The following is a 121,896-nucleotide window of genomic DNA, read 5'->3' on the forward strand; positions in this document are numbered from 1 at the left end:
CAAGCAGAGCAAGAGCATAGGTAGCAACAGCATCTTATTGGCTTATTCTCCTTGTCAATCTCTAAGACCATCCCAGCCAAGGTAGAGGCTTTACATAACACAATAGTTCCTGGTACTGACTGGTTCTACTAATTAGGTGAGGTCATAGATGTTGAGGTAACCGGTTACTAAGATATGGCAGTTTGCTGCACATGTCTGTACATAACCTTTGCGTAACCTCTACAAAAATACATAAATTCCTTCAGAGACACTATATTAGAAATGCTCTGCTCTCAACATGAGTAAAAATCAAGGAAAAACACTATTTGAAAATACAAGTATGGCTCTCCATGATGGAAGCACCAATATACCCAAATGTGATGGATGTAGGGGAAAATTGTAAGATACAAAGATATTTTAAATGAGAAGGGGAAATTGAAAAACAAATAGGAATTGAATAGCCAAGGATAAAGTTAGCATGATGGCCGCATGTACAGATACAATCTAAATATTATAAAGATGTTAAAACATATGTTTTTATAAAAAACCAACAGAATTAGATCAAATCTTAATAGGACCGGAGGACCTACATGCAAGAGTACAGATGGAGTTTCCCAACCCAGGGGGCACGAGTATGAGTTGTCACCCTAGCCCTAGAAGGGGCAGTTGCCAGGTTGATGGTTAGCTCCCAGGGCCAATTTGGGGTTTGCCAGGGCGTCTGCTTCCCCCTCCACCTGCTCGGCTCTTCCAACTTTCCTCTTGGTGTGACTTTCTCACATTCTTCGATTACCCCAAGCCTCTTGTAGAAGTTGTAAAGCATGGGACATCATAAGATCCTCTTTTTCAGCTTCCTGCCAGGCAGCCTCTGGTTGCCAGCTGGTTGTAACTCCTGCCAGCATCTCCTCAGGATCATTCATTTGTCCCTCTCCCAGCGACCATCTGGGTCGGACCAACTTTTCCTTAAGATTCAGTTCAGCCATCCACTCCATTTGCAAGGGAGGAGAGGATCCAGCAGCCCCCATGTCCTCCTGGTTGCTGCAAAGGTTAGACATGTTGCTGCAACCTCCATGGAAGCTTTTAACTCTGGGATGGTTGCAAAGTGAGATCTTGCTTAATGTCAGCGTGCCTCATTCAAAATCCAAGAAAGAATAACCCCAACTCCATTTGATTAGAGAAAGGTATTTTTACTGGGCATGAAATGAAAACAGCGAAAGTGAAGCAAGATCTGAAGCAAAAAAGGCAAACTTGTACATATCAAATGTTTGCCCAAAACCCTACCCCGTTATCCCAACCCAATGTCCAATCTCCAGCTCCCAAAGGTGTCTGTCATGTGTGGTGCATCTTTGGAGGGCCTCATTCAGTTGGTAAGCACACTGGTGGTCTTTCAATAAAAAGGTTGTCTTGCAATTTTCAAGTTCAAAACTCAGCTCTTACTATCCAGAAACGATAACTACTTTGAATCATGCAATAAACCAAGTGGGTATCTGTTTTCAGCTCTGCAGGGGGAATTCAAATTGGGAAAGTGTTTAGCTGCTCTGAGATATGAAGCTGATTTTTGGACCACATGTCCAACTTTTCCCCCATTAAGCAGCCACCACATTTCTTGTTACTGTTCTAGGGGCAATTACCACCAATTTTCTTAGCTGTTGAAGCAAATCTAAAAGTAGCTATACCTTATTCTGATGAAAACCTTGATCTAGAAAGGCTTAACTAGTCACTGACATACAGAGCATTGTCCTTCCATGTTTATTTAGTCTTCTCACCAAATATAAAGTTCATTTTAGGTCTGTTCTGTGCTTCTGGGAATGCACATACCCTTTATATAACAATATAACTAATATAACTAGAAGCCTAATTTAAACATCAGGAAGGGAGACATGAAGGTAATGAAATTGTAACAAAAAGCAAAGTTTGTGGAGCAATTACTCCGTATCTTTGAGTTCAATCAGTATTGGAACTTCATCCAGATGGATGGAAAGATGTTTATGAATTAGGTGGCCTAGGAGAAGAAGCATATTATGCACTCTATTGCTAACCGTGATACTGTAATAAGTTGTAGACAGACATCTTTAGTGTGTGAATCAAGGAATGAATGGAATGACTGAATCAAAGTCAAAAACATTTTTGCAGATGATGCTGAACAGCAGCTCTGGCTAATAAAATAAAGGTCAAGGTTTATGCAGAGGATAAAAAAATGTTTCATTTCATGTTTTCAAAGCAAAGATTTCTCTTACTTTAACTTTAAGCTCTAGTATTCATAGACCAGCAAAGGAAAATGATCAGCAGCAGTGGTGAGTTCCCGATCCCGTTGCAACCGGTACTCTGTGACCGGGCTGGGTGTCCACCATGTGCACGTGCATTGCACATGCGTGCGCACCCACCACTCTGCGACATTCCAGCTGCTCGGCATAGTACACTGCATGCGCATGCACAAATGGCTCAGCTGGCTCAAATACAGGTAAGGAATGCGGGTGGGCAAGTGGGCCCTCCACAGCACCATTCTGGTACAGTGCCTGCTGCTCCCAGCAGGTACCAGTATGCCCATAATGGGGCGTACATGCCAGAACCCATCACTGATCAGCAGTCCAGGACCCAGGACAATAGCAGCAACAGCCTCCATATTTGTGACCTAGCCAGCCCAAGAGAGAAAAAGATTCTATCTACACTCATCAAACACCAAGCATAGCAACTTCTTTTCTCAAACCTGTCATCTTTATTTAGATTAACTATCCAACCTGTTGCTGATGTAGGGTACACAATTGAATAATGACTAAATGACTAAACAATTGAATGAGTAAAGCCTGTTTGCCATGTAAGACTAGACTTCATTCATACTCCTTATTTTGTACTGAATTAGTAACAATAATATAAATATAGTATCAAGGGTGTGTTCTGATATGTTATTGATAATAATGTTATCCATTCAATCATGTCTCATTCTCAGCAATTCTATAGACCAGCTCTCTTTACATTTTCTAGTCTTGTACTGTTTCCTTCAGTTGTTTTCTGATTTGCCTGTCTTTTGTCTTGATTTTTCCCCACTTAAAAGCTTTTGATGTTTGCTAATCCTTAATAAACATAATCAAGCTATATTTTTGTTAGCTGGTGTGTGTTCTTGCTCTGATATGGATACAGGAATTGACTGGGGAAAAATAAACTGAATATGACCCACAGTGATTTTCCAACTAAAGCAAGATCAGCCACAGTTGGCTGATGCATCTGTAAATAGGCTTTGGATGTCAGCTTGGAATATGTCTAGTTTATTCATGTTTTTGGCAGCATTGTTTCTTTTTACCGCTAAACATTCTAAGCATAACTGCTTTTTCCAGTGATTTAGATCACATGATGGCTGAAATATATAAAGCAAAATTTTGTGATTTTTCCCTTCAGTGACCTGTCTAGTTTTATACATTCCAATACTTGCATATTTGCCACCTCTGCTATCCAAGGAACACACATGAGCGTTTTTCAGCATCACAGCTTGAACAAGCTAGGCATGAAAGCCAAAGAGATGGGAACCTAAGGGATGTTTTCATCTGTACTCCCAGTGAAAGGTAAGCATCTGGTGAGAGAAGGGAGAACTTTTGAATGGTTAACTCACTTAAAGGAGGTGGTGGGTAGCAAGGAAAAAGTGGAACTGCTTCATTCATTCTTTGCATGTGTCTTTACATAAAAGGAAAAAATAGTTGTATCTACCAAAAGCAGCATGCAGAACAGAGAATAGGAATAGAAGTCAAAATAGGCAAGAAAATGGTAAGACAACATCTATACACTCTAGACAAGTTCAAAACATCAGAATCAGATGGATTACATCCCAGAGTTCTGGAGGAACTGGCAGACATGATCTCAGACCAACTGTAGCACATCTTTCAAAGGTCCTGGAGCACTGGGGAACTACCAGAACACTAGAAAAAAGCTGATGTCATTCCAATCTTCAAAAAGGAAAAAAATGGATCCAGGAAACTACAGATCAATCAGCTTGATGTGGAAGATCCTAGAAAAGATGAGCAAACAACATTAGAAAGAAGCAAAACTGTTATTAGAAACCCACAGGGGCTTTTCAAAAATAGGTAATTCCAAAGAAATCTTATTGCCTTCTTTAACAAAATGACTAAAATAGTGGATAGAGAAATACTATGAGCATAGCTTACTTAGACTTCAAAAAAAACCCACAACATATTTTGTAAGATTGAAATGTGCGATAGACAGCAATTCCACCAGATAGATTACGACATCTAAGGTCCCTTCCAACCGAGGTGACGCAGTGGTTAGGGTACAGTACTGCAGGCCACTTCAGCTGACTGTTATCTGCAGTTCAGCGGTTCTAATCTCACCGGCTCAAGGTTGACTCAGCCTTCCATCCTTCCGAGGTGGGTGAAATGAGGATCCCAGACTGTGGGGGCGATATGCTGACTCTGTAAACTGCTTAGAGAGGGCTGAAAGCCCTATGAAGCGGTATATAAGTCTAACGGCTATTGCTATTGCTATTGCTCTGTTATTCTGTCATCATGCAGGAAATACACTTCAAAAATCTAACTGAGCAGACTTATTTGAAGAAAATAAAATCAGTCAAATACAAAAATAGAATACTTTTGGATCTGAATCTAAATTATTGTGTTTTGACATTAGTATTTTTTCTTATCTTTAACTGGTCTACATGGTTAATAGAGGGGAGTAGGGCTTAGATGGAGGGTGCTGCCTGCATTTCTAAGAGTATTCGTTAAGAGTATTCCTGCAACCTAATTTTGACCCAGATCTTTCCCAAAGGGAAGCATGGGCAATTCTCTGGAAGCGTGATAGAAACATCACAAAAATACCCCAACCATATCTCTTCAACACAATAGCAGTTAGACTTATATACCGCTTCATAGGGCTTTCAGCCCTCTCTAAGCAGTTTACAGAGTCAGCATATCGCCCCCAACAGTCTGGGTCCTCATTTCACTCACCTCGGAAGGATGGAAGGCTGAGTCAACCTTGAGCCGGTGAGATTTGAACCGCCGAACTGCAGATAGCAGTCAGCTGAAGTGGCCTGCAGTACTGCACTCTAACCACTGCGCCATCTCGGCTCTAAAGCCATCTCGGCTCTTCCCAGATTTTCTGCAGTTATTCAATAGCACTCTGATCACTATAAACAAAGTGTACCAATGGGTACATGTGCCTTTTTCCCCCTTCATGTGCTTTTGTCACAGAAAAGCCTTCAGCCTATTGAGACAGTGTCTCTTTAGCTATATTGCAGATGGATTCTTGCTCAGTTTCTTCCAAAGATCCATAGTGTGGGTTTTATTTTCCTGAATACTGTTTTTCAGGAGAAGGACATCAGGGACACCTGATGTTGACTCAGAGATGAAGGAAAGTAAATATGAATGTCATTGATCCAAGCATGACTAAGTCCATGTTTATCATAGCTGAACTGTTCTGAGGTCGATAGAGAACATTTAAAGCTGTGAGCAGTCTTGGATTTTGGAGTGTGGATCTAACCTCTGCCATTTATCATTCAAGCTATGGGAGCAGCCACCTTTCTCAGGGCTCTGACTCTACTAATACTCACAGCTTCGGCCTTTTCGGATCAGTAAGACTTTATTTATTTCTTTGTTTGGAAGTTTCAAATGGGATATCAATGCAATCTGGTAAAATATTCAAATATTTCCTCACTAGAGCTTTACTGTATTTTGCCTCCTCATTGTTTATGCAATAACAATATGGGAGTTTTATTAATTGGTATTCTAAGTTTTCCCATACTTTTTGGAACTCAAGAACTGTCAGATTTGGGAAAGGACAATTTCTATAGCTGTATACTGCTTTAGTAACATTTTAATGAGGTGGGGTTTTGACAGATGTAGTGACATTTGAAGCAACTGAATATCAAAAAATCCTTGACATACTTATACAGTTCAGTGTTTGTTGTTTACCATAATAAGAAAAGAAAACTACAATTACTTTCCATATTTATCTTACTTATAAGAAGTTTTAGCAAATGTTTTTTGCTGAAAGATTAACTTCAAATGAGGTAATAAGAGTCAGATCTGGCTTCAGTGGTGTAGGCACCCAGACTATAGCATGCAGATTAGATTTCAAGAATGATGTTTGGTGAGAGAGAGTGATCAATTTGAGAGAGAGTTTTTTTGAGAGTGAAGAGAGGGAAGGGGGTAGGAGTCAGAGAGGCAGGGAGGGCAGCCCGCCAGCTTTCTTTCTCTGTGTCCATGGCAGCCCGCCAGCAGAAGTGGGTCTTTTGCCTGCCTCTGCTGGCGGGCTGCCACTTTCTTTTGCCCAGAGGTGGGCAGTTCAGGCGAGCTGGCGGGCTGGCACTTTCTTTCTTTAGCCCAGAGGCAGCAGCCTGCTTGAGCTGCCCACCTCTGGGCAAAAGAAAGAAAGCGGCAGCCCACCAGCTCACTCTCTTTTGCCTGCCTCTATGTCCCCTGTGGACATAGAAGTGGGCAAAATAAAGTGAGCTGGCAGGTTGGCACTTTCTTTCTTTTGCCCAGAGGTGGCAGCCTGCCTGAGCTGCCTGCCTCTGGGCAAAAGAAAGAAGGCGGCAGCCCACCAGCTCACTTTCTTATGCCCACCTCTATGTCCACTGTGGAGATAGAGGCAGGCAAAAGAAAGCGAGCTGGCAGGCTGGCGCTTTGTTTTGCCCGCCTGTCAGAGCTCAGGTGGGCGAAAGAAAGAAAGCACTTTAGACAGTGGGGTGTCAGGGGAGAGGAGAGAATGCCTGCATTCTCTTCTCTCCCCCGACACCCCACTGTCTAAAGCACTTTCTTTCACCTGCCTGTCAGAGCTCAGGCGGGCGAAAGAAAGAAAGCGCTTTAGACAGTGGGATGTCGGGGGAGAAGACTGCCTCACCAGCCATAAACCTCACCACATGTCACTGGTACATAGGTAGATATAGTGGGGGGAGAGAGAAATACAGTAGATAGGTAGGGGGAGAGAGAGAGAGAGTAGGTAGGTAGGTAGGTAGGTAGATGTTTCCAGGTGTATTTATCCATGTGCTGGAGAGGGAAGTCGCTGACAATTCCAACACCTAAGACTTTGTTTCTGCTGGCACAGCATTTTATCAATGTAATTCTCATCAATCAGTTAAAGTGCTTTCCAAAAGGGAAAAAAAAAGTTTTTGCACTCTGTAAACCTCCCCAAAATGGCCCATTTTTCATGAAAACTGGCCCATTTTTTCCCCCAAAAAGGCATAAATAGCCTTGGTGGGGCTTGCAGAGTGCTCCTGGGGATTGGGGGTGGGATGGTGAAAAACGAGCAAAAAATGGTCAATTTTTGACAAAAATGGGCCCATTTTTTTCAAAAAAATTATATGCATAGCCTTATGGAGGCTTATAGAGTACTGCTGGGGGCTGCGGGGGGCAAAAATGGCCCATTTTCTGCTCATTTCTGCCCTCCCTAGCCCCCAGGAGCACTTCAAAAACCTCCATAAGGGTATTTAGGGCCATTTTGATGAAGGGGGCGGGGCTTTGGGAGGCGAAAAATGCTGTATTCGGTGTATAAGACACACTCAGATTTTCAGCCTTTGTTTTGAGGAAAAAAGGTGCATCTTGTACTCTGAAAAATACGGTAATCATTGGAATGGCTTACTTCTTGTAGTTGTGGGTCTCCATCACCAGCGGTTTTCAAGAAGAGATTGGATAACCATTTTTCCAGAATGGTATAGGTCTCCTGCTCAAGCAGGGCGCTAGACTAGTAGACCTCCAAGGTCCCTTCCAATCCTATAATTCTATGATTCTATGAGATTAGTCCCTATTTTAAAAGTTGGTGTTGGTTTTTATATAGCAATTCCACCTTGCAGAATCCTATGAGAGATTTCATTTCTGATTAGGAAGCAGATAACAAACATCTTGTGTAACAGACAGTTGCTGCTCTGGATGTCAGTGATGGAAACCAAGCCACCAAGTTGGGGAATACCCTTCTATATCAAATATTGGATGTAAACCTTGTAAGGTCATAGAAATCAGGGTTTTTTTTTGTCTTTGTAGCTTATCCACTATGGAACAGGATTGACTACTTTACACTTCTCTTTCTATTCCAGACACTTCTTGGTCATCTTCCCAGCATTCATTCACCATCCCAGTACAGAAAAGTTCTGTATATTTCTAGATTCCTTCTCAAAGTCTGTCCATGTCTCAGTAACATTAGAGATGAAGCTACAGAACCATACTCTATTGGAAAAAGATGTGAATGCACCAGGGACCTTTGAGTGCACCAGTTTCCAGGTAGGTTTTTGAGTTGTATACAACCCAGTAAGAAGAGCTAACTTTATTTATTTTTTAAAAAATATTGGAGAACTAATAAAGTCAATTCCAGTATAAAAAAGAGGAAAGGACATAGGAAACTAGAAACTAGTTAGCTTAATAACCATGAAAGATTATCAAATAGTATCTCTGAAAATATTATTGCACAAGCATAAGGTTGTCAAGGCCAACTTATGTTATAATGATATATGTTTTTAAGACAGAGATTAAAGACAAGGGAATGTTGTAGATATAGTACATTCTGATATCAGAAAACCATCCTATAGAGTTTGTCATGAATAAGTTAGAGAGTTCTTTTCAAGTTTCTATTAATGACCCTGTGCTATTCAATTAATTTATACATGGTTTATAACAGTGACGTGCGGTGAAGCTTCTGGCTGGTGAGGCAAAAAGAAAGAAAGCGGCTCCCCCCCCCCGCAGCAGGCTGGAGCGAGAGCCGCGGAGGCGAAAGGCGAAGAAGGGGGGGGGTTGCAGCCCTGGTTCCATCTCCCAGCAGCCCCAGGAGGAAACGACAAAGAGGGGTGGGGGGTGTTCCAAGAGGCCCCCTCCCCTTTTGGCACTCCGCAAGGTCTGCCGGAGCTCTGGGAAAAAGCGACGGGAGCGGAATGCTGTCTTCTATTGCCGGAAAGTCCAGGGAGGGAAGCGGGGCTCGTGGAGACTCGCTCGCAGCCAGCTTCTCTGGAGCAGGGGGGGGGGGCGATAGAAGCGGAACGGATCCTCTTGCCACTGCGGGCCTGGCTTGCAGAGTGCCAAAAGCGGCAAGAGGATCCGCTCCGCTTCTATTGCCCCCCCCTCCGCTCCAGAGAAGCCGGCTGCGAGCAAGTCTCCATGAGCCCCGCTTCCCTCCCTGGACTTTCCGGCAATAGAGGACAGCATTCCACTCCCGCCGCTTTCTCCCAGAGCTCCGTCCATTTGCAAACCACTTAACTGCAAAAGAACTTGCTGGAGAACTTCTTAAAATGATTATAAGAAGCAGAAGAGAAAATGTAATCTCCCATTATATTCCAAAAACTATTGTCAGTGTAATTCTCAGAATCACTATTGCCCCTCTCTTCTCAAAACAAACAAGGCTCCCCTCCATGCGTCTGCTCCTTCCCGCTCTTCTCCCTCTCTCTCAAATTGAGAGAATTTGTTTGAGTGAAGTTAAGAAACACACACACACGCGCACATACACACACAGACAATAAAAACAAATGACAATTACTTAAATTACAAATAAATTGAATTCCTCCCCCCTGCCCCCTCCCTCTGACCAACATACCTTCCAGCTATGCCAAAATTCCAGATTCGGTCTAGCCAGGCTCCAGGGCCAGGCAGGCTAGGATAGTGGCTCCTAGAGCCACCACATGTCCTCTGCAGGAGGAGGCCTGAGAACTATGGGCCTCATTTGCATAGTAATTTTTTGCTTTTTAACCCTTGGTTAACCCTTAAAAGGCAAAAAAATCCTTATGCAAAGGAGGCCCCAAGTTCTCTGGCCTCGTCCTATACTTAAACACTATGTACACTCCAAATCACTGTGAGTTGAAGTCTGGTAGCAACTAGCTTGACCTTAATTATTTTAGAAAAAATCTTTAAAATTCCTTCCTTTTCCTGAGGAGACTGGTGAGGCCCCGCCTCCCCTGCCTCTAGTGAGTGCACGTCCCTGGTTTATAATAATACAAGGTAAAATAAAAATGATGCTTATTTGCAGATAATATTAAGCTAATTAAAGGATAAAACTACAACCTCAAAAGCTTGAACACAAGTCAAATCCAACAAAAGTGACAAGTGTAATGGTTTTTGAGGGAAAAAGATTGAACACACAGGGACAATTTGGGGGAGATTTGTGGGAAGGATCCTGCCTTTCTATTCATTTGAAGATAAAACTTTAAAGAAATGATGGCTAAGGGATGCACATTATAGTACATATGTCAATTCCAAATGCTAAGCAATAGTTCAATCCCCCAATTTATAAAGTTCCGTACAATGGAAGTAATCGTTTTAAGAGACTTTGTACCAATTTAGCATTTCTCCCCATCTCACCTCTGTTTATTCCTTTGTACATATCATTCTTTCTCTAGGTCCCAAAGTTTGTTCCCAGGAACAAGGATTTTGGCTTTCAATATGTAAGTCTGTCTTCTAATAACCATTCTGTGACTGAGGGACCTGAACACTGGGAAAACTAACTTATACCTCATAAGGAGTGGAAAAGGGTGGATTTTTAAAAAGTCTTTGGAATAAGAAAGAAGGCAATATCAAGAAAGAAAGTATATTAAACAAAAAGGATAAATGGAGGTACCAGTAAAGATTTTAGAAGTTGATGGTATGTAGATATGTATGTAAAAAGAGATAATTAGTAGAGAGTGTTGTCAGAATGACCCAATTCCTGGAGAAGAGACAATAGTTTCGCAGAATAATGCCCATCTACAAATACTGCTTTGTTCTCAGATCTTTACTAAAACTTGTTCAATTTTTATTCTATAAAGGAAGAAGAAGTAGCCCATGTTCATGTCCTTATCCAGCATGACAAAAGCACATTTGAAAACCGAAAGAAAGTTCTAGTCAAGAATGCTTATAAAAGGACCCTCATAGAACTAGACAAACCCTTTTACAAACCTGGAGAAGAAGGTAAGCATATACGGGGAGGGTGGACTTCACTTACTATTTCATATTTGGAATTTGTTACTATGTATACAATATTTAGAAGTGGTATGTGAAGAGGCTTTGACTTTGAAGTCCAAAGTCCTTTTTGGCTTAAAAAAAAGAGGCTCATTTAATGTAGCAGGACTGACCTGGTTTACAAATGGATTAACACACACTTAACTAGCTAAAGAGAACATATCTGCTCCTATCAATTACATACATACACAATTAAGTAGGTGAATGATTCACAGAATTACTGGAAAAACAAACCAAGTATTTCAAGAGGTAAACTGTTGAAGAAAAGCAAAATTAGATCAGGTTTCTTGGCTTTCTATCCTAGTTTAGAGTCATAGTGGGAATGGCTAGTGATGATGTAACATCACCGGAGTGAGTGGCATGAAAATGTCTGCAACCAGTTTTTGTGAAATAAAATTGGATGTGGGACAAAATGTTAAAGGCCAAAAACTGATGCCCATTGTACCACTTACTATTTAGCCCTCCCCTCAAGAAACAAAAACAGTTCAATTTTTTCAGTAAGAACTTTGAAAATTTTGTAATACTAGAACTTGGGAATGTAAGAAGGGGAAACATGAGTATCCAAAAGATACAAGGATTTCATACAAAAGTGTCAGTAACCAGAAATAATATCTTTTTTGCTTTACAAAATATAGTAAGTAATATATCTACAATATAAACTTCCGCACTTTTTTTAACACTCTTAAACAATTTCCCAAACTCAGTGCCCTAAAACATCTCCTTCATTAACATATTAAAACAAATGTTGCTTTAAATGCTAATATTTCCACTACACCTCAATCTCACATATTCATTCTGCATGTAAAGTGACTTGATTTCTTAATATTTTAATATATTGTATATAATTTTAACCTAAGCATCTAGCATCCAACAATTCAATGATACATTTTTATTTATTAAATGAACACACTTACATAATTATATAATTTCTACAAATTTGCACTCTCTTGTTTTCAGTTTCACACTTTTACTTTGCATAATGTATTCTTTTTCAGTGTCTTTAACTAACTTATTTACTTCAAAGTCTTACTCCGAATGCATAGTGGATGCTTTTGTATTTTTAATTCAGATCTCTATTTGTATTTATTTACATATCCAAATATTTTTTGGATATTTATTTATTTTGAAATATTTTCTGTTCCTCTTCACTGAACTTTGAGGGAAACTAGTTCTTAAGCAATCTTCCTAAGCAACAATAAGGTCCAACATTTATGTTTTTCAGTAAAGTTTCGCATTGTGACGCTTGATGAAAAATTTCAAACCATTGAAGAAGCTGTGAGTATTACTCTCTTTTTAAAGAAAAATATAAATTCCTCCCCACCAAATATCAAAAGTCAGATTTTGACTTACTATTGTTGGAAGAAAAATCCAGTCTGGTTACAAGCTGGGAGAGAGATGCTGGAAATAAAATGGAGGCTGATTGGAAAGAAGGATTTCATTTATTAATAAGCAGAACCACAGCACGCAATTCTGGGCCAGCTGACAAATTGGTTTGATGAGTGCAAGGACTTTTATACAGTTTCTGAAATGCTGCAGAGGGTTGTGCAATTTAGTGAGCCTGATGTCTTTTAGTATTCTAATGGTGGTGGGTTAAGCCTATTATGTCCTAAAGGTTATTTCCTGTTCTGAGAATTTGTGTGAAGATGTAAATTCTTAATCCCATCATCTGGACCTGAAGGTGTTTGTTTGGGAATAGACTGGCCTGGATTTCTTAATGGGTACAAAATATCCATCTCTAAAGACTTCAGGCATCTGCTGGAAACTGTTAAGAAAGACTAGGGTTGCTTTCTGTCTCTAAGAACATGTTTCTCAATTTCTTCTTTGGGGAAATACTGTATAATATTCTGCTTCTTTTAATATTCCCCAACATATTTCATTCTCTAGAAGGAGGGGCTTCCCACACTATGCACATTGTTTCTTTTTAAAAAAAATAGATTTAAAAAAATTGGTCACATAGAAATACTTTGAACAAAAACATAGTTTTTTCATGCTTTCATTTTAAATTGAGTATACAATTTCTAAAACATTATTTTATTTTGTTTATTTATTTTGTCAAGCATATATGTAAGATAACAGATAAAAGTATAAACATGATTTCGAATACATGAAAATGATATGAAAGGGACATTAGGACAGGAACAGTAGGCACGTTGGTGCACTAATGCATGCCCCTTACAGACCTCTTAGGAATGGGGTGAGGTGAATAGTAGCCAGTCTAAGGTTAAAGTTTTGGGGGTTAGGGGAAGAAACCACAGAGTCAGGTAGTGCATTTCAGGCATTGACCACTCTGTTGCTGAAGTCATATTTTCTCCAATCGAGTTTGGAGTGGTTTACCTTAAGTTTGTATCTGTTGTTTGCTTGTGTATTGTGGCTGAAGCTGAAGTAGTCATTGATAGGTAGGACATTGTAGCAGATAATTTTATGTACTAGTTTAGGTCAGACAAAAGGCAGCCTAGTTCTAAATTGTCTAAGCCCAAAATTTCAAGTCTGGTAGCATAAGGTATTTTATTGTGGGTAGAGGACTCTTCTCATGAAATATCTCTGGATTCTCAATTGTATTAATGTCTGATATGCAGTGCAGGTTCCAGACAGATGAGCTTTATTTGAGAATTGGTCTGTTGGAAGAAATGTCCTTCTGGATTCGGTTCTAAGTGGGAAAAAGGCACTGGAAATATGGAGGTTGCTTGGAAAGATGATTTTCATGGTGGACAGGACCGCATGATTTGAGATCCTGGGGAAAAAGGTGATCACTTGCTTCAAGTTATTGAGTGAAGAAGAAAAAGAAGGGTCTTGCTGAGAGTTCCTGAGTTTTTTATACTCTCTGTTCTACCTCTAAGTTTCCTGTTCCTGTGTAAGAAATGTAGTGTGATGTCTCCAAAAGATGACCTAGTTAATTTACGAGCCTTGAGACAAAGTTCAAAAGAAATCCAGTCATTTATTAGGATCAACATTTTGGCATGTTCCTGTCGGAGCCGAAATGATTTCAGGTTAATAATTTTTTAACTTTACTCCTGTCTCCCCCCTCCTCTCAGTCTGTGTCATAAATCATATCCACCAACGAGGTGCTGTGGCAGGCTGTGAACTTTGCACCCCACATGCCAGCTGCAGAAATATGAGATCTGACTCTGGCCAAAGGTATTGCATGGAATTTTCCTCCCTTTTCTATGTCAGCTTGATAATAGTCATGGAAACGCTTTACAAGTTGACATCCGGCTCCCGTCACTTCCCGAAAGCGACCTGTGTGAAACAAAAACAATTTGAGTACAGGCATATATTTTAGGGATGCGTCCCTTCCCCAGGCTTGCCTGGATTTTCTGCATGGAATTTTCCTATAAGGTGATCAGCCTGGATATTTCTATTTTTTACCCAAGATGCCTCTGATAAGGGGTAGCCCTTCCACTTGATCAAGTATTGGAGTTGTCTCCTGTGCCACCTCGAATCAAGGACTCATTATAGCAATAGCAATAGCAGTTAGACTTATATACCGCTTCATAGGGCTTTCAGCCCTCTCTAAGCAGTTTACAGAGTCAGCATATTGCCCCCAACAACAATCCGGGTCCACATTTTACCCACCTCGGAAGGATGGAAGGCTGAGTCAACCCTGAGCCGATGAGATTTGAACAGCCGAACTGCAGAACTGCAGTCAGCTGAAGTAGCCTGCAGTGCTGCATTTAACCACTGCGCCACCTCGGCTCATTGAACCTCATAATGGATTTGACCCCCTATGACCACAGGGCCCGGGGTAGTGGTCTCAGGATGGATCCAATCACGGGTTTTAAGAAGCTATTATGGAACGCTGGGTGTATCTTCCCCAGCAATCGAGGCAGTTTCAATTGCACTGTGACTGAGTTGATGATCTTTACTATGGGGAATGGTCCCATAAACTTTGGCCCCAGTTTCTTGCTAGGGAGTTTTAATCTCAAATATTTTAGCCAGTGCTTTTCTGACATTTTTTCAGGTTGCTTTCAGCATCGACATCCAATGAGTCAAGCTGACTGAGGAGGGGGGATCCCTTGGATACTCAGGCATTGGGACAAAGTCCATGCCTCTCACTACTTTGAATGGTGTGAATCCTGTGCTATTGTGGACAGCATTATTGTATGCGACTTCAGCAAAAAATAAGAGGTCTGCCCAGTTGGACTGCTGATAGTTCACGTAGTACCTCAGGTACTGCTCTATCATGGCATTCAGTCTCTCTGCCGCCCCATTGGTACTCGGATGAAAAGCTGAGCTAAGACCATGGGATGACCCAATGAATAGAATGTAGCCGTGAACTGGACCCCTTTGTCTCAGATAATTCTTCAAGGTGCTCCATGCAGGCAGTAGATGTGCTTCATGAAAAGTTTGGCCAGCTTGTGAGCCGAGGGTAGTCCGCTGCAGGATATGAAGTGTGCCTGTTTGGAGAATAGGTCTATTACAGTTCAAATCATCATGTTTCCCACACTTTTTGGCAACACTACTATAAAGTCCATTGCAATCTCCTCCCATGGCCTCATTGGCTCTGCTACTGTTTGCAGCAGTCCGGGAGGTTTCCCGGTCTTCATTGTGGTGCAGATGGTGCAACCTTTCACATAACTATCCACATCTTTCTTTATGCCAGGCCATCAGAACTGCCTGCAGACTAAGTGTAAAGTCTTTAGGAACCCAAAGTGGCCAGCTGAGTTGGCATCATGGCTCTTCGGGAGAATTAGGGTATGTAAGGATTTTAGGATGTAGAGTTTCATCCCCTTATATGCAAGTCATCTCTTTTTGTCATCTCTTTTTGTCAAGATGTGTTGGTTGTTTTGGAATCAGGGGTCTGATAGCAGTTTGGTTTTGAACCTCATGGTTAGGTCGCTTGCGGATTGATTTTGCTGATCACAGCATTGCCAACTGGTGATCACTTGGCAGCTGTTTGAGTAGAGGGAACCATGGTGTCCACTACCTGCTCCCATTTGCATTTGTACTGGGGCATGCAGGAGAGGGCTTCAGCTAGAAAGTTCCTCCCTCCTCCCCCTGGGATGTGCTTCAAAACAAAATCAAAATGGTTGAAGTATTGAGGCCATTGGACTTGTTTGGGCAATAGTTTCCATGGGGTCCTGAGCACCTCCAGATTTTTGTGGTCAGTCCAGACTTCAAATGGTTTCTGCCCCCCTTCTAACAGGTGTTTCCAGGTTAGCAGTGCCCATCTCACTGTGAAAGCCTCCTTTTCCCATGTGGCCCATCGTCTCTCTGTGTCTGTGAGCTTGAGGGAGATGTAGGGTTGTAAGTTTCCTTGGTTGTTTCTTTGGAGTAGCACTGCTCCCACTGCCATGTCACTGGCATCTGCTTGGATCACGAAGGTTCCATTGGGCATGCGGTGGCTGAGGACCGCCCCAACACTGAAAGGAGAGGTGTTGCAAGTCAGGATAAATGGCAGAGTCTGATTATATTGGACCAGGAATGTGTCCGCTGACAGCAGCTGTTTAACCATGGCAAATGCGGTGGCCTCGGCTCTGCCCCAGGTCCATCTGGCATTTTTGCCAAGGAGCCAATGCAAGGGCTCAGCAACAGTTGCTTTCTGTTTGAGAAACACACTGTAAAAATTAAGGAGTCCGAGGAACACCTGCAGCTTGGTCTGATTGCAAGATATGGGGGCATCCTGAATTGCTTTAATTTTTTTATTTGTTGGGTGAATTCCAGAGCCATCGATCAAATACCCCAGGAATTCAACCCTTGGAATGTTAATTTGGCATTTTTCTTTTTTCAAGCGGAGACCCTTTTCTCTGATTCTGGCCTAAACTGTTCGTAATCTTTTTAAAAGTTGTTCCTTATTTGCAGCTGATACCAAGACATCATCAAAATAGGGGGACAACTCCTGGTATCCTCTGCAAAAGCCATTCCATGACACTTTGGAACAGTCCAGGGGCAATACTAACACTGAATTGTAGCCGGGTGCATTTAAATCAGAGCTGGGTTCCTACCAGTTTGCACCTATTCGGTAGAACCGGTTCGTCAAATCTACCAAACCAGTTAGAAGAGGTTCCACCAGTGGACCTGGAAAGCAGGCTACACCTACAGAAGAGGTTCCAAAATTTTTTGAAACCCACCACTGATTTAAATGCACCCCTATGCATCACAATGGTCTGGGCCTCCACTGTGGTGCCATCTACTGGCAATTGCTGGTATGCCTGCATGAGATCCACTTTTGCAAATACTTTTCCCGGGCCAAGGGAGTGAAGTAAATACTGGACAATGGGTACCAGATAAGTGCTCTGTTGTACAGCCTCATTGATGGTGCACTTGTAGTCCATGCAGATGCAGACAGACCTGTCAGGCTTGACCAGAGTCACTATAGGGATCTCCCAGCGTGCGTGATCAATCAGCTCCAAAATCCACTGGCCAATTAGTTTGTCTAATTCAAGGTCAGTTTTTGGACGAAGGGCAAAAGGGACTTTAATTTAATGGGAGCAACATTGGGGTCCAAATTGAAGGTGATTGGGGTCCCCACATACTACCCTAGATTGGTGCCAAAGACGTTGGCTCCGCCGACCACAGTAACAGGAAGCAAGCTGTCAAAGTTTTTAAATTGCACCTGGAAGGTGCCTTGTCCCAAAAACGGGGATTCGGTTCCCCTGGTAGTCTCTGAGGCGCAGGTTTGGAACCCTGTTTGTGCTTCCTGGCATTAGGGACGGCCTTCTTCAGCGTGGCCCAGGACATGATGATCAATGATGAGCTGGTGTCAATCTTCATGCTGCATGGAGATCCTTCAAGTAGGATGGAGAGCCGCAGCTTTTTGTACTAGGGGTGCTCGCTTGCCTGATGGTTGTCTGGAACATGTCGTTGGCATCTGTTTTTTCTGCTCTCTGCTGCGGCTTCCATTGCTCTCGCCAGGGTAGGTGCGGTCTTGCAGTCTGCAAAGCCTGAGGTTTCAATGATGTTGTGGCTGGAAACTCGGTCCTGCAGACTCTTGCGATGTGCCCCTTGCAATCGCAGCATTGGCAGATTGCATTTCGGAAATGGCAGGCAGATCACTGACGGTTGCCTCCACAGCCGGTACAAGGTGGGAAATGGGGTTCAAATTCTCATGCTGTTTTCCGCTTCTCCATGCACATGCGGCAAACCTCGTCCTCACTGTCAGAGAGATCTCGCTCCGCAGTCTCCCGATGCATCTGTTCTGTGTGGGGCTGTTCTGCCACTGCAATGTTTTTGTCAACTTGGTCGAGGACTCTGTCCTATTTGTAGTGTGAGATTGGTCTTTGCCAGCAACCTTCGCTGCAGGTTGATGTCGCGAATGCCACAAATAATTCTGTCGAACAACAGTTGATCTAAATTGTGAAACTCGCAATATGCTGCGGCCTTACACAGTACAGCAACATATTGGTTGATAGTTTCACCTTCCTTTTGGTTACAGAGGTTGAATTTGTGCCTCCACACATATTTTGACGGTTTGGGAGCGTAGTGTGTCCTCAAAGTCCGTTGAAGCACCGACCAAGCGACTGATTGTACTGGCGTTAGCTCGGATAGGTCCTTGGCGGTATCGAATACCTTTAGCCCACAGTAGCTCAGGAACATAGCTCTTTTGTGGCCTTCAGACAGGCCAAGAAGGTCATTAGCTTCCAGGAAATATTCAAACCTCATCATATACCCAGTGTTCAGTGGCTGGGTCAAACGGAGCTGGTGAGGCATGCATTGTCATCTTTGTTCAATCAAGGCAGATTTGAATTTGCCACTTAAAGATGGCCATTCGATGCCGCGCTTAGCTCCAGACTGGATTGTTTTGCTGGATTGTCAGTTAGTTCTTTTTGTGCCTAGTTGACTTTCAATCCCACCTTCGTCGCCAGTGTTAGATTGGGTGAATGGAAGAAGCAGACTCAGGATAACAATAATAACAGCTCTTTATTAGTGCAAACTATGTACAATCCAGCAATCTTCTGTTTGACAGCATTCCCTTTTATAGGGTGCTGTCAAATCTCTTAGCCAATCACCACTGAGTATTTTCCTGTCGGATTGGAGGACCTTGGTGGAACCTACCATACTGGTTGTCAGTATGTAACAAGAACCATTTTGTCCTATACCCGTGATGGTGAACCTATGGCTTGCGTACCAGAGGTGGCACACAGAACCCTCTCTGTTGGCATGCGCGCCAACGCCCTAGGTCAGATCTCTGTGGCGTTTCTTTCATGAGCTTCTGTTTTCCTGCAAACCATAAAACAGAAGCTCACAAAGAAAAAGATCTTATCTCTTGCTGCACTGCCGGTGTTGGAATGCCCCACTTGCCACCAGCCAGCTAGTCTTCAGGTCTCTGGTGCTTGCACACATGTCTGTGCATGTGCATATTTGTGCATGTTGGTGCATGGACACACACATGTCCATGAATGCGCATTTGTGTGCACATGCACACGTTTCAGTTTGGGCCTGTATGCATGCACAGTTTGGGCACTCGTTGTCTAAAAGGTTTGCCATCATTGTCCTATACCATTCTGGAAAAAATGGTTTTCTAATCTATTCTTGAAAATCTCCAGTGATGGAGCACCCACAACTTCTGGAGGCAAACTGTTCCAATGATTAATTGTTCTCACTGTCAGGAAATCTCCCCTTCACTCCAGTTTGGACCTCTCTTTAATAATCTTCTATACCTTGTCCTATACTCAGGTTCTTCAGAGAATAGGTCAATCCCCTCTTCTCTGTGACAACCCCTCAAGTATTGGAAGACTGCTATCATGTCGCTCCTAGTATTCCTCTTTGTAAGACTATTTTTTTCCTTTTGTGTAAAGACAGATGGAAAGAATGAATTAAGCAGTTCCGCTTTCTCCCTGCTATCCATCATCTCCTTGTCATCTCCTATTAGCTGATCAACCTTTCCTTGATTTTTTTCTTGTTTTTTATAGATTGAAAGAAACATTTTAAAGTTATTTTTGGCATTTGTTGCAAGTTTTATTCATTTTCTGACTTTGCAAACCTTGCAGATTGGGCTAATTGGTGATATTCTGTTTTAAATATATAAATGCCTTTTCATTTTTAAATGTTTTCCTTTTTAGTTCTTTAGACAACCATGCTGGTTTCATCTAGCTGTCTCTTATTTTTTCTTTCTCAGTGGTATTGTGCTAGACTGGGCTTTCATAATTTCATTTTTCAGAGTTTTCCAAGCTTCTTGAGTTAGTTTCCCCGTTAGGATTTCCATCTTAGATTCCTTCTTAAGCTCTAAGTTTGTTGAAGTTAGCTCTCTTAAGTCTAAGACAGTAGTTTGACTTTGTTCAATTACTTGTGCCTGCACTGGGTTGAATTCCAATATGACATGGTCAGTCTCTCCCAAAGTTCCTGCAACTTCAACCCCTTATATTATTTCAACTCTGTTAAGAATTAAGTCCAGTATAGCTGATCCTCTGGTTCCATCCTCTACCTTTTGGGTGACAATGTTATCTGCTAGATTTATCTAGAACTGATTTGATCTCTCATTTGGTGCAGAATTTGTCTTCGATTTGATCTCTCACTTGATGCCACTGTAGTTATAGTCTTCGATTACTACTGTAGTTTGCTTCCTGCACACCTTACCTAAATGATTAGCAAAAAGTTCATCTATTTCTTTTTCTTGGTTGTAATATACACCTATCACACTGTCATTTCTTTTTATATTAACCCAAATGCATTTAATAAAGTTTTCATCCTTTGTTTCCATATTTTGTAGACTTGTTGTTATTTTTTACATATAATGCAACTCAATCTCCTCTTTTGTTAGGTCTGTTTCTTTTGAATAATTTAAATTCTTCCAGCAATACAAACCAGTCATAGGTTTCATTCCACCAAATTTTGGTAATGGAAACAATATTATCCTTCCCCTTACATACTAGGACTTCAAGTTAAACCCTGTTTGTACTTGTTACGTTGAGTGTTAGTATATAGTTATCCAAATCCTTTTTGGCTGCTCCTGTATTTGTAGTCTCCTGTTGTATATCTGAGTTTCCCTTCTTTCACATTACTTGATTGGTTGTATTTAGGCTTATACTTGGGATTAGGTCCTAAAGATTGGTGTCTCTCCCCTATCAGATTTAGTGTAAAGTACTTTGAATAAGCCAAACCGGTTGTTTTCCAAACATATTTTTTCTATTTGCCCTTCACATAGGTAATTTAGACAATGGACTAGGAATCCAAAGTTCTTTCACTGACACCATTCTTTAAGCTTTTATTTCTAAAATTCTTCATTGCCACATTGGATGTTGACCTTCTATTGGAAAAACATCACCTATGTTCCCATCTCTTTCTGTTATAATTATTCTTTTTTTGTTATCACTTATTATTCTTTAGCCAAGAATCATAGGTTCTTTATTGAGTTGTCCCAGGTACGAACCAAAGTGTGAAAGAGAATCAGTGGGTAATAGTCAACTGGTATCAGGGAACTCTTCTTCATGTCCTTATCCCCCTAGCAGCAGTAATATAATTCTCCCACCCCACTATTATTCTTCGATTATCTGCCCCTGCATCTGCTCAATTAAAAGATAGTGGGTGGCAATAGCTTCAGGCTAGAGCAGTCTACTTGCACATTATTTGGGGTAGGGAGGAATGGAGGGAGCCCTGTTTGTTATGACTCTTGATTTGTGTTTTTTTTTTAATCATTTGCAGATCCCAATGATAAAGTTAGAGGTGAGTATCTGATCATGTTGATATTTACTTCCATTATTCAAGATCTTTAATTTATTGTTTGCTAGATTGCTTGTTTCAAACATTTGTGAGCCATTTACTAATGCATGTCTAGTTAACTGCTTCCTTTCCAATATGCAAGTGACATCCTTCACCAGTTCTTAAAGACAAAGGGGTAATGGCAATTTAGTCTGGGAAATAAGCTTTTCCAGACAGAAGAGTTGTCATTTGGAATAATCATCTTCTGGGTCCCGATTCAGTGTACTGTATTCTCAGAGTGGAGTTATCTAGAATATCATCTCTCTGTTGGGTTACATAGAAGTAGATTCTACTTGGAAAAGGCAGCCTTGAGCTGCCCAGGGCTTTAGAGATTTCCCACATCTTGAACTGAGTCTTGAGGCATACTGCAACCAGTATAATTCCCGTACAAAATACATTATTCTACAACACTATCTAACACCAGTATGCAGTTGCATTCTATGCCCTCTGTAGCTTCTAAGTTATGCTCAAGTATAGACTCACATAAAATTATAGTAGTCTAAGTTAATTCAGGGCTGATTTCCACAGCTTCTGGCAAAGCTGCCCAAATCTTGGCAAGTCCTCCACTGCTGTTTCAGCAACAGTTTTGAGTCCAGATCAACCTTCAGATTATGTAGCATTACCCACCTACAATAACAAATGCCTCTGAGATATCACTCTATATAAGAGCTGTGGTGGGGCAGTGGTTAGAATGCAGTATTGCAGGCTAATTCTGCTGACTGCCAGAGGTTCAATCCTCAGCGGCTGAAGGTTGACTCTGCTTTCCATTCTTCTGAGGTCAGTAAAATGAGGAGCCAAATTGTTGGGGGCAATATGCTGATTCTGATTCTTAGAGTGGGCTACAAAGCACATGTGAAGAAGTATATAAGCCTAAGTGCTATTGTTATTGTGATATATATATATATATATATATATATATATATATGTATGTATGTATGTATGTATGTATGTATGTATGTATGTATATATGTATATACGTATATACGTATATACGTATATACGTATATACGTATATACGTATATATGATAGATAGATAGATAGATAGACAGACAGACAGACAGACAGACAGACAGACAGACTAGTATAGTTCTATTTCAAGCTATTTAGCTTTCATCAGCTAGCCATATCCTTACTGGGAATTGAACCTGGGCTGTATTACACATTAGGCAGTTATATTAGCCACTAAGCCACAGGCTCTCCTCCTTTATCAGCTAAGCCAGGGAAATAATGGGAGAGAGATACTGCTTCCCTTTTCTATCTATTGGCTCACTCTGGGAGCCATCCAGGCAGAAAGCCATTTTTTTAATGTTGCCTTGTTACATTTGTGTTGCAATTGTGCTGATAAATAAATAAAGGGGGACTAATATAGATCTGTTTCAAGCTATTTAGCTCTCATCAGCTAGCCATACCCTTACTGGGAATTGAACCTGGGCTGTATTATATATTAGCCAGTTATATTAGCCACTAAGCCACAGGCTCTCCTCCTTTATCAGCTAAGCCAGGGAAATAGGTATGTCCAATTATGGGAGAGAACATACTGCTTCCCTTTTCTATCTATTGGCTCACTCTGGGAGCCATCCAGGCAGAAAGTCATTTTTTTAATGTTGCCTTGTTACATTTGTGTTGCAATTGTGCTGATAAATAAATAAAGGGAGACTAATATAGATCTATTTCAAGCTATTTAGCTCTCATCAGCTAGCCATACCCTTACTGGGAATATGTAATACAGCCCAGGTTCGATGTATGTGTGGATGGATTTTTTATTTCATGTTTATTCTTTAATCTGTAACCAAATGTAGGCCTGTATTGTGAAATCAAAGTTAGCATTATAAAATGGAAGAACCTATGGTTATTTCCTAACTTTCCTGATATTCTCATCCAAGCTGTGTTCATCACATTGTCTCATATATCACCCTACAAACTTCATATATGTGATGCTGTGCTGGTGGCTGCAATCAAGCAATGGCAAGTGACCATTCTCCCCTCTAACTTCTGTGTGCAGGATCCTGACAAGAACCGAATTGCCCAGTGGGTGAATGTGAAGCCATTTCATGGCATTCTGGATCTGCATTTCCCTCTGGCCTCTGAAGCACCCCTGGGCACATACATCATTAAAATCGGACAGGAGGAGCTTGGACTAGAAAAAGAATTCACGGTGGAGGAATATGGTAAGATAAAGAGAGAGGGGGAAATGTAAGAAAATTGCAATTAAGTGAACCTAGCCTATCCATAAAATAACTCTCAGTGTTGAATGTACAGTGGGAGTGTCTGTTATCCAGGTTAAATGTATTCTCTGGAATATCTGCCACATATACGCAGTATGTCAAGGAATGGAACCTCTCTGGAAAAGTAGTTTCCAAACCAGTTTCTTTGATTGTATTCCCAAAGTTTCATTGTATCAAAGAATCAGAGTGTTGAAAGGGACTTTTGAAGTTTTCTAATCCAATACCCTTCCCTGTACAGGAATCCTCATAAAACTTTTATACAACCTTTGTTTGAAAACAAAACAAAAAACAGTGCCCCCGGAGCTTGAGAGCCAGACTGGGCACTTGTCCTCTGCTGCCCAGGGCTCCAGGCAACTTGTGCTGCTGTCCAGAAGTTCTCCACGTGGCCTGAGATGGATGGCAAGGCTCCCCTGGTGGACAAGGCCTTGGCACTCACCCTGGTCTTGACTTCCTCCACTGGAGACCTCTGGATCCCCCTCCCAGCCTTGCCTCCCCTCCCCCCCCGGCAGGAGGTGGAGGTTAACATTGTTGCATGTGGAAGCACAGAGGAAAAAGTTTGCAGAAAGAAGTTTCCTCCAAGTCCAACTTCTGTCTTGACAGATTTCTGGAGAGGAGGAGCGGGTGGCGGGGCAGCTGCATGAGGGACGGCTGCCCCAACAAGCCAGCATCTTTTAGCACACACAATTGGAAACAGGCCAGCCTCCCTTGTGCAGGACTGAGGAGCATTGCTCCCCTGCCTCCTTCTCTTGCTCTCTAGAGATCTGTCAAGCAGAAGTTGGACTTTTTCCTGCAAACTTTCTCCTCCATGCTTCCATATGCAGCAGCAGCATCCTCTACCTCCTGCTTTGCTGGGAGTGGGCACTAGACAGGGAAACTCCAATGATGTTTGGGATTTGGAGAAGACCAACTCCTTTGGCATGCTGTGCACACATATGCGCGCGCACACGCACACGCACACACACCATTCCCAACTTAGAGACTTTTGTTCACATCTGAGATTGCAAACTGCCAATCATGCCTAGGCTTGAGGTGAAGACCCTCTCCTTCCTTTATGGATAAAAGTCCCCAAACATAGAATATGGTGTGTGTATGTATACATGCGCACTTGCCCTGGCTGCCAGAACTTTGGGGAAGTGAGGAGATTGTGGAAATCCCCACTGTGCCATGTCGAGTTAACCAGTGCGACTTCTTCCATCCCTACTCAGCTGTCCCAAGTCAGCCCCATCCAGTGAGTGACATGAAGCTGCCCATGCCCACCAAGCCACACCTAATAAGTCACACCCATCTAATTGTGACCCATATAATTGTGACCCAGATGTGACCATGCAGCCATGCCTACCCAGCCACACACCCCTGGCCTTGTGAGTTGTTAGTCTTACATGCAACTGGCCTTTGAGGGCAACCATAATGCTGATGCCGCCCTCAGTCAAATTGAGGTTGATACCAGGGGTGAAATGCTACCAGTTCAGATCGATTCACCTGAACCACCTACTACCCCTTTGCCCAAACCGGTAGTAAAAAAAATGCTACCGGTTTGGGTGAACCGGTTTTTCCAACAATCAGCTGTGATGCACAATTTATATTAGCTAGGAGGATTTCCTAGAAAGCAGGATTAGCTAAAAAGCAGATTTCCCCCCTCTCTGTTCATTTATCTTTGCAGATGTGCTCTATGCATGTATGAATGGTCCTGTGCATGCACAGACCTTCTGCACATATGTTCACGACTCTAGGGTCCAGTGCTCATCTCCGTTTCAAAGCCAAAGAGCCAGTGCTGTCTCTGTGGTCATGTGGCTGGCATGACTAAATGCCGAAGGCGCATGGAACTCTGTTAGCTTTCCACCAAAGTGGTCCCTATTTTTCTACTTGCATTTTTTACATGCTTTCAAACTGCTAGGTTGCAGAAGCTGGGACAAGTAACGGGAGCTTACTCCATTATGCAGCACTAGGGATTTGAACCACCAAACTGCTGACCTTTCTTATTGACATCTTAGCCACTAAGCCACCACGTCCCTTAGAGGGATAGCTACACTCGATTAAATTCTTACTGATAGGGATGAAATGTATTAGGGTTAGGGTTAGTAGCTAATTTAGGAACTTTGGTGGAGAACATGTCATAGTAGAATTAATCATAATGCAAGCATAGGTAACTGAACTAAGTCAGACTAATGTTTTAGACTTTAAGAGAGTTGACTTCAACAAACTAAGAGAGAGAGAATAGGAAGGATTTCATGTTAATCTTAAGAGTATATACCACCTGAATACCACCTCTGACACACACACACACACACACACACACACACACACACACACACACCATTCCAAACGTGGAGACTTTTATCCACATCTGAGCTTGCAAACAGCCAATCATGCCTGGACTTGGGGAGAAGGCCCTCTCCTTCCTCTGTGGATAAAAATCCCCAAACTTAGAATGTGATGTGTGTGTGTGTGTGTGTGTCTGTGTGTGTGTGTGTGTGTGTGCATGTCTGTGTGTGTGCATCAGTGATGGGTTTCAAATTTTTTTAGAACCTCTTCTGTAGGTGTGGCCTGCTTTGTGGGAGTGGCTTCCTGGCCATTGTGACCAGGTGGGAATGGCTTGCCAGCAATGTGACTGGGTGGGCATGGCCAACTTGCAAAATGTGGTGAAACTCACTTAACAATGCTCTTGCTTAGCAACCAAAATGTTGGCTCAGAAACTCTGGCATTTGAAGCACGCAAGTCTTAAAGCTGTCAAGTTACAAGACCCTTGCACCCCTAGCCCTTTAGAAAAAAAAACCCAGGTGTGTTCAAACTTGACAGCTTTAAGACTTGTGGACTTCAACTCCCAGAATTCCTCCTCTCGCTCTTCATCTTGTTGATGTGCGGACGGGCAGGGGGAGGGAGCTGGAACCGGTTCTAAACAGCACTATAGATTTGTGGAACCTCTTCTATAGAACTGGCAGGAACCCACCCCTGGTGTGCATGCACACCTGCTCTTGGCTGCCAGCAATTTGGGTAGGCAAGGAGCTTGTGGGGCACCAAATTTTCTCTATGTCAAGTTAACCGGTACAACTTGTTCCGTCCCAACCCAGCTGTACTGATTCAGCCACACCCATCCCTTAGTGAAATTGAATTTGACACCCCTGTATGCACGGCCATGCTTGGGGAGCACTATAGCACCCCATCCTCCATCTGCCACACTTGCATGGCACCACAGCATTCTCTCCTCTGATCATCTGGCAGGCAGATGTACTGTAGTATACAAAATCCCTGGAATCTTGCACTTCATAGTGGGCAATCTGGAAGAAAAAACAAAAGGACCAACAGGAACTTGTGTCTTTTCCTGCTAGTTTCCCCACTGCCACTGCTTACAGCAAGGCAGCAGGAAATCTGCAAATGGCAATCACATAACCGTGGGACACTACAACCATCATATAAATGTGAGCCAGTTTCAAAGTGTTCAAATTGTCATCATGTGATCATGAAGGTACTATGATAGCTGGAACTTCAAGATTTGGTCATATCAGTTGTTCCATAACATTACAATTTGAGAATAGTTGAAAATTAGTGAGAATACTTGTCTCAGGAAGCAAAGAGGCAGTACAGCTTGAAGGAGATGCAGTGCAATGAATTTTGGACTGGGAAACAGATGAATTTCCACCACCATTTATAAAGTCACTACCCAAAATGGGAATGGAGAAATAGCTGCATTTAGTGTAACAATAAGGCAAGTATTGTGGCCCAACAGCGGCCGGCTGAGCTGTTGATTGAATCTGACAGCGATGAACACTATGGGATTGCCCTGGTGGTTGAGGAAGACTCTGGGGGATGTTTGGAGTCAGAGCAGGGACTAGAGAGACCTGTTGGCCACCAGGTGGCATCTGAGTCAGGGAGCAGTGAGGAAGAACAGAGGGAGGCTGTCCCTGACGTACGTATGCGTAGGGCTGCGAGGAGGAGGGAGCAGCTTTGGAAAAAGGGTCACAGAAGGAAATAGGAACAGGTGGCTACTGATTGGCCCCTCCCAGAGAGCTTATAGGTGGAGTGATGGGAGGGGAATTTTGCAGGAAACAACAATTTACTGATCCAGGAGTAGAGAAAGATTGGGAGAATTTCATGAGTTCAAGCTTTGTTTCATAGTGATAGCTTTCTGGGCTCCCAGCCAAGGGGTTGCTTATCTCCCTCCTTAGTTGTGGCAGACAGCCAAGCCTGCGTCTGTATATATTGTAGAGGCTTGGGACAGAACAGCAAGTGATTTAATATGGTTTACTAATAATACTTCTATGTAGTCCACTGTTTTTAAGCCATTTCAATTTCTCAGATAGTGTGATTCAAATTTGCTCTATCTCACATTATTTTTATTGTTTTTTTAAATGATAGTGCTACCTAAATTTGAAGTGTTATTTGAACATACACAACTTGTCACTACTTCAGATGAAGAAATTCATATCAAGGTGTTTGGCAGGTTAGTAAATTTTTGTAGTATCTTCAAGACCTTTCTCCTAACTGATCACTTCTTTAGGAGATACACATGCCCTCTGCCCTCTGGACACTTTACAATAACATGCTTAAAGAAATTAAAAGCATAACACATCAAACAAACAGTATAGCATTAGAAGCTGACTCCATAAATATGGTCTGAGTCCTCTTATAAAATAAGGGGGAATTCAACTACAATAGCAGTTTGCTGTGTAATAAGTGTCCCACTCTAGAAATAGCGGCTTATGAATTATTCCTATTATTGCAAAATTCTTACCGTATTATTATAGGAATTCCCACCAAGAATGTCAGATCCGTGTATCTGCTATTCTTTGATGCACAAAGAAGGGGTGGATTTGATGCATTTTGTTCTTTCTCCTTTCTATGTTTTGCCTTGCATATTTATATAAACTTTCGCCCAATTGATAACCATTGCCTGGCACCTCAGAGATCCAGAAAATCCTCACCCTTGGAGGATTCAAAGGGTGGTGGGAGCCATAAGGTTTGAAACTCAGGAACATGATCCTTGATAATTCCTGCTTATCTGTGTCTCAGAGAGGCTGGTAAAAAAACATCTTCACATCTGCGGATTGGTAGGAATCCATACTGGGAGGGGTTCCTAAGTCCTTTATCATGGATTGTATAGCCTGAGGATCCCAGAGCCTGCTTTCGATGTTGATTTGCTTTCACTCCTTTTCAATAAAAGATTCCTTTTGAAATACCAGGTTTCCAAGAGTCCACACTTTTTTGAAAAGGGGGGGGGTGAGGCTGGTCCTTACAAAGAACCTATTTTTCTGTGCTCAGCAATGTGGTTGGAAGACATGAGTGACCATAAATAAGGTCTATCATACCAGGAATGGATACAACTAGTACATAAGCACTGTGAGAGGAGCGGCATATAAAATTGATAAATAAATAAAAATAAATAAATATACTGGATTTATACCACCACCAATTGCCTCCAATAGACCGATCAGATCCCACAGATTAGGCCTCCTCCGAATTCCATCCGCCGGCCAATGCCGATTGGCGACTACTCGGAGGAGAGCCTTCTCTGTGGCTGCTCCGACCCTCTGGAACGAGCTCCCCGTGGGGATTCGAACCCTCACCACCCTCCAGGCCTTCCGCAAAGCCCTTAAAACCTGGCTGTTCCGACAGGCCTGGGGCTAAAGAGCTTTGCCCCCCTCCTCAAATGGTATGGTTATTGTGTGATTTTAAATTGTGTATTGTTATGTTTCGTCTTTTTATCCCCTGTCTGTACCCCCTTCCCTGACCGAATTGTGAGCCGCCCTGAGTCCCCTTCGGGTAAAAGGGCGGCATATAAATGAAATAAATCCTAAATCCTAAATCCCTCCCTAGCAGATAACTGCCACCTGCTCTTTTGGCAGAATCGTGAACCCGGAAGGACCCCAAAATTATACACCAGTTCTGTTTGGGGGAGTGGCACATCATCAAGAATCAAACATGACAACTCTGCAGATCCAGGATGGAAAAAAGAATCAGTGTCACTCCATCTTGCTAGTAATGGTTAACAACCCCTGTACTCTGCCCTTAGCAACACATTGAACTGTTGTTGCTAAGCAGCATAGTCACATGATGCCACACTTTATGTCCGCATAACTTAGCAACATAAATTTCTTGCCTTTTTATTTATTTTTGTTAAAATTAATATCGATCTTCTCAATTATTTCACAGATACACATATGGGAAACCTGTACATGGGACTGTCTACCTTAATTTGATTCGAACTCCATCATATTTTTTTTACAGTGAGATTACGAAAAATGTGTCTGACATTAAACTTAGTTACACAGGCCAGGTAAGAATGGCATTTCCTTCCCTCTAGGATAAAACTGAAAGTGAAGGTGCCATAGGGACATTGTTTGAGAAAGAGTGCCTCAGCCAGCTGAACTATATTCTGTTGTGTGGATTGAGATTTTCTTATAACTCATCTGCAAAAACTGAAAGTAACTGCAGAATCAATGATTTAGGCAAAATGTTTAAATATCTCATATATTCATTGATTTATGTAAAGAAGTCAACTGGAGTAGGAAGGACAGCAGGGACCAAAAATGGTGTCTGTGAACATATTGGTGCCTCCCTCCAATTAGGATTTCAAATTTAAGAGGTAAGGAAAAAAGGAAGTGCAAGTGCCCTGGCAGTGAGGATTTTTTTTGGCAGGGGATAAAATGGACTTGGAAAACAGATCTGTTATGACCCAAAGAGAGGTGGTATTCAGCCGGTTTGCACCGGTTCGCTCAAACTGGCAGCGGAAATTGAGCCTGGGTCACCGAACTGGTAGCAATCACTGGCTGGCCACATCCCTGAACCAGTCACCCAGTTGCTGCTCACTCACCCCGCCCACCTGTTCACACTCACTAGCTCCACCTGCCCACTCACTGCTCACTCACCCTGCCCGCCTGCTCGACACTCGCTCAATGCTCGTTCGCCTTGCCTGCCCGATGCTTGCCCCGCCCATCCCAGCCCTATACATGTTGCCTTTGCTTTACCATATGGCCCAGCTACACATCTCGCCAGTCACCTCCGTGCCTTGCCTGCTCTGCTCAGCTCATTAAAGGTAAGTCAGCATGCTGCCCTTCACCTTGGGTTGGGCCCCAGGGACATGCTATTCCTCAAGGCCCCAGAGCCACTGCCCCAGAGCCACCACCCACCTCGGCCAGGTTGGGGAATGTTCCATTCCCTGGCTCCGGCCTTGCCTCAGAGCCTCTGCTTGCTTGTCTCCTGCCAAACCAAAAATTGGTTCCAGTATTCCAGGTGTAGTCTTACGAAGGTTTTGTAAAATGGCACTAATACATCATGTGATCTTGATTCTATGCTTGTGTTTATACAACTCAGGATTGTATTAGCTTATTTGGCTGCTGCTGCACACTGCTGGCTCATAGTTAAATGATCATCCACTAGAATTCCAAGTGGACAAGGCCATGGGAGCGGTGAGTGCCTCCACATGTGCACTGGACCTGTGCCACTCCTGGCTGGTCGCGAACAGCAAGGAGGTGACGCAGGGCTGGATCCAGGCGATAGTGAACGCTTCCCTTCTGGAGGGCTTCTTTCCCCCTCTATTAAAGGCAGCGGTGGTGAGACCCCTCCTGAAGAAGCCATCTCTAGATCCAGCCATTTTAAATAACTACCGTCCAGTCTTCAACCTTCCCTTCGTTGGGAAGGTTGTCGAGAAAGTGGTGGCCTTTCAGCTCCGACGGTCCTTGGATGAAACTGATTATGTGGATCCCTTTCAGTCCGGATTCAGGCCTGGCTACAGCACAGAAACTGCTTTGGTCGCACTGACCGATGATCTCTGGAGAGCTAGGGACAGAGGTCATGCCTCTGTCCTAGTGCTTCTTGACCTCTCAGCGGCCTTCGATACCATCGACCATGGTATCCTTCTGCGGAGGTTACGGGAGGCGGGGGTGGGAGGCACCGTTCTTTGGTGGTTCTCCTCCTACCTCTCGGACAGGTCGCAGTCCGTGTTGGAGGTCGACCTCTAGGTCCTTGAAATATGGGGTGCCGCAGGGTTCAGTCCTGTCCCCCCTCCTGTTTAACATCTACATGAAGCCGTTGGGCGAGATCATTCGGCGGCATGGGATAAAATACCACCAGTATGCGGACGATACCCAGTTGTATCTGTCCGCCCCATGCCAACTCAGTGAAGCAGTTGACGTGATGTGTCAGTGCCTGGAAGCTGTTAGGGTCTGGATAGGGGTAAACAAGCTTGCACTCAATCCAGACAAGACCAAGTGGCTGGTGTGTTTCCCTCCCAAAAATTGGCTAAGTATTCCATTGCTCAGGCAGGGGGGTGAAATTCTATGCCTCTCAGACAGGGTTCACAATTTGGGAGTCCTCCTGGATCCACAGCTGACCTTAGAACATCATTTGTCGGCTGTGACCAGGGGGGCATTTGCCCAGGTTCGCCTGGTGCACCAATTGCATCCCTACCTGAACCGGGAGGCACTCGCAACAGTCACTCATGCCCTTGTGACCTCAAGACTGGACTACTGCAATGCGCTCTACATGGGGCAGCCCTTGAAGAGCATTCGGAGACTTCAGCTCGTCCAGAATGCAGCCACGCGCGCGATTGTTGGTGCACCTCGGTACACCCACGTTACACCTATCCTCTGCGAGCTGCACTGGCTACCGATTGGTCTCCGGATATGCTTCAAGGTGCTAGTCGTCACTTATAAAGCCCTTCATGGTATTGGACCTGGGTACTTGAGAGACCGCTTGCTGCTAATTACCTCCCAAAGGCCCATTAGATCCCACAGATTAGGCCTCCTCCGGGTTCCATCTACTGGCCAATGTCATCTGGCTACTACCCGGGGGAGGGCCTTCTCTGTAGCTGCTCTGGCCCTTTGGAACGAACTCCCCGCAGAGATTCAGACCCTCACCTCTCTCCAGGCTTTCCGCAAAGCCATTAAAACCTGGCTGTGCCGGCAGGCCTGGGGTTGACAAGTTCCCTTCCCCCCTCGAATTGTGTGACTGTTGACTGTCTTTTTAAATTCTCTTTGTACCTTGTTTGTTGTATTCCCTTCTTGTTTACCCCCCCCTTGGGTTTGTTAACCACCCTGAGTCCCTCCGGGAATAGGGCGGCATATAAATACAATAAACCTTATAACCTTATAACCTTATAACCTTATAACCTTATAACCTTATAACCTTATAACCTTATAACCTTATAACCTTATAACCTTATAACCTTATAACCTTATAACCTTATAACCTTATAACCTTATAACCTTATAACCTTATAACCTTATAATCTTATAACCTTGTGGTATCCCATTGCTTACTTCTCTCCATGTGGATGTAGTAAAGATTAAGAACTACTCATTGAGTACAGTTTGTCAGCCAGCTACAAATCCATCTGATGGTGATGCTATTTATCCCACTTTTTTCTAGCTTAGCAAGAAGTAGGTATGTGGTGTACTTTGTCAGTGCTTTGTTGAATCACTGGTCTACTAATTTAGTCACAATGTTGAATAAAATAAGATTGGTTTGGAATGATCTGTTTTTAACAAATCCATGCTGACTTCTAGTTATTACTTTACTCATTTCTAGATGTTGACAGATCTGGTTGTTTATTATTATTATTACCTCTTTTATTCATTAAACATGAAACTCAGTCAAGTGAACATTTAAAGATGTGTTACAAATACCATTAACTGATGCTAATGGTTGATACGGGTTGATGCCAGCGTCCTGGATATCAACCAAGTATCTTCTTAAAATATATGATGTTCCTAGTAGCGCAGTTTTTGCAGATCCGCTGGTGTTATTGCAGGAAGCTGCAATTTCTTTATGTGTTTTGTAAAATTCCTGGACATGGTACCAGGAAAGTGCCCCAATGACACTGGGCATCACTGTTACATATTTCATCCATAGCTATGTAGTTTCGATGGCCAGGTCATGATATTTCATGATTTTTTCTAGTTTTTTTTCTTTGACCCTGGCATCTCCTGGTACACCGATATCAATAAACTGTATGCTTTGGCATTCTACAATCATGATATCTGGAGTGTTTTGTTCCAAATGATTATTCGTCTGTATTTAAAAGTCCCACAAAATCTTCACCTTCTCATTTTCAGTAACTTTTTCCATTTTGCTCCCATGACTTTTTGGATACAGCTAAGTTGTATTTTTAACATAATGACCAGTGGATTAATTTAGCAATTCAGTCGTATCTAGCTTTGTACTCAGTTTGTGCAATTTTGCTGCATTCACATATTAAATGTGAAACAGTTTCGACTTTGTTGTTGCAAAGTAGGCAGTTTGGATTGTCAGTGGATTTTTGTATCTTTGCTTTTATGGCATTAGTTTATAGTGCTTGTTCTGGAGCAGCCAGTATTAAACCTTCCATTTCTTTCTTGATGGTTCCCATCTTAAGCCATGTCCATGTCAAGTTGTCATCACATTTTCCTTCAATGTTTTTCAAATGCTGTCCATGCAAAGCTTTGGTTTTCCATCTATTTAATCTGTCATCCATTTCCTTATATTCTGTCTTTGTTTCTGTTGTTTTTATGTTGTTCTCTATTTTCACAGCCTGCAGCAATTTTTCTGTACTTCGGTTCACATAATCATTCAAACTTTCTTTTTCTTCTTCTACAATTTGATGGATTTGCAATAGCCCTCTGCCCCCTATTTTTTTTGGCAGGTACAACTTGTCATTGTAACTTCATGAAAGTAAAGCATGGTACATATTCAAACGTTTGTGCATTTTCTGGTCCATTTTCCAGTTCAGCCAAACTCCAGTTGATGATTCCAGCTGAGTAGCATATCACTGGAACAGCCCATGTATTAATGGCTTTGATTATGTTTCCAGCATTCACCTTTGATTTTAATATTTTGTGGATCCTCCTGGTGTATTTCTTTTGTGTTGACTCTTTGACTTTTCCATTCAAGATGTTATCTGTTTCCAATATGCCTAGGTATTTGTAATCATCATCCTTTGCTAATGCTTTCACTATGCTTCCATTTCCCAGTTCTATTCCTTCTATTTCTTCCATTTTTCCTTATTGCATGGATAATATATTATATTTTTCAAGTCCAAAATTCATTTTGATGTCTCTGCTGAACAGTTGGACTGTCTTAAGTATTTATTTAAGTTCAGTGGGGCTTTTCACATACATTTTAAATCATCCATGTATAGTAGATGTGTCAGGCATGTCTCCTTCAATATCCAACAAAGAAAAACCTCAACTCCATGTTAATAGAGATAAAGTATTTTTACTAGATATGAAGTGAAAGCAGCAAAAAGGAAAGCAAGATCTGAGCCAGAAAGGCGGGAACATGTACATATCAAACGTTTACCCAGCACCCTCCCCACAATTCCCCAACCCAGTGTCCAATCTGCAACTTCCTAAGGTGTCATGTAGGGTGCATCTTCAAACAGCCTCATCAAGTTGGTATGCGAGATGGTTGTTGCTCTTGATTTTTTATAATTTCCTTTCGGTTCTATTATATACAAACTGTTTTCCATCAGATGATTGAATACTGAATTTGCCAGTATTCTTGTAAAAAGTTTGAACGTTGTTGTCAGACAAGTAATTGAGCAGTAGTTGCTTGTTTCTGTGCTCTTTTCTGAATCTTTCATTATCAAGTATGTTCGACCAGCTATTAACCATTCTTCACTTGTTGCATTTTGAAGCATTTCATCAAATTGAGTGGCCATGTGGTGATGGACGCTGGTCAAGTGTTTTAGCCAGTATCCAGGCAGTTGGTCCAGGCCAGTGCACTTCAGTTCTTAACCTTCTGTGCTTGTTTTGCAACCATATCAGTTGTTATTACAATATTCTCCATTTTGTTTTGTGTTGCTTGTTTTTGAATATCTTTGATTCAGGAGGCAGTTTTATTGTGTTCCACTGGGTTTTCCCATAGTTCTTTCCAAATCTTCAAAGTTTTTTCTTTACATGGGTGAACATTAATTTGGACTCAATTTTCATCAAGTGACCGGTAGAAGAGGTGTTGGTTTCTTCTGAACTGGACATTTTCACGATATTGTTTTCTTCATTCTTTGTATCTTTGATTTTCTTTGCTGTTGCTATTACATGCTGTTTTAATTCTTCCATGATTTCCATTATAGTTTTTTTTCCAGGTTGGTTTTTTTTTTTTTGTAAAACTATTTTTCAGCTTTTCATTCTTTAGTTTTCCTTCTTTCAAGTATTTCAAATTGCTGACATCTCCTCATAGTTTTTTTAATTTTATTTTCAAGTCAAATTTTCCACTTTGGTGTTCCAGTGGCATTATCATTATTATTATTATTTTAATCATCACACAGTCAGCCAAATGTTCAGACTGGGTTTGGCATTTTTGTCTACCTTACCAAGAACCTGGGATAGGCAAATCTGGATGTTTGATGGTGCTACAGATATCATCATAGGATGGAAGCAATTCCAAGTAAAGCCCCCTTCTGTTATTGTCAATGTCTATAGTGTTCAAGTGGTGCTTCAGTTGTTTTGAGACTGCACCCCAGGCACCTATTACTATTGGTACTACCCTTTCTTTCCTTTGCCATAGTTGTTCTATTTCTATTTGTAGGTCTTTGTATTTTGTCATCTTCCGTTGTTGTTGTTGTTGTTGCTATCTTTCCCGGTATTTGGTAAGATTGGTTTGACATGGTCTGTTTTTACAAACCAGTGCTGTTTAAATCTAGGCATGCTGTAAAACATTGCTTAAAGGAGCTGCTTAGAAGTTTTAAAAATAGTGTGATATGGCATTGAATTATCCCTAAAATAATAGACCAAATCTAGGTAGTTGTCCATCTTTAAAATTCTGCTCCTAGAAGTCCTTTCCATGGTCCTTGAGTGCTATCCAGATTATGGAATCTGTTTTATATGTACATTATCTCCCTGGATTTGAGTAGAAGTATCATCACTGTATTTGACATATATCCATTTTGACCTATATAAGAAATAAATGAGAAAAGGGGAGGCACTGAATCTTGAAAAAAACAGCAATATAAGTTTTCAAGCAGAGAAGGAGATTCCAAAATCACTGATCAAAGTATAGATAAAATAACTTCAATAGTTATCCCATTCATTCATTAGCATCATCCACAACACACCACAATGATACCATGTGACACAAAGCTCTCTTGTTTTGATGTAATAGCTAAAGACTTCTTTTTAACACATATAATTTTTTTTCTTTTTATCCCCAGATAGACAAAGCTGGATATGCTTCCTTTATTGTTAAAACAACAGATATTAAACTATCTCAAAAAGAATACATCAATACTATTGTGCTTTATGCAGAAATGGAAGAAGAAGGAACAGGTACAAGGAAATGGGAAATTCAGTGTTATATCTGGTCATGTAAATTTAACTCAATATTCTCATTTGATTTTGTCTTCTATTCTACAGTACTATTTGAAAGAAAAAAGGTATTTAACAAATATTTTCCACCATTGGGTTCTGTTTCTTTAAGCCATGTTGTAGTCTTCCAAATAACATGTAGAACTTAAACATACTCACTAGAAGCCCATGATTTATATAAAGAAACTGTCACAATTTTAGGCACCTGCCAGGAGATATACTTGCCTCCACCATGCCTGTCTACATTTTGGCATCTAGGAAAAGTCATTCAGTTCTGATGCCTGAATGACTTTTCAGGCATCAGAATAGAGGGCTGTCTCCCGACTTTAGTTTAGTTTAGTTTTAGTTTTATTATTATTTATAGGCCGCCCTTTTCCCTGAGGGGACTCAGGGCGGCTTACAAAATATAGGGAGGGGGGTACAAAACAGTAAACATAAAACAATACATAAGTAAAAATAGTACACAACATTCATTCATCATTCAGGTGGGGACAGATTACGATCTTTATCCCCAGGCCTGACGGGATAGCCAGGACTTGAGGGCTGTGCGGAAGGTCTGGACGGTGGTGAGGGTACGAATCTCCACGGGGAGATCGTTCCAAAGGGTCGGAGCTACTACTGAAAAGGCTCTCCTCCGTGTGGTTGCCAGTCGACACTGACTGGCGGATAGAACTCGGAGGAGGCCTAATCTATGCGATCTAATAGGTCGCAAGGAGGTAATTGGCAGGAGGCGGTCTCTCAAGTACGCAGATCCACTACCATGAAGGGCTTTATGGGTGGTAAGTAGCACCTTGAAGCGCATCCGGAGATCAACAGGTAGCCAGCGCAGCTCGCGGAGGATAGGTGTTATGTGGGCGAACCGAGGTGCACCCACAATCACTCGCGCGGCCGCATTCTTTACTAGACATGCTTAAAAAGGTGCTTCTCTTTCTTGCTTTTCTCCACCAACAAACTAGAATCTCTTTCGTTTGAACAAGAAAACACCTCTGGGAGCAGAAGTATAAAACAAATATGTAATCTTTCTTCTCATTTTGCAAGAAAAGCAGGTCCCTGAGCCAATAGTTCTAAAAGGAATTGTCATCCACCCTAACTGCTCTAATCACACAGTGACTGGATCCCTGTCTTTTGGGCAGGATGCCTTCTTCTGTTCAACAAGTAGCATGCCTAAGCCATTGCTGCTTAGTTTATGTTGCAATCTGGCAAAATAAGTTTATTGGGGGAACAGACTTTTCATTGCTAAATCCTGTGTTCCCAGGAGAGGAACAAAGGAGGCCTTATGGCAAATGTTATGATGCCATAAAGATTGGTTTGTACTTTGTAACTCAAAGCTCTTCTGCTTTTCTTGATTGGAGTCTCAGGCTGATAGTCATTTAGAATGTATGAGATCAACAAACAAGAAAAGTAAATGGATGTAAGGTTGAACCAGATTAATTTGGGATAAAAAATCCTCATACTTTTTAACTGGTTTTGTTACTCTGAAGGAGATTTACAATTTTGCCTGCTCTATGGAGTATTTCCACAATCTACTGGCTAAGATCACTCATTGGTCCTATCTTCATTTCTTTGCAACACTCTTCTAAATGGGGTGCTGGACTCTAGTTAAAAACAGCCCAATTACAACAGCCCCAAAACAGTCCTAGACATAGAGTAGTGGTTGCACCAAACTGGAGGTTGCATCCACAACTTTTCTTTCACCTCTGCAGCCCATCAGTCAGGCTGTTCTTTTAGAAATGTGGAACTGGTGGGACAATTGGAGCTATAGACTCAGGACTGGAGGGGGACCCTAAACATGTATGTGACTGGGCTGCTTCGCACATCTTCCAAATTTAAACTTATGACCATTGCAGTATGCCCATGGTCACATGATCAAAATACAGATGTTCGGCAACTAGTTCATATTCATGACGGTCGCAGTATCCCACGGTCATCTGATCCCCTTTTGTAACCTGACCAGCAAAGTCAATGGGGAAGTCAGATTCACTTAACAACAGTGTTACTAACTTAACAACTTCAGTGATTCAGTTAAAACTGTGGCAAGAAATGTCATAAAATGGGGCAAAAGCCACATAATACCTGTCTCAGGAGCCCTAGCCAGCCTCTTCCACTGTCTGCAACTGATTAGAAGGCATGCAGCATGCACAGAGCTTCATCGTCTCTGCAAAAGTGGTGATGAAATTACGTTGCAGTTGTATGTGACTCTGCAGACCTGTTTTCAACTGACCCAAGAAAAGGGGGCGTCTTTTTCCCATTTATCTAAGGCAGCATTACAAACAGGGTTAATATGAGCAACATGTGGCAATTTGAAGGAAAGGCATGTCTTTGATTTTCTATTCCGCCCAAGCCAACTTTCACACAGCAGATAACACTGTACAGCAAATGCCCAGGAAAAAAAGAGGTGAGGTAACTAAGCTGCCACTCCCTACAATACCACTATAATTGGTGCCTCATTTTCCACCAACTAATCATGAAGATATCAGAAACTGAAGCAATCCTCCAATCGATGTATTTGGCATGCCTTGCCTAGATGACTAACCCAAAGAGGAATCAAGTCAAGGACCAGGGTTGATTGATTTAATCCAATTATTGTTATTATTAGGCCTAGTTGGCTTGTGGTTGATAATGCATTTTTTTAAAATATCTAGGTGGGTGGTCTCCCAATGGAGAAAGAAAGAGAGGCAGAAACTTTCCTCCAATTTAAGGGAGAGTGAACATGTAAATTCAGCCATGAGAAAGACTCTGACTAAAACTAGAGAAATAAATAATCAGTGACACAAGATCAATGGGAAATTAAATATTGAAGGTGCACTTAGAAATCTGCTTGGTTTTTCTTTTCTTTTATGTATTCTGTCTCTGCAGGAGTGACCATCTCAGGAAACAGCCTTATCTCAGTGGTCAACAGAGTAGCTCAAATACAATTCTTAAACTATGACACATTATTTAAACATGGAATTCCATATACCGGAAAGGTTAGTCAATGCAGTTTTCTTTGGGTGACGCTCCTTATAAACTTGTTCCATGTGCAACAGAAAAACAGTAAGTTCAGCACTTTCCTCACTTACAGGCTGCAATTTCAATTGCTAGGCTGGGGAAGAAAAGGTGTTTCCAGTAATGTTTCAGGGTTAACCTTTAGGTATATTCAGGATTGGGACACAACAAATTTCGGTTTTATAAGTATTTGTTTATATTTATTATTTTTAATAATTTTAGCCACTTTAAGCAGAATTTATTAAACTACTTTTTTTCCAAATGAAAGGGATTGGTGCTTTTGGCACCTACCTAGGATGCAGGTTGGTTTAATAGTATGGACTTTATGTAGAAAAAATATTATTTTAGCTAGAAATTTATTGTAAATTATTAAAAACAGTTTTAAATCTGATTTATAACCTGAATTTGACATTTTTAACAATCTAGTATTATGTTTGCAACCTGTAAACATCATAGAACAATGCTCCGTGTATTAACTAGCATTACAACAATAATGGGCCATTGTATTCCTGTAGATGAAATGTACTGTCAACGATATACCTTTAAAGAACCAGACTGTGTACCTTACTCTTGATATTGATGATGTGGAAACTCATATTTCATACATCACTGATGAGAATGGGGAAGTTCATTTCACCTTGGACACAACAACATGGAAAAACACTTCAGTTGCTCTACGGGTAAGCAGTAGTTCTCTCCCTAGGTCTTTCTTTCTTTCCTCCCTTTTTACACAAACACACACACACACACACACACACACACACACAGACAAACAAACAAACAAAAGCACACATAAAACTACAGCCTTTGGAACCATTCTTAGATTCCAGGAGAACCAGGGGAGGAAGAAGAGCTATACGTGGTGGGAGAAATAAAGAAATTCTCACTTTACATATAGAAAATCTCTAGTTTGGATCCAGGATACCTGTTTATGCTAGGTACTATCCAAAGCTATAGATTAATTTTAACTCTTCAGCTGTTGCTGACTTATTCTATGCCTTTTTTTACAGGGTAGGTATTCCATCTCAAATGCAACTTATGGAGATGTCAACCCATTATATAATGATGCTTTTGTTTGGCTGAAGCCTTTCTACTCAGAGAGTAATAGTTTCCTTGAGATTCAACATATGGAGGAAGAGCTGCCCTGTGGAAAAGATCAGGAAATATTGGTGGATTACATCCTTGACCGGAAAGAGCTGAGGCCCACGGCTGACTACATAGATTTCTATTACTTGGTGAGCATAAACATTTATGGAAAGGGCAACAGGGTGTGATAGTAAAAAGTATAAATTGTCAACTAAAGGCAAAGAATCCTTTTGACTCCAGTTGACCATAGGTTTACGAGAAGAACTATTGCTTTATTTATAATCTTCCAGTCCAAATTCCCCTAAGGTTTACATCCCTCTTAAGCTGTAGAACTACAATAATACAGAATTCTGTTCTTCTGGTAACAAGCCTGTCAGCAGTATCTACAGGGGAAGGACAAGGAAGGGGCAGAATAATGAACACAGAATTATATTGTTTCTGTACAAAAGGTAGAGCTTGCAGCATCATTTTAACAAAGTAGCAAGGATGCTAGAGAAGTCTGACATATTGTCAGATATATGGTTCACATTAAAAACTTGTTTAAGACACAGCAAGTTGTAATTAATATTTTCTTTATGACTTAATATATGCTAAAAAAAACCTGTGCTATTTATAAGAAATGTATAGAATTGTGATCCATGAACTTGGGCCACTTTTTCCCTGCAGGTTGTATCAAAAGGAAATATTGTCTCCAGTGGACAGCAACAAGTTCCAATTGACCAGGAAGAGAGTAAGTAATAGTAAACCTATGGGGCAACATGGAGTGACATAATTACACAAGACTCTCACATTCTCTTCTTTCAGAAATGCACTAGTCTTATGTTCATAAACAGCCATGACAGATAACAGGTATGGAAGATGGTTGGTGAGAAGCATTAAGAGACTTCCATTCCATTTTATGGAACGGCAAATACACCCTCCTAGCATTTTCCATTTAGTATTCAGGAAGCTGGACAGGCACCTAAACTCAGCATTCAAAGCCCCAGTCTCCATTTACTCAATCCTGCCCTCCCACTAAGTAAGGTGGGTACTTGGTTTTTTTCCATTAGCAGGTGATACTTGGTGGGAAGGGAGAAGAGGCTGTGGAAATCCATCCATCATTTATTCACTCTCAGTAAAGGAAGAGAACATGACAAAGACAAAATAGGCAGGCACATTTTATGGCATTATATATTTTTGCCAGTTCAAGAATTTGTAGATAGTACTTTAATTTGGCGATTTGGAAGAGCCTCGACTTCTTCACTTCATTTTTCTGTATATATAGTAGGGAACAGGAGGAACCTAGAACAAACGAACCATGAAGAAGAGTATAGGTAGAAGAAACTGGTTATTTCATTATGGTGTAAGAAAGGAAGAATGTTTCCACCTTACTTTTGAGACATGGAAGTAGAGTAGTAACTTCCAGAGTGATGTCACGTTGGAGCAGTTACATGGGAATCAGTCTCCTTTCTCCCTGTCTGATTTTTCATGTCTGGAGGCTGTCAGCAGCAAATCTGGGCCTTGGAGAGGACAGCGATAGAGAGGGGAGAATCCAGTGGTGACAGGATGAAGAGCAATCTCCCATTGCAAAGGGTGGAATCCCTGAAATCTGACACCGAAGAGACCAGCTGTCATGGCTTGGTCATGGCCTGGCCCAGAGATGTGACAGCCTGATCAATGGTGGAGGAAGCAAAAAGTGAGAAGCAGCAGAAGTATCAGCAGACAGTGTTAAACAAAGTGGAACTCCGAGACACTTTTCCAAGTTGATGGAATTTATGACAGAGCAATTAAGTGAATCTCCAAAGAGAGAACAAGTGGCACCTGAGTGGTGGGGAGCAGAAAGAGGAAGAAAACTAATTACAGAATCTGTAGCGAATGAAAGTGATTGTGGTTACTGAGTGGAGAATCTGTACTGATTTCTGAGACGGGATCTGCGGTGATATAAATTGAGAGTTTTGTATGGGTAGTGAACAAATTGAGAAAGAAGGAAAGAACAGATTCCTTTTGCAATAGAAGAGAGAGAGGTGGAAGAAAACAAAGAGAAAGGACAGTGACTGTGCAATTTGAGGGCAGCAGTCATTTTGAAGCACAGAGAACAGGGAACAGAGAGGTTGCAAGGGAGTAGAGAGTTCGAGGAATAAGAACTGTGGTATTCCCATCGTAGGACTTTGGTTTGGACTCATTTACAACCAGCTTTATACACTTCAGATATCTTTACATTATTTAAGGTATTTAATTATTGTTATATCTACCATGGTAATCTTTAGATCAAAGAATTTAATATCTTATAACCTATATATTTTATATATCTATACATATTTTTAATATAGATTCAAGTATGTTTAAAAGGATAAACTTTATAGCCACTGTCTTTATTACTGCATAATAGAAAATCTATCTGGCTTTAAAACAGGAACTGTTGATTAATAGTAAAATTTAATTAATTAATTGATTGTGCATACCAATTTATGTATTTATGAATTTTTAATAGATTTATTATATAGTAAAAAACACATCCACAGCTACCAAAACTGTAAAGAAAACACTGCCAATGATAGTCTCTCCAGCAGGACAGAAGTTAAAAACAGACATGCCAAGCAGTGAAAAACCAGGATCTGCACCAACCCTACAAGGCATACAAGCCTCATTAAACATGATTCAGGAATTTATGATAAAAATACAAGAATCAATAACCAAAAATCACAAAGAAATGAAAGGTGATCTAGGGGAAGTGAAAGATGATATAAAGAAGTTGGATGATAGAATGGGGAAGATACAGGAAACAATAGTCAAAAATGGGTAGAAAATAAAACTGGTAGAAGGAAGGACAGAACACACTGAAAAGAAATTGGAAGCAACAGAAGAAAAACTGACAGCAGCCAACAGAGAACTTGGGGAGGCAATAGTCCATTTAGAATTGGAAAGTTCCCCTTTCTATTTAAGATTTTAGATCATAGAAGAGACAAAAGATGAGGACTTACCAAAACTCACAAGGGATCTTCTAGCTGACCCATTGCAAATGGACAAAAGTGAACTGAGGAATAATATCGATGAAATCTACAGAGTGCATACTAATTATGCACAAAGACATAGGTTGCCCCGTGAAATACATATAAGATTTGCAAAAAAAGCTGTCAGAGATGAAATCAACAAAAGAACAAGGGATGAACAGCTGGTCCATAAAGGAAAAGAAGTCATAATCCTCAAACAGATACCAAAGAGAATCAGAGAGCAAAGAAGGAATTACCAATTTCTCTCCACACAACTGATAAAATATAAAATGATGTTCTGCTGGTTGATACCGGAAGGCATGTTAATATCCTGGCAAGATAAGAAAATAAGGATTGACATCATAGATAAAGCCCAGGAATTCTATGAACATTACATAGAGGAAGAATCAGACAGCAGAGCTGAGTTGGAAACCAAAAACCAAGATGAGCAGCAGATGAGGGGGGGAGGATTAGACCAAGAAGTGAGAGAGAAGACTGATACAGAAGTTCAGGAAAGAGAAGGAGTGAGGACAAGAAACCAAAGAGAAACAAAACCAAGTAGAGGAACAAAGACGGCAAGCAAGTAACAGGATGGAGGAAGAAGTGAAATTAATATCGGTCAATATAAATGGACTAAATTCACCTATAAAAAGAAGACACTCCAAAAACAAAAACATGGACATCAGATGCCTACAGGAAGTTCATATTAAAAAAAAAATGGTAGTATCCTGGAATCTCCGAAGTTAGGGAAATTAATCTTGCCTTGGCCAAAACAAAGAAAAGGGGAATTGCAGTATACATAAAGGACTGGCTAAAACCTAAACAGGTATATGCGGATGAAGAGGGAAGAACATTATTAATTGAAGTATCAATAAAATAAAAAAGAGTACTAATTGCAGTCATATATGCACCAAACACGAACCAGAAAGAATACTACAGTAAATTACATAAGTGGATTGCAGAACTGGAACTGGACAACATACGATTATTCGGGGATTTTAATGTGATGGTAGACCCAAAGAAAGACTATAAAACAGATAATAAAAAAAAATTATGAAAGGAGAACACTACCAAATGCATTCTTTGAAATGGCCCAAGAATTAAATGTAAAAGATGTCTAGAGAGAAATCAAACCACAGAAGAATCAATACACATTCTTTTCAAACCCACATAATTCATGGTCCAGGATTGACATGGTGTGGATGGACCCAAAAATGGAGAAGGATGTAGAGGAAGTAGAAATAACACCGAACATGTGACCAGACCATAACCCATTAACAATCAAATGGAAAGGAGAGGCAAGAAGGAAAAAGAGATGGAGCATGAGTCAGAGGTTTGTGAAAGAAAAGAACTATGTTCAATATGTGAAAAAAGAATTAGCATTTTTCCTAAAAGAAAACTGGAATGAACAGACAACCATTCAAAACCTATGGGATACAACCAAAGCCTATGTGCGTGGCATTACAATAGCATGTACAATAAGAAGAAACAAAGATAAAAAGAAACGATATACAGAGCTCCAGGAGAAACTGGGAAAATTAGAATATAAAATCCAGAAAGAACCTCAAAACCAGGAAGTTAAAGAAGAAAAAGAAACAATTAAACATAGATTAAATTTAATTACACCAGAAGAAGTGGCCCAGAAAATTAGATCAAGTAGACAAAATTATTTCAAAAGTGCCAACAAACCGGGGAGATAATACAAGAAAAAGAAAAGAAATTAATTCAGCAATTAGAGGATGAAGAAGGGGTGATACACCACCAAAAGGAAGGGAAAAAAGCATAGCAGTAAGATACTTTCAAATCCTGTATAGCCGAGACAAAATAGAAGAGGGGGATATTAAAAGATATCTACAGAATTAATTTTTCTTTAAAAATAGGATAAGCCAAGTACATTAACATATAGTGGAAATACACCAAGGGGAGGAGGAGTAGGAAAGAAGAAAGATGGATAGAGAGGGAAGGGAGAAAGGGTGGGGGGGAAGGTGAAAAGGAAGGGGGGAGCGGGTCTGGAGAGAGGAGTGGTAGAGGGCGAGGGGAAGTAGGGTAGAGGGGGGATTATGGAGGGAAGATAAAAAGTTGGAGGGTGGTGGAAGAAAGAGGTGTATGGAGAATGGAAGAGGTATATTGGGCTTTTATTTTCTGGGGCATTGTTGACAAGAGGAATTGATGCAATTATTGTTTAATACTGTATGGTGTATACATGTGAGTGTATGAAAATGAAAATGAAAATAAAATATACTAAAAGTTTAAAAAAAAAGTGAAAAAAATGCTGAAAAAAAAAAGATATCTACAGAAGAGGAATCCTCCAACCTTACCGGAAACAACAAAGGAAACACTAAATGAGAGAATAACGAGGCTAGAATTAAAAAGGGCAACCCAAAAACAAAAAAATAACAAAACCCTGGGTCCGGACAGAATTCCAGCAGAATTCTATAAAGAATTGCAAAAATCATTAGAGAACATATTATTAGAAATGTACAATGAAGTACTAGAATGAGCTAAGACGCCAAAATCTTGGATGGAGGCACTACAGGGGTGGGTTTCAGCTGGTACGCACCAATATGACTGTACCCCTTTGTGAAATTTAGCGTGCCTTCCCGTACCCATTCTTCCAGAAGCCCTGTACAGGAACGCTCCCTCCCGTGGCCTGCCCCCCTCGCTCCCCTCACCCACCAAGTTGCCGCTCGCTCGGCCCGCCTGTCTGCACCATGCTTGTCCCACAAACCCACTCCCTTTGCCGTAGCGGAGGATTGGGAGAAGCCCACATGGTGCGCACTCCCTTCTCTTTGACAGCCACCTAGTTTCCAATGGGGGTGGGGGGAATCCATGCATTTTTCCTCCCTCTACATGGATTTCCCCCCAATTGGAAATGAGGTAGCTGTAGAAGAGAAGGGAGTGTGTGCCACGTGGGCTTTTCCAACACCTGAATCCTTGCCTCCTGTTCCTTCTTTGGCTGTTGGAAAAGTTCACGTGATGCATGCTCTCTTCTCTTTGACAGCAGCCTCGTTTCCAATTTGGGGGGAATCCATGCGTTTTTCCTCCCTCTGCATGGATCGCAACCGCGATTCTTGCCATCTCTTCTCCCCTTCTTGCCAGGCATGGCAGGGCCCCTCACCCCCTTTATGGATGCAACTTGGGGATGGCAGATGGGGTGGGGTGGGGTATGGGAGAAGCAAGATGCGCATCTTGCCTGACTTCCAGCTCTGTCATGTTTCTTGCCATTGACTGAGCTGGAAGTCTGGCACTAATAACATTAATTCCCAAAGACAACACTGAAAAACAAAAGATCCAAAATTATAGGCCAATCTCGCTGCTAAATGCTGATTATCAAATATTTATGACAGTAATGATGTAAAGAATTAAAAATATACTAAACAGAATCATACACCCAAACCAAAATGGATTTCCACCCAACAGACATATAAAGAACAATATACGAATGATAGTGGACGTATTAGAATACTACGAGACACACTCAGGAAAACAAGCAGCATTGATATTTATTGATGCACAAAAAGTATTTGATAACCTGAATTGGGATTTTCTTATAAATCAATTAGCAGTAATGAACTTTGGAGAGAAATTTATCAGAATGATCAGAGCAATATATTCTACTCAGAGTGCAAAAATAATACTGAAGGGGGAAGCAACAGAAGGTTTCAGCATAACCAAAGGAGTAAGACAGGGATGCCCTCTATCCCCCCTGTTATTTATCCTCTCAATAGAGACATTGATTACAAATTAGACAGAACCGGGACATAAAGGAATTGAAAATTAGAACACAGGAATACAAAGTGAAGGCCTTTGCAGACGATCTAACATTTATCATAGAGGAACCTCTAGAAACCGGACTAATATTATTACAAGACACAAACCAATTTGGTAAAGTGGCAGGGCTTAAAATAAATAAAGAGAAAACTAAAATATTAAGAATCTAACCAAAAGACAAAATGAAGAACTGGAGGAGAAACTGGGAATTTCGAGGGACAAGAAAATTAAATATTTGGGAATATGGTTATCAGCAAAATGTATTACAATAAAAGAAGACAACTACAATAAATTGCTATGACAAATAAAAAAAGATTTGGATAATTGGACTAAACTACAGACATCACTAATTGGCAGAATTTCAACAATTAAAATGAATGTATTACCCAAACTACTTTATCTTTTTCAAACAATACCGATTAAATTAGAGAAATTTTTTTTGAACAACTAAATAAAATGGTATCCAAATTTATTTGGTCAAGGGAAAAACGCATATTTAATACAAACTTCTACAAGGTAGTAGAAACAAAGGTCGCTTTGGCCTCCCAGACTGGGACCTTTACTTCAGGTGGCAGCCATGACATGGCTTAAGAACTGGATTCAACTAAAAAAAAGGATTCTTATGTTAGAAGGCCATGATCTCCAACTAGGCTGGCATGGCTTCCTTTGAAAGGGAAAGAATAAATCTCATTCATACTTCCAGAGACACATAGCAAGGGATGCCCTGTTTAAGGTCTGGGGGAAAAAAACATTACATGAAAATCCGAATCTGGTTATTAACGATGGAAACAATGACATATCCAAATACTATAGATCTCAGCAAAATGGTAAGCTATGCAGAATTCTTAGATGAAAAAGGAGAACTAAAATCAGTACAAGATCTGAAAATATAAGGAATAAATATGGAATGGTGGCCCTATTTACAAATTAAAACAAGATTTAAAAAAGATCAGGAACGATACGGAATAAACAAGAAACAAATGGAATTAGATAAAATATTATTAGGAATGAGAGGAAAAATGATTACCAAATTATATAATTTTCTTTTAAGATATAAAATGGAGGAAGAGATGGTAAAGGAGACAATGATTAGCTGGGGAAGAAATTTTGGCCATAATATAGAGTTAGAAAAATGGGATAAATTATGGGAAAGAAATTATAAATTTATGATGGCAATAGCTTACAAAGAAACCTCTATAAAATGTTTTATAGATGGTGTTTGCTCTCAGTGAGATTGGCCAAAATGTACCCAAATTTATCCCCCAAATGTTGGAGATGTAGCCACAAGCCTGGAACATTGTATCATATGGGGTGGATGTGCCCCATCACAAGGAAATACTGGTGCAAAATTCGGAAATGGTTGGAAGAAATTACGGAGCAAAAAATAGAGCTGAAACCAGAAGCATTCTTCTTAGGACTATTAGACCAAAAGAAATGGACAAACAATTTCAATACACAATAATACACATACTCACTGCAGCTAGGATTGCTTTTGCACAAAACTGGAAAAAAATCAATACACCTGCAGACAAAACAATAATTAGAAAAGTACTCAAATGTGCAGAGATGGACAAAATGTCAATAAAACTAAAAGAAAGAGAAGAATCGGATTTCTATAAAATATGGAATAGAATTTGTAAGTAGCTAGAAAACAAAAGCCAAAAGAGAAAATAGAGAATGTAAATATAATGGTGATATAAATAATTAATATTATTCTAAGTGTTAGTGGTAGTACTGTTATTATATTATTGGACAAGGTAAAATCAATAGGAAGGCAATACAGAATGGAGAATTATAAAGGTTAAACATGAAAACCAATACAGAAGGCTGTATAATCACTTTATATTGTTATGTATGTTTTATTTTTTTTTGTTTTTTCTTGTTGTATTTTTCTTTCTGTTTTTAAAGATTAAAATGTTTAATAAAAACTATTTTTAAAAAAGAGTAGTCTTGGGCAGGAAGTTCTCTATCCTTGCTATTCTATATCAGCTTTATTTCTATTAGGCAGAAATTATTTACCAATTATATGAACTTAAATCCTGTCTCTCTCATCCTTTCTTCCTCCTGACGTAGCACTCAAAGGCACCTTCTCCCTCAATCTAACCCCGAGCTCTGATCTGGCACCCCGTGCTAGTCTTTTGCTCTTTGCGGTCTTTGCTGATGGTGAAGTAGCAGCTGACACTGCTGTGTTCTCAATAAACAAGTGCTTCAAGCATAAGGTTAGTGTGCAGGTTTCTTGGGACAGCAAACAGTACATGGGGGAGAGAAACCAATCATATTCTTTGCAAATCAGCACCTGGAAATAGATAAATTGAAATAGTTTAGATATGGGCATTACTAATTTGTATATATAGCCACGTTTCAGATTAATTCTTGTCTCTTGTTGAATTGATTTTCAATTTTTTAAAAACCCAAGAGACCTGTATAATAATAGAGATCCATAAAAGGAATGATGCCTCATCCTAGCAAGAAGAGAAGGTGTAGAATATCAAAGTGCCTAACAATATATAATCCTAGCAAGTATGTAAATCATCCCAGCTACACCTCTTCCCCACTAAAGCAAGCAGGAATTTCCTTGAGCAGCAGACATACAGGAAGATGCTGGAGGAAGGTGGTCACTTCAGTGACAATGGGAAACATGTCATTTCATACAGTGGGGAAGAAAGAAATGGTAAATCTCTCCTATACATTAGCAAAAAGCAATTTGGATGACAGTATAACATGCAAGATGATGGACCGTTCAAGTTTGAAAGCCTTCAGTGTAATACTGAGGAAGAGCTGAGGATCTTTTGGAATACTGGTGTTAGATATAATGCAGTGAGATTAACGTCTTTGTCTAGTTAGTGATGTTGCTATGTTGGAAGAAGAAGATTTGAAACTGCAAAGATAGAATTACAGTGTGTGTATGGAATGTAAGAAGCCTGAAGAATGGGAAAGCTCAGCACAGTGAAAGATTAAATGAATTGCTACAGATTGACAGGCATCATTAAATTGGATTGGATATTTTCAGTCAGAAGATTATTGTCTACTATTCTAAATAGGGATAAAAACAAAAGGATATATTGAGCTTTGGAACGAGCTCCCCGTGGAGATCCAGACCCTTGCTACCCTCCCGGCCTTCCGTAAAGCTACTACGTCCTGGCTGTTCCGGCAGGCTGGAGGCTGTTGAAGTTTCCAGCCCCGTTTCGATTGTGACTGTTGTATATTTTTAATATTGTTTGTATTGTCTTATTTATCCCCTCCCCTGTTTATTGGGAGCCGCCCGGAGTCCTTCGGGAGTGGACGGCATACAAAACCAATAAATGAAACGAAACGAAACGAGCTTTCAACTCAGTACTAAGTGCTGTCAATGACACTAGTACTAGTTATGTGTTGTTGGGCATAGCTGTTCTATATTTTGGGTTTGATTTCTAGGTATAGCATCACTGTTTCTGATATGCATCTTGAGATGGGGATCCCACAGGAATTCCTATGACTTGTTGGTATAGACTGAAAGTAAGTAGAGAAGCTAAAGTTTAACAGTTCCATGAGGTTGGGAATCAAAATATTGGTGTATTTTGTAATGTTTTGTTCTTGTGTTGCATAGATATTATTGCATAGATATTATAATGGATAGCCAAGAAAACAAATTAATTTAGAATAAATCAATCCAGATTTGTTCTGAACCAAATATGTAGTCCCAAAGAAAAAATAATACTAATTCTCTTTTTCTAGTATCCTAAATTATCCATCATTCTTGGAGGTTTCCTTGCATTATTTATCTCTTGTATCCCCATCAATAGGTGACATTGGACTTCTCTAAGCAGGAAGAACTTCCAGGGGCAAAGGTCAATCTGCACATAGAAGCTGCTCCTGGTGCTCTGTGCTCCATCCATGCTGTGGACAAGAGTGTTCTTATGCAGACAAACGAAACTCTGACACCAGAATTAGTAAGGAAACACAGCCCTTTCCTCTGGTCAATGAATTCTTCCTTTCCTCATGAAGCAGTAAAAAAAAGCAAGCCGTGTGTGTGTGTAAATTAAAGTAAATGAAATTATAAGCATCTTGAGATAAGTATCTCATTTTAATATTAATTAGAAGTTTTCACAGAGACATTTCACTCAATGTCTCTGACACTAAAAAAAATAACTAGAGAAAGCTCTCCCGATTGAGGAAAGTGATGTTACAGTTGCACTTTTCAAAACATTATTGCAAATATTTTTCATATATTTTTAATGTCCTTACTGATGTAAAGGTTAGGATCTTAATTTCTAAGATAAAACCATACATTCCAAATTGGCTAAATTGTGTGACTGGAACAGTGTACTGCATTTTTAAAAATTTGCTCAGATATCTAGGGATGTTTCAATGTGGAAACAAATGTATGGGTGGGTGGTCCTGCTTTGAAATTTTGATGAGATGGTTACTTATTTCTGAATCATGTGCAAATGCTACCAGGAATCAGACTTCTATAGATATTATGGTTATCATTCTAAACACTGCTTTGTTCTGGTTTGCTTTTGTTTATGCCAATTCTCTCTGCTTTCAGGTGTATAAGTCACCTTACCATTCCTTTGAAGCCATGAATGCAAGAGGATTTCACTTTTATTTGGAAGATTTTGAGCCCTATCCTTGTCTTCCTTCAAATAGTGAAAGGCAAAAAAAGAGTTTGATAGCTCCCTGGTTTCAAAGTCAGGCTGATGCTTACAGTCTGTTCAAGGTAAGTAACATTTGCAATGAAAACAGCTTCCTCCAAAACCTACACTGTTTTGGTATTGATTGGAGTTACATGAGTAGGACACCTTAACGATTCTAAATAGTGAAATAAATCACAAGACTTGTTTAAAAAGAAGTTCTGGGAAAATTAGGTTGTAGGGTTATGGAAAGCAATTCAGTATTTAGGGAGGGAAATGCTGGGTTTTGGCAAATAGTCTTTTGAGCATTTACCAAGCAATCAACCTTCCCCCTCCCAGGTGTCACCGATCATGTACAATGAAAATGGAAGGCAGGCTCTTCTCTTCTTTTAAAAGCCACCTGTTTCAATGACCTTGGTACTCACAAGAAAGCATTTTGTTTTGACTGAATCCTAGCTATCTACTTCCCCCTCCCTTCCCCCTTTCAGGATCCCAACTAACATATCCCTGAATGAAAGAACTCCGATGCCTGAGGTTTCCCCAAAGAACATTTTATTAGGGTATGCCATATTGGCACAATGCTGGGGAAAACTGGCTCTAAAGTTTCTGCTGGTTTTCCCCTTAATTAAAAGTAAACATTTGTCACTACCCACCCAAGGAATCAGTCACATGGTCCAATCAGCGTACAGTCCAGATGATGGATGAGCCCAGTCTCCACCTCCCAACCACCTGCACACATGACCTTGGTTCCCAGGGGAAAGAATGTTGAGTAATTGCTATCTCTGCCTTCCTCTGCATGGCAGCCTTGTCTTAGTAAACTTCTTCTCCTTCTGGCAATTTTCCTTTCTGTTAGAGGCACCAAAATAATCCAGATGATATAAGGTTTCCTGCTGGGGCTGGGGGTTGGACTAGACGACCTCCGAGATCCTTTCCAGCACTAGATTGCTGTGCTGTTTCAAAGCATTTTCTAAAGCCATGTCTATTGCCAGGGTTAGCAGTCCATCCTTCCTCTGCTTTCTCTTTCTCTCCCTTCCTTCCTCTTTCTTCCTTTCTCTCTCTCTCTCTTTCTCTTTCTTTCTTTCTTTCTTTCTTTCTTTCTTCCTTCCTTCCTTTCTTTCTTTCCTCTCTCTCTCACACACATTTTAGAAATCACATCTAAAGGACCTCTAGAAGTCTTGTTCAAAACTGATTGTACTCCGTGACAAAAGCTTTAGCTCAGATTCATTAACTTGATTATAAATGATCCCATTTAGATAATTTAGGGATTTTTTTAAGAATGTAGAAATGAGCAAAACAATATAGTAGAGAAAGAAAGGAAGGAAGAAAGGAAGGAAGAAAAAAGGAAGGAAGAAGGAAGGAAGGAAAGAAAAGAAAGGTTTTCAGTTCTTAATATTTGAATGTATCTTCTTAATAAACATACTAGTAATAATGCATTAGAATATTTCCTTTCTCCTTCCCCCCCTCCCACCCTTCCTAAAAATTATTTGGGGCCAGATGCAATTCTTCCTTCCTTCCATCTCCCTCCACTTTCCTTTCTTCCATCTCATTTCCAGCTCCTTTATTTCCTTCCTCTTTAATGGGGGGAGGGGGTGGCTGGACTTTGAGTTCCCACACTCAGTTCCCCTAAAAATCCACCACTGACACAAACCCACTTCCTTCCTTGTCAAAGCCCCAGCGATTCTCCTGTTGATTTTATCAAAGCAGTGGGGAAAGGGGGAGGGGGGAGGAGGTGAGTGGAAGTAATGGATGGACCCAGGCACTTGTGCGCACACCTTTGGAGACAAATAATTGGAAAGGGATTCACTCCAGAAGCTTATAAAATTTCCCCATCACCTCCCAAATAGGCATGTGTGCATGCACACATTCTCCTCCCTCTGTAATTCCCCCACTCTACACACACACAGAGAGACATACCTCCATCTCATTCCAGCTCCCTCCTTCCTTCCTTCTCTCCCCTCTCATTTCCTATTAGTGTATTATGTGCCATTCAGCAAAAGTCTTAATACTTTGGCTTTGAATAATCATATTGCAGGGATGTGCAGTCACTAGAGGCAGGGGAGGTGGGGTCTCACCAGTCTCCTGAGGAAAAGGAAAGAATTTTAAAGAATTTTTTAAAAATAATTAAAGCCAAGGTAGTTGCTACCAGATTCCAAGTCACAGTCACTTGGAGTCTGCTTAGTGTTAACTATAGGAGGAGGCGAGAGAACTATGGGCCTCCTTTGCATAAGGAATTTTTTGCCTGTTAAAAGTTAAGCAAGGGTTAAAAAGCGAAAAATTTCGTATGCAAAGGAGGCACTGATTTTCCCGCCTCCTGATCTGGGAGCAGCGAATCATGCCTTGTTGCAGTTGAGCACGCTTACGTTGGGTGGGTTATTTCGGAGAGTGCGCTTCAGAGGAGAGAGGAGTTGGGGAGAAGGAGGAGGCTCGCTCTTGTCAGAAGAGACCGCACGAGAGCTTTGCCATCTCTTGCATCCCAAAGATGGGTGGGTGTGGGAGCTTTGGTGGCTCCAATTCTTCTCTGGGGAGGGTGTCTCCTGGGGCTGCTAGCTAGATAGAACTCCCGAGGAGCGATCCCTTCCCTCCTAGTCCCCCTCCCATCTCCACTTTACGCAGAGAAAAACATGCCAAGAATGGCACCGGGGGTTGCTCTCCGGCGGCAGCTGGGCTGCCGTTCGCCCTGTGGGTGGCTGGAAATGTCCACGCATTTCAGCCAGCCATAAAACACTTAGCCAGGGGTTTCCTTGCAAGAGCCAGGCGGGAGAAGCCCTCGCTTCTTTCTTGTGGAGACGGGCACTTTGCATTGCGGAAGCCACCAAGTGCCTTTGCTGCAGACCCGGGTGGGTTTCAAAAATTGTTTGAACCTACTCTGTGGGTGTGGCCTCCTTTGTGGGAGTGGCTTGCCACCCATGTGACCGGATGGGAGTGGCTTGCCACCCATGTGACCAGATATGAAGATGCCGACGACACTTGTCAGGACCACCTTAAATTACCTCACACACAGCACTGGCATGCATAAGAATATGATGTAAACTTGTTTTTTAAAAGGCATCTTTGGTTTGCGTTAAAACAACTTAAACACACGCAATGTTCTGATTGCACCACAAACGCAGTAGTCATCCTTACCTTTCACAGAGGCACTGAGTTTTATAAATATGAGCATGATAGGGTAGAATAATCATATCCAAGGACCAGTGGTGGGTTTCAAAAAAATTTGGAACCTCTTCTGTAGGTGTGGCCTGCTTTCCGGGTCCACTGGTGGAATCTCTTCTAACCAGTTCAGTAGATTTGATGAACCGGTTCTACCGAATAGGTGCGAACTGGTAGGAACCCACCTCTGGAACCTACCGCTCCATCCCCTGTACTGGCTTCTGCTTGTTCATGGGCTTTTTAAAAAAAGCCAAAAACTCCTTGTAGGGGTGGTGGTGAAGCTAAGGAAGAGCATCCTGTGAGGTTCCAGGGGAGATCGCAACTCTCCTGCAAAGCCCCAGGGCATTTTTCTTCTATTCCACGTCGAGAGAAGAGACAGCCTAAGATGGCTGTCACAAAGCCAGACACAGCTTAACAGCCAAGAAGAGTGCTGGGGTAGATTTGGTGAACAGTGTTTGGAACTGGGTGAGAAGGATCCTTTTTAATTCAAAGTGTAACCCCCAAAAGAATATTCAGGAAAGAGAGACTCATAATTACTTTTAAAGTGACAGCGACCGAGCTATTTTTGAGTAAAATCTTACAACTGTGAAATGGAAGAAAAAAAATTAAAGGAAGAAAATAAAAAACTTCTAAAATACAGAAGATTTGATTTTTAAATTGGACACGAGTTGGGCATTGGAAAGACATTTTAAAATGCTGGAACTATTTATATAAAAAGCTACTAACACATTTAAATCTTGGAGTATTATAGTAAATTTGTATAAAGGAAAATAAGCTTGAAAGCTTATTTAAGAGTGCCAACTGTTTTTTTTTTTCATTTTAATTTTTAAACAAACAGACAAACAAAACATATAACATAAAAGACATCTTCCATTGCGTACAGTGTGTTGATTGGTTACAAGGTTTTTGTGCCTTTCCATAGTCATCACTTAAACTTTATATAAAGTCACGTATTGTCAATCAAATATATTTGTATACATTATTATTATAGTACTTCATTTGTTTGACTATCACTATTATTTCTTCATTTTAAACGAGATAGTCTAAATATGGGTTCATTTATATTATAATAATTCATTACATCATCTTCAATATATCCAATAATAAAGTATTTTTATATCCTATTCTAAATCATTTGATTATTTTGGTATTGGTAATATTCTCTAATAATTTTCAATTCCATGGTTTTGGTTTTTTTTTATCTGACCACTGATAAAATAAATCCCATATCCTATAAAATTGTTTATCTTCTTGTTCTCTAATTTCATTTATCAACTTACTCATTTCAGCACATTCCATTATTCATATCATCAATCTAATATATATGTATACAATTATTATGATTATTAAGGATTAATTGAGTATAGCTATTATTATATCCTTTTTATGTGAAGTATACTAAATTTAAAGTAAATTTATATTATGGCATTTCATTACATCATCCTGAAATCATCCAATGATAATACATCTTTATATTCTATACTATATAGAATTGTTTATCTTTTGTAATAAAGCTTTTCAACATCATCTCCATAGTCCTCACAGTTTATATAGAATTTCATATTATCAATCTAGTGTATATAAATGCATTATTATCATTGTTAATAATTTTTATTTGTAATATTTCATTTCATCATCCTATATCTTTCCAGTAGTAGTGCAGTCCAATATCTCTTGCCATTTGTAAAATCTGAATTCTAATTGTTTTCTTAATAAGTATTATGTGGACTTCTCTTGGCAACTTGTTGCTCATTGCATATCTTGTAAAGACTCAAAACCCTCCATCTGTTCCTTCCATCAGCTTGTCTTTAGTTATCACTGGTGCTTCAGCCAAAATTACTCTCATTATTTCTGCCAGATTTTCTCCCTTTTCTTCTTCCATGTTTTGAAGTCTGAAATAGAGTTCCAGTTTGTTGACCTCTCCTTTCAATATTCCATACGTATCATTTCCCTCTGCTCTCAGTTTGCTGTCAATGTCAACAATTTTCTTATCACTGTTCATTTTTCTCTGCAATTTTTTGAGTATCCTCAAATTTCATCATTGTTTTGTAAATATTCTCAACTCCGCCATTCTTTCTGTTCTTTATTCTATAACCTCAAGTCTCTTTTCAATGTTCTCTGTATTTTTTAAATTTCTAGCATAATTATTTGCAATATTAATTCCTTTTCTTCTTCATGTTGCATCATTTTTCCAGGTTGTAAGCACTGCCACTAAAACATCCAAGGCTTATTGCTAGGTTTCAAACAAATTCACTGTAATCTTTCAAGTCAAGGCTTTCTCTTTACTCCAGTCCAACTACTGATACACCTGTATAAACAAATCGTGCTCTTCCCACTGTCACTTTCAATAAACAAAATCAAGGACTTTGAGATATTAAATGTTCAAAGAAGTAGTGCTTCCAAGCCTCCAGCTTCTAGGTGACAGTGTTACTTCTTTTTCCTCTGCTTTTATCCCTTGCTTTGTTCCGACTTGAGAAAAAAATGTTAAAAGGTAAAATCCAACTGAGCATTGAAAAGAAAGCGATTCTTTATCCACAGATACAAAAAATGAGGAAAAATAGAAGAAGGAAAAATACTTCTACTTTTTGGGAAACAAAGTTGTCTGCTAGGTTTGTTAGGAACCTGTTGGATTTTCCACTTGGTGCAGAGTTTGTTTCCCAGTTGATGTCAGGGTAGTTAAAATCCCCTATTGCTATTGTGGTGTGCTTCCTACATAAAGTACCTTAGTTAGCTGACTAGCAAAAAGTTTATCTACTTCCTCTGTTTGGTTGGGTGGCCTATAGTATAGACCTGTGGCAATGACATTTCCCCCCCCAATCTTTAATATTGACCCAAATGCATTCAAGATAGTTCTCAACACTGTTGTGCTCTATTTCTGTAGAGATGTAGTTATTTCTTATATATAATGCAACTCCACTGCCTCTTTTATTTGGTCTATTTCTTTTAAATAATTTAAATCCTTCTAGCTGTATTTGTGGGTTTCATCCCACCATGTTTCTGTAATGGCAACAATATTATATCTGCCCTCATTTACTTGAATTTCTAATTCACCCTGTTTATTCCGCATACTCTGTGCATTAGTATAGACATTTGAGTCCATTTTGATTGACCTTGTGTTTACTGTCTAGATAACCTGTGTTATGCCTGACTGCCCCTATTTTCTTGCCACTTGTATGATTCATGCACATGGTATGGCACCCACTATTAAATGCTTGGTTTTGCTTGACAGCAGGAGTGATAATCTTATCCACACAAACATCTATGTTACATGCACTGATAACCCTATGAATTTTTGATTTTGGCAAAAATCAAAAATTGACGCACCAAGATTTCAAAGAGGTAAGTAAGAAAAAAAATTGTCCTCCCCGGCCCCCAGGAGCACTCTGCAGGCTTCAGCAGGGGTGGGATAAGGCAAAAACACCCCCATTTTTTGCCCATTTTTCACAAAAATGGGATGCGGGGCGGGGCTTCAGCAGGCCAAAAATGGCTGTATTTGATGTATAAGGCACACCAACATTTTCACAATCTTTTAGGGGGGGAAAGGTGCGTCTTGTACTCCGAAAAATATGGTATGTGTATTATTAGTAACCATACATTACTGTTAAATTAGTAGCATAGTTGTTAAGTAAATCTAGCTTCCCCATTGACTTTGTTTGTTAGAAGGTTGCAAAAAGGTGATCAACCACTAAGGTCACAAAACGTGAGTCAGTTGTCAAGTGTCTGAATTTTGATCACATGACTATGAGGATGCTGCAACAGTCATATGGGTGAAATATGGTCATAAGTCACTTTTTTCAGTGATGTAAATTTGAGTGGTCACTAGATGAACTGTTCTAAGTTGAGGATTACCTGTATGCAGTATTATTGAGAACACTTTGTGATGATTCCCTGCCAGATATGCAGGAAATATTTTTGCTTCCCAAAATTGTCCTTCTATTGTATCTCATTTTCAAACTGACCTTCATTTTGTTTTGTTTTGTTTTTGTTTGTTTGTTTGTTTCATAATGTCTATAGGACCTGGGTTTGAAACTTATCACCAACACCAGAGTTAAGAAACCAGTATCCTGTGAGCTGTCACATTTTCAGAGAAAGGTTTACCATGCATTCCATACCGTGGGAGTGCCATTACTTGGCAAGTTTCTTTCTAAAATGCACTGTAGAAAGAGAGACAATGGATCCCAGCTACAGCTGCATCAATAGCTAAAATAAACAATGTTGTTAAAGAACTTTAGGTGATCTGACTGAAACTTCAGTTCCTTAGATTGACAGTAAGTAGTATTGGGAGAATGGGGTGAGAATCTGGATTTTGTGCTGGACACTGACAAAATGGCTGCCATGGATGGTTAAGGATGCATTGCCTATTCCAGAAGTGGTTTCCACAATGACCTTTCTTATTATGAAGCCTCCATTTATCTTAAAGCAAACAAGTGAGGTTCCACCAGGCCACTTTCAAAGTTACCCTTTCTTCTCATTTTGAAGGAAAAGCAAAGACTTGTGCCCTGAGGGGAAAAAAAGAGAGTCCTAGTTTAAATAGCTGGGCAGGTACATGAAGTGGCCTTCTTCCCCTGTGATGTGGACACCCTAAAAATTTTGGAATAGTTTCAGACCATTATGCAAAAAAAGAAACAACTTCAGGAAGTTAAATGCTCACCTATTTTACCTCTGGGAAAGCATAAAATTTGTGTTTGACAGATTGTCAGTAACCACCCTCTTGTCATGGCCTCCACTCCCTCATCCCCAGGGATCTATTTTGCATCTACTTACAGGAGGCAGCCCAATGGATTTTTCAGTAGCCAATACAATTCCAGAAGCTCTTGATTCAGTCTCCAAGAAGGAAGAGGAAGCCAAACCTAGAACAAACTTTCCAGACACCTGGATTTGGAATCTGATCCCTGTCAAGTAAGTGAATGTTCAATGGGTGAGGAACTAAAATATCATTTCAGAGAATGAAATCTGCTTTCACTGGCTGCAGTGAAAGAAATCAGCCATTCCTTTGCATCCCACAGAAAAACAAATGCTTTCAAACATATTGCTGTCTGGACATTTGTATCTGGATCCTTAGATTTATTCAGTGTATACTTTGCAATGCACAAATATTTCAGAACAAATCTTTAATTTCTCTTTAGACACTGTTAATTTTTACATACTTAGCATTTTTAGATAATGGACAACTAGATTGTCCAATAAATAATCAATCCATTGAAGACCATATCCACTGTTCAAACAATCATCCAGTGTCTTTCTTAAAAGTGGATGCAAATTATTGACAACTTCCATTAGTGCATAGTGTCATGACTGAAGCTTGGCTTGCTTTGCAAATCCCACTCACAGATGGACAAGAACAATGGGGGGAGGGAATAGATTGGAATGCAGGGGAGGTATAAAGAGGGGGGGAATGCAAAGAGACCCAAGGTCAGCTGCTGAGAAAGTCTGCTAGGCAGAGAGTGAATTACCCAAACAAGCTGAACTGATTGGATGGAGTAAAGTGACAATGGGAAAACCAGGGGAAATGGGAACTATCATATTTGCATGTGAAACCATTAGAATTGGCTTTGCTACTTCCTTATCCATGTTGATAAATGATACTCTTGGTATAATTTGCCTGTCCCGGGAGTCTTTATTTGCTGTATGAACCATGTGGGATAGTTGACATTTAGCCAATTCTCTCATCAATAACCTGGCTGGACCCTACCAGAAGGTTTGAGCAACGATGTCAATAGAGAGAGACCCATAGGAAAAGAAGAGGCTGGGAGAAAGTCTGGCTTGAGAAGCACTGGCAATCTCCAAGGTTGGAGCAGGTGCCCAAGCTGTTGGGGCATGCTCAAAAATGAAAATGAAGAAGTTGAATCAGCAACCCACAGTGGTAGAAGAACACCTGAAGGAAGTCAAAGCAGAGAAAGGAATAAAGAAAAACCCCATGCAAAAGCATCCCCAAGCCTCCCCCCTCCAACAGAATGACAGTGTCCCAATAGAGATCTATGGAACCTGACATGCTTCCCCCCCCCTAAGAAAAGGAGAATTCCACCTGGAGACAAAGAAACTAACAAAGAGGAAAGAAAATAATAGGATCAATTAGTTAGAATTGTCAGGATAAAGTTGGTGGAAATGTTTAATTAATTTTGGAGCTCTAATGTGCTTTTTATGAACCCATTCATACTGGGTGGCCCCATGGTGTTTCCTTGAATCTAGAATTTCTTTGATTTCAAAATTTTGTTCACCCTCTACCATGATAGGTTGTGGCAGGAAAGGAGCTATAGGCCTTAAAGGCGAGGCCACCTCTGGTTTCAGTAGTTTGTAGTGGAAGATTGGACAGACTTGTCGTAATGATTTAGGTAATTGCAGTTCTACTGTGTCCGGGTTTATGATATGAGTGATGGGGAAAGTCCCTACAAACTTTGGTCCTAGTTTCTTAGATGGTTGTAGGGACTATAGGAATGAGTGGATAGGTAAACCCAATGTCTGGTTTTAAATGGCTTGGGTTCCACTCTCTTTTTATCTGCCTGCAATTTGTTGACTGCTTTGTCTAAGACTTCCAGGTGGTTCTTAATTGATTGATCCACTCCTTCAAGGAGGGGATAGTGGGCTCAGTAATGGGCAGCTCAGGCATTGTATTGAATTCTTGACCTGTAGCTACTTTGAATGGAGAAACCCCATGCTGGTGTGCATGGTATTGTTGTAACCAACCTCTATGAATAGTAATAGGTCTGTTCAATTGTCTTGCTGGTAATTAATAAAGCATTGGAGGTACTGCTATAGAACTGAGTTAATTCGTCCTATCACTCCATTTGTTTGAGGATGGTGACTAGAACTAAGGCCCTGGTCAGTTCCTAAAAGGTCTAAAAATGCTTTCCAGAATTTGGAAGTGAAATGATCCCCTTGATCTGATATGATACGACACGGGGCACCATGGAAACAATATATGTGGAATAGGTACAGTTTTGCTAGGGTCTTTGCCATTGGGATCTTTTGGCATGGAATAAAGTGGACCTGCTTTGAAAATAGGTTGGAAATGACTGCGTTTCCGGCACTCTTGGAGAATTCCACAATTAAATCCCTGGAAATCTCTCTCCAGGGTGCTGAAGGATCAGCTACCAGTTCCAAAAGGCCAGGCATTTTTCCTTGCCTGCATTTTGCTGCAATGCAAGTGGGGCAACAAGCAATATAGCTTTCAATGTCTTTTTTTAGAGATGACTACCAAAATTGTTGTTTCAAAAGGTGCAGTGTCTTCACAAACCTGAAGTGTCCTACCAGTTTTGAGTCTTAGCAGGCTTGCATGGTTTTTAGTCTCTCATTGGCTGGGACATATACTTCCACCCATAGTAGTCCATTTTGCCTAGAACAAGCGGTTTGTGGTTAAGAAACCACTCATCCATTTCTAGGACTTGTTTGAAAGTTGAGGTGGTGATGTTATCCATAGGTGGGTCCCCTTTCACTTGTGGTTTCCTGGTGACACAAGCTGCTAATTGCAATGTGGGAGGCATGGATTTAACTATTTCTGTCTTTGCACTATTGTACTGAGATAGTCTGGACAAGGCATCTACCAAGACGTTTTTCCCTCTCATTAAATAGCGGAGGGTGAAGTTAAATCACTGGAAGTACTGGACCCAATGTACTTGTTTGTGGGGCATCTTCCTTGGAGTCTTTAGGGCTTCCAGATGCTTGTGGTCTGTTCACACCTGGAATGGGATTTATTCCCTTCTAAGAAGTGCTGCGAGGTGAGGAGAGCTCACCTAACTGCAAAAGCTTCCTTCTCCCATACTGCCCAATGCTGCTTGGTTTTGGTTAGTTTTTTCTATGTGTATGTACAGGGCTATAATTGATCACCCCCTCATTTTCCTGGAGTAGGACAACCCCAACTGCCACATTGCTGGCATTGGCCTGAATTATGAATGTTTTTTGGAGGGGTCTGGATGCTTTAGCACCTGCTCGCCTTTGAAAAGCTGTTTTAACTTTTCAAATGCTGCTTGGCATTCCATAGCCCTTTTTAGTGTTGGCTAGGTTTAGGCTTATCTATCTCCTTGGACCTCAACAAGCTAGTGATAGGAAAGGCAATTTGAGCAAATGATAGGATGAATTGCCTATAGAAGTTTGAAAATCCCAGGAAGCTTTGTAGCTGTTTTGGGGTGCATGGAGTTTCCCATTCTAACAGAGCTTGCACTTTCTCTCGGTCCATCTCTAGCCCTTGGTGCAAGATCCAGTATCCCAGATAATCTATTTTGTTTGTGAAATTCGCCCTTGGAAAATTTAATATATGGTTTGGCAGATTAGAATTTTTCAGGACTGCTCGGACCAGCTTTATGTGCTCAGAGTTTGTTTCAGTATATATTAGAATGTCATTGAGATGCACCAAAACACTCTTATATAGGTACTTATGCAATACCTCATTTATCAACATGAATACCCCAGGGGGCCCTTGGTGCCCAAATGGGAGCACATTAAACTGGAAACACCCTAGTGGGCAGTTAAAAGTCATTTTCCATTAATCTCCCTCCCAAATTCTGACCAAGTAATAGGCTTCATGCAAGTCCAACTTGGAAAAAATCTTGCCCTTTGAAGGTGTGTCAGCATGTCCTTCATGCGGGGCAGGAGTACACATTTTCCATGCACACCAGTGGTGGGTTTCTACCAGTCAGCATCAGTACGCCCAGACCTGTAGCAGAAATTGGGCATACGTTTGTTTACCATTATAGATGGAGGCCCCATACCGGTATGGTCTCTCCCCTGGCCTGCCCCCGCTCGCTCCTCCCACCCACCCAGTCATCACTCTCTCTCTGTTACCATGCCTGTTTGCACCATGCTTGCCCTGCTTACCCATTTCCTTTGTCAGAGCAGAGGACTCGACAGTTGGAAGAAGCCCTGTGCTTCCTTCTCTTTGACAGCCACCTTATTTGCAATGGGGGGGGGGAGAAATCCATGAGATAGGGGGAAGGGAGGCTATCCCTAGCAGAAGCTCAGCCTTCTCCCTGGTCTAACCCATGGAATTCTCCCCACCCCATTGCAAATGATACGGCTGTCAAAGAGAAGGAAGCGTGGGCTTCTTCCAACAACCGAAGCCTCTCTCTGCTCCTCTTCCTTCCTTGGCTGTTGGAAGAAGCCCCGGTGCTTCTTTCTCTCCCCCTGATTTTTCCCCACCCCACTGCAAGCAAAGCGGTTGTCAAAGAGAAGAAAGCACAGGGACTTCTTCCAACAGCCCTAAGCCTCTGTCTGCTTGTCTTCCTTCCTCGTCTTTTGGAAGAAGCCCTCGTGCTTCCTTCTCTTTGACCACTTTCAGTGGCAGACATGAGGGAAATGGTGTGTGTGTGTGTGTGTGTGTGTGTGTGTGTGTGTGTGTGTGAGAGAGAGAGAGAGAGAGAGAGAGAGAGAGAATGCACCTACCATACTTGCACAAGGAAATCAAGACCCAGTACTCCCCGCTGGCAAGCAGGAGTCCCCCATTTCTCCCCGCACCCTTCTGGCAGAGCTGCAGTGTTGGAGCTCGGAGGTGAGGTGGGTTTTTTCCCCTGCCATTCTGGAAGAAAAGAAATCTAGTGCAGGAGGAGGAGGAGGGGCAGCGTAAAGCAGCACCACCTTAAACCAAAGCCTCTGGGTAATTGGGAAAGAAAGCCATGCTTTTTGGGTGGCGGTTGTTTTTCTTAAATATATTTTTATTTTCAAAACAAACATACAAATCCTCCTTCTTTACATACTGTAGAAAGTGTATCAGTTGATTACAAAAGGCTTTTGTGCATCTCTTCCACCGTCATCAAATATAATTCATATTAACTCTAATATCTTAACTTGGATATTTATTATATTACCATCATCATACCTCCACTTTTATTTGACTATGATTATTTAAACATCCTTCATCATAAAATATACCAAGATTTAATACATAAACACACACTGGCCTTTCATTTACTTATTTATAAAATCCTCCATTAACATTAAATCTTCATATCCTATTCTAGCTAAACATCTATAATATTTAATACCAAAATTTTCTAATCCTCCTTTCCAAATCCCTGTTTACCATTTACATCCAATTCCCTTATATTATACCCATACATGTATATAATTTATTATCATTATCCTTTCTTTATTTAACTATATCCTATATCATAACATTTCCCCCTAATAATTAAAACTTAGCTGTGTCTAATTTTGTTCTTTTTTACTGTTATTATTATTAATAACCTTTATATAGGTTAAAAGGATTTCTAGCCTTCCCTTCACGGGTAACATTCAATATTCATATCCAATTATTACTTATCATAACACTACAAATTGTATACATTACTATCATTATCAATTTTTATTTAACTATACCTATTGTCACTAAATTTAACTAGCTGTAGCTAGTTTTAAATTATACTCTTCCATCTATCAACCTGTATCTTTCCAATAGCAAAACAATCTAATGTCTTCTGCCATTTGTGGATCCAGTCCTCCAAACATCCTCTTGATCAAATCTGTATAGACTCCTCTTAGCAACTCCTTGCTTGTAATATCTCCCATGTAGTCTTGATGCCATCTTTCTGTTTCCTTATTCAGCTTGTCTTTAATTATCAGCAGTGTTATCAAATATTTTGCAAATAGTATTTCATAGTCCACAGATTCTTTAATGGTTTCTTCTTCTTCTATGTCCTGTCCTTTGAAATAATTTTTTTTCTCCATTTAATTCCTCTTTCAATATTCCATTCTTTCTTTTTTCAGAAATAAACCAATTGCCATGAATATCAACAAGTTTAATCTCTTTATATTCATCTTTCATTTCAGTTTTTTGAATTTCAATCTCCTTATTTTGTATTTGAAAAACATCCTCAGTTTTTTCATCATATTTTATTGTTAGATGCTCCAAATATTCCAATTTTCTCTCATTTTTTCCCTCTGTATTTAATAATTTTTGCAGTTCTGAAAGTATTCCTTGCAAATTCAAAGACTCTGCGTAGACCATATTCATACACAGTTATTTTTTTCTTAGAAGGTCAGCAAGATTAAAACATACATTCACAAGCTCTCTGTAAGTGAAAGCAAACTTCAAAGGGACAGCTGTGGAATCTTATCAGATCTTAAACCAAAGAGCCAGGCTGTAAAACCTTGCAATGCCAAAGTAAAAACAATCAATCTGTAGCTTGCAGAAAGTCACAAAGAAATGTTAGAAGAAGAAAGCTTAATCCATCCATTTGAAAAGCGTTTGCTTAGATTCAATCCATGTAAATAGCATTTAAAAAATAAGATAACCACTGTCCAGAACCATTACAAAGATCAAATTCGCCGCTAAGTTCTTCTATTCTTTGATTTGTTGGTTTTTAGGTTTTATAGGCAGTCCGGTTTTTTAAAACAATAAAAGTTTCTCACCAGCTGAAAACACTCTCTTTTTCCACATCATTCCATTCTGAGGTTGCCCTGACTTCGTCAGCCTTGACTGGAATTTTTATTACCGGCTTGAAGATCTTTTCTTGCTTCTTTCTGAGATTTTGTGATATCCCCAAGATCAGCAAGAAGTAATCTTCCTATTCACCATCTCTTCGGGATATTTAGGTCCATTGGGACCCACCAGTAATAAAAGTGTTGATTGTGATCTCAGAGCTTTGAGATCGCACATCGTCTCGTCATGGCTTCGGCCCCGTTGGGTGGCAGTTTTTGACAGGTTCCAAGTGCGACTTTCTTTCCCAGTTACTCAGAGGCTTTGGTTTAAGGTGGTGCTGCTTTACACTGCCCCTCCTCCTCCTGCAAGTGACAGGTGCCTCAGAGACTTAGTGGGCAGCTCAGGGGAAACAATGGCCATGATGACTTCACTCCCCAGGAGCCACTACCTAAGCCTTCCCAGGAGCTGAGTAGAGTAGAAGCCCCGACAGCCAAATGCCTCTCCCTTCCAATCATTGCTGCCTGTTGACCCAAATCCCCAACCAAGAGTGTTGTTAAGTGAGTTTTACCACATTTTACAAATTGGCCATGCCCACCTGGTCACAAACCACCAAGCCACTCCCAGAAAATAGGCCACACCTACAGAATAAGTAGTAAAAAAATTTTGAAAACCACCACTGATGGACACTGCATTGAGACCCCTATAATCCACGCATAAGCAAAGTGAGTCATCTTTTTTTTCCACAGAATAGTTCTGGGGCAGTGACTTTGGGGCTGATGGGTTTGATGAAGCCATGTTCCAAATTTTTGTCTACAAAGTTGCACAGTTCATGTAGCTCCCAGGGCATCATGGAGTATAACTTTGGTTTAGCAACTTAGCTCCAGGGACAATTTTGATGGTGCAGTCCTTGGGTCATTGGGGAGGGAGTTCATCCAACCCAATCTCGCTAAACACCTTGGCCAGGTCATGGTACCCCGAGTCTAGTAAGTGCCACTTTTCTCCCCAACCTTGGAATTAGCAGTTCTAAGAGCAGGAGTGAAATTCATCCGGTTTAGACTGGCTCAGGTGAACTTGTATGGACAAGTTGAATCAGTTCACCAAACCAGTAAAAACCACCCCTGGTTGGCCCCACCCACACCCACCCAGTCACCCGGTTGCCACTCACCCCTTCTGGCCACTCGCCACCCACCCATTCTGGCTGCTTCCCACTCACCTATTCTGGCCGTTTGCCCTACCCACCCACCCCCACTCTATATATGTTACCTTCATCACACAACCCAGCTAATTGCCTTGCCAACTGCCTCACCCATTCAGCTCATTAAAGGTAAGCAATGCATGGTGCCAGCTCGCCCTTCGTCTTGGGTCAGGGGCTGGGGCCCATGGATGTGCCATTCCTGAGGCCCCGAAGTTTCCACCCACCTCAATCAGGTTGAGGAATGTGCCATTCCCCAGCTCTGGCTTTGCTCCAGAGCTGCTGCCCACTCGCAACCCATTCATCACCTGCCTTGACTGGATCAGGGAATATGCCATTCTACAGCTCTAGTCGCTCACCACCTGCTCACTGGCCACCTTGACCTGGTCATGGAATGTGCCGTTCCTTGGCTCTGGCCTTGCCCCAGAGCCACTGCCCACCCTCCCTTTACCACATGACACATCCTTATCTTCCTCCCATGGCTGGCTGCCAAGGAAGGCAAGCCAGAAATGAGCCATTACCACTGGGCTTCCCGTCAGTCCACATCTCTCCCCCCCTTGTCATGAGATGCTTGCAGCTGCCTCCTCTTTTTTCAGTGCACCCAGAGGCGCTTTGTGTGCCAATAGTTGTGGTGGCTGCAGGCTTCTTGCAGCAAAAATAACCAGAACCACTCCTCTTCTTGAATGCACAACCACCCTGTTCCATGTGGTAGCCGTGCATGTGCACACTGTTGCCTGCTGCTGTTGGGCTTGAGCAACTTGCCTGGGAAAGTCTGAACAGAGCGGCACAACAGGCAATGGAGTGTGTGTGCGTGGCTGGTGCATGAAACAAGGCAGCAGTGGCAGCACATTCAAGAAGTGGAGTGGCTTCGGTAATTTTCGCTGCAAGAAGCCTGCAGCTGCAGTATCTTTTGGCACAAAAAGTGCCTCCAGGTGCCCCCCAAAAAAGAAGCTGTGGCTGCAGACTCAACAGTATTTCTTCCACTCAGTCCACATGTCTGGCCAGATCTCAAAACTCCTCTGCGTATTTGACTACCAGGCAGCGAGCTTGCTTGACAGTTTTGATGTGAAACCTGGATTTTTGATTGGCCAGGGGGTTTTCAAATCTCCACCTCAGTGCCATCATGAATCGGTTGAGGTTGCAAAGCTCTTGGGCATCTGTGTTGTGGAGGGTCACCATCCAGTGGGCAGCAGTCCCCTCAAGGCTAGGGTGATGACTTTGACCCTTGCCCTTTTAATTGGAAGGTCCCTCCCATACTCTTTCATGTAGGTAAGCACCTGTGTGAGGAAAAACTGCAGCTGTTGCTGGTCCCCATTGAACTTGATGCCCAAGGGGGTGCCTTTCATTCCAGTTGGGGAACCCCCTTCCACCAGCACACAGAGCATTCACCGTCCCTGGGTCTGTCCGAGGAGGGTTCACAGGGGTGGCTATGGGCTCATCTGTGGCTTCAGTGGTGCCTGCAGACAATCCTGGGGCTGGGGAGTCCCCTCTGTCACAAGTATCTGCCTCTTGCCCTCTCTTATCTCCTGTGGCACAGGCCCGGGCATCTCAGGTTTTCATGGTTTGGAGGGCTTCCATCATGAGGTGCATTGCTTGCTTCATGTGTTGGTTGGTTTGGTCTGGTGTCTCCTCCATCTCGTAGTCATTGTACAGGGTTTCCAGCTCACCTTGCTGCCAGCTGCCTTGGGTGAAGGTGACTCCCTTGGTCCTTCCATCCCAGTCCTCTGTCTTCCTAACACTGTTCAACCATCTCGACCAACTTTGCAAAGCTTCCCAGGGTGATCCCGTCCTCCATGCACACGCTGGGGCTCTTGTTGGGTTGAGCCTTGGTGGAAGTCTCCCCACCCCCACCCCAGCATTCAACTTCTTCAGGCTTGCTGCTCTGGTTGGACATTGTGTGCATGGTCCCCACAGTAGGGCTGAAACAGCTCTGGGTTGACCACTTTGCAGTTTCCACCTAATCTAGGGTCCTGCCTCACCAGTCTTTTCAAAGAAAGCAGAACTCTTGAAACAAAAGACATTTCAAAAGGAACTTTTATTGGAAGAAAGTGATAGCAGAAAGAGTGTAGGCAGAATCTAAATTTCCTGTACTAGAATGGGTCAGAATTTCCTCATAAGACCCCTTCAAATGCATCACTGGCTGAATGGATCAGCACTCTATGAAATACCTGGTTAGTAGTTTGTAAGGTGTTAGATGCTGCAAGGGAAACACAGAAAGGTCAGGCTGGCATTAGAAAATGCCCCAGGAGGAGTTTAGAATAGGGAATAAAATGTATCTGTCTACCAAATTCCTGCAGTTAAGACAACCATGCAAGAAGCTAGGTCCCAAGTGCATGGGACCTGTCTCCAGCATCCAGATCATAGATTGGATGATAGTAGAATTAAGGCTGCCAAAGATCCTGTGCATCCACCCAAAGTTTCACTGTAGCCTATTGAAACCCTTTCATAACTCCCCACTGTGATGGCCATGGTGATCACGGCAGACTGGCATGCCCCAGAGGCATGGCCAGCTCAACGTCACTCAAATGGGCTGCGCGGTGTTGGGGAGAGAATCTAGGGGTCTCTAGTGGATGGGGCAGTGGGAAGAGGATTGTCTCACAGAATGAGGTATGGTCAGACAACACAGGTGGTGAGGTGTGGGTGTAGTCACTGCAAGGCAACACAGGGAGTGGGGTGGCTGGTGCAGGAAACCATCAGCCATCATGCACTCACTGCCTTTGTGCATGTTTTCCAGCAGCACCAGCAGCCTGCCAGCCCCTCAGCTGATGCACTCTTTGGCTACAGAGCCCGCTCCACCTAACTGGCCATCCCAGCAGCATGCACGGCAGTGACAGCAGGCAGAGATAGGGGGAGTCATGTCATGCAGACACTTGAAGCATTTACTCCATCCCACTGTCTGTTTTTGCTTGTGGCTGGAGAGCAGGTCACCACTGGTCATCTTCTCAGGCCCCATGTAGGTCTTGCCCTTGGCCTGTGCATGGAATGTGTTCTACTCATGTACCCGATACACCTCGGCCCCACTACAGGGTGCTGCTGCCACATTCGACAAATCCACCCAGCCCAAAGAAGCAGCTAGCTAAAAAAGCTGGCTACAGGTGGTAGGCCCAGCAGGCAAAAGACAGCCACTGCGAGCTGGGAAAGCTGATTCCCACTGGTGCTGGCGCCCAGGTCCAGCAGAGATGAGGGGAGAATTTCCCCACTCACAGTGGTTGCCTTTCATCTGCTGGGTCTTGGCATGCTCTACCACCTCTACTCGGCCTCTCTAATTGGCTGCTTTGCCTCCTTCAGGCTGGGTGGGCCTAGTGCTCCGGGTGGCAACGGCAGCAGCCTAATGGACATGTGTAAGCTGTTGACAGCCTTAGTGGTGGCAGCGACCCACAGCAGTGCCAAGGTGCATCAGGTGCATGGGGGGGGAAATATGCTCCATGTGCAGGCCAAGGTTAAGACCTGCGAGAGGGCCGAGGAGTTTTTGTCCACACTCCCCTCCATTGCCTCCAGACCTGATGAGGAGAGGGAAGTTCTGCTTCTCTCTCCCACAATGCCAGAAGCCTTATGCCACTGCCACCTGCCTGCTGCATCCCCCCTGCATCCCCTGCAATCACCTATCACCCATCGCACCTGGCTGGCAAAATCCCTATGGTCCTAAAGGTCCCATTACATCTCCTTGCCATCTTCCTCCTTCCTATGTGCTCAGGAAGGGATGAGGGCAGGGGGAGAGATTGGGACACAGGAACAGGCGCTGATCTGCAACCTGATGGCTGCCATCCAGGCTAGCCTTAGCTTTGCACCACTGCCTTGGCCTCACCCTCTGAGCATACGCATAGGAGATGGTGAGCATACAAGGGCTGGCATCCTAGTGAAAGGGAAGCACTCAGAATGCAATCCCCAAGGATGCCAGGCCCCATGTGCTCATCACCTTCTGTGTGCATGCCCAGTGGGCAGGGTCAAGGCAACACTGCAGATCTAAGGCTAGCTGCGATCCAACCCAGATGGTCATCATCAGGTTGCAGATAAGTGCTTGGTCAGCCTGGTGCCATGGGCCAGTCCTTCACTGTTTCCAGGACAGCCCTACGTGTCAGATCTAAGCACCTCGCGGGCCAGATCCAGACCACAAGCCTTGAGTTTGACAGCCCTGAATGGATGGGGCCATCACAGGTCTATGCGCCTAAGCTCACACACAAATTCCATACCAAATACCCAACTGAGTCAGGAAGACATTAGTCAATGCTTAGGAAAATGTACCACCAATTATGTGCATGTGTTTGTTCTATTTTAGGAATAATCTTCCTATTGGAGGGGCGGTATGTCATGGCCGAGGCTTGGCTCACTTTGCAAACCCTGCTCACAGCCAGACAGGGTGGGAATGGATTGGAATGCAGGGGAGGTACGGGGAAGGGGAGAAATTTGCTAGGCAGAGAGTCCATCACCCAAACAATCTGAACTGAACTGACCATACTGATTGGACAGAATAAAATGACAATGTGAGAGCCAGGAAAAAGGGAAACATTTAAGTATACTATTTGTGTATGAAACCATTAGAATTGGCTTTGCTACTTTCGTATTGGTGTTGACTCAGTAAATTATACTCTTGGTAATAAAAATGTCCCAGCAGGCTTTATTTGCTGCATGAACCATGTAGCATAGTTGACATATAGACTGATTTGTTTTCCTTTTAGTCACTCCTGGTAACTGGATAGATTAATCCATGCAGTTTTCTAGGCAAAACCTTTCTGCCTCTTACCTGTGGCTAAGAGTGTGAGTGGCCCAAGGTCGCCCAGTTGACTTCATGCCTCAGGTAGAACTCATGATCTCCCAGTTTCTCTTTAATTACTGGTAGTCCACAATTTATGATTGTAATGGGATTTTTGGAATTTAAAAATGGAATTTATCCTTATATTGAATTATGTATTTATTAATATCAAGACAATAATTATTTAATTTTTAAAAGAGCACTATTTCAATGCAGCAAAACCACAGTGTGTCTATTTAAAAATTAGGAAGAATGATACTCTCTGAATGGAATATAATAACTGGTTACTTTCTTTTCTGTGTTTGTGCCTATTAACAATAACAGTAACCATTTTACATTTAAATTTTTTTTATTTTTTTAAAAAATTAGCGACAGTATAAATCATGCTTCTTGCATGGTCCCTCTGACCAACTGCTGTTATATTCTGATTCAATTGGACAGCAGCTGACTTTGCTGACACAGCCTCCTGCTCTGGTGTGACCTGTCATTAAAATTCTCTTCCTCTTTTGCAGTGAGGAAGGGAAAGCAGTTCACTCCTTCACTGTTCCAGACACAATCACGGAGTGGAACGCAAATGCATTCTGTCTGGCAGACATAGGGTTTGGCCTCTCCCAATTCACCACAATCAGGGTTTTCCAGCCCTTCTTCGTTGATCTGACTCTGCCATATTCTGTGATTCGTGGAGAGACTTTCCAGATAAAGGTCACGGTCTTTAATTTCCTCAAGGACTGTATCCAGGTGAGACCCCATTTAGAACAAGTCAGAAATCTTATAAAGTTTAGGAGGAGGAAATTCACAATGAGTTTTAGACATGGAGACAAAGACTGCAAACAGAAGGATTGCATTCCTTTCTGTGCTTGACAGAGGATACATTCCTAATGGCCCCAATTTCTTCTCCACAAACCATTGTGGGGTGGGGTGGGGATAAAGTTGATGAAGTACATTCAGAGGTTTGCAAAGCAAAATTCTCCAGGGGGTTCCAGCCAATCTGAGCTGGCAAAAAGTAGTTTTTTTTTTGGTCTGGGTCATAACTCCATATTAGCCCATGGTGCATAGCTCCTATTGTGTCTCTTCCTTCATATCTCATTCAGGTGAGAACAACCCTGCTAGAGTCTGAGGAAGTGGAGGTGAAACCCTGTCCTGACTGCCTATTCCCCACCTGCCTGTGTGCTGAGGAAGCCAAGGTCTTCTCATGGAATCTGACAGCTACACAGCTGGGTAAGACTGAGGTTAAGGTGTAGGGGAGTCAGTGTGCTGAATTGGCATCCTCTTAGTTATTCAGATGCCTGTCAATCAAGAGCACTCAGCAGACTTTATACTAAAACGGTGTAGGTGAGGCAAGTCGGTGGGGTCGGTTTTCTAACTTTCTAACTAACATATTGTCACTTTGAAACATCTGTTAATGTTGAAGTGGAACCAGGACTGCAGACAGATTCATGAAATAGCCCATATCTCTTCTGTCTGTTCAAGAGTCATTCAGTCCCTCTGCACTCAGATCTGCATCCAACTCCATTGGTGGAGTGATGCAGAGGTGGCCTTGGCATTGCATTTGCAGCATCTATTAATGGTGGTGGTGAGTTGTAGAATGGATTTTGGGTCAAAAGGAAAGAGCAGCCATTTTTGTTCACACTAAACTGATGACTGAAAGTCTGGGAATGGCTGTTCTCTATCACTTTTGCCTTCTTGTAGGGCATGTGAACATCTCAGTGAGAAGTGAGGCTGAGGAGACCCAAGCATTGTGTGGCAACAAGATATCTGTCACTCCCACGCGTGGCCGGTCAGACACAGTTATCAAATCTTTACTTGTCAAGGTCAGTGAAGACATCAGGCAAACTCTAGTTCAAGCACAAACCAATATCCGAAAAGAGGGGGGGAATGAAAGATGAGGACCATAGTGAAGTTCCAATTAAACTGATTTGTTACTAAACATGCCTATGCACAGGAATCAACTTAATGAATGCTTAGCATTATCTGTGTGCTACATAAGAGTCAGCGGAATTAAAGAAAGGTTGGACTTAAATCGGTCTGTGGCTATGTAAAGACTCTTGGCTAGGAGGGGCAATAAATTGGGACTGTTGTGGAGGGCCAAAGCAATAGCTCCAGGCTATGCTCCACCCATTCACCCACAAGGTTCCACTTCGACTGAGGTGATGGTGGGTGGCCAAGCCCAGGTCCCCTCATATGTTGATCACCACCACCTCCTCAGACTGCTCCAGGCGTGGGTGAGCACTGTGCAGATGCAGAAGAGTATTTTCTCTTCTCATCCTCCCATGGCCACTAGCTGACTGATGGAGCACACAGAGATTCCACAGAGCTGAACCAAATTGGAATTTTTCTCCCACTCCCTGAGATACATTTATTTACTGATGTGGCCTGAGTCTGTAAATTGCCCAGGCTTGCTCTAGGCTGATTCCTCTTGACGTCATCCCCAGATTCTTCTTCTCTTTCTCCTAGGGAACCCAGAAGTGGTTTTCTAGAAGGGGTTGATACTGGGATTATTTTTTTCAGTGTCAATAATTTCTGGATCTTGCAGTGCCTTGTGTTTTCAAGGCTACATCCAGGTGGATGGCTGCTCTTCTTTGCCCAGACAAAGGCTTGGCATTAAGAATGTCCTCCAAAAGATACCATCAAATAACACATAACTCATTTTTCTTTCCACAGCCAGAAGGTGTCTTTGAAGAAAAAGCCCAGAACACTTTCCTATGCTCTTCAGGTATGGCTGAGCTGCGCCTCTTGTTTAGCATTGCTGTATTCGTGGTGAGTCCACAGAGAAGATCAGCCTGTTCCTCTGGTTGCTTCTTCTCTGAGAAATAGCTCTGCTATAAAACGGCAATGCAGGGATGTGTCTGCCTGCTATAGGACCGGTGGAAGGAACTACAGGTAATAAGGCAGTGTGTTCTTTAGCTGGGAGAACTTCAGAAATGTGTGTTCTTCCTGCTCCAGTCTTTATGCAAGGCAGGTGCTACCTCTCATGCTCAGGTCCCCATTGGAAAATGAGATGATCCTGTCCTGCACAACCATTTGTTTGATAGAAAAGGAATGTTCTGGTGCTTGCAAAAATGTTGTATGCAATGAAAGTTATCACAACTTTTTGTAGCTATTCTAATTCTACATTTATATTCACACACGCATTCCCTCCAGGAGAACCAGCATCTGAAGAAGTTTCCCTAACAATACCGGAAGCAGTTGTGCAGGATTCTGAGCGGGCCATGGTATCTGTCATTGGTGAGAAAGATGTCTTCTTTAGCAAAGAGAGAACAGATATGGCAGGCTTAGTGTTTGAGCATCGCATGTTTTGTAAAATATTTGAAAGGAGGGGCATTGAAAACGAAATACTGCATGGTGCACTGTAGTCTCCTATGCAGGGGAAAGCTGGGCAGCCTTGGCTGCCAGACAAAGACAAGTTTTCAAAGCATCCTAGTCATGCATCTGCCATGGGCTGGTCTACTGAGGAACATCATCTCAGCAGCTGCTCCATGATGTCATGTATTGGGCCCATGCTTGTCTGGCCAATTGTTTTTCAATTCAGTTTGCAAGAACTTTCCTGAACGTAATGTTCCAGTTTTTAGGAAGCAGGAAAAGGTTTGCTGGACTTGAAGGAAGGCATATTTTTCATATTTGCTCCCTCTATTTGATTAACATTCAGGAGATATTATGGGAGCTGCACTAGAAAATATAGACCATCTGCTTCAGATGCCCTTTGGCTGTGGTGAGCAGAACATGGCCAAGTTTGTTCCCAATGTCGTTGTACTCCAGTACTTGGAAGAAACCAATCAGGTGACTCCGGAGTTAAGGAATCGGGCAATAGAGCACATGAAGAGTGGTGAGTTGGGCCTTTTTCTACTTGTCTCTTATTTGGAAGGTCTTCTGGGGGAAGTCAGGCTTTGCAAGTACCAGGGACCAGATTAAGTTGGGACCTAGCCTGTCATCCCAGGACCATCCTTCCTTATACCAGTCATTTTTAGTCAATGTTAAATGCTTTCTGCATTTTTATATCTGGGAAGTTATTTTTATGTCCGAAGATGACGCTTGTGGGGTGAAATTGAAGTGTGCCAGCAGAGTCAAATAGGATCAAGACAATTTCCAATTTTCCATTGGCATTTGTATGCAGCCCACTCCCAGTGGGACTCTGGGCGGCTTACAGGCAAAAACAACATATATTAAAAAATTAAGATAATACAAATATTAAAAATCAACAGCATGCATACAGTTGGAGTGGGGCTGGATACTAATCAACAGCCCCAGGCCTGCCGGAACAGCCAGGTCTTCGTGGCTTTACGGAAGGCTGGAAGAGTGGTGAGGGTCCAGATCTCTACGGGGAGATCGTTCCATAAACAGACCTGAGAGCATTATTTTCTCCTTATGCTGCAGGATATCAGCGGCAGTTGCTTTATAAACACAATGATGGTTCCTATAGTGCCTTTGGAAAACGTGACGAAGAGGGAAATACTTGGTAAGGGCCTTGAGCAGAACAGCCGTTTTTCTCAGAATGTTCCCTCTCATGAATTCACCAACTAACAGGAGGAAATGCTTTTGGAGTTGCCAGCAGGGCTATTATGCCTCCCTCCAACAGAAGCAGCAGGATCTCCCCCCACCCACCCATCCCAATATTATTAGGAGGACACTTTTTGGACCTGCCCTTTCATCCATCTACTTTTCTCTGGCTATTTCTCATAACTCTCAGCTCACCAGATGGCAGCTGCAAGATCATGAGCAGGTGACTATGGAGTAGCTGAAGGTGTTGCTACTTCTTCAGTATTTTCTTTCTTTTCTGCTGCTCAGGCTGACTGCATTTGTGGCCAAGGCTTTTGGCCAGGCAAAGCGCTACATCTATGTGGATGAAAAGCATATTCAGAATGCCGTGGACTGGTTAAGGAAACACCAACTTCCCAGCGGCTGCTTTGAAAGTGTGGGGAGGCTCTTTAACAATGCCCTGAAGGTAGGAACCATGTGACCTGAGGCAGTAGCGTAGGAGATACCCATGTAATAAAGAGCCAAGGTGGCGCAGTGGTTAAATGCAGCACTGCAGGCTACTGCTAGATCAGCAGTTCAGCGGTTCAAATCTCACCGGCTCAGGGTTGACTCAGCCTTCCATCCTTCCGAGGTGGGTAAAATGAGGACCCAGATTGTTGGGGGCAATATGCTGACTCTCTGTAAACCGCTTAGAGAGGCCTGAAAGGCCTATGAAGCGGTATATAAGTCTACTGCTATTGCTATAAAGGAAACTGGAGAGTCATGTGAATCAAGGTATCAGGAAAAGGGGCCTTGTGACTTCACTTGCTGGTTTCTTCTCTATGTCCGCAGGGTGGTGTGGATGATGACTTCTCTCTGACAGCCTATGTCACTGCTTCTTTGCTGGAGCTGCACCTAAAGAATAATGTAAGTCTTTGGAGACTTTAATTTTCATGCAGATCTGTGGAACATCCCTGGGGCCTTCCTGAGACTTTTTGGGTGGTCCCAATGCACCATCTGCCTCCAGAAATTAGTAATCCAGGTTTTTCATGCAGGGAAAGAGGGATTGCAAGAAATTATTTATGAACTTTTGGAGGTGGGAAAACAGAAAGCAGCCAACCTCAGGACTGGGGTAAGAAGAACCCAAGTCCTGAATGGACAGGTTTACTGTCCAATCATAGTAGCTCTATGTAGATCTCAGAGAATAGGATATTCTTATAGGCTATCCTCCTGCTTGAAGCCTTACTGGAAATTTTGGTATTACAGGGGAGTCTGGTAGATGATGCCTTACTCTGCTTGAAGAGGAACCTGAACTTTATGAACAACACCTACTCCAAGGCTTTGCTGGCTTATGTCTTCACATTGGCTGGGGACACAGAGATCCGGCAACAGCTCCTCGGAGACTTAGAGGAGGAGGTTCTCAAAACAGGTAGGAGGTACTGTTCTGCTTAAAAGTGCTCTGTTTGATCACCTACTCTTCTATGAAGAGGGTGAATTCTAAGACTCACCTTACTAAATTATTTTAGGTGAGCTCATTTCATTTTTATGAACTATGCATCATGTTTTTTAAAGAATGGCTTCAGATTTTTCTATTGCAATTATGACGAACCTATGGCACACACGCCAGATGTGGCATGCAGAATCCTCCCTGTAGGCACGCATGGACCATCTGCTTCAGATGCCCTTTGCATAGCTCCCTTTGCATGGCCCCAGCATAGCTCCAATCGCATTTCTCCATCGCATTTCACTCAATCAATTCCCCCCCCCAAAAAAGATCTCACGAAGTTGCAATTGATTGAGTGAACTTTTTCACTCATGCGCTTCACAATGGGGGAGACAAGGTCCTGTCCTCCTCCTGAAGCTCATTACAATGCAAAGCCACAATGCAACCCATGTGACTCTTTCACCCCTTCTCAGCAAGCCGGGCCTGGAGGAGCATGGAGAGTTGCGGCCCAAGCTCTGAGAGGTCAGAAGACATGCTCCCATATCGCCCCAACATGTTTTTCCAGCGCATGCTCCTTTGTCCTAAAGTGGGATTGAGTGAGGGGTAGGGGGAAGGGTGGGGGTTCTCTAGGAGGAGAAGCCAGGCTGGCTGTCAGGCATGCCTCCTTCAATAACCAAGAAAGAAAACTCCCAACTCCATTTTTGTAGAGATAAAGATACTTTTACTGGTTATGAAAAGAAGGCAGCGAAAAGGAAAGCAAGATCTGAGCCAAAAAGATGTGAACATGTACCTAGCAAACGTTTTGCCAAACAGATGCGCAACCACCCTTTCCTCCAGTTCACGTGCGGGTTCCATTTCCACAGCCAAGATATTCCCAATATGAGGGGCCGATCCATCCCTGGGGCAACAACAAAACTTAAGGTTTCTTGGTGATCTCCCATCCACATCTCTACTGATTTGGTTACAAAATGGACAACCCCCCAGCCACTGACCCATCCAACTGGCAAAAGGCAATGGGTACTTTTATAGTTTTTCAGTCTTAAACCCAGTTTTTCCACCACTTCTGGGATAATTACACACCAGGTACAGCCAAAATGTTCCCACAATCCTGATATACATCATCATTCAGGCCATCCATGTAGCTTTCCATCAAAGCATCCTTGGACCACTCCCACATATGCACAGACAGCTCACGAAACTCCTGAGTGTACTCAGCCACAGACCTCCTCCCCTGGATTAAAGTTTTCATCCTGGTTCTTGCTTTCTGATTTGCGAGCGGGTCATTAAAGCACTTCCTTGGGGCTGTCATAAACACATTGTAATCTCTCAGCAGAGGGGAATCATCATTATGCAAAGCAACCATCCAGGCAGCCGCTTTGTTCTCCAATGCCAGAGTAACAGCTCTCACTTTGGCATCCTCCGATTGGAAATCCTCCCCATATTTCTGCATGTAATTCCAAACCAGAACTAAAAAAAACCCCAGTTCTTTGGAATCTCCTCTGTATTTCACTCCAAGAGGAAGAATCTTTGGAGTTTTATGCCGTTGCTGCCCCCCCCCCCGAGCAGCTCAAATGGCTGCTGTTGCAGCTGGGGCACCTCCATCTTGACCAGCTCTGATGGCTGCCCCCCAGGGCTGCCTCAGGGTTAGACAGGTCATCTCCTTGCCCCTCCGCCTGCTCGGCTAATCCAATCTCCCTTTCAGTGAGGCTTTCGCAGGAATGGCGTTTTTCACAAGCTTCCTGAAGAAGGTGTAGAGCATGGGTCATCATGAGATCCTCTTTTTAGGCTTCCTGCCAGGTAGCCTCAGGATATCGATGTCAGCTAGTGGTAACTCCTGCTAGAGTCTCCTCACAATCACACTTCTGTCCCACTCCCAGCGACCATCTGGGCTAGAAAGATCTTTCCTCCAAATTCAGTTCATCCATCCATTCTATCTCCAAAGGAAAGGAGGATCCAGTCGCTCCCATATCCTCCTGGTCACTGCAGGAGTTAGGCATTTTTATATGCACCCCCCATGGACGTTTTGAGCTCCAGGATGGGTATGAAGGAGAGATCTTGCTTAATTTCAGGCATGCCTCCTTCAATAACCAAGAAAGAAAACTCCCAACTCCATTTTTGTAGCGATAAAGATACTTTTACTGGTTATAAAAAGAAAGCAGTGGAAAGGAAAGCAAGATCTGAGCCAAAAAGGTCCGAACATGTACATATCAAATGTTTGCCCAGCACCCATCCTCCAATTACCCCAACCCAATGACCAATCTGCAACTCCCTAAGGTGTCATGTGGGGTGCATCTTCAAAAAGCCTCATCCAGTTGGTATGCAGATGGTTGACCTTGACCAAATCCAAACCCCAGCCATCAGCATGCACAGAAGATGGTGAAACTAAACTGCCTCTTGATAATTCCTCCAGCACCAGAAATTCCCCAACCCAAATACCTCAAGCCCCCTCCCTCCATATTTCTATGGCAGCCGATAGCAAGCAAGCAAAGTAGAGGCTGATATTGGCTGTCCTTTTGGCATGGGGTGGGGGAAAGACCCAATAAAAATCCAATTTTCCCAGGGACTTTCAGTTAGCGCTGCAACGAGACAGATTGGAAAAGCGGGCTCCCGAGGGGCCTGTGAAATCCAGGCCTGACAAACCATTGCTGGGGGAGTCTTGCTAAAAGACCCCCCCATCTTTTAGACCAGAGCCTTCTTGAAGAGAAGGTGAAAAAAGAGTGGTATCTTGAACGGCCAAGAGGAAAGAAACTGGTTCCTCGAAAGCCAGAAATTAGCTTTCCCACCTGGTGATGGGGGAGACAGGCATTGCAAAATGTCTGCCAACTGGGCTAAGCACGAGTGCAGGAGCGATGGCTGGATGAAGTGACAAGACCGGGTGAGAAGATTTAAAACCCACTGATAGAATAAGAGTGGAGTTGTTATTGGGAGAGAATTGAAACGTAAAATAGCATAAATGGAGAAATTGGAACTGCGTGGTAAAACAAAGAGAAAAGGAAAAAAGATGGTAGTTTAAAAACATTAAAGCCCAAAGAAAATGAACTGTTTATCTAGCTTAGGAGGAGAAATTAAAAGAAGGACTGGATATTTCAGTAATATAGGGGGGAAATCTTTTCTTTAGTTGAATTTGAAACTTGGACTTTGCTTTAATAGTGGGAAATTGATAAACTCCACGGAAACCTTACAAAGGAGCTAAAGGGTGGGGGGAGGAAAAAACTACAACTTAAAATTAAAGAAGAATACCTGGTGGTCCAGAGTCCAAAAAGTGGGGTGGGGTCTGTTCATCGGAGAATTGAAGAGGAAATCAGTTGAAATCAGGGCAGGAGGCTATTCAGAGGGGGATCTGCCTGGGTCTCTTCTTCCCTTCCCCTTAGATTCCCCCATCCTGGATTTCTTCCCTAGCCTCCATTTAAGGGGAGGGAGAAGCAAGGTAGGACAATAGTAGCTATTGGCTGCAAGGTGGGGGTTAGGGTTTATTAAAGATGGAGATGGGAAAAAATGTCATTCCTTTCCCTCTTCAAACTTATTGTTGTTGTTAGAACTTGTTCTCCCTCCAGAATGAATGGGGCCAAAGATGTTGGGTTTTTTATTTTGGTAGGTTGGGGAAGTTGGGAAGCAAAATGAATGAGTTAAGCATCACAAATATTTACAACATATATTTCCTCCCTTAAATTTTATGAATCCTCCCTGTCAGAAGTTTTTTTTAAAAAAAATAAACTCATATGCTATAGCTTCCTATTAATGTCCCATTTTGTCCATACTTCTGCAAGTTATGCTCCTAAACTACAACATAGGTTATAACATTGACAGGAAAAGGTAAACATTTCAAGTGTAAAAGAGTGCTTCTGCAGTTGCCTTCAGAATAAGAATGTGTCCATTAGGGTGAACTGGTTTGACAGTCTAAGCTTATTAATGTTTGCTAATAACAGTGGGATTACTTTCTCTTTGGCTTCTCGTATTTCAATGCAAGAAATATACGTTTGCTGAGGCAAAGGACTGGTTTAAAAAGCAGCAGACATTGGGAACAAATATTGGGAAAAAAGACGTAGAGATTAGGAACTTGGATTGCTCAAGATTGACTACTTGATGGGCCTTTTGCTGTCCTATCATTAAGATGTTATTATTCAATATGGAGTTTATTGGTAATCTCCCCCTTGTTGTTTTCCTAACAGTCTTATAGAGGGCATCATTACAATTCCCATTTTGGCAGTAACATGAAAATTGATCACAAGTATTGAGTAGGAATTTGAATCCAAATTTTATATTCTAATCAGTGACTTTCTATGAATGTGTCAAAGGTGTCAGGGAAAAGAAGGCTTCTGAACCACAAGCTGCTTAGTCCTACCATGATTTTAAAATTAAAAAAAATACAAATTTACGAGATAAAATAAGAAGCTTATTACAGAAGCTAAAGTTCTCAGTGGGGCTTGTTATTCAATGCATATGGAAGTTTAGCTTCCAAGATTTCTTCCCCTTTGTTTTTTAGAGACATCATTCTCACAGACTGAGATCATTGCCTATTTTCTTTTGGCTTGCTTGGCTAAACCAGAGATATCCACAGATGATATTAAGTATTCTTCCAAGATAGTGCAAATCCTTGTTAAACTACAAAACCCATATGGAGGCTTTTACTCCACACAGGTAACAAGTCAAGTTTTGGGATGGGAACTATTGGAGTAGAGCATATATTGGTGTTAGGATGGCTGATCAATCAAATATGAAATTTCTGCCAGTGAATCATTGATATTAAGAACTTTCCCGATGTGTATTTAACCTTTTCCTGCTGTATCTGCATAACTAGCTCTCACCTCATCTCTAGCCACCACAGACAGCCTTAAATTATTCTTAGCCATACCAGGGTATTGTAAAGTATTCCGCCATTATTCCAAGGGCAACCTCAATCTCTGCAAAATCTGTTAAGTTTTTATTACCCACTTTGGAAAGCAGTTGGGTAGGTGCTGTCACCGAGAATAGAGGCAATAGATGCAAATGGGGATTAGCAATTAACAATGTATTTCATAGTAATATAGCTTTCTGCTAATTCACGAGTGACTAGCACTTTAGTTCAGCAATGTGTGTGGATGGGTGAGGGGTGGGGAGCAATAGCTGTGGTTAAGAGAGGCAGCATTTGTAGCAAAACTCTTCAGGCAACTTTTACAATAGGAAGTTACCTAAGAGAAAGAGATTTAAAAAGAGAATTGTAAATTTATTCAATTTATTTTTTAAAGTAGAAATAATGTTGTATATTTCTGTAAGTCATACAGCAAGATGGTTCTTTTAAAACTGAGCCAAGAGTTCACAGAACATGTCATTGAGGGTTTAGATGCTCCTGAGGTTATGACGGCAATTGGGATTAGAATGTCCATTGTTAAGTGATGTGGTTGTAAAGTATAATGTCATGTGACCACATTATTTAGTGATGGCAGTCCTGGTTGCCGTTGTAACCCTAGGACTATGGGTCATTAAGTGAGGACCACATGTGATCATGACATGGGAAAAGGCAAGGGTCCCAAGCAAACAGATCAGTTAGTGAGAATTATTGGCAGGCAGGGAGTGCAGGTGGGCACTAGGGAGTGCAGACAAATGGGCACTGCAAATGGGCAAAAAAGCAGCAGAAGCAGGAACAACTTGCAATCTGCTCTCTTCCCCATTGACTTTGCTTGTGTGAAACTGGCAAGGAAGGTTGCAAATGACAATTATATGACCATAGGATGCTGCAACCATCATAATTGTGAGCCAGTAGCCAGGTACCCAAATTGAAATCACATGACCACCAACTCCAAGGACCATTGGTAGGTCCAGGCCATCATAACTTTGAATAGTCACTGAATGAGTAATCATAACTCACGAACTACCTGTCTATCATGTTATAGAAAAAAATGTAGAGAGTATTCTGCAGAAAACAAGGTTTGTCACTGAGAAGAGAGAACATAGTCCAGCATCAGATTGCTTCAAGTCAGATATGCTTGTGAGATGTTATGCAAATGTTACATTCATTGGTATATCTGAGCAAGTATTTATTTGATGGGTAAGAAGAATGGAGTGTGTACATTTTCATCAGGTATTCAATCCTTTGGTGAGGCAAGATTATGATAAGTAAAAACATAGAAAAGCAATGAAACACACACAAAGGGAGATTGGATTATAAAATTAACCAAACTTCAAGATGTGGCAAAGCTGACCAGTCTGGTCAGAGAAAAAATAACAAAGATTTTTAAATGTTGAAGGAATGGAGAGGAAATTTGAGAAACTGGATGAAAATTGTCCAAGCAAGAGGGTTCTAGGAACATTTTTTAAGGAGGGAGAGAGCCAAGGCCTCCTTAAAAGGTTGTGGTAATGTCCCCTCCTGCAGTGATGAATTTGTCACTGCCTGAACCTGCTTAGCTGTCACCATCCTCAAGACTTTCACAAGCCAGGAGTGAAAAGGTTTTAATTGACGGCTTTGAGGACTCTGTCTATCAGGATCAAACTGTTCCCAGATAAATGGGTAAGACTATTCCCCAGTCATCTCTAAAGCACTACTCTATACTTGGATTCCATCTGGGAATGGACCTGAGTGACTTTGTCCATCGTGTTCCACAAATTCCTAAGAAACTGCCATTCCATAAAATGGATTTGCACTTAGGACAATGTTGTTCACTTAGCAATCACATGGTTCACTTAATGACCATGGGGACATGCTTAACAACCATTGTAAAATTGCGTCTGATCCAGTGGTGGGTTTCCAATCCCATTCCAACCGGTACGGTAGGAATGGGCTCCGGCGTCCTCATGGACGCACACAGTGCATGCATCTTAGTGCCTCCGCGATGCTCCAGCTGCTCCGTGGAGCATCGTGCAGGTGCTGTATGCACCATGCGTGTGCACAGAAGTGCAGAAGCCTTAAAACACTGGTAAGGAGCTCGTACAGGCGGGTGGGCCCTGCGGAGCACCGTACCGGAACAGTATCCGGTGCTCTGGGCTGCCTCCTGTACACCCGTACTGGGGCGTACAGCCTGCAACCCACCATTGGTCTGATCATAGATTTACAACTACAAGAACAACGAACAAAATTCAAATCCCAATCTACTGAAATCCAAAAACTAAACAATAATATTACAGAGGCATGAAGCCTAATGGCTTCAAATTAGAATGCACTTAAAAACTATAGCAGAGTATTACTTTCTTCCAGGATACTGTGGTTTCCCTGCAAGGTTTAGCCAGGTATGCAGCATTGACATTTGTTGAGATAGAAAATCTAAAGGTGCTGATAAAATCCATCAAAGGCTTCCAGCATGAATTCCATGTGAACAAGCAAAATCGGCTGGTGCTGCAGCAGGCCTCCCTTCCAGAGATCCCTGGTCAGTACAAGGTGGAGCTCTCAGGTCATGGCTGTGTTTATGTGCAGGTAAGCAAATAATAAAAGCTTGTGTGATTTGGCCTTTGATCCTCTGGGAGCAGCATGTTAATACGCAGATATCTCAATATCTTAAACTTGAGGAGTAAATGAAAATCACATGTGATCTTTCTCTATAATCACAAATTTCTGGAGCTAATATCTATTGTAATGCATTGACTGTGCTTATGCTAAATCTCAACACTGGGAGATACAGATTCAAGTCAAATTATTAGCAAGAGCAGTGACAAAAAGACATAATTAATTAGTTACCATATAAATGATTTTAGATTACATATACTTCTCATCCCATAAACATATTTCACCTTTAGAAAATGTCCAGAGTGAAATCTTGATACCTTAAAGACAATAGGAATACAAGTCAAAATAGGCAAGAAAATGGTAAGATAACACCTAGCTACTCTATACAAGTTCAAATCACCAGGATCAGATGGATTGTATCCCAAGTTTTTGAAGAAGCTGGAAGATGTGATCTCAGAACCACTAAACAAAATCTTTCAAAGTTTCTAGAGCACCAGGGAACTGCCAGGCAATTGGCAAAGGGCTATTGAGTTACAATCTTCAAAAAAAGAGAAAAAGTAGATCCATGAAAATATAGGTCAATCAGCCTGACATCAATACTTGGGAAAATCCTGGAAAATAAAATCAAGTAACTGATCTTCAAATATCTACAAACAAGCAATGCTATTATTAGAAGCCAGCATGGGTATATCAAAAACAAATCTTGCCAAACAAACCTTATTGCATTCTTTGACAAAGTGACAAAATTAGTGGATCAGGGAAATACTGTGGATATAGCTTACTGAGAGGTCATTGGGGCATTTGATAAAGTGGACCACAGCCTATTTCTTGGTAAGATAAAAAAATGTGGAATAGACAGCATCACCACCAGATGGATTCATAAGTTGGCAGCCCAACTTCACTCAATGTATAGTCCGTAATGGAACTACTTTTACATGGAGGGAAGCATGCAGTGGGATACCCATTGTGCAGTTAGGCTCAGTACTCTTCAACATCTTCATCACTTATTTAGATGAGGAGACAGAAGGGGGACTCATCAAATTTGCACATGGCAAGCAACTGCTGTAAATAGCCAACTTTTTAGAAGATAGGCTCAAGATCTAGAAGGATCTTGACAGACTTGAAAATTGGGCCCTAGCCTACAAAATGCAATTCAGCAATGAGAAAAATAGTCTTACATTTAGGTATACACAGGTATAGAATAGGTGATGGGTGGCTCAACAGCAGTAACAGTGAGATGGATCTAGTTGTCCTAGTGGTCAGAGTAAGGTCCTACACATAGGCAAGAAAACGCAAATGCACATAGAATAGATTGTACCATGCTCAACAGCAGGATCTAAGTGTCCTAATAGGCCACCACTTAAATATGAGCCAAGAGTGTGTGGTACCTGTCAAAAAGCCCTAATTCAGTCCTATGTTGCATCGACATAGGGGGAGTTTCAAGCTTACAAGAAGGGATAATACCATTTTATACTGCACCAGTGAGACCACACTTAGACTATTACATCATTGTTGGTCATGATGCAATGTTGAGACCCTAGAAAGAGTGCAGAGAAGAGCAGAAAAGATGATATAAGAAGTCTGGATGCTAAATCATATGATGAATGATTGTGGGAACAAGGTATGTCTAATCTAACAATGAGAATGACTAGAGGTGATATGATAGCAGTCTTCCAATACTTGAGGGGCTGTCACAGAGAAAAGTGAATCAACCTATTCTCCAAAGCACCTGAGGGCAGGACAAGAAGTAATTGGCAGAAGATTGTCAAATAAAGATCCAAACTAGAACTAAGGGGAAATTTCCTCTCAATCCGAATTTACATGCAGAAGTTGTGGGTGCTCCATCATTAGAAGTTTTCAAGAACAGATTGGATAGTCATTTGTCCAAAATAGGAAAGGGTCTCCTGCTTGAGCAGGGGGTTGGACTGGAATATCTCCAAGGTCCATTCCAATTCCACTATTCTATATGTATACAATCCCCATAAAATATCTGTGAATTGTGTAAAACCTGCATATCTTTTTCTATAAACTACATAAATTATGTAAATTATTTCCAATTTATGTATATTATTGTAAATTTTGATTTGACTCCTTCCTCTCAATTGGCTTTTAATATTGAGGTTTTATGTAATTTGTTTTGAGAACAGCAAGATTAGTAAATGCTACTTTATTCATACATTGATTGTATTCAGCATTGTCCCACATTACAACACAAATGTGAATATAGCAACTATTTTTTTCCAATTAGACTGTCCTTGGATATAACCAACCACCGCAGAAGACAAATAGTTTTACTTTGAATGTGGAAATATTCCCAAATGTGTGCAATTCCTGGAAGCATTTTGTCATCCTGCTAAATTTGAGGTATGGTGGATTACTAGTTTAGAACACTCTCATTAGCAAGTCCATCCCCTGTCTAATGAGAATTGTTTGCTTTTCCTGCAAAAATGTTTATTTATTATTGCAAACCACTGGGAATCCTTGATAGATTCAGTGGTGAATGAATGAACAAATTTCTGCCTCCAGTCAATAGTTATCTTCTCCAGAAGAAAATTTCCTTTTATTTACCATCATATAATTCATCCATTCAGATAAACCACCAATTAAGTGGCCACCACTTTGAATTATGGCACAGAGCTGAATACCGTATTCATTCTCATTCAGAAGTCCCCCTCTTCATGTTTGTCAGGCCAACAAGACATATAGCTAGGTGCCACGATAACTGTTCTGCCTTAGTTGCTCATTTTCCTTCAGGTACTCCAAAAGACTGTGTAATGCTCAGGGACAACTTTGTATTTGGGCTAATCTAAGATAGTGAATAGACGAAACAAAGCAGAGGGGCTAACTCCTTAAAAACAGAATGTCAGCATTCCAAATATCATCCAGAATTAAATCAGAGTTCAAGACATAACTTTCATCAAAGTTCCAATTTAATAAGACAGACATGTTGGCACATCTGTAGAAAACCGAATCTGAAGGCTTCCTGGGTTTCCACACAGTTGAAAGTTCATGAACTTGTCCCCACACCCACAAGTCCATCACATGGTCCAATCTTCCTCTGCCACGTTGGCATTTCCACCCATCTAGTTCCGGTCAGATGCAGAGGTGCAAAGACCTTGATCTTGATTTCTAGAAAGGAATTTTTTATTTTGAAAACAAACACATTCTACTCCTACCACCTCCCAATTTCCCACTAATGAAACAGCATAGTAAAGAAAAAGAGAGAGTATGTGGCAGGCCAAAGATCCTAAAAGGAATATGATTGCAGGCCTGACACAGAAATTGCTTCAAACTTCGTAAGCTGAGGCTACTAATCATGTTTACTCGTCATTGACTTTGGCTCAGAGAATTATCATTGGGGAAAAAGGAGTCTGTGAGTGTTTCTTGAACCTGGAGAAAATCATCTTCTTTTCTCATCTGGATTAATCTTTCCCAGAATTTTCATTTCTGTTTTGATTGGGAATTCCTTTGTTTAGCTACATAGGTCAACGAGAGACAAGTAATATGGCTCTAATAGAAGTGAATATGGTATCAGGATTCATTCCTCTGAAGAAATCTGTGATGAAGGTAAGAAAATCTTAACTCTCATCTTCTGCTGTTCCTCAGATATATTAAGAAATATTTCTAACATTTGCAGTAAAAATTATCCTTATGAATTATATATGCTTGTTATTATGGAATTCAGTAAACTGCTGTTATTGCCAGTTTTCAAAATCTTGTTGGCTTGCCCTGATGATATGAGAACAATTACAAGACGTGACCAGGGGGACCTTTGCCCAGGTTCGCCTGGTGCACCAATTGCGACCCTACCTGGAACGGGAGGCCCTTCAGACAGTCACTCACGCCCTTGTGACCTCAAGACTGGATTACTGTAACACGCTCTACATGGGGCTGCCCTTGAAGAGTGTTCGAAGACTTCAGTTAGTCCAGAATGCAGCCGCGCGAGCGATTGTGGGTGCACCCAGGTACACCCACGTCACACCTATCCTCCACGAGATGCACTGCTACCCATTAGTCTCCAGACCCGCTTCAAGGTGCTGGTCATTACCTATAAAGCCCTACATGGCATCGGACCTGGGTACCTGAGAGACCACCTCCTGCCGATTACCTCCCATAGACCGATTAGATCTCACAGGTTAGGTCTCCTCCGGATTCCATCTGCCAGCCAATGTTGGCTGGCGACTCCCTGGGGGAGAGCCTTCTCTGTTGCAGCTCCAGCCCTCTGGAATGATCTCCCCGTGGAGATCCGGACCCTTACTACCCTCCCGGCCTTCCGCAAAGCCACCAAGTCCTGGCTGCTCCAGCAGGCCGGGGGGCTTGTGAAACATCCAGCCCCACGGAAACTGTGAATGTTGCCTTTTTAAAATGTTGTCTTTGTCTATTTATCCCCCTTCCCTTGTCTATTGTGAACCGCCCAGAGTCCTTCGGGAGTGGGCGGCATACAAGACAAATAAACTAAACTAAACTAAACTAAACATTATCACCACTTCTAAGGAGGAACTAATGGTACTATGGATAGTCTTAATTTAACAACATTAATTGAGACCAGAAACTCTATTGTTAAGCATTGTGATCATAAGTCAGAAAACAACATAACCACACTGCTAATCAATAGCAATTCCAGCAACCATAGTTGCCATCATTAAAAAAGGGTCATGCAGGACATTGAGTGAGAATCTCGTGTGATTGTGACTAGTGATGGGATTCAAATAATTTAACAAAAGCTTCTCTGATCTTTTCCTCTTTCTTCTCCCTGCTCCTCCTCCTTCCCTCTTGCCAGCCGCTTCATTTCCATTTCTCCATTGCAGTACAACGGTCATGCCATGGAACTTGCCCCACCCACCACTGCCCAGATGCCCTCACTTCCCCCAAGCATTTCCTTGCTAACCTGATTTCCAGCTCCATCATGTTTCTCCATCGTGTTTCTCGCCTTCATGTGCAGGGGAACAAAAGTTTGTGGGACTAAAAAAAAAATCAGTTCCAACCTTTGTTAGATTTTTTTTTCACAAGAAGTTGGAATTGATTGGTTGAACTTTTTTTTAGTCCCACAAACTTTTGTTTCTCTGTACTCGAAAGCGAGAAACGCAATGGAGAAATGTGATGGAGCTGGAAATCAGGTAGGCAAAAGAAATGCTTGGGGGAAGCAAATTGCCCAGGCCCAACGGAGGGAAGACCAGCATCACCTGGCACTTAAACACAGCAGCATTCCAGCTCTGGCCAGAAGGGGCAGCTGGCATAGGCGCTGCAGGCAGGATGCCCACTGGCTTCAGCTCCCTGATCCTCTGGCATTCTGCTGGCGCTTTGACCCTGGGCTGCCGCCTTATACACAGCCCACTCTCACCTGCTGTAAAGTAAGATAGCCCTTGAAAATAAGACCTAATGGGTCTTTTCAAAGGACCAGGTCTTATTTTTGGGGAAACACAGCAGTTTTCATCTGAGTGATGTGATCTCATCTCCGTTTCATATGTTTGTCTAAAACATAGGAAGAACAGTTATAGCAATTGGGTATGTCTACTTTAATGAACAGAAGGACCAGGGGTGACACAATAACAGTCTCCCAGTATTTGAAGAGCTGTCACAGAAAAGAGGAGGCCAACCTATTCTCCAAAGCACCAGAGGTCAGGACAAGAAACAATGGACAAAAACTACACAAGGAGAGAAGCAACCTGGAATTAAAGAGAAACTTCCTAACAGTGAGGACAATTGACCATTGGAACAGCTTGCCTCCAGAGGTTGTGGGTGCTCCATCACTGGAGGCTTTCAAGAAAAGACTGGACAGCCACTTGTCTTGAATGGTAGAGGGCCTCCTGGTGGTCCCTTCTAGCTCTATTCTGATTCTATTCCTCTTTTCTAACAGGCAGTGATACTCCTGTGTCTTTTCCTTGCTTTCCTTCAACCAAGACTGTGATGGAGCTTGTTATATGGGTTTATTTTGCCGACTGCTTATTTCTTGAGCTGAGCCCATGGTAGCACTGTTTATGGGATTGGAAAACAAACTATGTCCCCCTCCCCAAGCAGAAAACATGGCATCTTCTCTCCAGCATTTAGAATCATAGGATCCTAGGGCTAGAAGGGACCTCAGAGGTCTTCTAGTCCAACCATCTGCTCAAGTATGAGACACTACACCATTCCAGACAAGTAGCTGTCCAATCTTTTCTTAAAAACCTCGAGTAATGAAGCATCACAACTTCAAGAGGCAAGCCGTTCCACTGGCTAATTGTCCTCACTGTTGGAAGTTTCTCTTCAGTTCTAGGTTGCCTCTCTTCTAGATTAGTTTCCAGCATCTATCTATCTATCTATCTATCTATCTATCTATCTATCTATCTATCTATCTATCTATCTATCTTTCTTTCTTTCCTTCCTTCCTTCCTTCCTTCCTTCCTTCCTTCCTTCCTTCCTTCCTTCCTTCCTTCCTATATCTATAGTCTGTCTATCTATCTATCTATCTATCTATCTATCTATCTATCTATCTATCTATCTATCTATCTTCCCTTCCCTCCTTTCTTCTTTTTCTTCCTTTTCCTTCCTTTTTTCTTGCCTCTAACTTTTCTTTCTTTTTCTTTGTCTCTTCCTTCCTTCCTTCCTTCCTTCATTTCTTTCTTTCCTTTCTTTCTTCCTTCCTCCCATCCCACCCTCCCTCTGTATATCTCTATCCATCTATATCTATATGCATCTATATGAGGTATCATGGGGAGCCCAGCAGAGCCGATGGATGCTGCCCTAGCTTTTCCCACTTTCTTCTCCCTGCTCCTCCTCCTTCCCTCATGCTGGCTGCTCCATTTCCATTTCTCCATTGCAGCGTAGCAGCCATGATGTGGAGCTTGCACACCCACCACTGCCCAGATGCCTTTGCTTCAGTGGTGGGTTTCAAAAATTTTTAGAACCTCTTCTGTAGGTGTGGCCTGCTTTGTGGGAGTGGCTTGATGGCCATGTGACTGGATGGGAGTGGCTTTCCAACCATGTGACTGGGTGGGTGGGCCAACTTGTAAAATATGGTGAAACTCACTTAACAATGCTCTTGCTTAGTAATCAAAATGTTGGCTCAGAAACTCTGGCATTTGAAGCACGCAAGTCTTAAAGCTGTCAAGTTACAAGACCTTCCACCCCTAACACTTTAGGGAAAAAAAACCCAGGGGTGTTTAAACTTGACAGCTTTAAGACTTGTGGACTTCAACTCCCAGAATTCCTCCTCTCGCCCTTCATCTTGATGATGTGCGGACAGGCAGGGGGAGGAAGCTGGAACCGGTTCTAAACGGCATTGTAGATTTGTGGAACCTCTTCTATAGAAGAGGTTAGAACTGGCAGGAACCCACCCCTGCTTCGCTTCTTCTAAGCATTTTCTTGCTAACCTGATTTCCAGCTCCATCACATTTCTCTCCATTGTGTGCAGGGGAACAAAGGTTTGTGGGACTAAAAAAAATCAATCAGTTATAACTTCATGAGATTTTTTTTCTAAGAAGTTGGAATTGATTTATTAAACTTTTGTTTTAGTCCCACAAACATTTCTTTCTCTGCGCACAATGGTGAGAAACAGGACAGAGAAACACAAGAGATCTGGAAATCACATTAGCAAGCAAATGCTTGTGGGGAGCGAAGGCAGCTGGGGATGGTGGGTGAGGCAAGCTCCATCGCATGGCCGCTGCAGTGCAATGGAGAAATGGAAATGGAGCGGCCAGCATGAGGGAAGGGGGAGGAGCAGGGAGAAGAAAGAGGGAAAGATCAGAGAACCGGTTGTTAAATTATTTGAATTGCACCACTGCTCCATTTCCCTCCACCCCCCTTAGCACTTCCCTTCCAACCAAAGCCGGCCAGCCTCACTGCAGCAGCGGAGAAAAGGCCGAGGCACATGTGGCAGCCAGGAAGATAGAAATGGAACTGCATAACTTGTGTGAGGCTGAGAATTTTTGTGGTGGACTAAAAACTTACTTAAGCTGCCTTAAAGCAGTTCAGTCCATTTTTCCCCATTTCCCTGCTGCCCTCCCACTTTCTCCACTTCTCTCTCTGCGCCGAACTATCTCCTCCAGAACTATCTCCTCCGGTGGGTGAAGTCAAGGGAGACTCTGCCCAGAGAGACCGATGATGTGGCAAAAGGGAAAATTATCATTGGTTGTTCCACATTCCTGGCAACTCCCAATTCTGAATTTTAAGGAAAACACTTCCTCTCCCTAATCTAGAATCCCTGATTCCACCTCTGAAGCTGGGAGCATCTGCCTCTTTCTCTTCTCTCTTGGAGGACACTTATGGGGCAGCATCCATGGGCTCTGCTCAGCTCCCCCTAATGCCTCAGGTTTGACGTGATCGCCCACTCTGCCTCTTTCGTGGTACCCCTTCGGTGGTGGATTCCTATTTGTTCAGCCCGGTTTGGCCAACCCGGTAGTGGTTTAGCAGCCTGCCATGCCCCCGAACCAATTCCCTGGTGAGGGCCATTGGCACTGCCATCTTGTTTTTCAGTTCTGCACATGCACAGAACAATTTTAATTGTTCGCACGCAAAGCATGCACACAAGTGAACCAACAGTAGTACCATCCCAAACCCACCCCTGCACCCCTTCTATGCCTGGACTCTCTTGCCGGGAATGTGTGTGTGCGAGTGGGGGGATAGGGTGAAAGACCAAGGCTGAGGTAAGGGAGTGATTTGCTCCTTTGACGAATTGGTGTCTTCACTCCCCCAGAATGGAAGGAGGAGAGGGGGGGCATGGGGTCGTTGGCACATTTATTCCATGTCTCTCAAACTTGTGGAGGATGGCATGGTAGTTCCCAGCCTGTGTGGTGGACTGTGGCATCGGCTGAGCCCAGAGATGGACACAGAGAGAGAGGGGGATGGATGGGCAACTGGGCTGACACTTGGCTTTCAGTGCTGGAGAGGACAGGGAAGGGAAGGGCTGAACTGCCGCTGCCTTTCATTGCAGCACGTGGAGCAAGATAGGGCTCTTCTCCCCCTCTTGTTGGGCATGGCAGGGCTTCCTGCCCCTCACTTAGCCATTTCCCCCCTTTATCGAATGCAATTTGGGTGTGGCAGATGGGGAGAGGTGGGGAAGAGGAGGAAGGCTATTCAGCCAGTTCACTGAAGTGCAGAAAAGTTAGGCTACCAGTTCTCCTGAACTGGTGCAAACTGGCCGAATCCCACCACTGATTGTGACTTCTGAATTCCTGCTGGCTTCCCCATTGATTTTGCTTGTGGGAAGTCAGCAGGAAATATTGCAAAACATGATCACATGATGCTGTGACAACTGTAAATATCAGTTCCAGTTATAACTACCACTTTTTAGTCCCATCATAAATTTGAACAGTTGCTGAACAAGTGGTCATTACAAGGACCACCTATATTAGGATTTGTAACTGTTTAAAATGCTGTGGGATGCAGAGATGCTCATCAGGTCAGAAGTTCATTTATTTTATTTATAAATCAAACTTATATGACTGCACACCCAATTTTCGAAGTTGCAAATTGCATGTATTGTGGCTACAGTGTTTAAACCAAAAAACAGTATCAAATACTCTAAAAAGCTTCCAATGGCAATTACCGTGTTTCTTGGTCTATAAGATGCACTTCCTCTCCCCCCAAAAAAGTAGGTGGAAATGTCTGTGTGTCTTATAGAATGAATGTTGCCAAAGCTCCACCCACCCACCAACTTCCACCCTTCAGCCTCTGCATCCCAACAATTTGCCTCCTTGCAGCAAACAGAAAACAGCCTGGTCAACTTCAGCACAGCCTGATATAGCACAAGCAGTTGGATAGGCCTCTCAGAATACTGCCAATCAGCTGTTCCAGGCTGTGGGTATCACTGCTACCCATCACCGCCATGACCGATCGCTACCTCCACATGCCCCATTTTTTGGCTTCCACTCAACTAATTTTTGGCCCGTTCCAGGTGGTGAAGATCGCCGCTACTGCCTATCACTGCCACTGCCTATCACCACCAAAAAGTCCCTGGAATGGGCCAAAAATAAGATGCATGGAGGCTGAAAATGGGGGGTGTGAAGGCTGAAATTGGAGTGTGCAAATGCGGCAATAGGCAGTGGCAGTGGCGTTGGGTGGCAGCGATCCCCTAGCCTGGAACAGCTGATCAGTTGTATTCCGGGAGGCCAATGCAATCACCAATCAGCTACTTGTGCTAAATCAAGGCTGTGCTGAATCTGACTAGGCTGTTTGCTGCATGAAGGCAAGTTGCTGGGAGGCAGAGGCAGATTTTTTCTCGTTTTCCTCCCCAAAAGCTAGGTGCATCTTTTAATCTGGAGCATTTTACAGTGCAAAAAAATATGGTACTACTCATAACATCTCACAGGCCCATGAATACCTATTCTTGACATTCCAGCATTTTTAAAAAGGCAGCCCAATTGGTGACAAAGAAGATTCAAATCTAGCTAACTAGAAAGAGAAGCAAGACCTATGAGGAATTGGAGTGTAATGCAATCCACAGGCTGTGGACTGGCCATCCTCATTAATATAAAGATCATGTAACCTACATGTCACATATAATTTCATTTCATGTTTTGCATAGGTTTACATGTAGTGCATTAGTTCATGGCTCATATGATCAGTCATACTATTGCCTGATTATGCTTTACTGTTCTATATTCTAATAGCTGGAAGGCGAAGGCCATGTAAAGAAAGTTGAACTTGATCTAGACAAAATCACTATTTACCTCGATCAGGTAAGATCTCTTAATATCCTTGTCAATTTGATATGAAGCTAGGTTTAAAGGGGGTAAAGGTGATGTGGAAATTCAGTCCAGATGACAATTCATCTTCAGGGAAGATGAAAATGTGGAATTAATATTAATATTAAGACCACTTTCTGGGGACAAAAGACTGGACTGCAGAACAAAACTTTTCTCTACCTTTGTCTTTCTTCAGCTTGATAATACAGTTCAAAACTACAGTTTTGAAGTGATACAAGAACATGAAATAACAGATCTTAAGCCTGCAATAATTAAAGTTTATGATTATTACCATCCAAGTAAGCATATCCCTAGTTGCTCCCCATTCTCCTCTTTTTTTAGTCCAAAGAACCATGCCAGGGTTCTTCACCATCCTTTCTATGCATTTCAATCTTGTTTCCATCCAATACTGAGCTGAGGGCCAAAATTAGCAGCTGGCATCCTTAATTCTGGGCTGAATTAGTGCTATTCACCAGTCATTCAATTGGTTAAAAACTATGTTGGCAGAAAAATTGCTGTTCATACTGGTGATTTCTATCCTGCCATAGGTATTGTTCTTATTTATAACGTACCTGATATACAAAAGACAGGGATACTTTCTCTCTCACTAAAAATCACTAGTTGGTGGAAGAACATCCTTCAGTTACTCTACTTAACATGAAATAAAGCTGGAAAATGGGCAAGGTAGCACGATTAGACTGCTGTTCAGTTGAAAATAAAAGTCAACCACTAATATTGAAAAATGTGTGTGCCTCGCATGGGTAAGCAGATCCCATTCAAGCCCATATTTTTCATTATACCTATGATGGTTTTTCTACCAATACATTATACTCACATATTCTATGGATATTAAGATACAAAGATGATGATAATACTGCATGATATATTCGTTCTAATATTCCTAAATTCCCTATTAGATCATGTCATGTTACTATGATTGTATACAGAAATCTGCTTAATCATTACTTTTGAAAAGGAAAAAATAACAATTTTTTCCACAATGATCATCTGAGTCAGGGGTGTCAAACACAAGGCCCACAGCCCAGATGTGGTCAGATATGAAATAACAGATCTTAAGCCTGCAATAATTAAAGTTTATGATTATTACCATCCAGGTAAGCATATCCCTAGAGCCGAGGTGGCGCAGTGGTTAAATGCAGCACTGCAGGCTACTGCTAGATCAGCAGTTCAGCGGTTCAAATCTCACCGGCTCAGGGTTGACTCAGCCTTCCATCCTTCCGAGGTGGGTAAAATGAGGACCCGGATTGTTGGGGGCAATATGCTGACTCTCTGTAAACCGCTTAGAGAGGGCTGAAAGCCCTATGAAGTGGTATATAAGTCTACTGCTATTGCTATTGCTCCCCATTCTCCTCAGATATGGCCCATGGGGCTGTCCTGGAAAATGTAAGGAGTAGGCCCACATCTCTTTGGCTCAATCTATCCGTGTCACTTTGGCCTGGTCTACCCAATGCAAAGAGGAAACATCGGGCCAGCGTGGCTTCGGCCTGGTCTACCCAGTGCGAAGATGAAACATGCCAGCAGTTTGGGGAATGGAGTCAAGCTGGCCATACTCACCCAGACGCCCACATCTGCCATCCCCCCCAAGGTCAACCACAGCCCTGATGTGGCCCTCAATGAAATTGGGTTTGACACCCCTGATTTGAGTGAAGGTTCCTGTTACTCTCCACTATGCTATAACAGGTACTGGTCTTGGGGACTGGCTGATTAAAACAGCAGTTTCCTCTCAAGTTGAATTAACTTTTGCACCATGTAATATGAGAGGGAGTGTTTTTGCTTTTAGAAAAAAAAGATGTTCTTGTAAACGATATGGTTTATTTAAAATTTACTTCTCATGTGCTTTTTTGGGGGGGTGCTTTTTTCGTTTGAGAAATGATATAAACACCTTACTCTCTATCCTTTTTTATTATTCAGATGACAATACTGTTGTTGAATATAATGCTCCTTGCAGTGAAGGTAAAGATGATGTTGTAATGCTTTTACACATTTTTGTCTATTATTAATTTCCTAATTGACTTCTTTCCCAGATTATGGTCCAGTTCACAGTCTGTTGTGGAAAAAAATATTTTATGGTGAAAAAATGTAATTGTGTAAGTCTTGCTGTGACTGCACTCCTTTGACAAAAGGTTTAGAGAGATCAAACTGAAAAATAGCCATTTTGTAATTCCAGGATATTATTATCCATAATATTGTTTTATAGATAATATTGTATAAGTATGCATAATATTATACAAATATTGTTTTAAATATTACATAATTAATTTCCTGCAGTTCTCTAGTTGTTATTGTTATTCCTTTTTAAAGCTTGTATTTATAATTACAGGTAGTCCACAACTTACAACAATTCATTTAGTGACCATTCAAATTTACAATAGCATTGAAAAAAGGGACTTAAGACCACTTTTCACACTTACGGCCATTACAGCATTCCCATGGTCATGTCATCAAAATTCAGACACTTGGTAACCAACTCATATTTATGATGGTTGCAATGTCCCAGATCATATGATCCCCTTTTGCGATCTTCTGACAATCAAAGTCAAAGGGAAAGCCAGATTCATTAACAACTGTGTTACTAACTTAACAACAGCAGTGATTCACTTAACAACATGGTACATACTTCTGATTCAGGGCAGGGAAGGATAGCTCCGGGCTGCAGATTGTCAAGTTGTTTGTCTCAAGGGCAGAAACCTGGTGAAAATAAATAAATTCCTTGCCGAGTTTATACCTATACTTAAACTCTGGCCATTGTGATAGCCTAGAGGTTTTTTTTTAGACTGTGCAAAGATTGAAAGATTCCCCTGATTCTTTACTCATGTCATCCATGCCATGAAAGCAAACAGCAAAAAGAAAAGAAAAGAAAAGAAAATGCCATAGTTTTATTATTATTCCTTTCACTGGCAAATCAGAAATCTGGCATTCCTGTCTACTTTATGTGGTTTACTAAATAAAAATGCACTGGTAAAAAAAAAACCATAGCCTTTCACTGGTCCATCAGTGAATCTATTAAAATAAGGAAGTCCAGCAGATCCCCAGACCAGCACCCCTGGATGAAAAGTTAATGAGAGCAGGAACGAGTGACCAAAGGGATGGTGGCACTCCTGCTGCAGTACACCAAACATTTAGAATGGAGGCCTTTGCCTAAAATGAAATGAAGTACAGCAAGACAACTTTGCAGCACTGTCTGAACAGTGAACCAAACCCACGTAAATCAGAAAGACTATTGTCTTCCCAGTGCAGATAGTTACATATGCTAGCACACACTGGTTGTGTGGATCAGCCTTAAGAGAAAAAGTAAGCGAGTGAAAGAAAATTGTAGTTAGTACAATTAATGCTGGAATATTTAAAAAGACCACAAAGAAAATATCTCAACAATGGTAATTTTAAGAGACCATAAAAGAAAGGTAGTTATTTTTATTCCATTAATTGGTTGCTTTGTTATTTTAGCCAATTACTATTTAACCCATGTAACATTCTTCATACTGTGATTATTTTATTGTTGAGATGGTAATCCCAAGAATCTCTTGATTTTGGTGAGTTAAAATATTGAAACATACAGAATAGAAAAAAATGGAGGAAAGCAATTTGCTTTTTAACAAAACGACAGGTTCACTCTGATCATAAATGAAAGAAGGAATAAAATTGAGGATAAACACACTAAAAAGGAGTAAAACTCTCAATTCCCGACTTACAATAGGAAAGTGTTGATTTTGTAAGTGCTAGGAACCATCTTTCTGAAAATAGTCCTTGTCTCCCTCCCCCCAAAGAAAATTATGGAATATTATGTAATCTTAAATTTCTGTTTCTTTTTACAGAAAAATACAAAAAAGACATCCACTGAATCCTTTATTTTCATATTTGAAGTATAAACATTAAAATTTCTGAAACTGATTGTTCTTGTCTTGTTTCATTTTGATGGGGATGTAAATGAAGATTAAATCATCCAGGCCAAAAGTATCTAGCAAGATTAAATAAATGGTTCCCAACTGCACAGATGCTACCATTGCCGCAAGCCCCACATGGGTGCTATTGTCACCATCCCTTTACATCATGTATACTTGCTCGCAGCCCTGTTTGCACATGCACATGCACGTGTAAAGGCCCCAGCCACTCCCTTCCCCCAGGCCACCAACCATGGAAGGTTGGGAAATTCTGGTTAAATCATGGCAACTGGACTAAAGTTTATTAAAACTGAGCATTTTATTACTCATCCAAGTAACTTCTTCATTCACATGTTGTTTTTCAGTTTGGGGAGAAAACCCGTGCAGTCTGTATGGCAAGAATTAGTTCATTCCAATGACTCTCTGCCTACCCACAATTTTCATTTTGACATTACTTGGATGAGTAACAAAACATCTCCGTTTAATAAACTTTGGTCCAGTTGCCATTATGTAACCTTTTTAGATACATTCTAATGGGGATTGTGATTTCATCATAAGACTGCAGGGCTGGAAAGCAGAAGGTCTATTTTATCCTTGTCTCATTCTTTGGGCTGACAACAAGGGTGTCCCTGTCCAAGTATGGGCTACTAGCTCTTCCTCAAGAACAGGCATGTTCTACATCATCCTCCACCCACTCTCCAGTCCCTTTCTGCTGTGTCTCAAATTAGGTTTTCCACCTAAGAATTGGGTATGGATAGTCTAAAGCAGGGGTGTCAAACTTGATTTCATTGAGGGCTGCATCAGGGTTGTGTTTGACCTCAGAGGGCTGGGTGCATGTGGCTGAGGTGGGTGTGGCCATGGTGGGGGTACCTGTGGTGGCCAAGTGCTAAGACAGGACTTCCCTGAGACCCTCCTTCACTCTCATAATTTCCTTCCTTATTTTTCTTTCTTTTCTCTCTTCCCATCTTCCCTTCTTTTTCTTTGTCTTTCCTCTTTCAATTTCTCCTTTCCTGTCCCTTCTTACATGCTCAAATGCAAAAGGGAAAATATTTCTCCTTTTGTTTGTTTTTTAGTTGGTTTTAGTTGGTTTTGCATGACCCGGGGGCCCACACACAGCCATCCCACACCATTCGTTTTCGGCTACAACGGCTTCCTGCAGCCCTCTGCCAGTGAAAACAGAGCTGAGGGGGCCACATGGAGGGGTCCCACACCTGTTTTTTGGCCACAACAACTTCCTGAAGCTCTCTGCCACCAAAAGTATAGCTGAGGGCTACGCGTGGCAAACAAACCCTGTTTTCAGCTGCAATAGCCTCCTGCAGCTCTCTGCCAGTGAAAATGTATCTCGGGAGGTGCATGGGCCCCCCACACCCCATTTTTGGCCATGATGGCCTTCAGCAGCCCTCTGCCACCAAAAATAGAGTTCAAGGGGGCTCGTGGGGCCCCCCATGATGACCTTCTGCAGACCTCTGCCAATGAAAATGGAGCTGCTAGCAAAAACAGCATGCCACAGTGCCCCCCTCCCCCCGAGCTCCATTTTCACTGCCAGATGGCTGCAGGAGGCCATCGTGGCTGTAAACAGGGCATGGTGGGGGCACACACACCAAGCTTCTTTTTGCTGCCAGAGGGCTTTAGGAGGCTGTCACAGCTGAAAATGGGGTGCAGCCCCACTGAGCCCCCTTTTTGCTGGCAGAGGCACCATGGGTTGATCCTTTGTTGTTTCCAGGCCAGCCCCACAGACCATGAAGGTCTCCTCCTTTCACATCACTCATGTTCGTTCGTGGTCAGTGAGTTTTCTGGAGGTATAGGTGCATGGTTGAAGGTTTCCATGTTTGTTCCTCTGATGGCCCCCACAGCTACATCACTAGCATCTGCCTTAATGACAAATGGTTCTTCGGGGTTAGGGTGTTTTAGTACTGGTTCCTCCATGAATAGCCACTTGAGCTTCTCAAATGTCCCCTGACACTCAATAGTCCACTCTAGCAAGGTTTGGCCTGTGGTTTGGCCCCTCTTTCCCTGTCTTTAGCAGTTTGGTGATCACCAGGGCTCTTTTAGCGAAGGGGGAATGAACTGCCAGTAGAAGTTTGTGAACCCCAAAAAGCTCTGCAGTTGCTTGAGGGTTCGAAGGGTTGCAGTCCAGGGTGGCTTTTTCTTTTCCTGGGTCCATTTTGAGTAGAAATAAGTAGTCAAGGCAGGGTTACGGTTTGATTCACTCTCCTCCATGGAGTTAGAGCTCCCAACCCCTCCTGGGCAGGAGGGGTGAGCTCAATGACCTCCAGCCGTTTCCCTTTTCTCCTGCAATAACATCAGGGCAGCCACACTGGATTGAACTGGTTGGATAAATCCCTTCTTTAGGTTCTTATCTATAAAAATGATGCAGCTCCTCTAGCTCCCTTGTAGTCATCAAGTACCGTTTGGGCTTGGGTAGGTTAGCTCCTGGCAAGATCTCTATGGAGCAGTCTCTCTGTTGGTGGTGTGGGAGGTGGTCCTAACCCTTCTTGCTAAATATGTCCCACAAGACCCAACACTCTATTGAAATTTGGGGATCAGCCTTCTTTTGTTCTTGCATGGTAGCACCCACCTCCTGCCTTGGCTTTGGGATCATGAAGTCTTTCCCTGATTTCAATTTAGCCTCAGTCCACCAGATTTTTAGCAAGCCCCTCCCTCCAGTTCACATAAGGGTTCTAGTTCTATAGCCATGCTAGCATTAAATGTCTCTCTATGCCCAAGACCACAATAAGACTCAAAGTCTCTTGGGCTTCCATTCACATTTCTATCAGCTCAGTGATGAAAGTTGCTGGAATCCCCCCCCCCACACACACACAATGGAGTTGTCTAATTGGCAGAATGCCACTGGCATTTTGAACGGTCTAAGTCTCACCCCCAACTTCTCCACCAAGGCAGGGTTTATCAATCACCTGGTGTATTCTGAGTCCAGAAGGGCCACCAGGCTGGTTTTATGCCCCGAGGATTGTGCTTTTCAGTTTGATGGGAACTGTCACCAAAGTCATCAGGCCATTTACCAGGGAGTCATTATTGGAGTCAGTATCGCTCTCCCATGGGCTCTTTCCTGGACTGGTGAGAATTCTCTTGCCATCCTTGGGAGTTGGGTGAACTCTACAACTTTCACTCCTTCCAGAGCTCGTGGGCTCATAGCAGTGGCTTTGTAAGCTTTTTGTTGGGTCCTGGGGTTGTCTTCTGGGACAGTTGGTTGGAACTATACTCAGCCCAGTGCCCCTCCTTTCCACACTTAAAGCAAGCGGTGGACTGTTGCTGAGGACTCTGAGCACTCACCTTTGCTTTTGGGGTTTCCTTTCCCTCCAGAAAGGATTGTCGCCATCCACTCCCTGGACAATATGGGCGAGGTCAATCTCTGCTTCCTCAGCCAGGATTTACCAGTCATGGAGAGTGGGAGGGGCATCCCTGGAGAGGCAGGTGTTGTAGACCTCATACGTTAACCCATCTTTGAAGCAGCTGCTCAGGATGTCTTGTGACTAATTCAGCCGGCAGGCTGGGTTGCAGAACTCCTAGATCAGTGATAGCTACCTCTTTTTTCCTTCGGTGCCAAAAGCACACATGTGCACTGTCACACACCTGCGCGTGCCCACACCCATAATGCAATGCCCTTCCCATGCACCCCACCCCATGCACGTTCGTGTGTGAACCCCCCCCCCACACTCCCCTTATCCCCATATGTGCATTTGACCCCCCACATATGTGCACACAACACACACACCCATTTTGGTTTCACATCCCAAAACAGCACTGGGGAGGGGGGGGGGAAGACTCATATCCAAAAACAGCACCGGGGAGGTGGGAAAGTCTCCCATCCCAAAAAGAGCGGTGGGGAGAATGAAAAAGCCTCCTGTGCCAAAACAGCACTGTGGAGGGGAGGGAAAGCCTCCCATCCCAAAATAGCACTGGGGAGGGGGAAAAGCCTCCCATCCCAAAACAGCACCGAGGAGGTGGGGAAGCCAGTTGTTTAAACTTCCCGGGGTTTGAGCAACCAAACCCCGATGAGCATGTGAAGACATGTAAATTTAACAACATACGTCTGTACGTAACACCTCCTATCCCAAAAACAGCACTAGGGAGGATGAAAAAGCCTCCCATCCCAAAACAGCGCTGGGGGGAAGCCTCCCATCCCAAAACAGAACTGGGGAGGGGGGAAAAGCTTCCAATTCCAAAAAAAACACTGGGGAGGATGAAAAAGCTTCGTGTTCCAAAACAGCGCTGGGGGAGGGAGCCTCCCATCACAAAACCACACTGGGGAGGATGAAAAAGCCTCCATCCCTAAACAGCACTGGAAAGGGGGGAAAGTCTCCCATCCCAAAACAGCGCTTGGGGAAGGGAAAGCTTCCCGTCCCAAAACAGCACTGGGGGTGGGGGAAAGCCTTCCATCTCAAAACAGCGCTGGGGGGTAAGCCTCTCCTCCCAAAACAGCACTGGTGTGGAAGCATCTTCTCCCAAAACAGCAATGGGGGGGGGAGGAAAGCTATCGGGGGAGGGCCTTCTCTGTGGCTGTTCCGGCCCTCTGGAACGATCTCCCCATGGAGAGCCGGACCCTCACCACCCTTCCGGCTTTCCACAAAACCACTAAGACCTGGCTGTTCCGGCAGGCCTGGGGCTGATGAGTTCCCGGCCCCACTTAAACTGTTGTGACTGTTGTTTTGTTTTTAACTTGCTTGAAACGGTAATTTTTTTAAAAAAGGTTTTGCCCTCCCCGGCCCCCAGGAGCACTGTGCACTCTGGAGAAAAAAAGAGGAGAGCTAAAGAAACCAGTGTGACTACAAAAAAAAAAGGCTTAAGACAGAAATGCTTATGGAGATTCTCAGTCATCTGGGTCATGGTTGTCCCAAAGGTGCTTTTTCAAAAGGCAATTGAACTTTATTCGAACTAAACTTCTTCAGTTCTGGAGAAGCTTCTTGGATGAGAAGCAAAATGTCTTCAAGGAAAAACAAAGTCCAGTTGCCTTTTGAAAAAGCACCTTTGGGGTGTTAAGACAAACATGAACAGACACAGAAAATGGACAGAGGAGGAAGGAGACAGACAGGTGGCTGCTCAAACTTGTATAATAGCAGCTGGTGTCAGGAAATCAAAAGTGTATCAGAAGTGATGCTGAGAATCAGCTTTAGAAGGTTCATAATGAAAGGAAGAGAAAAGAATCAGCTACTCGGTGAAGCAGATAAAATACAAAAAGGTAACAAAAAAAAGAGAAATTCCTGTTTTCGTTCAGTCCCCTCCAATAAGGAATGATATGTTCCATCAGGACATTACAAAGGGCAGAATGAAGCTTTGGATTAATGGAAACATGATGGGAGGGTGGATTTCCAGGAAACTACAGACAAATCAGTCTAACATCAATACCTGGAAAGATTCTGGAAAAGATAATAAAAAAAACAGATCTGCAAACAACTAGAAGCAAATAAAGTTATAACTAGTAGCCTGCATGGGTTTGTTAAAAACAGATCATGCCAAAGAAATCTTATTTCATTCTTTGATAAAGTGACTAAATTTGCAGACCAGCAAAATACTGTGGACATAGTACACTTAGATTTCATTAAAGCATTTGACAAAGTAGACCACAACCACCTACTTGGTAAGCTAGAAAAATGTGGAATAGAGAACATCACTACCAGATGGGTTTGTAGTTGGCTGACAAACTGTACTCAACAAGAAGTCCTTAGTGGTATTAAATCCACATGGAGAGAAGTAAGCAGTGGGGTACCACAAGGCTCTGTCAGGCTCAGTACTCTTCAATATCTTCATAAATGACTTAGATGAGGGAATAGAAGGGGAATTCATCAGATTTGCAGGTGACAATGAACTGTCAGGAATAGCCAACACCTGTGAAGACAAGGTCAGGATCCAGAAAGATCTTGACAAAGTTGAACAATGGGCCCTAACCAACAAAATGAATTTTAATGTTGAGAAAAGTAAGATTTTACATTTAGACAGGAAAAATCAAAGGTACAATACAGAAGAATGTACTTATTTGGCAGTATTTGGGTTTGGCTAGTCTAAAGAAAAGAAGAATTAGAGGTGACATGATATCAGCATTCCAGTATTTCAGTGGCTACCACAAAGAACAGGGGATCAAATTATTCTCGAAAGCACCAGAGGGCAGCAACATAATCAAAGACAGAAGCAACCTGGAATTCTCTTCTTTTCATTTGTACAATGTAAATCTCTAGGGCCAGATGAGTTATGTCCTAAAGCTGGTCTGGCCAAACACTTAAAATACTATGATTGAAAAATGTTGGATAACTAATTAAGGGTCAAATGACCAGAGGAGAGCAAACCTCTTTATCACTTTTCAAGGCTTATATTTACATTTTTGTATATACAGGTTCTCTCTTGTAACTTCCATCATGACAATCATTCAGATGTTTTGGCAAACTACTTAATGCATGCAAATACACACTGAAAATTTGAGATGGTGGCAGGTCATTAGCCATGGCTTTTTCCCCTTTCTGTACAGAGGAAGGATGAGGACAATGAAGACAAGGGCAATGATTAAATAATGTTTGTGCATCACCTATGAATCAAGTGAAGAATGGGCACTGATTGACTTTTGTTGTTTCTACCATGTTCTCCGTGATTTCATGTTGAAATCACTAGGTGATTCTTGGTGGTAAACAGAAGACAAAAAATAAAATTAATATAAAATAACATAGCACATTAATGCACACTAAAGTAATAAAATGGCAAACAGAATGGAAAACTTCTACAACTCACCCATTGGGGACTCAGCTCATCCCGGGGAAATGGTGTGAGGTTGTAGCACAAATTTAGAATCCTTACATAAATAAAATTGAGATAATAATATTAACTTACCAGGTAGAAGCATAATGAATATCTGGACTCCAGAACTGACTAGGTAATTGAGGCCATTCCTGTTATGTTTCTTATTAGGCCTGAACAACTGAGCTACTCTTATCTCCACAGTTACATTAGGATGCCTCTTCAAGAATTCAATGATAGAGTGGCTACAAGAACCACAAGGGCTCCAACTTAGAAACCAAATGATGTGGCATCTTGTTGTTGCTCTCTGGTTCAGTCTCTCTTCATGCCTTTCCAAAGCATTGATTTCTGCATGTTGGGAAAGGGTATTGGTACACCAGTTTCTCCATCTTTTGTGACTTCTTCCCCACTGAATTTCATACAGAACATAGGTTTTTTTTCTGGACATCTTTTGGGTGCATAATTCTTCAAAAATTCCTCTGATTCTATTTGCCAACCTAAGTGCAAGTGTGAGATTAAAATTGTTACATATTTTTGTTGCAAGTTGTACAAATAAAAGTGAACTATATTCGAGGATATCCAAAGTGTTTTATTCCTTCATTTAAATCCAGACTACAAAACTAAGAAAAGTGTTTAAATTCTCATCCTATTCCTGTCCTTCCTTGCAGAGGGAAGATTTAGGGGATGCTTGTATTGCTTGCCCCTGTAAGGCTCATTCAAATCCAAAGCTTTATTGCAGTCTTTAGATCAGAAAATACTACAATAAAAATACATATTCCTATAATGATTAATAAAAATGAAAAGTAGACATATAACAGAATTACCTAAAATAAATTAATACAATAGCAATAATTCAGATAACAGTGGCAATCACCAAATTTTGTATTAAATTTCAGTTGAAGGTAGGGCAGATTCCCTGTAGGGTTCGATGCTTCTTTCAAAGAGTGTACTTGGTCAGTTGCACTAAAGTCCCACCCAGTTCTCGGCTGGCAGAAAAATGTCAGCATCAATTGTGCTACCGCCAGTACTGATCCCTTTTTTGTACAATAGAAATAAGGCTGGAAGCAATGCTGTCCTTACATAGCAATGGTGGGTTATTTTAAGGAAGTGGGTGGATTGATTCCACTGACTTTGTTTTCCTTCCAGCAAACAGCACTTGATGGTGAAAAGCAACCACCAACCCTCCTTCTTAACAGGGGTGTTCAGATGAGTGCTGGTAGATTGCAGATGTGGAAATATTCCACTTTTTTCACCTGCCAATCAAGCTGCTTCACATCATAGAGCCCTTAATGGACCTACAGAGGGACTTTCTTTTACCTGTTCCTGCTGGCCTCTCCGACTCCACCCTGTAGCGACAATTCACAGTGGTGATACTGTGTACATGTGAAAAGAAGCAGTTTCAGTTTCTATTCCTCAGAATTAGAAACTGTTTTTCCAGCATTGCAACATATTTTCACACTACGCCCATATATGACAAGTCAGAATTTCTTGCTGCTTAAGTAACTTAGTACAATGGTTGTTATTGATATTATTTTGTTCACGTCAAATATATTTATGTATATATTAAAAAAATCTTAAGGTGGAGCTGGTTTCTGCCACCCTTAAGATTTTTTCTCCTTTAGGGGAGAAAATGCTGTCTACTTTCTGGGATCCAAAGCAGCCACCAAATTTATCCCCAAACAAAAAAAGCTATTTTGCAGGTTAGGCTCAAATGGAAAGGCTTCCATAGAATAAGGTGACCAGATTTTCAGATTGGATTTTCAGATTGGTAAACCTTTGATCGGGGTGGGGAGAGAGAGGGCTTGATTAAAAATTTTATACGGAACAACAAAAATTTTCATACAATGCAAAAATAGTATTGTAATATTTTTTTATTTCAACATAACTACAATTTACAAATATAAATTGTAACTGTTGCCAAACATCAAAATTTTGATCATGTGACCATGAGGATGCAACGGTCGCTAAGTGTGAAAATGGTTGCTAAGTGTGAAACATGGTCATCAGTCACTTTTTTCAATGCCATTGTAACTTTGGTCACTAAGCCCATTATATCACCTTTCTTGCCACAGTTCTTAAGTGAATAACTGCAGCCTTAAGATTTTTTCCCATTTCTCCTTTAGCGGAAATATTCTATCCTGCCTTTTTAATATTCTCCAAAATATTTCACTCTCTTTTTTTTTATTAAATAGCTTTATTGAATGTTTTCAAGTTTTAAAAAGGTAAAAAAAAAGAAAAAGGAAAAAACAAGAAAAATACACAAATACAAAACAGATAAAAACACAAACAACATAACGATATAATATAATTTTACAGCTTCCGGTATCAGCATGTATATTCTGCTTTTGTAGTTCATTATTCAATTATTGACTTCTTGTAGATTTTAACAATTCTAATACTAACGCAATAATTATATTGTAATAGAATAATATAATACATATAATCAGATTTTGCATACATACATTTTTCTTCATATTATAATCAATAGTTTTTAAAACTTTTATTTCTTGTTGTGGCTTCTATTTTCTAGCCACTTGTACAGTCTACTCCAAATTTTATAATAGTCAGAGTCTTCTCTTTCTTTTAACTCCATAGTCATCTTGTCCATTTCAGCACATTCAAATATCTTCCTAATTACCATTTCATCTTGGGGGGGGGGGGTAGTTTAAGATGGTTTACACCGGTGATGGCAAAACTTTTTGGTACTGAGTAGCAGTAGACTAGCAGTAGACTGAGTGCCCAAACCGGAATGCACACACGCCGGAATGCTAGAAACCTGAAGACCAGCTGGCTGGTGTACATGTGCGTGCCGGCCACCTGGTCTTTGGGTTTCCAGTGAGCGCATCTGCACCTGGCCAGCTGGTCTTCTGGCTGCCATGCATGCCATAGGTTCACCATCATGGGAATAGGTGGTACCTGGCTATTATAGGAAGGGTCTGGTTACCCTGGAAGAACACAGATCAAGCACAAGCCAGGAGAGGGTTAGACTAGAAAACCTCTGTGGTCCCTTCCAACCCTATTCTTCTATGGTAAGGTGATCAGACGTCCCGATTTTGGTGGGACAGTCATGATTTCTAACAATTTGTCCCATGTCCCGCGGTGTTTTAAAAAAGTCCCGATTTTCTGGCTTCATGTTGAAAGCATAGTGGATTTGCTTAAGAAATTCTAACCGGGTCAAGACAAAAGACACTCTGCCTAATCCCTCTCTATGTCTCAGTACTTTCATTGAAGATATTAAAACATTAAAGCAAGAAAATGGAACCCCCCCTGCCCCTTTTACTTCCTTTTATAAGAAAAGATGACCCAGTACCACAGAGCTCCAGGAAATACTTTGGCTAGAGAAGTAGCGAGTGTTACTTCCTGGATTTCCCAGAGGGGAGGGGCATGGAGGTTGGAGGTTGGCTCGTGTGGGAAAAATGGTGGCAAGGTTTCTTTGAAAAATATTTCCCTGGGACTAATTTCACCATTTTAATTTGCTCAGTTCTTTGTATTAACATCTACATCATTCTGGATTGACTTGGAGTGCCTGCCTTCTGGTAAGTGAGCTAGGTTTTTTTTCCTTTTATTTTTTTAATGTATTTTAAAATAATATTTTATTTATTGTGCATAGGATTTTTTAAAATAGTTTTATTCTGTGTGGATTCTTTTTTTAAATTGTCTTAGACTATTTAAAAAAAGATTCTATCCAAAATAAATTGAAATAAACAATTTTAAAAAATTCTATGCACAATACTTTGAAATGTATTGTGAATAAAAATTTTAAAAATAGTTTTACTTCAATTTATTCTGTGTGGAATAGTTTGAAATGTTTTACTTCAATTTATTCTGTGTGGATTCTTTTTTTAAATTGTCTTAGACTATTTAAAAAAAGATTCTAGCCAAAATACAAAATACTAGCTGCAGTTATTCACTTAAGAACTGTGGCAAGAAAGGTGGTATAATGGGTTTAGTGACCAAAGTTACAATGGCATTGAAAAAAGTGACTGATGACCATTTTTCACACTTAGCAACCATTTTCACACTTAGCGACCATTGCAGCATCCTCATGGTCACGCGATCAAAATTTTGATGTTTGGCAACAGATTCATATTTATGATGGTTTCAGTGTCCTGGGGTCATGTAATAGCCTTTTGTGACCTTTTGACAAAGTCCAATGGGGAAATCAGATTCACTTATGTTACTAACTTATCAGCTGCAGTTATTCACTTAAGAACTGTGGCAAGAAAGGTGATATAATGGGCTTAGTGACCAAAGTTACAATGGCATTGAAAAAAGTGACTGATGACCATGTTTCACACTTAGCAACCATTTTCACACTTAGCGACCATTGCAGCATCCTCATGGTTACATGATCAAAATTTTGATGTTTGGCAACAGTTACAATTTATATGTGTAAATTGTAGTTATGTTGAAATAAAAAAAATATTACAATACTATTTTTGCGTTGTATGAAAATTTTTGTTGCTCCGTATAAATTTTTTAATCAAGCCCTCTCTCTCCCCACCCCGGTCAAAGGTTTACCAATCTGAAAATCCAATCTGAAAATCTGGTCACCTTATTCTATGGAAGCCTCTCCATTTGAGCCTAACCTGCAAAATAGCTTTTTTTGTTTGGGTATAAATTTGGTGGCTGCTTTGAATCCCAGAAAGTAGACAACATTTTCTCCCCTAAAGGAGAAAAAATCTTAAGGGCAGCAGAAACCAGCTCCAGTTTAAGATTTTTAAAATATACACATAAATATATTTGACGTGAACAAAATAATATCAATAACAACCATTGTACTAAGTTACTTAAGCAGCAAGAAATTCTGACTTGTCATATATGGGTGTAGTGTGAAAATATGTTGCAATGCTGGAAAAACAGTTTCTAATTCTGAGGAATAGAAAGTGAAACTGCTTCTTTTCACATATATACAGTATCACCACTGTGAATTGTCACTACAGGATGGAGTCGGAGAGGCCAGCAGGAACAGGTAAAAGAAAGTCCCTCTGTAGGTCCATTAAGGGCTCTATGATGTGAAGCAGCTTGATTGGCAGGTGAAAGAAGTGGAACCTTTCCACATCTGCAATCCACCAGCACTCATCTGAACACCCCTGTTAAGAAGGAGGGTTGGTGGTTGCTTTTCACCATCAAGTGTTGTTTGCTGGAAGGAAAACAAAGTCAGTGGAATCAATCCATCCACTTTCTTAAAATAACCCACCATTGCTATGTAAGGACAGCATTGCTGGAAGCTTCCAGCCTTATTTCTATTGTACAAAAAAGGGATCAGTACTGGCGGTAGCACAATTGATGCTGACATTTTTCTGCCAGCCGAGAACTGGGTGGGACTTTAGTGCAACTGACCAAGTACACTCTTTGAAAGAAGCATCGAACCCTACAGGGAATCTGCCCTACCTGCAACTGAAGTTTAATACAAAATTTGGTGATTGCCACTGTTATCTGAATTATTGCTATTGTATTAATTTATTTTAGGTAATTCTGTTATATGTCTACTTTTCATTTTTATTAATCATTATAGGAATATGTATTTTTATTGTAGTATTTTCTGATCTAAAGACTGCAATAAAGCTTTGGATTTGAATGAGCCTTACAGGGGCAAGCAATACAAGCATCCCCTAAATCTTCCCTCTGCAAGGAAGGACAGGAATAGGATGAGAATTTAAACACTTTTCTTAGTTTTGTAGTCTGGATCTAAATGAAGGAATAAAACACTTTGGATATCCTCCCATATAGTTCATTTTTATTTGTACAACTTGCAACAAAAATACGTAACAATTTCAATCTCACACTTGCACTTAGGGTGGCGAATAGAATCAGAGGAATTTTTGAAGAATTATGCACCCGAAAGATGTCCAGAAAAAACCTATGTTCTGTATGAAATTCAGTGGGGAAGAAGTCACAAAAGATGGAGAAACTGGTGTACCAATACCCTTTCCCAACATGCAGAAATCAATGCTTTGGAAAGGCATGAAGAGAGACTGAACCAGAGAGCAACAACAAGTTGCCACATCATTTGGTTTCTAAGTTGGAGCCCTTGTGGTTCTTGTAGCCACTCTATCATTGAATTCTTGAAGAGGCATCCTAATGTAACTTTGGAGATAAGAGTAGCTCAGTTGTTCAGGCCTAATGACAAACGTAACAGGAATGGCCTCAAGAACCTAGTCAGTTCTGGAGTCCAGATATTCATTATGCTTCTACCTGGTAAGTTAATATTATTACCCCAAATTTATTTACGTAAGGATTCTAAGTTTGTGCTACACCCTCATACCATTTCCCCGGGATGAGCTGAGTCTCCAATGGGTGAGTTGTAGAAGTTTTCCATTCTTTTTGCCATTTTATTGCTTTAGTGTGCATTGATGTGCTACGTTATTTTATATTAATTTTAATTTTTGTCTTCTGTTTACCACCAAGAATCACCTAGTTTGAGTTAGGTCCTCGTATAAGTGTGTAGATTCACTCAAAATTTGTAATAGTATAAATGTTTTTCCGTGCTCTGGGTTTGTTGCCTCTGTTGAGGCTGGCATTAATATCTTAAAGAATTAGGAGGATACATTCATTAATTTGGTTTAAATTGATTTAGATGGGTATCGTTTGCACTAATGAAATATGTTTTTGTTCTCCAGAATTAAAAGTGGAAGAATCAAACATGAAGTTTTAATTGGTTTGTGTTCTTTACTACAGTGGTTGCCCACATTGGCGGCTTGGCAGGCCAGCTGGGGCATAAGAGGAGAACCAAGCCATTTGAGTGATGGGCCACACACTCACAGAGGAACTTGTGTGAGCCACAGGGCAGCATGCGCACAAGTTGAGCTGCGCATGCACATTCACCCTGCTGCTGACACAATCCATTTCTGAATAAGCCATGTGGGCTGCAGCCCCGGGGTTGGGGGCTCCTGCTTTACTAAATATTAATAATCTTATTAATGAAATGGTTTTCAAAAGCTTGGAAAGCTTTTTGATTGTGCATCATAAACTAACTAGTAAATTATGTGGATCATGAAACTTGCAACCATGCAAATTATATCAAGTACATCATTCATGTCATTTGCTAGATGACTTCATATCACTTGCACACAATAGATTTCTATGGACACACAAAGAAGCTTGTATGGATACTTTCATGTTGTACATTAGTGTGTTTTAATGACTTGCTACAATTAACTACTGAACTAATAAGTTCAATTAGTATGTATCTCTTCATTTGTATCATCGCTGACAGATCTTCTAAAAACTATCATCCATTTATAGGAATAAAACAACATGCTACCTACAATTGTACAAATCTTTGTTGTAACAGCCTACATGCTTAGGTAAATATATATAGCATGAATGTGGGAAGGTTTGCCAACAAACATGCTAAAGTTCTAGCATAAACATCACTATTAAAATAAATATTTTTCATAGCTTTAAAGTAGGAATCAAGCACATAAATCTGAACTGAAATTTGTACAACTAACAACTATTTATTTTTCAGATTATTATTATTGCTGGAGAACATTTGTGGTTCAAGGAAGAATGGACAATTGGTGTTTGATATGGAGTTTCTTAATATTGCACAATGTCCTACAGCTTAACACAATCTTGACTGAATAAGTAAGTTGCTACTTTGAAAGAAAAGCTAAATTTAAAATCCACATGTCCATATATGGAGAAATTAAAGAGTTTTCATTGTATCTTCTGTCACAAACTGTAAAAAAAACTGCCATGCATCAAAAACATCTCAGAAACCACCAACCATATGCAATCTGGGTTGCACAAAAACCAACTAAAGCCCTCCAAAACATCCTACATAAACCGAAAGACCCAGCAGCTCCAGAAAAAAAAACAGGAGTCATAGGACAATCTATAGCAATAGTTAGGCTTATATACCGCTTCATAGGGCTTTCAGCCCTCTCTAAGTGGTTTACAGAGTCAGCATATTGCCCCCAACAACAATCTGGGTCCTCATTTTACCCACCTCGGAAGGATGGAAGGCTGAGTCAACCTTGAGCCTGGTGGGATTTGAACAGCCAAACTGCTGAACTGCACTGCTGCATTTAACCACTGCGCCATCTTGGCTAGTAGTTATGAGGGTAATGAGATTTCTGCAAGAGATCAACCAAGCTGAGAGAGCACTCAGAGTTGTTCTTATCTTAAATCATTTCCTAATATGGCATGCAGGAAGCGGAGTCAATGATGTCTGTAATGCACTTGATAAAGTGCCCTGTTCCTAACTTCTGTCTTCTCCTAGGAGAACTTCAAAGCATTCTTCAGATGTTGGTGTTAGGCCTGTTAATTGGGATTAAGGAGAACGTTTTCCTGTATTGTTTCTTAGAAAGAATTTGCTTTTTCCTCAGTTCTCCTTTTTTCTTTTTACAGATCATTCCACACCACCAGTGTTTCCACCATCCCCAACTCCTCACAAAACAATTTGGATCCCATAATCATCTTCATTTTACCATTAAGGACTACTTGTTGAGTACAGTTTGTCAGCCAATTACAAACCCATCTGGTAGTGATGTTCTCTATTCCACATTTTTCTAGCTTACCAAGAAGTAGATTGTGGTCTACTTTGTCAAATGCTTTACTGAAATCTAAGTGTACTATGTCCACAGTATTTTGCTGGTCTGCAAATTTAGTCACTTTATCAAAGAATGAAATAAGATTTCTTTGGCATGATCCCTATGGCCATGCAGGCTACTAGTTATAACTTTATTTGCTTAGAACTATTTGCAAGCAAGTTGGGCTTCTTTTTCCAGGAGCTTCTCCAGCCATTGGGAATGGGAAAATAGTTAGAAGGGGTTTTTGTAGCCAAAACAATTTAAAGCTTTCCCATGAGAACCAAGGACAAACTCTCACAGGTGGCTGGCCAGAGGAGCAAGTAACCCAATGACCGGCCAGCACCTGGATTGGACAGCATAACCAATGACCTGGGGGGGGGGGGCTTTTACTTTTAATTAGATGAAAGCCATGGGAAACCTCAGAGTCAGCTTTTACCAGCTTTGGAAGAGCCAAGGTGGCGCAGTGGTTAAATGCAGCACTGCAGGCTACTTCAGCTGACTGCAGTTCTGCAGTTCGGCTGTTCAAATCTCACCGGCTCAAGGTTGACTCAGCCTTCCATCCTTCCGAGGTGGGTAAAATGAGGACCCGGATTGTTGTTGGGGGCAATATGCTGACTCTGTAAACCGCTTAGAGAGGGCTGAAAGCCCTATGAAGCGGTATATAAGTCTAACTGCTATTGCTATTGCTACCAGTTTGTGCCAATATGATTTATCCAATAAACCATTCTTTGAGGAACTCAAGTGTCTCAGAGTTTATTTTCTATGGGCGCATTACTTGGAACGCTGACATTGGAATTGGAAAAGGGGGGGGGTCAGAAATTAAACACTTCTCTATGTTATTTTTATTTGTTTATAATATAAAATACAAATAGTACAGTACAAAAACAAATAGTAAGAAAAATAAGGGTGTCAACTTGCAAAGTTTTCCTGACCTGCTCCCGAGTTGCTATAGGCAAGAGGATGGAAAATTGAGCCTCACAGCTGCACCAAGGAATTCACACTTCAGTCAAAACAAAACACATCCTAGCCAGCAGAAATCAAGTCCATCTCCATGGAGACCTGCAATGGCCAGAGGAAGTTACTTCTACGACCTACGAAACTGCTTCATTGGGGAACGTGACTAGTAGACATTGAGGGTAGGGGCAACAGGGTCAGAGGCAAGAGACAAACTGGGTGAAGTCAGAGCTGGCTTCACTTAGGTCATGTCAACATGGTGCTCCTAATAAACAACAGGATTTTTCTTGCAAAATGGCTTGAAGCTCCTGATTTTATTAGAGTATTGATCAGAACCCTGACATCAAGCCAGCTCTCTCAAAACTAACCAAAAATGTCTGGGATTCCTGAGTCCTGGAATCCCAGACAATTTTGTCTGGGATTCCACTTGCTCTGATACCTGGGGTCCATGCAGAGGTGGTATTCAGCAGGTTCTGACCAGTACTGGAGAACCAATAGTGGAAATTTTGGGTAGTTCGTAGAACCGGTAAATACCACCTCTGACTGGCCCCAACCCCATTTATTCTCTGCCTCCCCAGTCCCAGCTGATTGGGAGGAAATGGGGATTTTGCAGTATCCTTCCCCTGCCACCCCCACCAAGCCACGCCCAGAGAACTGGTAGTAAAAAAATTTGAACCCCACTCCTGCACGCATGCATACCCGTGGGGGGGTTGTGTATGCATGGATGGGCAACAGGGTGCATGCTGATGTGAGGCATGTATGCACAGGGGGTGGAGCATATGGAGAGAGGGGTCATGCGTACAATGCATTATGGGTGCATGCACATGCATGCTTTCAGCACGCGGTAACAAAAAGCTTTGCCCTAGGAAGCTGGAGGAATTGAGAACTTTTATAGACAAAAACCTGAAGTGTGGTTTCAACCAACCCCCAGACTGGGGGTGGATGCCCTGGTACTGTTTAAAGAAAAGAATGATTGCTCCCTTTGGCCCTATGTTGACTATTATGGGTCATTATTATTTGATCAAAGGAAAGTTGGATTTACGGGGCGCATACTATTAAGTGAGGATCAAAGCAAGGGATGAGTGGAAAACAGATCTCAATTGCTCCTTAGGATGCTTCCAGTTTTAGGTCCTCCCTTTTGGACTGCAAGGAGCCTCTGTTGTGCTTATGCAGCTAATAAATGAAGTGCTGCATGAACACCTGTATAAGGGAGTGTCAGAATACCTGGATGACATTTTAATCTATATTGAGACAATGGCAGAACATGTAAAACTAGTCAGAGCTGTGCTCAAGAACCTCTGAGCAGCCAAGCAAATTTCACCAGAGTAATATCACCTAACTGGGCTACTGCATCTCCCATGAGGGGATAGAAATGGACTCCCAAAAGGTGTGAGCAGTAAACAGTCAGAAGCAACTTCCTGGGTTTGCAAACTTTTACTGCCAGCCCATCCCCCCTTTTGCCTAGATAGCCCTCCCCATCACCAACCTGCTAAAGACTAATGGAGAGGAAAAACCCAAACTGAATTCTTCAGTAGCTTCTTTCTCAGATTAAATAATTTTCTGAATGGCTATTTTAAACTGAGATGTCTAATCTTATTCATTGTCTGAATCTTTCTATTCTCTGTGATTGCATTTGGGGAGGGACAGGAAAGTGGAAAGCCTTCCTTGCTTCCATTTCCACTCCTGTTTTTCCCCCAGAAAATAAGACACAATAAGCAAGAGTGTGCAGAACAATCACCCCAAAGTTATTTATTGTCATATCTGCAATAGCTTTGGGTCAAATGAAGCAATCAGAAAGTATACACTTACTCTCTTTTTTAATCACAACTGTTCCTTTGCACCAAACAGATACACAGAAGAACAGTTAAAGATGAACTATTGGCATCCTTATTCCTGAAACCCAGCTGAAGAGAATGGGACGACTTGCTGCAGCCAACTCACTGCAGTCAACTCACCACCACCAACTCACCACGGCCAACTTGCTGTGGGACACCTTGCCATGGCCAAGTCACTGCAGGACAATTTAACAATTCAATTTAATTATTTAAAATCAATGCAAAATATTATAATTTTTGTCATTCACATTTCATTCTGTCCCTCCATTTGCATCATTTTTAAATTATTCTAGTCCACCACTTTTTAAATATTAGTGTAACTCTTGTCCCACAGCACGTTGTCCTATGGTGTGTTGGTCATGGTGAATTGTCATTGATCCCCACTGCAAATATTTTCAAAATTACAAATTGTTACCCCAAGATTTGTCAGAGCAGCAGTACCTGCAAGACATTCATGCAGGCATAATCCAAAAGCATCCCTGTTCTATGGAGTCTCTCTCGTATTTATAACAGTGATTAAAAACATAAGAAATAGACTGAAAGACTTTTAATATAGTAGTAGTACTAAGATGGCACTGCATTTTATCCACATGTCTCATTATATAGGAAGAAAACCTTCTGAGCAATGAATAGAACAGAATAGAATAAAATAGAATCAGAGCTGGAAAGAACCTTGGAGGTCTCCTAGTGCAGCCCTCTGCTCAAGCAGGTGAACCTATACTATTTCAGATATGTGGCTGTCTAGTTTCTTCTTAAAAACCTCCAGTGATGGAGCGCCCAAGATTTCCTAAGGCAAGCTATTGCACTGGTTAATTGTCCTCACTGTTAGGAAGTTTCTCCTTAATTCCAGGTTGTTTCTCTCCTTGATTAGTTCCTATCCATTGTTTCTTGTCCTGCCCTCTGGTGCTTTGGAGAATAACTTGACCCCCCCACTCTTCTTTGTGGCAGCCCCACAAATACTGGAATACTGCTATCATGTATAAGGTCCTGCCTTTACTCCCCATTCAAGAAAGTACGGACTCTTGAGATAGCAGCATTTCAAAATGAACCTTTTATTGAAAGGAAGTGATTGCAGGACAAAAGCTAAGCAGGATCTAAGGTCCCCTTAGGCAATTCTGTTAGGATAAAGGAGTCACTCCAATGTTGAATGAGCCAATCCAACAGGTGTGAGGATTTTGTGAAAATGGTCGTCCTGGGAAGGGACTGTTCCCAGGTGCTTCTTTCAGGTGGCTTCAGAACTGAGGCAAAATAGATGGCCCTCCCCCCTTACACATTCCCCAAAGGTAAATCAAAGCACAGGGCAGATAGGTGTCAGAGCTAGAGTTATAAACTAAGGGATTACAGAATATGTAGGAAACGGGGAGAGGGTAATAAGTGAATAAATGATCCAGGCCCCTCTCCCCACAGAAATGGCAGTATCACGATAGGGATATGACATGCTGCCCCCCCTTGAAAAATGAGGGGTTCCCCTGCAAAGAAAGCACAACATAGTGAGTTATTTAGGTTTGTTAGGGTATTTGCAAATGGAACTTTTTCAGTAATGTGGGGGCCCTAACATGTTTTTAGCAATGCACTCATTCTGGGAGGGAGGTAAATGCTTCCAGGCTACTAGATATTGTGTGGACCCATGGTGTGTGCGTGAGCCTAGGATTTCCTTAATCTCAAAGTGCTGTTCCCCCTCAATCATGATAGGGGTTGGAGGAATGTACAGCATGGCTTAGGGGCAAGGTAATTTCTGGTTTCAGCAGGCTGCAGTGAAACACTGGGTGGACTTGCTTAAGTGTTTTGGGGAGGAGTAATTCCACTGTCACTGGGTTAATGATCCTAATTATAAGGAAAGGTCCTATGAACTTAGGTCCCAACATTTTGGAGAGTTGCAAGACCTATAGGAATTTGGTAGATAAATACACTTTATCCCCTATTTTAAAAGATTTTTGCTCCATTCTTTTTTGTCAGTCTGAGCTTTAAAAGCAGCCCTAGCCTCGCTCAGAGCCAATATTACTACAGGCCAAGTGTTTTGCAGTTGTTGTATTCACTCCTTAAGGAAGGGTATGGTTGGCTCCTCTACTGGGAGCTCTGGCATTGGGGTGAAATCCTGGCCTGTTGCAACTCGGAATGGGGTGACTCCAGTACTAGAATACAGAGTTATTGTATGCAACCTCTGCACAGGGCAGGAGGTCAGTCCAATTATCTTGTTGATAATTAATAAACATCACAAATATTGCTCTAGAACGCTGTTGGTCCTCTCCGATCCACCATTAGTAACTGGATGATGACTTGAACTTAGGCCTTGTCCAGTACCTAGAAGGCCCAAAAAAGCTTTCCAGAGCTTTGAAGTGAACTGAACCCCTCCAAACAAATATTATCCTTTGTGGGGCCCGATGCAAGTGATAGATGTGTTGCAGGAACATTTTTGCAAATGTCCTGGCAGTGGGGATTTTTTTTTTTTTTGGCAGGGGATAAAATGGACCTGCTTGGAAAATAGGTCTGTCATGATCCAAACGACAGTATTCCCCCCACTTTCTTTTGTTCTCCTCTAGGAAATGTCCCCAGGTAAGTTACCAGTACAGTAGCAGAAATGTCTGGAAGAGTCATGCTTAGCAGACATGACTTAAACTTCTCTTAATCATATTAGTATGCCTTGGCTAAATAAATTTTTTTTTTATTAAATGTTTTTTAATTTTAGTTTAAAACGGGTACAGCATCTTTCTTAATATATCAATCAATTACAGATAAGTTTTGGTACATCTCCTCCACAGTCAACCAACATAACTCATATTAACTCAAGCATTATTATATATCCATTTTCATTTAACTGTAATTATTATTTAAAAATATTGGTAGGAGTAATAATCTTGAACAATACCTACCCACACCGATGGGAAGGGAGAAAAATCAAAAAAAGAAAAAAGAAAAAAGAAAAAAGGACAAATAGAAAATAAAAATTAAAATAAAAGATAGTAAATAATACAAAAAAAAGACAAAAACGACAATCAGGAAAACAAAACAAAACACAGGTGTCTATTATGAAAAAAAAAAGAAGTATATCAACTGGTTACAACATGTTTT

At 41.7% G+C, this 121,896-nt stretch overlaps 2 protein-coding genes across 2 annotated transcripts; both read left to right on the forward strand.

Annotated features, from left to right (window-relative positions):
• The first annotated feature begins 5,395 nt into the window (after window positions 1-5,395).
• LOC116505281 (alpha-2-macroglobulin-like protein 1) lies at window positions 5,396-98,832 on the forward strand. Its single transcript, XM_032212440.1, has 36 exons — window positions 5,396-5,548; window positions 8,009-8,192; window positions 10,292-10,336; window positions 10,697-10,838; window positions 12,112-12,164; window positions 21,468-21,488; window positions 23,528-23,693; window positions 28,104-28,188; window positions 29,898-30,021; window positions 36,871-36,985; window positions 39,881-39,990; window positions 40,525-40,689; window positions 41,020-41,244; window positions 41,762-41,825; window positions 49,909-50,054; window positions 51,618-51,764; window positions 52,364-52,534; window positions 59,610-59,727; window positions 60,362-60,494; window positions 73,400-73,625; window positions 73,979-74,105; window positions 74,577-74,698; window positions 75,549-75,600; window positions 76,029-76,112; window positions 76,534-76,710; window positions 77,259-77,340; window positions 77,670-77,826; window positions 78,192-78,266; window positions 78,606-78,768; window positions 83,267-83,421; window positions 85,952-86,167; window positions 88,446-88,561; window positions 89,674-89,764; window positions 96,784-96,852; window positions 97,055-97,973; window positions 98,791-98,832. The coding sequence occupies exons 1-35, from the start codon at window positions 5,481-5,483 to the stop codon at window positions 97,274-97,276; spliced, it is 4,416 nt and encodes a 1,471-aa protein (XP_032068331.1). The 5' UTR covers window positions 5,396-5,480; the 3' UTR covers window positions 97,277-97,973; window positions 98,791-98,832.
• Window positions 98,833-112,407: 13,575 nt separating this feature from the next.
• On the forward strand, window positions 112,408-115,330 carry APOBEC1 (apolipoprotein B mRNA editing enzyme catalytic subunit 1). Its single transcript, XM_032214149.1, has 3 exons — window positions 112,408-112,470; window positions 113,298-113,699; window positions 114,973-115,330. The coding sequence occupies exons 1-3, from the start codon at window positions 112,443-112,445 to the stop codon at window positions 115,089-115,091; spliced, it is 549 nt and encodes a 182-aa protein (XP_032070040.1). The 5' UTR covers window positions 112,408-112,442; the 3' UTR covers window positions 115,092-115,330.
• The last annotated feature ends 6,566 nt before the right edge of the window (window positions 115,331-121,896 follow it).

This window comes from Thamnophis elegans, chromosome 3, assembly GCF_009769535.1.
Source record: "Thamnophis elegans isolate rThaEle1 chromosome 3, rThaEle1.pri, whole genome shotgun sequence".
Lineage (NCBI taxonomy): Eukaryota > Metazoa > Chordata > Lepidosauria > Squamata > Colubridae > Thamnophis > Thamnophis elegans.

Coding starts and splice junctions, on each gene's coding strand:
- APOBEC1 (XM_032214149.1), top strand. CDS start 112,443: ATGGAGTCGGAGAGGCCAGCAGGAACAG. Junction 112,471..113,297: donor GGAGAGGCCAGCAGGAACAG/GTAAAAGAAAGT, acceptor ACTTGCACTTAG/GGTGGCGAATAGAATCAGAG. Junction 113,700..114,972: donor ATTCATTATGCTTCTACCTG/GTAAGTTAATAT, acceptor TTTATTTTTCAG/ATTATTATTATTGCTGGAGA.
- LOC116505281 (XM_032212440.1), top strand. CDS start 5,481: ATGGGAGCAGCCACCTTTCTCAGGGCTCTGACTCTACTAATACTCACA. Junction 60,495..73,399: donor TGGAATCTGATCCCTGTCAA/GTAAGTGAATGT, acceptor CCTCTTTTGCAG/TGAGGAAGGGAAAGCAGTTC. Junction 74,106..74,576: donor TCTGACAGCTACACAGCTGG/GTAAGACTGAGG, acceptor GCCTTCTTGTAG/GGCATGTGAACATCTCAGTG.